Here is a 120,674-nt window from a genome sequence, read left to right as displayed (position 1 = left end):
CCTTAAGAGGACATCTTCCCCCATATTCGCTGAGGTTGTATCCCAAGTTACACCCTATTCCTTATATAGTGTACTATTTTTATGGCCAAAAGTACTGCACTATATAAAGAATAAGGTGCCACTTGAGACGCAGCCTCAGCTATCAATGATGATGCCTTCCAGACAAGGAAAGTACAGGCTGGTACAATATTAGGTATAGACATTGGCATACTGTCACACCCTGACCATAGAGAGCCCTTGTTTCTCTATGGTGTAGTAGGTCATGGTGTGACGAGGGGCTGTTCTAGTTAAAAATTTCTATGTTGGTGTTTTGGTTTGGTTCCCAATTAGAGGCAGCTGGTAATTGTTGCCTCTAATTGGGGATCATATTTAAGTAGCTATTTTTCCCACCTGTGTTTGTGGGATATTGTTTTGTGTTTGTGCACCACGTAGTCACGTTTCGTTGGTCGTTTATTGATTTTTTTTTGCTTAAAGTTTCACTTTGTAATAAATATGTGGAACTCAACATCCGCTGCGCCTTGGTCCCGTTCTTACGACAACCGTGACACATACTAACTTCTTTCTTTATTGTAATGTACTTAAAGGAAGTAACGCTATAAGCAGTTTATTGAAACCTGTCACACGTCTAGCCTTTTAAGTGAAAATACACAATGTATTAGTAATGTTTACTGTGGATGAAATACATGTATGTTTGAGATATGAAAGATTTAAGAGCGAGAGCAAAGAGCTCCATAGTTTGCCTGTCTGCTAAAGAATGTTTCTTTGTTCTGTTAGCTAGGTCTAATACAGTAGACTAGTTCATGGAAATAGTGCTGCAGTCCAACTTTATTCATCCCAGTCATTTTTAAACAAAGCGTGACATATTATCCATCATGTTGTTTGTGTGCAGGTAGGAGCGCCAAGCTCAGAGCCACTGATGGGGCGGGTACTGAACCAATCATTAATCCTCCATCAATCACAACCTTTGATGTTTAGATGTAAGAGTGTAGGCAAGGCTTGATGGATTTTTCCTTTTGTTTAAAACTATAAATCAAGTGCTGGAAATCAAAACTTTGTAAAATAAATGTTTGTTTCACTTGCTGTATGTTCTATCTGCCTTATGAAGAGCTCATAGCTCGCACACATTTCCACAGTGAAGTTACAGGTTGTAGAGGCCTTGTCTGGTTGGCTTTGCTTAACAGTGGTGGGCAGCCCTCCTAACAAATGTATTGGTAGCAGGAATTTCATCAAAAGATCACTGTGAAGTCAACAAGTCTACATCTTTGACCTTTAGGTGAGGCAAATGAAAGTGACCGAATCATCACAAATGACTGGTTGAGTTACAGTACAGCTAAGTCAGAGAGAGAACAGAACAGACCTGTGAAGAGAACAGAGAGGAAAAAAAAGAAATCCAGGAATAAGCAGAGACCAGAGACAGAAACCTTAGTTTGAACTCTACAGTCGTGCCTGCCCTGCCTGACAACAAAGACCAGTTAGTCTGTAGAGGGTGCTTATTCCTGGAGCAATTTTACTGTGCTTTACTGACTGTACACTACATACCTCTATTAGCCCCCGAGCAGGGTACAATAAGCAGGCCTGGACAATTTAAATATTTACGCAATACTCCCAGGCCAACTTTTGGAAGTGCTGCCCTTCGTACATAAAGCAGACCCACCAGCCACTGACGTCACCCTATGCTTTAGGCCTGCATGCCTCCCTCCACTGGCTCTGGCTCTTGGAAAGGTGAGCAGAACAGAACCCCCCCCACCACAAAATAAAACTCCTGAACCAACACTTGCAGTTGAGACATTTTTACATTCATCATCACTCCATCAAGGAAAATACCTTTTTTTTAATAAAGAATAGATATCTACATACTCTACAGAAGACCTACACATTCAAGGGTTTTTCTTTATTTTGACTATTTTCTACATTGTAGAATAATAGTGAAGACATCAAAACTATGAAATAACACATATGGAATCATGTAGTAACCCAAAATATATTTAACAAATCAAAATATATTTTATATTTGAGATTCTTCAAACAGCCACCCTTTGCCTTGATGACAGCTTTGCACACGCTTGGCATTCTCTCAACCAGCTTCACCTTGAATGCTTTTCCTACAGTCTTGAAGGAGTTCCCACATATACTGAGCACTTGTTGGCCGCTTTTCCTTCACTCTGCGGTCCGACCATCTCAATCCCAAACCATCTCAATTTGGTTGAGGTTGGGGGATTGTGGAAGCCAGGTCATCTGATGCAGCACACCATCACTCTCCTTGGTAAAATAGCCCTTACACAGCCTGGAGGTGTGTTGGGTCATTGTCCTGTTGAAAAACAAATGAGAGTCCCACTAAGTGCAAACCTGATGGAATGGCGTATCTCTGCAGAATGCTGTGGTAGACATGCTGGTTAAGTGTGCCTTGAATTCTAAATATATCACAGACAGTGTCAGCAGCAAAGCACCCCCACACCATCACACCTCCTCCTCCATGCTTTTCGGTGGAAAATACTCCTGAATACTCCTGTTCACCCACACCACATCTCACAAAGACACGGTGGTTGGAATTCCCTGTAGCTCAGTTGGTAGAGCATGGTGTTTGCAACACCAGGGTTGTGGGTTCGATTCCCACGGGGGGCCAGCACAGAAAAAAAAAAAATGTATGAAATGTATGCATTCACTACTGTAAGTCGCTCTGGATAAGAGTGTCTGCTAAAATGACTAAAAAAAAAAAATGTAAAAAAAAATTAAATCTCCAATTTGGACTCCAGACCAAAGGACACATTTCCACCGGTCGATTGTCCATCGCTCGTGTTTCTTGGACCAAACAAGTCTCTTCCTCTTATTGGTGTCCTTTAGTAGTGGTTTCTTTGCAGCAATTCAACCATGAAGGCCCAATTCACACAGTCTCCTCTGAACAGTTGATGTTGAGATGGGTCTGTTACTTGAACTCTCTGTGAAGCATTTGGGCTGCAATTTCTGAGGCTCTAATGAACTTATCCTTTGCAGCAGAGATAACTTTGTGTCTTCCATTCCTGTGGCGGTCCAGTTTCATCATAGCGCTTGACGGTTTTTGCGACTGCACTTGAAGAAACTTTAAAAGTTCTTGAAATGTTCCGTATTGACTGACCTTCATGTCTTAGAGTAATGATGGACTGTTGTTTCTCTTTGCTTATTTGAGCTGTTCTTGCCATAATATGGACTTGCTCTTTTACCAAATAGTGCTATCTTCTGTATGCCAACCCTACCTTGTCACAACACAACTGATTGGCTCAAACGCATTAAGGAGGAAAGAAATTCCACAAATGTACTTTTAACAAGGCACACCTGTTAATTGAAATGCATTCCAGGTGACTACCTTATGAGAGAATGCCAAGCATGTGCAAAGCTGTCATCCAGGTAAAGGGTGGCTATTTGAAGAATCTCAAATATATTTTGGTTAACACTTTTTTGGTTACTACATGATTCCATATGTGTTATTTCATAGTTGATGTCTTCACTATTATTCTATAATTTAAAAAAAAACACAAATAAAACAAAACAATTAAATGAGTAGGTGTTTGTTACGCACGCCTCTAGTAAGAGGGAACGCAACACCCTGCTACAACTCAACTCTCCGTGGTGTGAAAGAGGTATGGACTGTAGGTGTGAGTAAGGATGACAAAAAGGCAGAGAATACCATTTACATTAGTTTGGGGAAAAGGGGCTGGACGAAAGCAAAGCAAGTAAATATTAAAGCCCCCTCTTACCTTACCTGCCTACTTAACTAAGTAGCACCACCTGGTGCACTAACCAAAATACAGGGGATGGTCCGCCCAGGTCTTTCCTAGTGTGCATAGACAACAAACTACTACGGGTAATGTATGCCCGCGGGCCTCTTGCCTAAACACTCCCTAGGTGCCTTCCCCTTCCCCCCCTGGGAACAAATGAAACAGTTCAATAATCAAAACACTGCATCCTATTGACACACAGACAACCAATCAGCTCCCTCAGCAACAACTAACACAGTACATACCAAAATTCTTAGTAACAGCCAACATGCTATAACCCTCAGCCATTAGCCTCCTCTCTCAGCAAATATCTCCCTCTGAGCAACAGAACACTGGCTTATATTGCTGGAGAAGAACTTGTTAATTGGAGACAGCTGCGTCCTGACGAGGAGGCGGGGTCAGCTCTCCAATCAGTAATGGGGGCCGACCAATCAGCTGCTTGGGGAAATTCAGGAAGCCATCCTGAAACACATACAAATACACAAACCACAACACAGAAACTTGGGAACGAAACACGCCCACCACAAAAATGCAAACATACAGTTTGCATTAAAAAAAACAACGCATCCCCAGTTACTAACCCGAGATAGAGCGTCGGAAACCACATTTGCCGAGCCCTTCACATAGGCTATCTGTACATTATATCCTTGTACAATCAGAGCCCAACGCATAAGGCAGCGGTTATGATTGTACATTTGTTTCAAGAACACCAAAGGATTATGGTCCGTGAAGACCATTACAGGCAAGGCACTGGAGCCCACATGTACCTCAAAGAACTGTAAGGCTAGCCATATAGCCAGCGTCTCTTGTTCAATTGTGGAGTACCTTAACTGACACGAGTTGAACTTACAGGAGAAGAAACTGATGGGCCGATCCACTCCATCTTCATCTTCCTGCAAGAGAACCGCACCCACCCCCACTATACTAGCATCTACCTCCAACTTAAAAGGTTTGTCAAAGTTGGGGGCCGGCAAGCACTGGGGCACTACAAAGTTGCGCTTTAGCGGACTCAAAAGCATAGTTACAGTCCTTGGACCACTTAAATGGTACCTTGGGACTAAGCAGAGATGTAAGGGGAGCTACTACCGTCGAGAAATTCTTACAGAATGTACGATAGTACCCTACCATCCCCAGGAATCTACGCAACTGGCGGCGAGTCGTGGGAGCAGGGAAAGCAACAATTGCTTCCACTTTGCCAGTTACTGGGCGCACTTGACCTCGTCCCACTTGGTTCCCTAAGTAAGTCACTGTGGCCTTCCCAAACTCACATTTGGCCAAATTGAGGGTTAAAGAAGCATTCTCCAACCGCTGAAACACACTTTTCAAAGTGGAGAGATGATCAGACCAAGTAGACGAATGAATCACCACATTGTCAAGGTAAGCAGTACAATTCGGTACATCCGCTAACACAATGTTAACTAGCCGCTGAAAAGTAGCAGGTGCATTACACATTTCAAAGGGCATCACAGTGTATTGTATGAAGTTATCTGGCATAACGAAAGCCGAGATGTCAGAAGCTCGAGAGGTCAGAGGCACCTGCCAATAACCTTTTAGCAAATCTAACTTACTAACGTAAGCAGCAGAGCCAATTCTATCAATGCAGTCATCTAAGCGAGGTAGAGGAAAATAATCAAACTTTGTAACGTCATTTACTCGACGATAGTCCGTACATAAGCGAGACGTACCGTCAGGCTTAGGAACAAGAATACACGGGGAACTCCAGGAGCTGTTACTGGGTTTTGCCATGTCATTCTGTAATAAATAAGCAACCTCACTTTTCATTACCTCCCTTTTCTTTGCATTAACCCAGTACGGATGCTGACTTATAGGAACAGCGTTCCCCACATCCACGTCATGTGGACGTGCGACTTGGAATGTCCTGAAACACATTGAGAAAACTGTTTATCAATAGGATAAGATCCTTAGTTTGGTCGTTATCTAAATGTTCCATTTGAGAGGGTAACTTTTTCAGCATCTCTGAATTACATAAGAGTTCACACTGCTGTAACATATGGCGTAACTCCAATCCGTCCTCCTTATCCTCCTCTAGGTCCCAGCCAGGCTTCAGCACCACTGCAGCCACACTGGAGACGGCGGGCTGGACCGGCTTACTTGAGGAGCTGTTGGGAGAATCACTCACATAATATGCTTTCAGCATGTTAACATGACACACTCGGGAAGAACGCCTCCTCTTTATCACATAATTGGTGTCACTGAGTTTCTTTTCCACAAGATATGGTCCAGAAAAACATGCTGACAGAGATGAGCCAGGGATTGGCAACAAAACTAAAACTTGATCCCCTGGTGCAAAAGAACGGCCAACAACCTTTTTGTCATAATGCAACTTCATGCTTTTTTTTAGTAGAGGAGAGAGACTTTTGGGCTAACGTACATGCAGTGTGCAGTCTCTCCCGCATCTTACTTACATAATCCAACACATTTTTAGGGGCACTACTGGGTGTAGGAGATAAGATATGCTCCTTCAAAACTTTCAGCGGACCCCGTGGGGTGTGTCCAAACACAAGGTCAGCAGGGCTGAACCCTAGGACTCTTGTATCATTTCCCTAATAGCAAATAGGACAAAGGGTACCCCCTCATCCCAATCAGTGCTGGTATCCATGCAATACTTAAGTAGCATTGCCTTCAGCGTCTGATGCCAGCGTTCGAGAGCCCTTTGACTCTCCGGATGATACGGACTGGAGACCTGATGGGAAATACACAGCGTCTTTAACTTCTATGGGCTAGGTGGGACGTTTGCATCCCACCCTAGTCAACAGCCAGTGGAATCGCGCAGCGCGAAATACAAATACCTCAAAAATGCTATAACTTCAATTTCTCAAACATATGACTATTTTACACCATTTTAAAGACAAGACTCTCGTTAATCTAACCACATTGTCCGATTTCAAAAAGGCTTTACAGCGAAAGCAAAACATTAGATTATGTCAGGAGAGTACCCTGCCAAAAATAATCACACAGCCATTTTCAAAGCAAGCATATATGTCACAAAAACCAAAACCACAGCTAAATGCAGCACTAACCTTTGATGATCTTCATCAGATGACACTCCTAGGACATTATGTTATACAATACATGCATGTTTTGTTCAATCAAGTTCATATTTATATCAAAAACCAGCTTTTTACATTAGCATGTCATGTTCAGAACTAGCATACCCACCGAAAACTTCCGGTGAATTTACTAAATTACTCATGATTGTTGACAAAATACATAACAATTATTTTAAGAATTATAGATACAGAACTCCTTTATGCAAACGCTAGGTCAGATTTTAAAATAGCTTTTCGGCAAAAGCACATTTTGCAATATTCTGAGTACACAGCTCGGCCATCACAGGCTAGCTAATTTGACACCCACCAAGTTTGGGGCTCACTAAACTCAGAATTACTATTAGAAAAATTGGATTACCTTTGCTGTTCTTCATCAGAATGCACTCCCAGGACTTCTACTTCAACAACAAATGTTGTTTTGGTTCCAAATAATCCATAGTTATATCCAAATACCTCCGTTTTGTTCGTGCGTTCAGGTCACTATCCGAGGGGTAACGCGCGAGCGCATTTCGTGATAAAAATTCAAAATATTCCATTACCGTACTTAGAAGCATGTCAAACGCTGTTTAAAATCTATTTTTATGCTATTTTTCTCGGAAAATAGCGATAATATTCCAACCGGGCAACGTTGTATTCATTCAAAGGCTGAAAGAAAAAAAATGGAGAAGTCTCGTGAACGCGCATCTCAGTCTCACTGTCCCCAGGCTGACCACTCACAAACAGAGCTGCTGTACTTTGCCCAGAGACAGCAGACACCCCATTCCACTTTCTGGCGGCTTTAGAGAGCCAATGGAAGCCTTAGAAAGTGTCACATTACAGCACAGATGCTGTATTTTCGATAGAGATGCAACAGAAGGACAACAAATTGTCAGACAGGGCACTTCCTGTATGGAATCTTCTCAGGTTTTGGCCTGCCATATGAGTTCTGTTATACTCACAGACACCATTCAAACGGTTTTAGAAACTTTAGAGCGTTTTCTATGCAAATCGACTAATTATATGCATATTCTCGTTTCTGGGCAAGAATAGTAACCAGTTTAAATCGGGTACGTTTTTTATCCGGCCGTGAAAATACTGCCCCCTAGCCCCAACAGGTTATTAACACATTAGAGAACATTTTTGACATAAAGTTGGATCCCTGATCAGTTTGGATTACTTTAGGGAGTCCAAACGTAGAGAAGAACTTCACTAGTGCCTTCACTACAGTCTTAGCCATTATTGTACGGAGAGTAATAGCCTCTGGGTATCGAGTAGCACTGCATATTATTGTTAGTAAGAACTGGTTACCTGACCTGGTTTTCGGCAACGGACCTACACAATCAATTATCACTTTTTGAAACGGTTCCCCCACCACAGGAATCGGGCAGAGCGGCGCACGAGGAATTGTTTGATTCACTTTCCCAGTGAGTTGAAATACGTGGCATGTTTTACAAAATTGGACAACGTCAGACTTCAAACCTGGCCAAAAAAAGTGTCGAAGGACTCGGTTATAAGTCTTCGTGATCCCTAAGTGTCCGGACCACGCCTGGTCATGGGCGAGTGACATCACCTGCTGTCGGAACGGTGTAGGAACAACCACTTGACACATTTCACTCCAGTCACTAATGGTGTCATGAGCTGCTGTCACGTCCTGACCAGTATAAGGGTTATTTGTTATTGTAGTTTGGTCAGGACGTGGCAGAGGGTATTTTGTTTATGTGGTTCGGGGTGGTGTTTTATGTAGTAGGGTGTTTGATTTATTATTTCCGGGGTTATGTTCTAGTTTTTGTATTTCTATGTGGTCTCTAGTCTTTTGTATTTCTATGTCTAGTTTATTGGGGTTGGACTCTCAATTGGAGGCAGGTGTTTTCTAGTTGCCTCTGATTGAGAGTCCTATATATGGCTATGTGTTTGGTTAGGTGTTTGTGGGAGATTGTTTCTTGTTTTGCCTGTGTGAGCATGACAAAACTGTTAGTTGTTCGTGAGTTCTTCGTTTTTGTTATTTTGGTGTTCACTTTGATCTAAAATAAAATACAAGATGAGCATCCACATTCCTGCTGCGTTTTGGTCCTCCATTCCCGACGACAACCGTTACAGCTGCCCATTTACGCATCAAAACTCCTGCTTCCATAAAGTAGGCGGTCTCCTTAGTTTTAGCTTCCTCAGTGGAAATTACCAAAGCAAAACACTTGCGAAGACTGGTGTCTCCCTTTTAACATTCAATCACCTTCTTGGGGGTGACAGACAAAAGAATGTCATGTAATTCGGGCGCGATTTCGCTTTCCCCTGCCTTAGTTTTTAATGGGGGTAGAAACTGTCGGCATTGCAGAAGGAATACTCGGTGCATTGTCTTCTACCTCAACCTTCTCAAAAATGGAACTAGCCAAATCCACCACATCTCCTAGCTTGCGAGATTGTGCCCTCGTTAACACACAAGCTGGAAAAACATGTTGAAATGCTTGAACCAATTTCACATCTGTAGTTCTGATTTCTGGGTTGTCTACTACCTCTAACACAGGAGTGACGTTACCACCAGCGATATCATTCCCTAGTAACAATGTGACTCCTTTTACTGGCAGTGTAGACACTACACCAACACGGAAACGTCCTGATACCAAGTCTGACACTAAGTGGACCCAGTATAATGGTACAGGTACTGTTTTTGTCTCTATCCCCTGTAATATGACATGAGAGCCACAATACGTTTCAGAGGACCAGGGTAAAGCATCAGTAACGATTACTGACTGCGCCGTCCCGGTGTCTCGTAAGATTCGTATAGGCTTTTGATCAGCTTGTTCTCCAGTTAAGGAAACACAACCAGCAGAGATAAACGGAGCATAGACAGGATCCGGTTTCTCAAATGCTGAATCAATAACTCGGTCCAACAGACGAGCCATAGACTTGACTAAACCCACACTTTTCATTTTTGGGGACGGTGACAGGGACTGTTTCGGTTTATTTTTCAAAACCGGGCAGTCCGCAATCACATGACCCTTTTGGTGACAGTAAAAACAGTCACGGATTTCATGAAAAGGCTTAGGGTTGTCAGAGGAAAAGCGACCTGAACGATGCACTGATGCCGTAATCGTTCGGCCTTCAAAACGAGGCGCACCAAAGACAGTCTTGTGTGTCAAAGTGTACTCATCTGCCAACACTGCTGCCTGGGCCAATGTCACCACTTTCTGTTCATTTAAATCAACTACAATTCTATCAGGGAGGTTGCTTTTAAAATCCTCCAACAGCATCAACTCCCGAATATCAGCAAAGGTGTTAGCTTTGCTGGCTGAACACCAGCGATTAAACACAGACTTTTTGTCCCTAGCAAACTCAACAAAAGTACAGTGAGATGTTTTTTTGTGGTTCCTGAAGCGCTGTCTATAAGCTTCAGGCACCAACTCATAAGCCCGCAACACGGTAGTTTTAACTGTATCATAGTGTAAACTGTCTTCCAGGGAGAGAGCAGATACTACTTCCTGGGCTTTCCCAGACAATTTACATTGTAACAGGAGTGGCCAAACCTCGAGTGGCCAATGCAGCGCAGCGGCCACACGCTCAAACGCAGAGAAATAGGAATCAACTTCCGACTCTCGGAATGGAGGGACTAAAGCTATATTTTTACTTACATCAAAGTGGGCTTGATGATAAGCAGCTTGTGGAGTCGCACTGGAGCCAGCGTCTAGCTCCAGTTGTCGGATCCTCACCTCCTTGTCAACTTCCATTCTCCTAATTTCAAGATCAAAATGTGTCTGTCTCTATCTTTTTGCTGCATTTCTAAACGGGCCAGCCTCACCTTCAGCCTTGCGGTCCCGCCTGAACGACCTGAAGCAGAAGATAAAGGATCGAATCGGGGAAATGTAAAGGGGGTACGAGCAACCCCTTCCTCCGCCCTGTCCTCCGACTTGGCATCGGAAGGTCTACCCGTCTCCTCTCCTGAAGCCTCCCTCTCGTCATCTTTCAACGAGAGAATGTGTTCTCTCACTAAACCCTCCCTGACTAGCACCAAAAGCTCAGCCTTTAGGGCTTTCTCAGGGATAACAAATCCATAATGGTCAGCAACAGCTAAATGGTCTGCTTTCCGAAACCTCACCAAAGAATCAATAGAGGTGTAACGCCCTGGCCATAGAGAGGGGTTTTTTGTTCTTTATTTTGGTTAGGCCAGGGTGTTACATTGGGTGGGCGTTCTATGTTCCTTTTTCTATGTTTTGGTATTTCTTTGTTTTGGGCCATGTGTGTGGCTCCCAATCAGGCACAGCTGAAGCTCGTTGCTGCTGATTGGGAGTCACACATAAGGAGCATGTTTTTCCTTTGGGTTTTGTGGGTAATTGTTTCTGTTTAGAGTATTTTCCTAACAGGACTGTTTGCTGTCGTTTTTGTTCATTTTGTAGTGTTCTCTTGCTTTTTTTAAATTAAAATTCTAATGATGAACACATCCTCTGCTGCACCTTGGTTCCCTCTTACAGACAGCCGTTACAGAACCACCCACCACCAAAGGACCAAGCAGCGGAGAAGAGGACAGAGGCAAGTAAGGGAGGAATGTTGGAAGCAGCGCGCTCGGGAGGTGATGGATTCCTGGTCGCTGGAAGTATTGACGGAAAGGATTGACTGGACATGGGAGCAGTTGCGGGTCCACTGTGACAACCTGCCTGGGAGGCAGGTAGAACCCGAGAGGCAGCCCCACAATTTTTTTGGGGGGGGGCACACGGGGAGATTGGCGGAGTCAGGTGGTAGACCTAAGCCAACTCCCCGTGCTTACCGGAAGCAGCGTGGTACTGGTAAGACACCGTGTTATGCTGTGGAGCGCACGGTGTCCCCAGTGCATGTTCAAAGCCCGGTGCGCTACATACCAGCCCCCCGCAAGTGCCATGCGAGTGCAGGCATTGAGCCAGGGCGGATGGTGCCAGCTCAGCACGTCTGGTCTCCAGTGCGCCTCCTCGGTCCAGGTTATCCTGCGCCGGCGTTGCGCACTGTGTCTCCAGAGCGCTGGGAGGGTCCAGTTCGCCCAATGCCTGCTCTCCGCCCGTGCCGGGCCAAAGTGGGCATTCAGCCTGGAGTGTGGGTAAAGAGTGTCCGTACCAGAACTCCAGTGCTCCCCCACAGCCCGGTTTATCCTGTGCCTCCTCCTCGGACCAGGCCTCCAGTGGGTCTCCCCATCCTGGTCCATCCTGTGCCACCTCCCAGGACCAGGCCTTCAGTGGGTCTCCCCATCCTGGTCCATCCTGTGCCACCTCCCAGGACTAGGCCTCCAGTGGGTCTCCCCATCCTGGTCCGTCCTGTGCCACCTCCCAGGACTAGGCCTCCAGTGGGTCTCACCTGTCCAGAGCAGTCAGAGCTGCCCGCCAGTCAACAGTCGTCAGAGCTGCCCGCCAGTCAACAGTCGTCAGAGCTGCCCGCCAGTCAACAGTCGTCAGAGCTGCCCGCCAGTCAACAGTCGCCAGAGAGGTCAGACTGCGCTGAACTGCCGGAGTGGCCAGACTGCGCTGAACTGCCGGAGTGGCCAGACTGCCCTGAACTGCCGGAGTGGCCAGACTGCCCTGAACTGCCAGAGTGGCCAGACTGCCCTGAACTGCCAGAGTGGCCAGACTGCCCTGAACTGCCAGAGTGGCCAGACTGCCCTGAACTGCCAGAGTGGCCAGACTGCCCTGAACTGCCAGAGTGGCCAGGGACGCCCGCCAGCCCGGTGAGTCCTGTGCCTACGCCTAGGGCCAGGCCTCTGTCATGTCTCCCCAGCCTGGTGAGTCCTGTGCCTGTGCCCAGGGCCAGGCATCCATCATGTCTCCCCAGCCTGGTGAATCCTGGGTCAGTGCCGTCGGAGCCGCCAGGGTCGCCCGCCAGCCGGGCGCAACCAGGGTCGCCTGCCAGCCGGGCGCAACCATCGCCGGTCGCCAGCCGGGCGCAACCAGGGTCGCCTGCCAGCCGGGCGCAACCATCGCCGGTCGCCAGCCGGGCGCAACCAAGGTCGCCCACCAGCCGGGCGCAACCATCGCCGCCCGCCAGCCAGGCGCAACCAGGGTCGCCTGCCAGCCGGGCGCAACCATCACCGGTCGCCAGCCGGGCGCAACCAAGGTCGCCCACCAGCCGGGCGCAACCATCGCCGGCCGCCAGCCGGGCGCAACCAGGGTCGCCCGCCAGCCGGGCGCAGCCATCGCCGCCCGCCAGCCGGGCGCAGTCAGCGTCGCCCACCAGACCTTCGGCGCGGCCAGGTGCGCCACCTAAGAGGGCGACGCCAAGGGTGGAGCAGAGGCCACGTCCCGCACCTGAGCCGCCGCCGTAAGAAGGCCCACCCGGACCCTCCCCTTCAGAGTCAGGTTTTGCGGCCGGAGTCCGCACCTTTGGGGGGGGGGGGTACTGTAACGCCCTGGCCATAGAGAGGGGTTTTTTGTTCTTTATTTTGGTTAGGCCAGGGTGTTACATTGGGTGGGCGTTCTATGTTCCTTATTCTATCTTTTGGTATTTCTTTGTTTTGGGCCATGTGTGTGGCTCCCAATCAGGCACAGCTGAAGCTCGTTGCTGCTGATTGGGAGTCACACATAAGGAGCATGTTTTTCCTTTGGGTTTTGTGGGTAATTGTTTCTGTTTAGAGTATTTTCCTAACAGGACTGTTTGCTGTCGTTTTTGTTCATTTTGTAGTGTTCTCTTGCTTTTTTTTAATTAAAATTCTAATGATGAACACATCCTCTGCTGCACCTTGGTTCCCTCTTACAGACAGCCGTTACAAGAGGGCGCTTCAAAAAACTTGGAGATGGCTGAGGCAGCCATCTTGTACACAGAAGTCCACTGAACACACACAAACTAAACAAGTCATCCAAACTCACAACCTACCATCACACCTCAATCACAAATCACAGAGAGCTCAGTGGAGCAGGGTCCGGTGGGTTCAATGGAATCCCGGATGAGCCCCCATTATGTTATGTACGCCTCTAGTAAGAGGGAACGCAACACCCTGGTACAACTCAACTCTCCGTGGTGTGAAAGAGGTATGGACTGTAGGTGTGAGTAAGGATGACAAAAAGGCAGAGAATACCGTTTACAGGGAATTTACTCTGTCGCACGGAAAGTTTGGGGAAAAGGGTCTGGACGAAAGCAAAGCAAGTAAATATTAAAGCCCCCTCTTACCTTACCTGCCTACCCACTACTTAACTAACTAGCACCACCTGGTGCACTAACCAAAATACAGGGGATGGTCCGCCCAGAACTTTCCTAGTGTGCATAGACAATAAACTACTATGGGTAATGTATGCCCGCGGTCTCTTGCCTAAGCACTCCCTAAGTGCCTTCCCCTTCCCCCCCTGGGAACAAATGAAACAGAATAACACAAAAATAAGTTCAATAATCAAAACACCAATCAGCTCCCTCAGCAACAACGAACACAGTACATACCAAAATTCTTAGTAACAGCCAACATGCTATAACCCTCAGCCATTAGCCTCCTCTCTCAGCAAATATCTCCCTCTCTCTGAGCAACAGAACACTGGCTTATATTGCTGGAGAAGGACTTGTTAATTGGAGACAGCTGCGTCCTGATGAGGACACAGAAACTGGGGAACGTAACAGTGTTCTAAAATGTTTGACCAGTAGTGTATATTTGATGATGTATAGATGATGTCTATCCCTGGAAACAATCAGAATTCATGTAAACATTACAGTTTTGAAAATGTAGCTTGTCCAAAAAAGTGTCCTCTTGGCACAATTTACGGTGGTGTAATTTGAGGATTTATTCCAGATATCCGACCAGGCCCAAATCCCTGTCATTCGCATGAAGAGAAGACGCTGATACCGGGGACGCAGGTCCGGGTTCCTTGTGAGAATTTGTTGGCGAGTGGGTAACCTACTATCCATCCTATTGGCCATTGTGCAATCATTGGAGAATAAACTGGATGAACTTCGTTCAAGACTATCCTACCAACAGCACATTATAAACTGTAATATCTTATGTTTCACCGAGTCGTGGCTGAACGATGACATGGATAACATACAGCTGGATGGGTTTTCCGTGCATCAGCAAGATAGCACAGCTGCCTCCAGTAAGACAAGGAGTGGCGGTCTGTGTCTATTTGTCAATAACAGCTGGTGCGCAAAATCAAATATTAAGGAAGCCTCGAGGTTATGCTCGCATGAGGTAGATTATCTCATGATAAGCTGTAGACCACACTATTTACCAAGATAGTGTTCACCTATATTTTTTCGTAGCTGTCTATTTACCACCACAAACCGATGCTGGCAACGAGCTGTATAAAGCCATTAACAAACAAGAAAATGTTCATCCAGAGGCGGCGCTCCTAGTGGCCGGGGACTTTAATGCAGAGAAAACTTGAATCCGTTTTACCTCATTTCTACCAGCATGTTACATGTGTGACTAGCTTAATACGGAAGTGGTCAGATGACGCAGATGCTGAGATACAGGCATGTTTTGCTAGCACAGACTGGAACATGTTCCGGGACTCATCCGATGGCATTGAGGAGTTTACCACATCAGTAACCGGCTTCATCAATAAATGCATCGATGACGTTGTCCCCACAGTAACCGTACGTACATATCCCAAACAGAAGCCATAGATTACAGGCAACATCCGCACAGAGTTAAAGGGTAGAGCTGCCGGTTTCAAGGAGTGGGACTCTAACCCGGACGCTTATAAGAAATCCCGCTATGCCCTCAGACGAACCATCAAACAGGCAAAGTGTAAATACAGGATTGAATCCTACTACTTGGCATGGCTTCTAAACTATTACGGACTACAAAGGGAAGCCCAGCCGCGAGCTGCCCAGTGACACAAGCCTACCAGATGAGCTAAATTACTTATATGCTCGCTTCGAGGCAAGCAAAACTGAAGCATGCATGAGAGCATCAGCTGTTCCGGACGGCTGTGTGATCACGCTCGCCGTAGCCGATGTGATTAAGAACTTTAAACAGGTCAACATTCACAAGCCCGCAGGGCCAGACGGATTACCAGGACGTATACTGCAAGCATGCGCTGACCAACTGGCAAGTGTCTTCACTGACATTTTTAACCTGTCCCTGGACGAGTCTGTAATACTTACATGTTTCAAGCAGACCACCATAGTCCCCGTGCCCAAGAACACCAAGGTAACCTGACTACCGACCCGTAGTACTCACGTCTGTAGCCATGAAGTGCTTTGAAAGGCTGGTCATGGCTCACATCAACACCATCATCCCAGAAACCCTAGACCCACTCCAATTTGCATACCAACCCAACACATCCACAGATGACGCAATCTCTATTGCACTCAACACTGCCCTTTCCCACCTGGACAAAAGCAACACCTATGTGAGAATGCTGTTCATTGACAACATCATAGTGCCCTCAAAGCTCATCACTAAGCTAAGGACCCTGGGACTAAAGATCTCCCTCTGCAACCAGACCCTGGACTTCCTGAAGGGCCGCCCCCAGGTGGAAAGAGTAGGCAACAAGACATCTGCCACATTGATCTTCAACACGGGGGCCGCTCAGGGCTGTGTTCTTAGTCCCCACCTGTACTCCCTGTTCACCCATGACTGGGTGGCCAAGCATGACTCCAACCACATCATTAAGTTTGCCGATGACACAACGATGGTAGGCCTGATCAACAACGAGACAGCTTATAGGGAGGTCAGAGACCTGGAAGTGTGGTGCCATGACAACAACCTCTCCCTCAACGTGATCAAGACAAAGGAGATGATCGTGGACAACAGGAAAAGGAGGGCTGAGCACGCCCCCATTCTCATCGACGGGGCTGTAGTGGAGCAGGTTGAGAGCTTCAAGTTCCTTGGTGTACATATCACCAACAAACTATCATGGTCCAAACACACCAAGGCATTCGTGAAGAGGGCACGACAAAGCCTATTCCCTCTCAAGAGACTGAAAATATTTGGCATGGGTCCTCAGATTCTCAAAAGGTTCCACAGTTACACCATCGAGAGCATCCTGACTGGTTGCATGACCACCCGGTATGGCAACTGCTCAGCCTTCGACTGCAAGGCGCTACAGAGGGTAGTGCGTACGGCCCAGTACATGAGTGGGGCCAAGCTTCCTGCCATCCAGGACCTCTATACCAGGCAGTGTGAGAGGAAGGCCCTAAAAATTGCCAAAGACTCCAGCCACCCTAGTCATAGACTGTTCTCTCTGTACTGGAGTGTCAAGTCTAGGTCCAAAAGGCTTCTTAACAGCTTCTACCCCCAAGCCTTAAGATTGCTGAACAGCTTATCAAATGGCTACCCGGACTATTTTCATTGACCCCCCCCCCCCCCCCCCCCCCTTTTTTTTACGCTGCTGCCACTCACTGTTTATTATCTATTATCTATGCATAGTCACTATACCCCTACCTACGTGTACATATTACCTCAATTACCTTGATTAACCTGTACCCCCGCACATTGACTCGGTACAGTACCCCCTGTATATAGCCTCATTATTGTTATTTTATTGTTGCTCTTTTATTTTTAACTTTAGTTTATTTAGTAAATATTTTTCTTAACTCTAATTTTTCTTAAAACTGCATTGATGGTTAAGGGCTTGTAAGTAAGCATTTCACGGTAAGGTCTACACATGTTGTATTCGGGCGCATGTGACAAATAAAATGTAATCTGATTTGAACACAATAAATTAATTTGACTTGTTGAAATGACCAAATTTGCTTACCACTTTTTCCATGTGGTTTCATCATTCACAGCCTCCATGAAATACTGACCTCTTCCTAAATATTTGGTAAAATTATACATTTTGTGTACGGTTTCCTATACACAAGGGTGGCTCAATTTAGCCCACTCATCCTTACATAAAAGGAACGAAAAACCTTTTAGGTCTAAAATCAGTAGTAAATTGCTGTATTCCAAAATTGACCATAATCCTGCTCCGCATGCACAACCAGCTACTGTCATGACTGTAATTCCGCTATACAGCTCTCATTCCACCAGTATTCCTACAATACCCTGTAATTCTCTCTGAGTCCTGTTTTTGGCTAAATAAATCACGTTACCCCTCCCCAATAGCTCCCATCAGCGCTGCAAAACTTGAAACTCAACTTTGACATAGTTCCCCATGCATAAGAGGGAATCAAATACTTTTCACATCACTTTTTATTACCTCACGTTATTAACTGTAGCCACATCTAGCCTATCTAGATGTATTGTATTTTATTTTATAAACTGGGTGGTTCGAGCCCTGAATGCTGATTGGCTGACAGCCGTGGTATATCAGATATGACAAAACATTTATTTGTACTGCTCTAATTACGTTGGTAACCAGTTTATAATAGCATTAAGGCACCTTGGGGGTTTATGGTATATACGCATTGCATTGTGCGTAAGAACAGCCCTTAGTCGTGCCTTATTGCTTAAGTATACCACGGGTATGACACAACATTTATTTTTACTGCTCTAAGTATGTTGTTAACCAGTTTATAATAGCATTAAAGCACCTTTGGGGTTTATGATATATACACCTTTGGGGTTTATGTTATATACATCTTTGGGGTTTATGGTATATACGTGTTGCGTCGTACATAAGAACAGCCCTTAGCCATGGTATATTGGCCATATACCACACCTCCTCGGGCCTTATTGCTTAAATATATAATTATATTATATTCTAATCCAGATAGATGCCTGTCAGATGAAGATGTCATGTTGATTTGTCACATTGTCTTGTAATCTAGGCTCTCAATCAACTATTTACACATCTACTTTTTTTTCACCAAGCGATAGCGGCGCACCATTCCTCTGGAACTACATTTCCCATGAAAACATGAGCTTTGTAATCGTTGGTCCGTGAGTGCTGACATCAAAGACAGTACAGCAGAAACTGCTTCTCCATTAGAAATACCAGATCACGCTAGTAGGCGATGTCATGGTGACGTTGGCTGGCTGAACTCATGCGCAGTAACACGTCTTCGGTCGAACCGGTCGTCTTGCGCCGAACTGCGCATGTGCAAAGGCACTCATTCGATATAAAGTTGTTTTGACGAAAATGTAAACGTGTCAGTTTGTCTTTCTCATGAGGTTGGAGTAACAACATGTCCAACTACTTAAGACATTGGCTTGAATCTAGATTTTGCCTTTAAATTTCGAGAAAATTAACATCTAAAGAAGAATTGTTCACTTCTCTAATTGACTTCTCAATCCCAAAACCCCCACCTGATCTGCTTGGTCGGCTTCGCAAGCGTTCCCGGAAGCCTCGCGATCTTGAGCCTTTGGGTTTAGACTCTGTGCTTACACAATGGCCTGTGCTGACACGGGCCAAAAGGGATGATGTCACCTGCAACAGCCCAATGATTATTGTGTTAAAGGGGAATACACAAGCATAAAGCACCGATCGAACTGCTTCAATTATGGATTTGTTTACAAGGTAAGCTAAATCGATATTAGATAACTAGCACGATGTCGGTGGTGTATTTTTTTCCACATACAAATATATTCCAGATACATTTTTTTACATGATTTACGGCAACAGATCGACACAGATGAGACCCGATGACCGAGGATAAACTAGATGGGTGGGACGAAGGGATAAAACATGCAAATTTGATTGCAAATGAAAGCTCTATGTGAACCGCAGCCCTATTTTGGTTGCAAAACTGCACAGTTAAAGGCGATTTGATTACCTTGGTATGTGAAGAATGTCTTTACGCGGTTTCAAGTGTCGTGTGTCTTCTGTATCAGTTAGTGTATTTATGCGGGCTTGTGGCGAAGAAGCCGGTGTTATATCTCTGGAACTGGTGTTTGCATGCAATGCAACTATAGTAGGCCTATACAAGTGAATGCTTTGATCTGTTGTAATTTTATTAATGCAGTGTAGCCTAAACCTGTTTTTTGTTTTGTAATTACAGTGTAATTATGGTGTGAATGATCGATATTGGGAACAAGTTAGATATGTGTGTTGCATTCACAACATGTATTACTCTACTGTTCCAACTGTAATTTGCCTATGAATGTCAATTCCCTTGAACGTCAGTTAGAAGCTACACTACATTACCAAAAGCATGTGGACACATGTTCATAGAACATCTCATTACCAAGTCATGGGCATTAATATGGAGTTGGTCCCCACCTTTGCAGCTTTAACAGCCTCCACTCTTCTGGGAAGGCTTTCCATTAGATGTTGGAACATTGCTGGGGGGACTTGCTTCTGTTGAGCTACAAGAGCATGAGTGAGGTTGGGCAATTAGGCCTGGCTCACAGCCGACGTTCCAATTCATCCCAAAGGTGTTCGATGAGGTTGAGGTCAGGCTTCTATGCAAGCCAGTCAAGTTCTTCCACACCAATCTCGAAAAACCATTTCTGTATGGACCTCGCTTTGTGCACGGGGGTATTGTCATGCTGAAATGGGAAATGGCCTTCCCCAAACTGTTGCCACATAGTTGGAAGCACAGAATCGTCTAGAAGGTCATTGTATGATGTAGTGTTAAGATTTCCCTTCACTGAACTAAGGGGCCTAGCTCAAACCATGAAAAACATCCTTGGACCATTATTCCTCCTCCACCAAACTTTACAGTTGGCACTATACATTCAGGCAGGTAGCGGTCTCCTGGCATCCTCCAAACCCAGATTTGTCTGTCAGAGTGCAAGATGGGAACGCGTCCAATGGACTGCTCCAGAGTCCAATGGACGCAAGCTTTACACCACTCCAGCCGACGCTTGGCATTGCACATGGTGATGTTAAGCTTGTGTGCAGCTGCTCGGCCATGGAAACCCATTTCATGAAGCTCGCGACGAACAGTTATTGTGCTGTCGTTGTTTCCAAAGGCAGTTTGGAACTCGGTAGTGAGTGTTACAACCAAAGACAGATGATTTTTACACGCTTCAGCAATCGGCGGTCCTGTACTGTGAGCTTGTGTAGCCTTCACTTCGCGGCTGCTCATAGACATTTCCCCTTCACAATAACAGCACTTACAGTTGACCGGGGCAGATCTAACAGGGCAGAAATTTGATGAACTGACTTGGAAAGGTGGCATCCTATGATGGTGCCATGTTGAAAGCCACTGAGCTCTTCAGTAAGGCCATTCTACTGCCAATGTTTGTCTATGGAGATTGCTTGGTGGTGTCCTCGATTTTATACATCTGTCAGCAATGGGTGTGGCTGAAATAGCCGAATTTACTAATTTGAAGGGGTGTCTGCATACTTTTGTATATACTGTATAGTATATGTCATTCCTATCCCAATATTTGACTAAAGGAGCCTAACGTTACTCCGTGCAAGGATCTTACATGTTCTGTTTAAAGGGCGAATTGGCTCTGGAAGCCAAAACAGCCAAATACTCCATTTAAACTTGAATCGATTCTCAATTGCAGTGCGGTTCTAGAAACATAAATCCCTTTACTTTGATATCATAACAAAATGATTACACAAATGCAAAATACACATTTGCTCTACACTGTTTTAATATGGCGGTGACAATATTTTTCAGTGACGTTTGTGGCGTCTGTCTTCCGTTTACTCACAGGTGTTCAGAGACGCAGATAGCTAATTAGCACAGGTAGTCCACTCGGTCTTCTGTCTGTTTTCCATAAACAAGCGCTGTAACATGGAAATATGGCCGTGTGGGAACCCTAACCCTATAAAGGTGTGTATCAATTTAAACTTTTGTTTTTTTTAAATGTATTTCTCCCCAATTTGAAAGATAAGGTCCTTATGTTTCCAAAACCGTACGGCAAGTGACGCGTGGTAATGTTCAGACCGAGAGTCTCGGCTCTTAAGTTTTACCATAAACAAGCAAACAAGTTTCTCTTAATGATATATTGTTGTTAGTAAACTGTGTGTGGTTTGTATTAGAGGTCGACCGATTAATCGGAATGGCCGATTAATTAGGGCCGATTTCAAGTTTTCATAACAATCGGAAATCTGTATTTTTGGACGCCGATTTGGCCGATTAAAATATATATATATATATATATATATATATATATATATATATATATATATATATATATATATATATATATATATATACTGCTCAAAAAAATAAAGGGAACACTAAAATAACACATCCTAGATCTGAATGAATGAAATAATCTTATTAAATACTTTTTTCTTTACATAGTTGAATGTGCTGACAACAAAATCACACAAAAATAATCAATGGAAATCCAATTTATCAACCCATGGAGGTCTGGATTTGGAGTCACACTCAAAATTAAAGTGGAAAACCACACTACAGGCTGATCCAACTTTGATGTAATGTCCTTAAAACAAGTCAAAATGAGGCTCAGTAGTGTGTGTGGCCTCCACGTGCCTGTATGACCTCCCTACAATGCCTGGGCATGCTCCTGATGAGGTGGCGGATGGTCTCCTGAGGGATCTCCTCCCAGACCTGGACTAAAGCATCCCCCAACTCCTGGACAGTCTGTGGTGCAACATGGCGTTGGTGGATGGAGCGAGACATGATGTCCCAGATGTGCTCAATTGGATTCAGGTCTGGGAAACGGGCGGGCCAGTCCATAGCATCAATGCCTTCCTCTTGCAGGAACTGCTGACACACTCCAGCCACATGAGGTCTAGCATTGTCTTGCATTAGGAGGAACCCAGGGCCAACCACACCAGCATATGGTCTCACAAGGGGTCTGAGGATCTCATCTCGGTACCTAATGGCAGTCAGGCTACCTCTGGCGAGCACATGGAGGGCTGTGCGGCCCCCCAAAGAAATGCCACCCCACACCATGACTGACCCACCGCCAAACCGGTCATGCTGGAGGATGTTGCAGGCAGCAGAACGTTCTCCACGGCGTTTCCAGACTCTGTCACGTCTGTCACATGTGCTCAGTGTGAACCTGCCTTCATCTGTGAAGAGCACAGGGCGCCAGTGGCGAATTTGCCAATCTTGGTGTTCTCTGGCAAATGCCAAATGTCCCCCACCTGTGGACGTCGGGCCCTCATACCACCCTCATGGAGTCTGTTTCTGACCGTTTGAGCAGACACATGCACATTTGTGGCCTGCTGGAGGTCATTTTGCAGGGTTCTGGCAGTGCTCCTCCTGCTCCTCCTTGCACAAAGGCGGAGGTAGCGGTCCTGCTGCTGGGTTGTTGCCCTCCTACAGCCTCCTCCACGTCTCCTGATGTACTGGCCTGTCTCGTGGTAGCGCCTCCATGCTCTGGACACTACGCTGACAGACACAGCAAACCTTCTTGCCACAGCTCGCATTGATGTGCCATCCTGGATGAGCTGCACTACCTGAGCCACTTGTGTGGGTTGTAGACTCCGTCTCATGCTACCACTAGAGTGAAAGCACCGCCAGCATTCAAAAGTGACCAAAACAGCAGCCAGGAAGCATAGGAACTGAGAAGTGGTCTGTGGTCACCACCTGCAGAACCACTCCTTTATTGGGGGTGTCTTGCTAATTGCCTATAATTTCCACCTGTTGTCTATTCCATTTGCACAACAGCATGTGAAATTTATTGTCAATCAGTGTTGCTTCCTAAGTGGACAGTTTGATTTCACAGAAGTGTGATTGACTTGGAGTTACTTTGTGTTGTTTAAGTGTTCCCTTTATTCCCTTTATTTTTTTGAGCAGTGTATATATATATATATATATATATATGGATATATATATGATATACATATATAGTATATATATATATATATAAAAATAATAATTACTTTTTAAATTTTTTGTTAAATCATTTTAAATTTAATTCCATTTTTTTAGACCTTTATTTAATTAGGCAAGTCAGTTAAGAACACATTCTTATTTTCAATGACGGCCTAGGAACGGTGGGTTAACTGCCTTGTTCAGGGGCAGAACGACAGATTTTTACCTTGTCAGCTCGGGGATTCAATCTTGCAACCTTACGGTTAACTAGTCCAACGCTCTAACCACCTGCTTTACATTGCACTCCACGAGGAGCCTGCCTGTTACGCGAATGCAGTAAGAAGCGAAGGTACTAGCTAGCATTAAACTTATCTTATAAAAAACAATCAATCAATCATAATCACTAGTTAACTACACATGGTTGATGATATTACTAGTTTATCTAGCCTGTCCTGCGTTGCATATAATCGCTTAGGTACACGTTGCTCCAACCATAAACATCAATGCCTTTCTTAAAATCAATACACAAGTATATATTTTTAAACCTGCATATTTAGTTAATATTGCCTGCTAACATGAATTTCTTTTAACTAGGGAAAATGTGTCACTTCTCTTGCAACAGATTCAGGGTATATGCAGCGGTTTGGGCCGCCTGGCTCGTTGCGAACTGTGAAGACTATTTCTTCCTAACAAAGACAGCCGACTTCGCCAAACGGGGGATGATTTAACAAAAGTGCATTTGCGAAAAAATCACAATCGTTGCACGACTGTACCTAACCATAAACATCAATGCCTTTCTTAAAATCAATACATAGAAGTATATATTTTTAAACCTGCATATTTAGCTAAAAGAAATCCAGGTTAGCAGGCAATATTACCCAGGTGAAATTGTCATTTCTCTTGCGTTCATTGCACGCAGAGTCAGGGTATATGCAACAGTGTGGGCCGCCTGGCTCGTTCCGAACTAATTTGCCAGAATTTTACGTAATTATGACATAACATTGAAGGTTGTGCAATGTAACAGGAATATTTAGACTTAGGGATGCCACCCGTTAGATAAAGTACGGAACAGTTCCGTATTTCACTGAAAGGAAAAACCTTTTGTTTTCGAGATGGTATTTTCCGGATTCGACCATATTAATGACCAAAGGCTCGTATTTCTGTGTGTTATTATGTTATAATAAAGTCTATGATTTGATAGAGCAGTCTGACTGAGTGGTGGTAGGCAGCAGCAGGCTCGTAAGCATTCATTCAAACAGCACTTTCGTGCGTTTTGCCAGCAGCTCTTCGCTGTGCTTCAAGCATTGCGCTGTTTATGACTTCAAGCCTATCAACTCCCAAGATTAGGCTGGTGTAACCGATGTGAAATGGCTAGCTAGTTAGCGGGTGCGCGCTAATAGCGTTTCAAACGTCACTCGCTCTGAGACTTGGAGTAGTTGTTCCCCTTGCTCTGCATGGGTAACGCTGATTCGAGGGTGGCTGTTGTCGATGTGTTCCTGGTTCGAGCCCAGGTAGGAGCGAGGAGAGGGACGGAAGCAATACTGTTACACTGGCAATACTAAAGTGCCTATAAGAACATCCAATAGTCAAAGGTATATGAAATACAAATCGTATAGAGAGAAATAGTCCTATAATTCCTATAATAACTACAAACTAAAACTTCTTACCTGGGAATATTGAAGACTCATGTTAAAATGGACCACTAGCATTCATATGTTCTCATGTTCTGAGCAAGGAACTTAAACGTTAGTTTTCTTACATGGCACATATTGCACTTTTACTTTCTTCTCCAACACTTTGTTTTTGCATTACTTAAACCAAATTGAACATGTTTCATTACTTATTTGAGGCTAAATTGATTTTACTGATGTTAAAATAAGTGTTCATTCAGTATTGTTGTAATTGTCATTATTACAAATAAATAAACAAAATCGTCCGATTAATCTGTATCGGTTTTTTTGGGTCCTCCAATAATCGGTATCGGCGTTGAAAAATCATAATCGGTCGACCTCTAGTTTGTATTCTATATTCTTCCCTTGGGGTCAGAGTAGCAGTGAAGGACATACAGGCAATTCCACAGTAACAGAGTGATGCTGAGACTCTGATTTTTCACTTTAAAATACATGTTTGGTAGCAGAATGAGGGCACAAACCGTCATTCTGTTAACAAACTTTGGATCTGCACTGTTCAAGTAAATGTATTTTTTCAAAATTATCTGTGATTAGTTATGAAAAGTAGTTCTTGGTTTAACTTTGCAATCATTGGTTTTTGTTTGACATACATTTTTAAAGTGAGATTCTCAGCATCCCTCTTATCGTGGAAGTAAGCATTTCACTGTTAGTCCACACCTGTTGTTCACGAAGCATGTGACAAATAAAATTTGATTTTGATTAAAAAGGGGCCTAGAGGACGGTACAACTTGTTTACATGTATCAGTTTTGCCCCTCTAATCCTATCATCAGATGAGGCATTAAAAAAAATAAGACCAATGTTTGATGAACCGTCTTGTGTGCAATCCACCCCTAATTGCTGTGTGCAATGATGTAGAAGATAGGTAATGTCTTGGTTACCTCCATGCACTGACGTCCGTGATGTTAGACATGCATAGGCTTGAATGTTCTATCATACGCAAAATAGTCTACATGCTACCCGGAGGCCTCCGATCAAGCCCAAGTCATGCTAATGACAAGAACCCTAGTAGCTCAGTGATAACCTGTTCTCGTTCTGAAATATGACGGGCATTTTGTAGGGCTGACACAAATCACGTGCCTCAGTCAGCCTCACGATCACTGAGATTACTACAGTGCTGTTAATCACCCATTCCAGACCAGACCCCTCTGTGTGTGTGTGTGTGTGTTTTTGTGTCTGTGTGCGGCACTGGATTCTCAGCCTTTTTAATAAGTAACACCTCCCGATACTTAACACGCTGAGCACTGGGCAGAAGCCCAAGTCTCTTCCAGGCATCATCAGACCATTCCGTTTAGATGGGTTCTTGTCTGGCTGCCTATGCTGCGCCCCCAGGTTGACATTCCCCCTGGTTCACCAGCCCTGAATCGCAGGTTCCTACTACTGACCTCTCTGCATTCCCCTGTCTTGGGGACTGACTGGGGCTCTAATAGAGTATAGAACCCCACCCTCCCCCCTCTCTCTTGTGTGTGGGTGTGTGTGTATGCACATTTTGTGTGTGTGTCTATTTTGTTATCCAGCAGACAGCCACAAGGGGATTTGTTTAGCTCAATTAGTGAGAGATCTGGAATCGCTGACATGAAGTGTGGGAGTAGCAGAAGCCTTAAATTAAAACCAGTGAGGTCATACTGATAGCTCCTACAGTACAGTGTGTATGGTACTCTATCTCAACGTGAGGGAATGTCACAGCTATGCCAAGATGTGATACCAGAACTTCTTTCCACTCGAGTAACCGATACCGAGCGAGGAGGAGTTCTGTGAGAGATGTTTGTGTTCCTCTGTGATGTTCCCACCCCCCCTCGAATTCATCTAAAGCTCTGCTCACAGCAGAATCCCAGACTAAGTCATGCACAATGACACCATGACGTATGGGTAAAGAGTTATTAATACCATTAGTCATTAAAAACATATTAATATAACTTAATTGATGAATGAATGACTGACCTCAAGTCTACCTCTGTGGTGGCAGGTGCAGTCTGAGGAGAAGTACAGATGAGGTAGATGGGTGGTAGAGAAATGAGGTAGAGCATTCACCTCTAACTGGGCTAGGTCTAGTTGTTCATAACACTTGCCGGTCTTGATCTAACTCTATGGCAATTGGGAAAGCCTTTCAAAAGAGCAACATTGAAGCTCTTCCACTAAATGTGTGCAGGAGCTACCTCCAGAAATATATATAGCGTTTGGCACAGTTCTGGTTGACACTATTTTTCCTCCTAATTTAGTTATGATGTATTGTTTTTGGAATAGTTTTATTGCTATGTCAAAACATTGCTCAGGTGAGGTGAGGATAAATGAGGTAATTCACTCAGTGAAACCAAGCCAGTTGTTTTCCTTTCGGTGCTCGCTCAGCTTCCACCTTTGCCTGTGAACTGCTCTGGAGAATGATTTACCAGTGTACTCTATGTTCTGCTAGACTTTATTGTGTGTGTTTGTGTTTTGCCTTGTGTGTTCTAGACTTGCATATTTGCATGTGGTGGAGACAGACATAGCATAAGGCAGACATTGCATAAAGGTTGGTGGGTGGTAACACCCTTTGCACCACCCACATTAAAATTAGGCAGATAGAAGGAGCGTCAGCATGTGCGGTCGGTGCATCGGGCACCATTTAGTTTTCTGCGTAGGACTAGTATGAAGTGGATGGGACTATCCCAGAGGCCTCTGTAGCCCTGCCCTGCCTGTCTTGCCCCACCCATTGAGCCCAGCCCTCTGTCCGGTGAGGCTCAACAATGGTCCAGTGTAGCTGTTTGAACAACTTCCCATTCTCTGCTTGTGTGCTTCATTGGGGCTGGACAATGGTGTGTCCTGGTGTTATTCATTCTCAGGCAGAGGCGCAGCCAGCCAGTCTGTCTGTCATCCCACCCCACTTCCTCAGGGAGCCTCAGCACCCCCTAACTCTGGTCCTCTAGCCCAGCTCCCCCTAACTCTGGTCCTCTAGCCCAGCTCCCCCTAACTCTGGTCCTCTAGCCCAGCTCCCCCTAACTCTGGTCCTCTAGCCCAGCTCCCCCTAACTCTGGTCCTCTAGCCCAGCTCCCCCTAACTCTGGTCCTCTAGCCCAGCTCCCCCTAACTCTGGTCCTCTAGCCCAGCTCCCCCTAACTCTGGTCCTCTAGCCCAGCTCCCCCTAACTCTGGTCCTCTAGCCCAGCTCCCCCTAACTCTGGTCCTCTAGCCCAGCTCCCCCTAACTCTGGTCCTCTAGCCCAGCTCCCCCTAACTTAAACCCTCCAGAGGGCTGCCTCAGTGAACCCAGCTCCCCCCGCTGCTCCCCTTGGGGAGGTTGTCAGCACCCACACAGCATACACAAACGTACACCCCAAAGATGGAGAAGCTTTGCAGACTGTTTGATAGTACTTTACAGCCAACGGGCAGCTGGAAAGTGTGCCTAATGCATAAAAGGGGGTTTCGTCCATCTCTCTCTTTCTTAACTTATGTTAGTCTTTGAGTGGTTGTGACGAGCAAGCAGCTTTGAAATGTTTTCTGCTTTGAGGCTTGTGTGTATGCTTTGAATAATCTTCCGTATTTGGCGAGTGTGTTACAATACTATGCTTTGTTTGGCAATAGGGCAGAGAGAGTGTGAACAGGCATTCATCTTAGAGGTACACATTACATCACCATACTCAGAGACAATGAGACCCTCACGTACAAACTAAGCCAGCTCCTACTCTTACCCCTAACTATGAAGTAACTAGTAAGCAGTGAAAAAGCTTAGTTGGGAAAGGAGTGAAACTATGAGCCAGAATGGTTTTCCACAGGGGTAGGCCTAAATGGATTGATGTCTCATTTGCGACATGCTAACAAAGAGCCCAGGTGGCATTCCACTGTGAATAAGCTTGAAGAACGTTTCTTGTTTGTTATCAACATTCCACCTCACTGACATTGTTGTTCCAAATGGCTCCATGAGTTGAAGCAATGTGCCTTGTCATGTTGCAGTGATACGTGATCGGTATGAATGATTGCTACAGTGTTGTTTCAGTAATGTGACATGCAAAGACGACCAAAAAAATAGCATTGATGTTCAAAGCTACCTGAAGGCTACCGGTTTGAATGAACAAATTCCCTGCCTTACTGCTCCTCACTCCATGGTTGCTGTTTTCATAGACAACTACAGCATTTGCTCGCCTATCAATGTTATTGTGAGTGGAGTGAGTGAGCAGTTTCTGATATAGTGTGTGAGTGATTGTACTCTAAATATTGATGGGTTTTCCAGATAAAGCAAACCAATGTGATTGTTTTTGTAATGTTCACAATAAGAATTGATTTCCCATGGCACATCAAATGGAACAAAGTATTTTTTTAACCGTCTAACCTTAGGCCTGTATGGGCTGCAGGTTCTTTGTAGTGCTTAAAAGGGCTCTTAATATTTTGTAAGATCTCCCAAATTGAAGATAGACCTCTTATCATTCAATATGGACATGCTGTGCTTTCTATACCTGTCTCAGCCTCTCTGTTCCCTGAATAAGATGATTTATAGGAAAGGTTTTCTGTAAAATTGGTACTTCTTGTATGTCTCCTTTGGCTTGATTTTAAACAGAAGGGGGGGCTGACCTTCCACCATAAAGCACAGGTCCTCCTCAAAGAAGATCATATCCTGCTGACTGAGGTCTGAGACATCCAGGCCTGGGTATCTTTCCAACATAAAACTTACTGTAGTTATAAATGTTAATATCCTGGATCGGTGAGGAGGATGTCCGGTAGCTCTGATCCTTTCAACAGATGGAAGGAGAATTGATGGCTACTGTCTGGTCTCTGAGTCAATCAGAAGAACTGTCCATGTTGGTCAGGCATATTTAAATCTTCAAAAGAAACTTGGACTTCCTGAGAATTTAATTTTTAACTACCTCAGGGAGGAAAAGCTCTGTCTGATCTGTCTAAAGTGTACCGGGTACTAGCCAGCCTCCGCCCAGTACCCTACCCTGAACTTTAGTCACTGTTACTAGCCAGCTACTACCCGGTACTCAACTCTGCACCTTAAAGACTGCTGCCCTATGTACATAGTAATTGAACACTGGTCACTTTCAAAATGTTTACATATGATGTTGGTAAAACAGTATGTAATGTATACATGTAGGCTCATCCTATATAACTACTGCCGTACACATTTTCTATTCATATACTGTTTATAATGTCTATACACACTATCATATAAATACAGTGCGTTTGGAAAGTATTCAGACCCCTTGACTTTTTCTAGATTTTGTTACGTTACAGCCTTATTCTAAAATTGTTTTTTTTTCTCCCAATCTAATCAATTTACGCACAATACCCCATAATGACGAACCTGCTGCTGAAAAACATCCCCGCAGCATTACGCTGCCACCACCATGCTTCACCGTAGGGATGGTGCCAGGTTTCCTCCAGATGTGACGCTTGGCATTCAGGCCATGGTCTAAGAGTCTTTAGGTGCCTTTTGGCAAACTCCAAGCGGCCTGTCATGTGCCTTTTACTGAGGAGTGGCTTCCATCTAGCCACTCTACCATAAAGGCCTTCTGGAAGTTTCTCCCATCTCCACAGAGGACCTATGGAGCTCTGTCACATTGACCATCGGGTTCTTGGTCACCTCCCTGACCAAGGCCCTTTTCCCCCGATTGCTCAGTTTGGCAAGGCGGCCAGCTCTAGGATGAGTCTTGGTGGTGCCAAACTTCTTCCATTTAAGAATGATGGAGACCACTGTGTTCTTGGGAACCTTCAATGCTGCAGAAATGTTTTGGTACCCTTCCGCAGATATGTGCCTCAGACATGCACTGTCAGCTGTGGGACCTTATATTGACAGGTGTGTGTGTGCCTTTCCAAATCATGTCCAATCAATTGCGTTTACCACATGTGGACTCTAAGTTGTAGAAACATCTCAAGGATGATCAATGGAAACAGGATGAACCTGAGCTCAATTTCGAGTCTCGTAGCAACGGGTCTGAATACTTACTTAAATAAGGTATTTAAATGTGTTATTTTTAATACATTTGCAGAAAATTTTAAACCTGTTTTTGCTTTGTCATCATGGGGTGTGTAGATTGATGAGGACACAATATAATTTAATCAATTTTAGAATAAGGCTGTAACATAACAAAAAGTGGAAAAAGTCAAGGGATCTATACGATTTGGTTTTGACCAGGGTTCAGACTCTGTTGGTGCTACCATACATCATGTGTTTGCACTTTGTATCCTCAATGACACTGGTTTCACCCTCAGTCTGTAGCTTGATTTACTTACAGTAAATAGGCTATATAAGGGAGCTTCTGAACAATAACAACATGGAGAGGTACAGAGGGAATCGTCAAGTTTGTCTCTTGCTGACTATCGCCAATCAGCTGAGAAATTGTGTGATCAGATGATCTATACATTCCTTTGAATGTTTGTATCCTGCGCACAAACAGGGACTGTGTCCCGATTTTCTACCCTTATTGTGCACTTGACCACTTCCCATTAAAAGGAAATGACTGATGTGAAGAAATGTGGTGGAAACTCCCTATAGCCCATGCTTACACCAATCAAATGCTATTTACTATAAATATGTGCGGAGGAGTGCGTAAGTGTACACAGCCCAGAGAGTTGGATGCAGGAAGGGTAAATATGTTTCTCACTGGGAACAGTGTTGTTTGGTTATTTAAGATACTGTACAATGCCTTCAGAATTATTCATACCCCTTGACTTTTTCCACATTTAGTTTTTATAGCCTGAATATATAAAATTGATAACATTTTGATTTTGTGTCACTGGCCTACACACAATATCCCATTAATGTCGAAGTGGAATTATGTTTTTAGAAATGTTTACAAATTAATACAAAATGAAAAGCTTAAACAAATAAGTATTCAACCTCTTTTGTTATGGCAAGCATAAATTAGTTCTGGAGTAAAAATGTGTTTAACAAGTGTCATAATATGTTGCATGTACTCACCTTTGTTTGCAATAGTAGTGTTTAACATGATTTAACATCACTGTACCCCACACATAAACTCAGCATATAAAGAAACGTCTCCTCACTGTCAACTGTGTTTATTTTCAGCAAACTTAACATGTGTAAATATTTGTATGAACATAACAAGCTTCAACAACTGAGACATAAAGTGAACAGTTCCACAGACATGTGACTAACAGAAATGGAATAATGTGTCCCTGAACAAAGGGGGGGTCAAAATCAAAAGTAACAGTCAGTAGCGGGTGCATTAAGCTGCATTAAGTACTGCAGTGCATCTCCTCCTCATGGACTGCACCAGATTTGCCAGTTCTTGCTGTGAGATGTTACCCCACTCTTCCACCAAGGCACCTGCACGTTCCCGGACATTTCTTGGGGGAATGGCCCTAGCCCTCACCCTCCGATCCAACAAGTCCCAGACGTGCTCAATGGGATTGAGATCCGGGCTCTTCGCTGGCCATGGCAGAACACTGACATTCCTGCCTTGCAGGAAATCACACACAGAACGAGTGGCATTGTCATGCTGGAGGGTAATGTCAGGATGAGCCTGCAGGAAGGGTACCACATGAGGGAGGAGGATGTCTTCCCTGTAACTCACAGCTTTGAGATTGCCTGCAATGACGACAAGTTCAGTCCGATGATGCTGTGACACACCGACCCAGACCATGATGGACCCTCCACCTCCAAATCGATCCCGCTCCAGAGTACAGGCCTCGGTGTAACGCTCATTTCTTCGACGATAAATGCGAATCCGACCATCACCCCTGGTCAGACAAAAACGCGACTCATCAGTGAAGAACACTTTTTGCCAGTCCTGTCTGGTCCAGTGACGGTGTGTTTGTGCCCATAGGCGACGTTGTTGCTGGTGACGTCTGGTGAGGACCTGTCTTACAACAGGCCTACAAGCCCTCAGTCCAGCCTCTCTCAGCCTATTGCGGACAGTCTGAGCACTGATGGAGGGATTGTGCGTTCCTGGTGTAACTCGGGCAGTTGTTGTTGCCACCCTGTACCTGTCCCGCAGGTGTGATATTCAGATGTACCGATCCTGTGCAGGTGTTGTTACACGTGGTTTGCCATTGTGAGGACGATCAGCTGTCCGATCAGCTGCAAAGATACAGGCGTCCTCCATAACTGAGTTGCTGGAGAGGAAGGAAACCGCTCAGGGATTTCACCATGAGGCCAATGGTGACTTTAAAACAGTCACCGAGTTTAATGGCTGTGATAAGAGAACTGAGGATGGGTCAACAACATTATAGTTACTCCAAAATACTACCTAAATAACAGAGTGAAAAGAAGGAAGCCTGTACAAGATAAAAAAATAGTCCAAAACGTGCGTCCTGTTTGCAATAAGGCGCTAAAGTAAAACTGCAGAAAATGTGGCAAAGAAATGTACTTTTTGTCCTGAATACGAAGCATTATGTTTGGGACAAATACAACACATCACTGAGTACCACTCTTCATATTTTCAAGCATGGTGGTGGTTGCATCATGTTATGGGTATGCTTGTCATAGGCAAGGACTAGGGAGTAAAAATGGAATAGAGCACAGGCAAAATCCTAGCGGAAAACCTGGTTCAGTCTGCTTTCCAACAGACACTAGGAGACAAATTCACCTTTCATCAGGACAATAACCAAAAACACAGGGCCAAATATACAGGCAATTTTAGTTTTAAGACTCTATGGCAAGACTTGAAAATGGCTGTCTAGCAATGATTAACAACCAACTTGACAGAGCGTGAAGAATTGTACAATGTATATCTAGTATTGTACAATCCAGGTGTGCAAAGCTCATAGATTTACATAGAAAAACTCACAGCTGTAATCGCTGCCAAAGGTGATTCTAAAATGTATTGACTCGGGTGTGAATACTTATGTAAATGAGTCATATTTCATTTCAATAAATTTGCAACAATTTCTAACAACATGTTTTCACTTTTCCATTATGGGGTGTCGTGTAGATGGGTGAGACAAAAAGTAGATTTAATACATTTTGAATTCAGGCTGTAACACAACAAAATGTGGAATAAGTCAAGGGATATGAATACTTTCTGAAGGCACTGTGTCTGACCGCTCACTTTAGCATGCTAATGAGGCAGCAGCCAACTGACCAAAGTGCCCTGCTGAGGACAGAGAAAGGGCACAGCCTGTCCCACAGCACGGCTGGGACCCAAACAAAAGCAGTGCCATGTGTTTCAGCCAACTGTAATTCTCACAGTGGGAGGGTTTTCATGTTCTGATGTTTCATGAAACTGTTGATGATTAGTGGTGATGTTTTCCACCATTTTAATTGATGTAGTCCTGTAACTAACCAAGCTCTATCCACCACAGCAGACGTTTGTCATCATGTTTGATACAGCTGAAAGTGTCTATGAGTGATTGTGACATTTAAGTGTTATTGAATGTGTCAGATCATGACTCGTAGTGAGATTTGTCTCCAGGGTGTGAAGGTACTCCAGAGTGGTATACTGTGAAGCAAGCTAGATCTACTCAGGATTTTATAAAGCTAGCCAGCTTCAATTAGCTTCACATTCCAGGTCAGGCTTCATCCGTACTACGATGGTGGATATTGCTCGTCCGCCTGCTGATAACTCTAGCAGGCTTGTAGCTGTGCGTGTATGTTGCACATGGCTAGTCGAACACCAAACTCTTATTTGAGACAATGCTGAAACATGAATCCAGTGCCACATTTTAGTTTGTGCCAAAATTTGAACCAAAGAAAAGTTATCTTGCAAATTCAGCAGTCTAAGGTGTGAAATAGGCTTTTAGATGTGCCGTGTTTATTTGATTATTTATCGTTAAATGCCGTCTTTTTAATTTAAAAAAATGTATTTGACTAGGCAAGTCTGCTAAGAACAAATTCATATTTACAATGTTGGCCTACACCGGCCAAACCTGGACGATGCTGGGGCAATTGTGCGCCGCCGAGTGGGACTCCCTATCACGGCCGGTTGTGATACAGCCTGGATTCGAAACAGGGTGTCTGTAGTGACGCCTCAAGTACTGAGATGCAGTGCCTTAGACCGCTGCTCCACTCGGGAGTGCTTATCAATGCAAAAACACTTTTTCCTACTTCTATCCCTACTTCTTCTGTGGAACAGCTTGTTGCGTTGTGGCCATAGACCTAATCAATAGAGAGGTTTTGTAACCTCTAACCCTGGCAAGTTGACTGTTAAACTCATGGGTACACTAGCAATGGCTGCCAGTCTCAACTTGAATGGGAGCTGCCATCTATGGATTATACACTGAGTGTACAAAACATTAGGATCACCTTCCTAATATTAAGTTTTGCCCTCCGAACAACCTCAGTTCGTCAAGGTATGGACTCTGCAAGGTGTCAAGCTTTCCTCAGGGATGCTGGCCCATGTTGACTCCAATGCTTCCCACAGTCAAGTTGGCTGGATGTCCATTGGGTGTTGCACCATTCTTGACACACACGGGAAACTGTTGAGCGGTAAAAACCCAGCAGCATTGCAGTTCTTGACACACTCAAACCAGTGCGCCTGGCATCTACTCCCATACCAAGTTCAAAGGCATTTAAATCTTTTGTCTTGCCTATTCACCCTCTGAATGGCACACATACACAATCTATGTCTCAAGGCTTAAAAATCCTTCTTTAACCTGTCTCCTCCCCTTCATCTACACTGATTTGAAGTGGATAAGTGACATAAATAATAATAGCTTTCACCTGGTCACTGTCATGGAAAGAGTTCATAATGCTTTGTACACTCAGTTGGTTGGTTGCAGCTGTCAGTTTGCAAATTTCAAAATACAATCGCGTGATAAACTTAGTTTGGAAAGCAAATGCTGTGATTGATATTTTAACATAAAAGAAATTAAAAAACATTTTCACAGAACTTTGATATAATATTTAATCAGTCCTCAAATTTAAGGGGATTATGATGCAATCTTTGCGAGTGGGAGGGTATCCGATTTCATTGGTCCTCAACTTGTGGCTCAGACACATCATTCAGGATAAATGGAGTTAGCCCTGAGTTAGTCTGCCCCGGAGCAGGTCATTGCCATAAAATGTACCTAGCTAAACGGTGAGCAACTTTCGTGGTAACGGTTATCCCAAGTTGAAATCCGAGTTGACAAAAGTTGCCTTGCTAACTCCTCAAACTTGATTTGTAGTATAGGGCTCATGCAGGGTTACGGAGGTGAATGTGGCACACCTTCGATGGATTAGCCTATTCTGTCCAGGCACGCCGAGAGGGGAAAAACAAGACCCTCCCTTCATGGAATTGTTTGCAAAAACACAGCTTAGGTGGTTCCAAAACACTGTTGGAATGTCTGGGAGCATGCATAAAAACCACACTTGATATTATATTTGAGATTGTCCTATTTCCCAGGCTTTTCAATCACTGTCATAAAAAATGGCTTGAATATCCCATATCACATTGAAAGGCTGTATATCTGTAATCGGAGGAGTGTTTTTTGCAGACAGGTGATATGACTGTGCGCGTTTGTCCATCAATGGCATTCGTCTACAGTCTCCACAGACATACTGTACACTGACAGTGTGTCAGTTAGTCCCAGAGAGGGAATGTATCAAGCACGGTTTGTTTCGTAACATGGCCATCATCACTGTTGTAATTTACTAGGATCCTGGCAGGCAGCAGGCTGGGTGAATGAGACTGAGGGAGAGCTGTCCTTAGCTGTCTGGCCTCACAGGGGAATGTGAGTCTGTCTGACCACTGACCAGTTTGTATCAGCCAGCCACTGAGCCTCTGCAGAATGGGCAGGCAGCCTGAGATAGCCAGACCAGCCCAGGGTGGTGACTGCTGGCAAACACTGGTTCCCTCTCTGAGGCAGTCAAGCCCTGCTCTGTGTCTCTCTATGACATGGACATAGTCCTTTTTCTAGAGGAGAGGGGCTTTGCTGAATCTATAGAATAGCTCATGGTTCATAGATTGCTGACAAATGGCTCCAGTGCCTTTTGATATCATGGGCTACTTTTCAATGTAATTACCTTTTTGTATGTCCATATTCTAGTGTAGGCTAGACCACCAGTTATAAGAGAATGTTGCAAAAGTATACCTTGGTGTGTGGCATCAGAAAATCATACGCTTTTTTTTGGATGTTCATTATTAAACAGGAAGCCCCTCTTTTTGTGTGTGACCACCAATAAAGGCTTCATTGCACGGTATGCGCAAACGAGGTTGCCCTCTGGTGGCCTAGTTAGTTGTCAATTATACCATGTATGTGTTGTGATCCAATTATGCTGTATTTTTCAACAGCCTAATGAATGTGACTTTGTACATCTAGAGGGCTTTGCAGAGAGAGAAAGAGAAGCATCTAGAGCCTTATCCATTTGCTCATTAAAGAATATTCTGGTAGCAGGAGAAATCCTTTTTTATTCCTTTACTTGGCAACTATCTGAGAAAATAAACATGAGAGTGAATGCTGCTGTGTATTATCTGGGCAAAGGTCAGTTATCCACAGAAACACTAGCATGCTGTTTACAGACTGGAGTGGATGGAGACTACTGTACATGCCAAATAGCACCATATTCCCTATTTGGTGCGCTACTTTTGACCAGGGCCCATAGGGCTTTAGTCAAAAGTAGTGCACTATATAGGGTGCCATTTGGGACAAACACAAAGTTACTTACTAGGGCCGGGTTGATACCAGTGTCGCGATACTCGGTAGGAAACAAAACACGAAGCGAATTTAACTTATTTAGGCAAACAGTCCTAATGTTGGAAAGAAACATCATTATGTTGTCATCCAGAGTCACATTTATTTATTTTCCGAGTTATAGCACCCCCTATTTTATGTAAAGCAGGTTTTTAAAGGACCAATGATTTTGATCTGCTTCGTGTAAATTTTTTGGGGAGAAATAGCCCAATACTGGTGTCCCCCGACTCGCTGAGTAGCCCCACGACTTACTGTAGCGCACTGAGTAGCCCCCTACTTACTGAGTATCCCCCAACTTACTGAGTATCCCCCAACTTACTGAGTAGCCCCTTACTTACTGTAGCCCACTGAGTAGCCCCCTTACTTACGGAGTAGCCCCCTACTTACTGAGTAGCCCCCTACTTACTGAGTAGCCCCCTACTTACTGAGTAGCCCACTACTTACTGAGTAGCCCACTACTTACTGTAGCCCACTGAGTAGCCCCCTTACTTACGGAGTATCCCCCTTACTTATGGAGTAGCCCCCTTACTTATGGAGTAGCCCCCTTACTTATGGAGTAGCCCCCTTACTTACGGAGTAGCCCCCTTACTTATGGAGTAGCCCCCTTACTTATGGAGTAGCCCCCTACAGTACTTACTGAGTAGACCCACTGAGTAGCCCACTACAGTACTTACTGAGTCGACCCCTACAGCACTTACTGAGTAGACCCCTACTTACTGAGTAGCCCCCTACAGGACTTACTGAGTAGCCCCCTACAGGACTTACTGAGTAGCCCCCTACAGGACTTACTGAGTAGACCCCTACAGTACTTACTGAGTAGACCCCTACTTACTGAGTAGCCCCCTACAGGACTTACTGAGTAGCCCCCTACAGGACTTACTGAGTAGACCCCTATTTATTGAGTAGACCCCTACACTACTTACTGAGTAGACCCACTACTTACTGAGTAGACCCACTACTTACTGAGTAGGCCACTACTTACTGTAGCCCACTGAGGAGCCCCCCTACTTACTGAGGAGCCCCATTACTTACTGAGGAGCTCCATTACTTACTGAGGATCCCCCTACTTACTGAGGAGCCCCATTACTTACTGAGGAGCCCCATTACTTACTGAGGAGCTCCATTACTTACTGAGGATCCAACCTACTTACTGAGGAGCCCCATTACTTACTGAGGAGCTCCATTACTTACTGAGGAGCCCCATTACTTACTGAGGAGCTCCATTACTTACTGAGGAGCCCCATTACTTACTGAGGAGCTCCATTACTTACTGAGGAGCCCCCCTACTTACTGAGGAGCCCCCCTACTTACCGAGGAGCCCCATTACTCACTGAGGAGCCCCAATACTTACTGAGGAGCCCCATTACTTACTGAGGAGCCCCATTACTTACTGAGGAGCCCCATTACTTACTGAGGAGCTCCATTACTTACTGAGGAGACCCATTACTTACCTTGTAGTCAGTATAGTGGAGTGCTCTAAATGTACATTGATATGAGTCAAATGGGTGAGGTACACCCATCTAGAATGATCCCAAAGGTGCTAGGTCTCAAACAAAGCAACTGTCACTTTGCAAACATTTAAAATATTGTCATTTTTCTGATTTTATTTATTTTTATGTTGACATCCATCAGATGCAGTGTTTCTTGACAGAGAAGAAACATCAACAACCATTCAGAACTTCCCTCACCATACAACATTAATCTCTATATAATGTTGGTGTATAATTACAGGGTTAGATCAGATAATGTTAATACTGCCAATCGAGGAAAGAATTACAGCCATGGATGGAAAGAAACTCTGTCTGTGTACGAACTTTGAAATGATTCAATTGAATAAATGGTAATGGCTATGATTAGCCCAAAGTGATTAACCACTTGAATCACAATCTAAGTCAAAACATCACTGGTGGTGGTTGGTTGGAAATGTAGTCTTAAAGCCACCTAATAGAAAGGATTACCTCAGAAGCAGATGTGTGTGTGTGTGTGTGTGTGTGTGTGTGTGTGTGTGTGTGTGTGTGTGTGTGTGTGTGTGTGTGTGTGTGTGTGTGTGTGTGTGTGTGTGTGTGTGTGTGTGTGTGTGTGTGTGTGTGTGTGTCAGACAGACTGGACGGGATGGTAATGTGATCTGTTCTTGGAGAGGAAAGCCCTCATCACTGCCTTGATGGGTAAGTATTCTGGGAAAATTATAGGACATGAACTCTGCCTCTCTCTGTCTGGTGGATGGAAGGCAGGACGACAGCCATTGTAGCGCAATGTACAGTATGTTATGTACAGTAGGCCTAGTCTGTGAAATGATTAATTGTTGGTGATAGTATTGTAGCTCAATATACTTTAGTCTGTAAAATGATTAATTGTCCATGATAGATATACGTTATGGTGTGTGATTTCAACCTCTTACAAAATAGTTCCTGCTTACTGAAACCCAATCTGAACAGATGGCTGATCCATGTCACTAAGGGTATTGATCTTTCTCTCAGCAGAGTCAATAGAGCAGGAAATGGTTCAGACTCACAACACAACTGCCCTTGATTGTGGTTATAATACTGAATGCACTGCATGAACTATCATCAGCTGTCTATTTTGAACTGGCTGCTGTAAATATCCACATTCCTTCCCATTGTCTCATTTTAAAAGCCTAGTAGAAGTGTGTTATGTCAGTGAGGGCGTCCTTTTCTGTGATGGTCGTCAGTGGCACATGAATAAAAATAATCTTGAAACTATTGGGATAAAAGCTTTATATTATCAGTGCACATCTGCTACCTTAATGTTATCCTCTCCAGCTGTTGTCCTAAGCTTAGGTTTGTAAACTCTCTTCATGAAACTGGGCTGTGCATGATGAAAACAATGAATTGACGCAGAGGAACACACTCAGAAGCCTGTGGGAACATTGCATTTGGAGCTATCAGCTATCCTATATCACACAGACATGCAAACATGCTCACACACACACACAACCTCTCTAAGATATCTCTCCCGTGATCCAACATTCACACTCACTCGGAACTCCACTTGGAACAGAAAGAAAGCTGAGAGCAGTGGGAGGAGCCCAGCTCTGATTCTCTCCAATAGAAATACGGCTGGTCACTGGGGGGTGTGGCAGGCCCGGGGAGGAGGGCTGGCTGACAGAAGCGGCAGCAGGAGCCAACATCTGTGTGTTTGTGTGTCTCTGTCCGTAGCCTCAGACCAGTCTGGACTGGCTGCCTCTGTGCTCTGTGTAGCCAGTTCGACAGATTGTTTCACTGTGGAGACTTTACGGGATTGGAGTGAGACTTTTCTTGGATAGATTGATAGCTCCCAGTGAGACAGTTCTGCGTGATGGATAGTTTGTGACTGATCGGGAGATCTTTTGGGAGCACACAAGGGTCCTGTAGCCTACAGTACGAGGCTATCTATCAGCAGGGAGAGGAGTTGGCTCGACTCTACAGCTACGTGACCACGCTTCACTGACTCAACCCATGGATGGCAAAATGCTATGTCCAAGCTGAAGAGGTCTGTGTCTTTTCTGGTAGCTCTTCTGGATGAGGCTGGAGCTGGATGCGTTTCTCTCCTGTTCTGTGATGGTGTGGTCTCACTGCTGGAGATGTAGGAAGCCCTATATTCAGTGCCTTTCACACTTTCTGGTCTCTACTATCTCTGTCTGCCTGCCTGTATAGAGCAGAGCAGGCCTCGCTCTGTACTGTGGAGCTTGCTTAACTGCCTGGGCTGGACATTATAACATGGATGTTTAATCATATAAGTGGATCTATTGCTGTTGTGTAAAAAGGTAAGATTGTTAACATCTTTCGAATTGAAAGAGAAACAAAACTCTCCTGGTTGTATCTTATTCTAAGCCAAACAACAAGGTAACAACAACCACTAGTAGCATAGTAATGGATCATAGTAATGTTTCATTATGGACAGTTAGGGAAGTATGAGTAGTAGGCTACAGGCACAGTGGAATTTTACTCCCTCTGTATTTAGGCAGGTTTGTGCTCAGAATGTGTGTGTCGTGTGACTCAATGGAAACAACACTCCGTCTGTCTCCATGAGGTGTAAACTGTGAACCCTGAACAGAAAAACTATTATGAATGGAATGAGACTCGTATACATGATTTCCCAGGGTGTGCTAACAAATGCACACACACACACAGCTTGCATGTCAGGTTGTTTATCATAAGTTCACCACTGCACTGTTGATTATTACTGTTTTTAGGACGTCTGGGTGTCATTGTGGTTTTCTAGTCGTTTTTAGCAGTGTTATGTTTGTGACTGGAACTCTGGTCTGGCAATTGCCATGACTTTGTGTGTTTTAAATAGAAGGTGGAGTTTTTCATAACAGCAAAGTGAGTACTAGGGCTAGGCTTTGAGAAAGGTAAGACATGTCAAGTCAATGGGGCCAGGAACTTTGGCCTTGTTCTGGCCTGACTGTTCTGAGTTTAGTAGTTGGCATATCACTACTTTCCAATGAAGAGGGAGGGCAAGGGGCAGTTGGCTGTGTCATGATTGAATATATCCTCCTTAGTTGCTTAATAACACATCCGTTTCCATGTGGATAGATGGATGAATGGATGTCGTTAGACGCTTAGCCCCTGTATGATTACTCAGGAAGCAGCTCCGGTCGGTGCTGTCCCCCCCCCCCCCTCCCACATACACAGGCCAGAGACTCCCACCCATCTCTGATTGGCAGCTGGGGGCCCCATGCATCCGAAGCTTAGCCTGGAAAAACTCATTACTCACACTGGTCCCTGTTCAATCCCAGCGACTCATCCTGCTGGATTAGCACATGTAATACAGGGCACTGAATCGGAAACAGCCCTGGCAACAAGGGAAGAGGGTGGGGGTTATCCAAGGTCCTGTGGAAGAGGATGAGCTCAGAAAATCGAATGAAATCAAATATTATTCATCACATACTTCGTAAACAACAAATGTACACTAACAGTGAAATGCTTACTTACGGGCCCTTCCCAACAATGCAGAGAGAAAGAAAATAGAGAAATAATAGAAACGTAATAATAAATACACAATGAGTAACGACAGCTTAGCTATTTACAGTTGAAGTCGGAAGTTTACATACACCTTAGCCAAATACATTTAAACTCCGTTTTTCACAATTCCTGACATTTAATCTTAGTAAAATTCACTGTCTTAGGTCAGTTAGGATCACCACTTTTATTTTAAGAATGTGAAATGTCAGAATAATAGTAGATAGAATTATTTATTTCAGCTTTTATTTCTTTCATCATATTCCCAGTGGGTCAGAAGTTTACATACACTCAATTAGTATTTCATAGCATTGCCTTTAAATTGTTTAACTTGGGTCAAACGTTTCGCGTAGCCTTCCACAAGCTTCCCACAATAAGTTGGGTGAATTTTGGCCCATTCCTCCTGACAGAGCTGGTGTACCTGAGTCAGGTTTGTAGGCCTCCTTGCTCGCACACGCTTTTCCAGCTCTGCCCACACATTTTCTCTAGGATTGAGGTCAGGGCTTTGTGATGGCCACTCCAATACCTTGACTTTGTTGTCCTTAAGCCAGTTTGCCACAACTTTGGAAGTATGCTTGGGGTCATTGTCCATTTGGAAGACCCATTTGCGACCAAGCTTTAACTTCCTGACTGATGTCTTGAGATGTTGCTTCAATATAGCCACATAATATTCCTACCTCATGATGCAATCTATTTTGTGAAGTGCACCAGTCCCTCCTGGAGCAAAGCACCCCCACAACATGATGCTGCCACCCCCGTGCTTCATGTTTGGGATGGTGTTTTTCGGCTTGCAAGCCTCCCCCTTTTTCCTCCGAACATAACGATGGTCATTATGGCAAACAGTTCTATTTTTGTTTCATCAGACCAGAGGACATTTCTCCAAAAAGTATGATCTTTGTACCCATGTGCAGTTGCAAACTGTAGTCTGGCTTTTTTATGGCGGTTTTGGAGCAGTGGCTTCTTCCTTGCTGAGCGGCCTTTCAGGTTACGTCAATATAGGACTCGTTTTACTGTGGATATAGATACTTATGTACCTGTTTCCTCCAGCATCTTCACAAGGCACTTTGCTGTTGTTCTAGGATTGATTTGCACTTGTCGCACCAAAGTACCTTCATCTCTAGGAGACAGAACGCGTCTTCTTCCTGAGCGGTATTGCCACTGCGTGGTCCCATGGTGTTTATACTTGCGTACTATTGCTTGTACAGATGAGTGGTACCTTCAGGCGTTTGGAAATTGCTACCAAGGATGAACCAGACTTGTGGAGGTAAAAAAAAAATTCTGAGGTCTTGGCTAATTTCTTTGTATTTTCCCATGATGTCAAACAGAGGCACTGAGTTTGAAGTTAGGCCTTGAAATACATTGTCATAGTCTAGGTGATGTGGGTAAGGCGGAGTCAGGCGCAGGACACAGAGATCAGTACTAATAGTAACTTTACTCAAAATCAATCTTCCAACAAGGAGAAAGAATATCCAGAATCACATAAACGAGACAACTGACAACAATAAACACGCACAAAACCATGATGGCTCCAGAGGGTTAAATAGGGAAATAATTAAAACGTAATGGGAACCAGGTGTGAACAATACAGACAAAACAAATGGAAAAATAAATGTAGATCGGTGGAGGCTAGAAAGCCGGTGACGTCGACCGCACAAGGAGAGGCACCAACTTCGGCGGAAGTCGTGACATACATCCACAGGTACACCTCCAATTGACTCAAATGATGTCAATTAGCCTATCCGAAGCTTCTAAAGCCATGACATAATTTTCTGGAATTTTCCAAGCTGTTTAAAGGCACAGTCAACTTAGTGTATGTAAACTTCTGACCCACTGGAATTGTGATACAGTGAAATAATCTGTCTGTAAACAATTGTTGGAAAAATTACTTGTGTCATGCACAAAGTAGATGTTCTAACCGACTTGCCAAAACTATAGTTTGTTTACAAGAAATTTGTGGAGTGGTTGAAAAACGAGTTTTAATGACTCCAGCATAAGTGTATGTAAACTTCCGACTTCAACTGTATCTATTGCAGTGGCATTCTGTATAACATTGGGAGTTAGCTAGGATATTTCTGAACAAGAGGGAGGGATCAGGTAGGTGTGTGTGTGTGTGTGTGTGTGTGTGTGTGTGTGTGTGTGTGTGTGTGTGTGTGTGTGTGTAACTGTAGGGACCAGGAACTCTCTGCCTTATTGGTTATTTAATGAGGGATGGAGGAGGGTTGGAGGCATCCCCCTAGGGGCTTAAACTATGACCCCTTTAGCATTGCCCAGGGGAAATAAGGGGAGATTGGCCTGTCGGCACCCTGCTAATATTGATATCAGCAACTCTCTAGACCCGGAGTGCGCCACTCTGCAGTCTGAGTGATATGATCCCAATTGCATTCTGTCAGGAGAGCCCCAAAACACCCCGACCAAAATCAATTCCAAATGGCCCTGACTCCAACCAAAATGTAACACACATGTCACAAGTCATATAGCCTAGCTAGTATGTCCGCGTCCCAAATGGTACTCTTTTCGCTATGGGCCCTGATCAAAAGTAGTATACTGCATAGGGAATAGGGTAAAATTTGGGATGCAGCCCTGGTTTGTTTTCATATCCTGTGAATGGGAAATTGCCCCTTACCTCAGATACAGACACACACGCGTCTCTATTTCTGTCCTTGTTTCTTTTCCTCACCCAGTGGTTCCAATGCTGGTGTCCAGATCATCTCCATTATAATGGGATCTGACAATCAGATGAGCTAGTTTTCCGTCCATGCAGTGAGTGAATGTGTCACATGGTAAAATGTGCGTGTTTTATAAATCTAGTATCTACTGTTGCGCCGAACTACGAGTACTAGGTAGACACACTTTGCTTCCATTTGATTACATATTGATGCCGGTTAAATCGTTTAGTGGATTCGCTGGGTTCATTAAGTAAAAACCCATCCCATGGTGTGACTGACTAACCGCCATTGAACTGTACTGGACAGCCTGACTCTCTCTTATGTGAAGCCTAAAAGTTTGTCCTGGGTTTTGCAATGCTGCTGGATCATTGATTCCACTTAAACATTCTGGTTTCTAAGGGGAGGGCTGTGCTGCGCTTAATGTTCTTACAGTACCCAGCTTATCATTCGATTCATGTTGTTGATGTTGACATGGAATCAGAGGGGTCTGAGCTTCAGATCTCCTCTCTCAGATGACAAGAATAAGACAGACAGGAGTTTGGTTTTGGATAGGATTGATTAGATTTACTGGAAATGTAAATCATTTATATGTATGAATCACTATCAGTCAGAGCACCTCCATCTCAACATAGATGAAGTGTGTAGGTGATGATAGCTAAGCACATCTTACATTTCTCCACCGAGTCAGGGCCAAAAAGACTGATGAAATGAAGTAAAGCCCACACACATTGTGTTTTATTCTCATCCGTTGGTATGGGCTTCTAGCAGTGAAGTTCCTATGGTTGGATAGAGTTCAGTACATCATTGGGCAGGGAGTGGGAGCTTGGCTCTGGTTTGCCTGTCATTAGCAGACAGAGACAGGCATGTGACGGGGAAGCCCCAAGAGATAGGTTGCTCTCTGTATGGGTTAGCCCAGCCTAGTGAGCCTTTACTGTTAGCACGTTGCTTCACATATTTTGCATCCCAAATGGCACCCTTTTCCTTGTCTAGTGCACTACTTTTGAACAGGGCCCATAGGTCAAATCAAATGTTATTGGTAGCATACACATACTTAGCAGAAGTTATTGCGGGTGTAGCGAAATGCTTGTGTTCCTAGCTCTAACAGTGCAGTAGTATCTAACAATTCACAACAATAGACACAAATCTAAAGTGAAATAAGAAATTAATAAATATTAGGACGAAGGTAGGAAGTTAGTGCACTATGTAGAGAATATGGTGCCATTTGGGATGCAAACACTGGAACATGTTCACAGTAGTATAATGGGATTCCTGTCTGTGCTATGATCTCACCAGTTTAAGTGTATTTTTTTTTAAATGGTTGGTTGATTTTCCTCTTCCAGTTTTATATTTAGGTCATAAGTTAGATTGCATTCTAAATGGCACCCTATTCCCTATGTAGTGCACTACTTTTGACCAGGTCCTATAGGGTGCCATTTGGGACAGAACCATAGATCAGTATTTGACTTGGCGACGTCGAGGGAAATAATAAACACACTGGCTGAGATAGATTAGGGCTTGTTTCTACATTCCACATCATCATAATAAAGATACATCTACATGATTGCATTACATTGTCTGGCTGTCATAACTTCAGGTCTTTGGCATCTCAACTTGGACTTCCTGTGCAAGGCAGAGGGGAGAACACGGGAGGAACTCATGTCTTGCTATCTGTAGAACACGCTGAACAACTCAGCATTTTTCAGATGGTTGTGCACTTGTTGATGATTCCGAGAAAAGGAGTAGACCGTATGATGCATGTTTACTCCTTGTCATTATTCGTCAGCCAAAGAAGCTTGTTTTGCTCTTTGTATATTAATCATACTGAAAGGGTTGAGGTTGTAACCTCTTCTATGTGGCATTTAAGTTGTTGAAACTGATTGTTCTATAGAAGGGGTGTCAAACTCATTCCATGGAGGGCCTAGTGTCTGCAGGTTTTAGTTTTTTCTTTTCAATTAAACACTAGACAACCAGGTGTGGGAAGTTCCCCACTAATTAGGGCCCTTAATTCATCAATCAAGTATGAGGGAGGAGCGAAAACCCGCAGACACTCGGTCCTCCGTGGAATGAGTTTGACACCTGTGTTCTATAGCTTTGTTTACCTATAGGACATAAATGTTACTGAGGCAGAACATTGTTATTGTATTATTGTCCTGAGTCTGACAGCCCTGAAATATCATAAGATATGGCCATGAGTTTCGAAGACACCCTTAATGAACAGATATTCTTACTGGATACAGTGTGTGCCTGGCTGTACAGTATATGTTGGTTTGGTCCAGCGGGTCAATAAGCAGCAGCAGGATGTGTAACATCTGGTTTACAGTCAGTCTCTAATGACTAGATTAGAACTACATCATCTCTGACTGACTGCTGGGCTGCTGAGCAATACACTTCAAAGTTACTTTATTTCCTTTTACCCTTTCTCTTGTCTGCAGTCCTCCTATGCTGCTGCTCATAGTGCAGTGAGTTTGTATTAGAGTGGTTATCAAGGCCAGTTGCCCAATCCCAGATTAAGCCTATTCCTGGACTAAACTGCTTGGTCAATGGCGAATCAATCAACTCCCTTGAAAGTGCTTGTTAGAGCAGGAATAAACTTCATCTGGGTCCAGGAAACCAGGCCCAGCTATAAACATAACATAATCAGATATAGGAGCAGAGGAGTGTCTGTAAGTGTCTGCTTTTATCAGAAGCCCTAACTCAGAGCAATGGCAGAGAGAGCAAGTGAGTCATTTTATAGTGTTGTGTGTACAGCAATCAGAAGTTTGACGTGGCTGAGCACTGGAGAGAATATCAAACTCTCCTGCCTGTCAGGAGACTGATAAAGATCACGAACATCCTGCGATTGTTCAGGACTTTTAATTGCCAGATGTTCTCAGATGTGTGTGTCTTTGGAAAAACATTTTTTAATGTTTTTTGTAGAGGGATTACAGAGCAACTCATGGCCCTGTACCCAATATGACATCTGTACCCAATATGTGTAAACAGCTCTAGCTACGAAGAATCCAATAATTACTTCTTGAACACGTTGAGCGTATCTGGTTTTGCTTTAAGGGCAACAATCAGCCTGGTATGTTGTCTAAGTACACTTTGGGATCTCGAGATCACTTCATTTGATTCTGCACATTGTGAGTTGTATTTCTTCAAACATTGTTTTAGGGTTTGCCTCAATCCAATGCTACGCAGTTATAGCCTAGTAATACTCGTTGTTATTGGCATTGTTAGTTAGATGTCTGTCATAGGAATCAGCAATACCAGTCAAACTGCAAGACACAATTCCACTTCAACTCAGTCAATTTCCTTTAATTGTTTGAATTTCAATGGAATTGATCCCAACCCTAATTTGAATGACTCTGTCAGCTCAGTCGCTGTGTGTTTTTCAGCTGGTACAGCTTAATCAGAAGGTCTGTTACAGTAGGAACATGTGTGAATGAGCGAGTCTATGAGAATCAACCAGTGGCACTGCACACATCCTGTTTTCTCCTGCTGACTCACCTTGGTACAACAATCAGAACAGATGTGGCTTCCGAAGCTCAGTGTCTCGGAGGGAGGCACGTTGGTGTATCACCATATTTGTGTTGTGACGTGGGGATTATGATTTCCTGGATGTGTAATGTATGGGACTGTCTGTGTTGGTGTGGAGGATCATGAGTAAATTGAATTAATGTATAGCTCAGACATGCAAACATGCAGGCTATACCCCCCACTCATGATAATCTCCCAGAATGCTCTCTGATTGCCTCTTTTGGATGTACAGTATACTCCCTTTGTCATATATCATGGCTAAACAGGAAATAGGATAAGAATGAGACTGCTAATAAAAGTAACTGCATCAGTTAGTATTGCTATCAGCATCCTGACTATTACAAGCTGCTCTTTGAAATGGAAGATATTAAAAATCCCCATCCCTCAAAGTTTTCCAGTCGGACTCTTTGTGCTTAGTCTTTAATAAAAGCAAGGAAAAAAGAAAGAAATATGAAAGAGAAAGGAGAGGAAAAACTCAGTGTCTATTGATGGCTGTGCTTCAAAGAGTATCGCTTCCCTGAAGCTGTCCTGTGTGTGTGCGTGCGTGTGTGTGTCTTTCCTGACGCTGACCTGGGTAAGAGGTGGGAATGGTTTCTCCAAAGGGCTCTGATCCAGGTCTTACTACAGCTCTTATGCAGTACCTGCCCTCCTTTTGGTTCCCTCTTTAGTTCCCTGTAACAGAACATCTCCCTTTCTAAAGATGGATCATGTAAAGTTCACAAGGACATCATCTGCTGTTGTAGGAACCGACAGATTCACTGGAGTCCAGTACATGTGGAAAACACTCAGTTTGCGTCCCACATGTCATCCTACTCCCTATACACTAGGGGCCCTGGTAAAAAAAAGTAGTGCAGTAAAAAGGGTGCCATTTGGGACGCACACTCTGTGCTGATGATGGTAGTCCATTCAGGAAGGACAAGGTTGCACATAAATAAACAGACCGCTTCATGTGTTTTTAAAATGACTGCCGGGGAGGGAGACTTATTTTAATTTGATTTCCTGGAGAAACATCTTGGTTTTATGTTATGTTTAGGTTAGGCATCTCTAAATGATGTGTGTTTGTTTTATACTTTGTCGGCCATTGTCTTTATTGCCATATAATGTTCAAACCATCTATCTGCCTTTTGTACGCTGTTGATTCAGTGATGAAACAATTAAATTAGGAAATATTATACATATCATATCTTACAATATCCTACACTAGTAAATATACAACATACTGTATATAGGCCTCCCTGCTGCAAAGAGTGGTCATTCACCTTTCTAGTCTTGTTTGGTCTGTTCACATTTGTCCATACCTACTGTAAGAAAGTGGTAAAGTTGTTCTCTAATAGGCTACTCCAAGACTTCAATGGTGTGGATTGTATGGGTTATGTGTGTTCCACAACCACAGGATTTAGCCTAGCTACACAACCACAGGATTTAGCCTAGCTACACAACCACATGATTTAACCTAGCTACACAACCACAGGATTTAGCCTAGCTACACAACCCCAGGATTTAGCCTAGCTACTGTACAGAACCACAGGATTTGGCACACCCACACATTCTTAGTTCAAGAAAAGCCTATTTTATAGTAACTGAAGATGTTGAATGATGGTGTTTGCTTAGTGCTTAGTGTAAGGTCAGAGTAGTGCTTGCTTGGGAGTTTTGGAAGCTGATATTTCTCGCTCTGGCCTTGTGTATATCGACCTCTCAGAGGAGAAACATTGAGAGCATCTAACCTTCTGTAAATTATTCACTGAGATTTTTTGTGAATGAACCCAAAACAGAGTAGACTGCCCTCAGTCTGACCTTAACCTCACTGGGGACCACACTGTCTGCTATCACAGACTGCTGGGTTTCACTTTCCTCTCCTGCGGTTGTTAGATTGGCTTCTCAAGCCAGTCCTGGTTTCTGTTAGCTAACACCAGGACCTCATTTACAAGTTAATATTCATGTAACTTTTCAGTTTAACAAAATTCTGAGGTGATATTATTTTCTTTTGCTTTTCTCCTTTCATTTAGATTTGTAATCTTATTCTCTCAGCGGGAGTCTCTGGTTCCTGTTTAATCAAAGCTCATAGAAACGAGTTGCATGATTTACACTCATAACATCCAGATCTCTCCCTCTTCAAAGACTAACGTACTGCCATTTGTCTTACTGGCCCAGTCTGGATCTTTAGAAATCACTTTGCTTAAGCTCAGATTCAATCTGTGACTTTACTGTGAAATGCTTACTTACAAGCCCTTTCCCAACAATGCGAAGTTAAAAAGTAAGAAATGTAGCAAATAAAAATAGTAACACAAAAGACAACAACAATGAGGCTATATAAAAGTGGTACCAAGTCAATGTGCTGGGGTATGAGGTAGTGGAAGTAATATGTACATGTAGGTAGGGGTAAAAGTAACTAGGCAATCAGGATAGATAATAGACAGAGTAGCAGCAGCGTATGTGAAGAGTGTAAAAGTGTGTTTGTGTGTGTCTATTGCCTGCTGCTAGTACACGAACATGAAGACCAGTAACCACTTCACCACAGTGAGTTGAGCTGAGAAGCAGCGGGCCTTCCTAGTCAGTGCACTAATCCCCACAGTGCCTGTGTTTTGTTATAAATCCTGGTCCTGTTGTGTAGGGTCACTGAGAGGGATGCGGCAGGCTGAGGCCCCTCGGCATAATATTGCTTCCTCTGTCTCTGTCTCTCTCTCTCTCTCTCTCTGTCTCTCTGTGTGTGTGTGTGTGTGTGTGTGTGTGTGTGTGTGTGTGTGTGTGTGTGTGTGTGTGTGTGTGTGTGTGGTGTGTGTGTGTGTGTGTGTGTGTGTGTGTGTGTGTGTGTGTGTGTGTGTGTGTGTGTTTTATAATCACCAAAAGCCACTGTAGCTAGGCCCCTAAACCAATCTGAGGGTTGTGAGGGGTTGTTCTGGTCCGTGTGGTGAGGTAACTATCTACCCATATCTTTTAAAGCGGGTAAGTTTGCTTTTATCTAATTCACTGAATTAATCAGACACTGCCTTTTTAACTGTCACCACCGATAAATCCACTATAAATTGAGAATTTCAATAAGCATTTTTCTATGGCTGGCCATGCTTTCCACCTGGCTACCCCTACCCCGGTCAACAGCCCTGCACTCCCCACAGCAACTCACCCAAGTCTACCCCATTTCTCCTTCACCCAATTCCAGATAGCTGATGTTCTGAAAGAGCTGCAAAATCTGAACCCCTACAAATCAGCCGGGCTAGACAATCTGGACCCTCTCTTTCTAAAATGATCTGCCGAAATTGTTGCAACCCCTATCACTAGCTTGTTCAACCTCTCTTTCGTATCGTCTGATTCCCAAAGATTGGAAAGCTGCAGCGGTCATCCCCCTCTTCAAAGGGTTAGACACTCTAGACCCAAACTGCTACAGACCTATATCTATCCTACCCTGCCTTTCTAAGGTCTTCAAAAGCCAAGTTAACAAACAGATTACCGACCATTTTGAATCCCACCGTACCTTCTCCGCTATGCAATCTGGTTTCAGAGCTGGTCATGGGTGCACCTCAGCCACGCTCAAGGTCCTAAATGATATCATAACCACCATCGATAAGAGACATTACTGTGCAGCCGTATTCTTCGACCTGGCCAAGGCTTTCGACTCTGTCAATCACCACATTCTTATCGGCAGACTCAACAGCCTTGGTTTCTCAAATGACTGCCTCGTCTGGTTCACCAACTACTTCTCAGATGGAGTTCAGTGTGTCAAATCGGGGGCCTATTGTCCGGACCTCTGGCAGTCTCTATGGGGTGCCACAGGGTTCAATTCTCGGGCCGACTCTCTTCTCTGTATACATCAATGATGTCGTTCTTGCTGATGGTGATTTCCTGAACCACCTCTACGCAGACGACACCATTCTGTATACTTCTGGCCCTTCTTTGGACACGGTGTTAACTAACTTCCAGACAAGCTTCAATGCCATACAACTCTCCTTCTGTGGTTTCCAACTGCTCTTAAATGCAAGTAAAACTAAATGTATGTTCTTCAACTGATCACTGCCCGCACCTACCCGCCCGTCCAGCATCACTACTCTGGACAGCTCCGACTTAGACTATGTGGATAACTACAAATACCTAGGTGTCTGGTTTAGACTGTAAACTCTCCTTCCAGTCTCACATCAAGCATCTCCAATCCAAAATTTAATCTAGAATCGGCTTCTTATTTCGCAACAAAGCATCTTTCACTCATGCTGCCAAACATACCCTCGTAAAACTGACCATCCTACTGATCCTCGACTTCGGCGATGTCAGTTATAAAATAGCCTCCAACACTCTACTCAGCAAATTGGATGCAGTCTATCACAGTGCCATCCGTTTTGTCACCAAAGCCCCATATACTACCCACCACTGCGACCTGTATGCTCTTGTTGGCTGGCCCTCGCTTCATACTCGTCGCCAAACCCACTGGCTCTAGGTCATCTACAAGTCTCTGCTAAGTAAAGCCTCGCCTTATCTCAGCTCACTGGTGACCATAGCAGCACCCACTCGTAGCACGCGCTCCAGCAGGTATATCTCACTGGTCACCCCCAAAGCCAATTCCTCTTTTGGCCGCCTTTCCTTACAGTTCTCTGCTGCCAATGACTGGAACGAACTGCAAAAATCACTGAAGCTGGAGACTCATATCTCCCTCACTAGCTTTAAGCACCAGCTGTCAGAGCAGCTCACAGATCACTGCACCTGTACATAGCCCATTTGTAAACAGCACATCCAACTACCTCATCCCCATACTGTATTTATTTATTTATTTATTTATCTTGCTCTTTTGCACCCCAGTATCTCTACTTGCACATTCATCTTCTGCACATCTACCATTCCAGTGTTTAATTGCTATATTTAAATTACTTCGCCGCCATGGTCTATTTATTGCCTTAACTCCCTTATCTTACCTCATTTGCACTCACTGTATATAGACCTTTTGTTTTCTTTTTTTCTACTGTATTATTGACTATGTTTTGTTTATTCCACGTGTAACTCTGTGTTGTTGTATGTGTCGAACTGCCATGCGTTATCTTGGCCAGGTCGCAGTTGCAAATGAGAACTTGTTCTCAACCAGCCTACCTGGTTAAATAAAGGTGAAATAAAATAAATAAAAAACAATCTGTAGTGTTGCACTGCATTTTCTCTATAAAGAAGACAATAATCCAGTATTGGCTCTCTCCCATTGACATACAGGACTCTCTGTCTCTTTATTTGGAATCCTTGGATGTCTGGTTGTATAACAGTACATTTAGGCCTCAGTTGTGGTTAGTGTCGTTTAAGGTGAGGGAGAACAGTTTTTTTTTCATGAGCATGGCCTTATTTCTATTAGAGCATGTTGGATGACGCTCATTCATATTCCATTCACCCAGTTCAATGTAACAGCGATAGGTTTAGGTAACTACATTATACTAACATTTTCCCTATACCCAACATGAGGTTGCTACAACCTAGCCTACGAATGAACGTTTACAACGTAGGTGACCACAGGTCGAGAGACATTTGAGGTGACAGACATTGACGTTCAATACCGCTTTGCACACTCTTGCCTGCATCTAGCTGATATAGGGTGTAATCATCAGTCCAAAGTTGCAAACGAGTTTCTATTGGACAAATTCAGGTATGTTTATCCCCGTTTTGACCCGTTTGCTTCAGTTTTAAGAAATGTTTTTTAATAGAATCGGCGGAATGAATACACCCCTGATCACACGTAAACAGAGTTCACTTTCGTAACAGCCACGTTGTATTCCTTCTCTTCCCTGCACTTGTGGACTTCAATGCACAACACAGCTGTATGTGACCAGGAGAAAAAACCTTTCCAAGCCAAACTGCTACACACAGCCTACATCGTTATCACCATATTAACTAAAGTAATGTCAACGTTGCTAATAGAGCTAACGCATTAGTAAACTTGCTACAATCATGCAGTAACGTTATTCTACAGTCAGCGAGCAGTTACACCGGTGGGCCCTGGTGGCAATAAATTAGTAATACCAAAAGCTTATCTTCCAGTGTTGTGTTGGAAACTCAGCTAGCTAACATAGCATCCCTCTGTTTGAGCAGGGTATTTCAGTAGTCTAAACTAGCTGGCTGCATTTGCTAGCTAAGAAAGTGAAACTGAAAGTTAACTTTTTGGGGGGGAAGAAATGTATTTGTTAAACTGTTCAACTATTGTCTTTCTCTCTCACTTTGAGTCAACTACTCACCACATTTTATACACTGCAGTGCTAGGTAGCTGTAGCTGATGCTTTCAGTACTAGATTAATTATCTGGTCCTTTGATTGGTTGGACAACATGTCAGTTCATGCCTCGAGCTCTGATAGGCTGGAGGACGTCCTCTGAAAGATATAATAACAGTGTAAGTCTATGGAAGGGGGTGAGAACCACGAGACTCCTAGGTTTTGTATTGAGGTCAATGTACCCAGAGGAGTACAGAAACTAGCTGTCCACTGGCTACATCATGGTGCTACCCTACAGAGTGCTGTTGAGGCTACTGTAGACCTTCTTTGCAAAATAGTGTTTTCAATCAGTTATTTGGTGACATGATTATGTTTAGTATAGTTTTATCTAAAAAGGATAACTTTAAGTTTTAACATTCTTATTTTTATGAAATTCACTGAGGAGGATGGTCCTCCCTTTCCTCCTCTGAGGAGCCTCCACTGTTAGGCCTGTGTTTTAACTCAGCCACCACATTTACTTGAAGAACAGTGCAGATGAAAAATTTGGTTGCAGAATGACTGTTTGTGCCGTCATTCTGCCCTGTTCAAGTAAATGTGTTTTTGTTAAATTTCCTGTGGAAATTGTTAAAAGTCATTAAAAGCTGTATGGTTTGTTTAACTTTGCAATCATTGGTTTTTGTTTGACATACATTTTTAAAGTGAAACATCTGTTACGTCTCATTCTGTGACCGTGGAATTTCCCATGGCATAGATCATGTGACATACACCATGCCCTGGGAGTGACATAGACCACACCTTGGGGGGTGATATAGACCACACCCTCAGGGTTAGAATTTACATATATCACACCCTCAGAAGCCAAATGAATGACCTGGTTAAATGACTCCAACCATGTATTCCACTAACAATCTGTCTTGTCTCCTTCTACAGGGAGCCGTGGTGAAAGACGGTAACGTTCCCTAGAAAGGGCCCAAACCCTGGCCGCCACGCCATGGCCCCTCGCAAGCGTCCAGGGCGGGGCCTCTCCGATATTTTCTGCTGTTTTAAAGGGAGTGATCACCCGGAGATCACCTACCGCCTTCGCCATGACAGTAACTTCATCCTACAGACCATGGAGCCCTCCCTGCCCATGCCACCTGAAGAGGAGCTGGATGCCATGTTCTCTGAGCTGGTTGTACGTACTGTCCCTGGGCTGGGCTAGGCCCAATGCCATGCTGAACTGCTGTCTGTCGCTCACTCACTCGCTCATTCTATTGCTCTACTCTGCTTCTCTCACCCATTAAAGTGATACTTCGGAATTTTGGCAATGACGCCCTTTGTCTAGTTAGAGTTGGCTTGAGAAACTACTTCTAACTTCCTTAATACTAGACACAGAGACATACAAATGGTATCTACCATTTAATCCGACTCTGGGGAAGTAGACAAAATGCCTCATTGCCAAAATCCCAAAGTATCCTTTTAAGAGCTGCTGGTTGGTAGTTGGTGCAACTCTACAGTATAGATGACTAAAGGGATCTTGCCATGTATGGCTTTCATTTATTACATGATTACAGTCGAATCAAAATCTTTCAGGACTGTGAAGTATTTAACTAGATTAATCATATGTGGGGGATATGTGGATGGCTGCCATGTTTGAAGGCGAAGCGGCCAGGTCTGCACTTGCTTTTCTTCAACTCTGTTTTCAGGGCCTGGCTGTGTGATTTGGACTCGTCAATACTCACTAAAGGAGGAGCTCGCTTTTGATATATTTCCTCTGAAATACTTTGTTAGCCTGTTTCCAGCATAATCAATGCTTCTTGACAGCAATATAAAGGCATTTTATTAGTAGCTTGAGTACACTAAAAAAGGTTGAAGCCTGCTCCCTGCAAAGACATTTGCATTTTAGTCATATAACAGACACTCTTATCAAGAGCGACAATTAGTTTGGTGAGACAACCTCAATAAAGTAGTTATCAGCAAAGTCAGTGCTAGTAGGAGAAGACATAACTTTTTTGGGGCGCCGTGGGATTCATTTAAGATACTCTGTGAAGAGGTAGGGTTTCAGACATTCTCGGAAGATTGGCAGGAACTTTGCTGATTTAACATCAGGAGGTAGCCATCTTTGGGGTGCCCTGACAGAGCATTGACTGGGCTGAGCGGGAGCTGACCCGCATAGGGGTGCGAGGGCCCCAAGGTGCGGAGAGTCTCCGTAACAGAGGAGAGCAGTCTCAGTTGAGTGAGCCGTCTTGAAGCCTGACTGGTAAGGGTCAAGAAGATCGTTCTGAGAGAGATAGAGAGAGAGTTGGTCAGAGACAGCATGCTCAAGTGTTTTGGAAAGAAAAGAAAGAAGTGATAACGGTCTGTAGTTTTTGACGTGAGAAGGGTCGAGTGTTTGTTTCTTGAGGAAGGGAGCAACTCTGGCCTTCTTGAAGTCCGAGAGGACGCAACCAGTAGTCAGGGATGAGTTGATGAGGGGAAGTGAGTAATGGGAGGTCTCCAGATATGGTCTGGAGAAGGGAAGAGGGGATGGGGTTGAGCGGGCAGGTTGCCAGGTGGCTGGACATCACTAGTTGCAGGATTCCATCTGGAGAGAGCGGGGAGAAAGAGGTCAAGGCATAGGGGAGTTCTGTGAGAGTGGGACCAGTGTAGTCAGTAGGCTGAGTAAATTAGCAAAGGATATCGTCAACCTTCTATTCAAAGTGGTTGACAGTCATTCGCAGAGAGGTAGGTAGGAGGAGGTGGAGGATTAAGGAGGGAGGAGAAGGTGGAAAAAAGTTTCCTAGGGTTAGAGGCAGAAGCTTGAAATGTAGAGTGATCGAAAGTGGCTTAATAGCGGATACAGAGGAAGAGAAGGTAGAGAGAAGTGATAGGTCCTCCGGAACTTTAGTTTTCCTGCGTTTCAGCTCAGCTGCACGCAGCCCTATTCTGTAAGCTTGCAGTGAGTCACTTAGCCATGGAGCAGGAGGTGAGGGCCAAGAGGAAAGGGGACAGTGAGAGTCACAGGATGCGGAAAGGGAGGAGAGTAGGGTTGAAAAGGCAGAATCAGGAGACAGGAGAGAAGGATTTAGCAGAAGGTAGAGATGATAGGATAGAAGAGGAGAGAGTAGTCGGAGAGGGAGAGCAAAGATTGTGATGGTTGAGTGGGTAGGTTTGGAGGAGAGAGGGGGAGAGATTGTGATCAGAGACTTGGAGGGGGGTTGCAATAATACAGTATTTCAGATGAAGGAAACTTCAGAAAACTCAGAGGCCAATGCTTCCTCTTTGTATGGTCAACAAAGGCCCAGTGCTCATGCCTCTATAGGGATAGAGAATAGCTTCTTCCTAGTGCTCATCCTAATAATCCCAAGCTCTCTGTTATCCCCTTATTACTCTCACTATTGATCCATTAAAGGGTTAGCTGCCATGAGTGAGACACGCTCATCCTCATTTAGCTCTGCAGACTCCATTGAGAAGGGGGCCAGTGAGTGTGTGTGCAGGCATTGGCTACCAGTTCATGATGGTGCCTGTCCTTGTCCCTACCCAGCAGCAGCAGCCAGCGGTACAGTCTGGCCCCTCGACTTGCAGGGCTTCCACGCGCTCCGCCGAGTCAGTCGTCCCAGGCACTGGCCAAACAAGACTCCTGCAGAGAATCCATCTGCAGCCATTGTGTCCTGATTGGACCTCTCACAATGGGCCAAAACAGAGTTGTCAAACAGTATCAGCTTAAACTCCATTATGAGGGAAATATGGCTTGGGTCATATTGAGTAGGCACGAAACGGAAGAAAACTGTCAAACGGGGAGGTGCCTTAATAGATGAGGGGATGTTGCCAACCATCCACTTAGTTCATATTTGAAAGAAGAAGAGTAATACAGGATACATAGAGAGAGCTGTGTTTTATTATTTTCTTTTAAGTTATTTATTTTACTTCAAAGGTCAGCAGAAAAATGATTTAGGAAGCTCTCTCGTTATCTCTAAGTTATTTCAGTCCTCCGTTCCTTCCGTTCGTCCAGTGGCGTAGTGGTGCCTGGAAAAGTGGGTACTCTAATTTTGCCAAGAATTCCTCAAATGGCCCGACCAGCAAAGGAAAGACATCCTGTCTTATTTATTTAAGAAACAGTGATATACACTCTGAATGCCCTAAAATTATGAATCCCTTATTGGTCTTTCACAGTCAGGCCAACTCAAGCTGTACTGTGCAAGTATGCTAATAGTAGTTTTACTATTGAAACAGGTTTTCACTCTCAAAGTAACACTTTTTTAATAGAACATCCAATTGTGTTGTTTTTCTAAGTCCATAACAATGCTTAAACCACATCACGAGACTACTTTTATTTTTGAGAGTACTTACCCTTTTAATTCAAGTGCACATGCACCTTGCACTGTGGTTTTGTTAGCAGTGTTTCTGTAGCACATGAGTTTGCAAAACAAATGGTCACTGGATTGATACAAATCATGATATCATTCTGCCAGGTATGCATAAGCTACTTTGTAGCTACTTTTTGGGAAAGTCTTTCTATCTAGCAGAAGACGGTTAGGCCTATCATTAGCATCGCTTTGTCTTTCCTGTTCCTTAATTGTTTGAAACTTTGACTTTTTACTTCATATTAATGTCTTGCCTGGGTTCAAAGTAGCCTATAGCCAAAATCCCACTAAAGAAATGTTGAGACAATTATTTTATAAATATTTCCTCATTATTTTGTAAAGACTTCTGTTCTATTGGTTTTCTTTCAACTTTCTTTCATTGTCTAACAGCCAAATGCTAGTCATATTCGCAACCCATGATAGTTGTTGCATCTTTAGATCTCCCCTCTTTCTACATTTCTAACAGATATTTCCATCTCTGTCCATTAAACTGCTCGCATGTGTGGTGCGAATTTTAGAACTGTGTTCTCCCGCAAATTGCATTTTGGAACATTTGCGCAAAGGCCTACCACAGTTTGCACAATGCTGCACCTAAAATGTGAAGAAATAATAGTTTGTCAACATTTTAGGCTAAACATTCTGATCTGTTCCTGTTCCATCAACCTTATTAATTGATACGACATATACATCCTCGACATTACTTTTATACCCGTCATGGGGATTAAGAAGTGAGTATACGCAATGCCCACTGAAAATAAGTGGGTATATGGCGTATACCCTCCACTATACCACTGCGTCTGTCCGTTGATGCACCAGACAGTTATGTGTCTCTGACTTGGGGCTCCATATGTCTCGCCTGGATAAGATCAGGCCTGTAGCTTGGCAGACCTGGAGAAGAGCTGTGGCATCTGGCAGTGATGTTTTCTCTCTGGTATGCCTGTTGTTCACACTGAACTATCTGCTCTGCTTTAGCTACTCTGTTTTGATGGGTTTTATCTTTTATCCACATTTCATGCTGTCTGTTGGTCAAAACTGTTTTTTTCTGCCTTTTTTTCACTCCTTCTCCACATCCTCCACAGTCATCACTGTGCTGTTATGAGGAGAGATAGTTGACCTGTAATAACTTACACATCAAGTTGATATATTTGCGCCCAAACATCTGGTTTGAGAATGAACTGAGAGCTGTTGCAGTGGATAGCAGCCATTTTACGGGCTCCTGACCAATTCTGCTATTTTGTGTGACCGAAAACAGCATCTGGAGATCAGAACCGCGATCACTAACCGGTTTCTACTTCAACGAGTCAGCAGCTCTGGACGTTCTGCATACTCCAACACAAGGCCCTAATCCCCAGTGGATGAGCTGGCGCAAAAGATGCAGACGAGCCGGCATCCAGACCAAACTTTGTTGACAAGTAAATAAACCGCCTCTAGGTACAGTCACTAGAGAACAAACTGGACGAGCTCCGTTTGAGACTATCCTACCAACAGGACCTGAAGAATTGTAATGTTCTATGTTTCACAGAGTCGTGGCTGAACAAGAAGATGTATAATATACATCTTGTTGGCTTTTCCATACATCTTCAAGACCGGTTGGCAGCCTCGGGTAAGATGAGGGAGGGAGTGGTGTGTCTGTGTTAACTGCTGGGGCGCAATCTCGAATGTTAAGGAAGTCTCAAGTTTTTGCTCTCCTGAGTTTAGAATACCTTATGATAAGCTGCAGACCATACTATTTACCAACATATTTTTCATAGCACTCTATTTATCAATGCAAACCAATGCTGGCACTAAGACCACACTCAACGAGCTGTATAGGGCTATAAGCAAACAAGAAAGTGCACACCCAGAGGCAGCTCTTCTCATGGCCGGTGATATTAGGTGCAGGGAAACTGAAATGTTTTATTTCACTTTTATCAAGATGTCATAAGTGAGACTACAGGCAAAAAAATTCTACATCACCTTTTCTCCACACACACACAAACGTATACAAGGCTCTCCCCTGACCTCCCTTCGGCAAATCTTACCATAACTCTATCCTCTTGTTTCCTGCTTACAAGCAAAAACTAAAACAGGAAGTACTAGTGGTCCGAAGTGGTCTGATGAAGTGGATGCTAAGCTACAGGACATCCGCACTGAGCTAAAGGCTAGAGCTGCCGCCTTCAAGGAGTGGGACGCTAATCCGGGAACACTTATAAGAAATCCAGCTACGACCTCTGACAAGCTATCAAACAGGCAAAGCGTCAATACAAGACTAAGATCAAATCCTACTACGCCTGCGCTGACGCTCGTCAGATATGGCAAGGCTTGCAAACTAACACTGATTACAAAGGGAAACCGAGCAGCGGACTGCCCAGTGATGCGAGCCTAGCAGACGAGCTAAATGCCTTATATGCTAGCTTTGAGACAAGCAACAATGAACCATTCATGAGAGCACCAGCAGTTCTGGACCATTCTCCGTAGCCGATGTGTTTCAAGCAGACCACCATAGGTTACCTTGGCGTTCTTGGGCACAGGGACTGTTTAAATTATTTTTGCCTCATAGCCTTGAAGTGCTTTGAAAGGCTGGTAATCACTCACATCAACACCATCATACCAGATGTCCTGGACCCACTCCAATTCACGTACCGCCCCAACAGATCCACAGATTACGTAATCTTTATTGCACTCCACACTGCCCTCTCCCACGTGTACAAGAAGAACACTTATTTGAGAATGCTGTTTATTGACTACAGCTCAGCGTTAAACACCATAGTGCCCTCGAAGCTCATCACTAAGCCCAGGACCCTGGGACTGAACACTTCCCTCTGCATCTGGATCCTGGATTTTCTGACGGGCCACCCCCAGGTGGTGAGGGTAGGCAACAACATATCCAACACACTGAGCATCAACATGGAGGCGCCTCAAGGCTGCGTGCTTAATCCCTTCTTGTACTCCCAGTTCACCCACGACTTCGTGGCTGCGCACGACTCAAACGCCATCATGAAATTTGCTGACAAAACAGGACAGTGGTAGACCTGATCACCGACGATGATGAGACAGCTTATAGGGAGGAGGTCAGTGACCTGGCAGTGTGGTGCCAGGACAACAACCTCTTCCTCAACGTTAGCAAGAGTTGATTGTAGACTACAGGAAACGGAGGGCCGAGCACGCCCCCATTGAGAGAATCTTGACTGACTGCATCACCGCTTGTTATGGCAACTGCTTGGTATCCGACGCAAGGTGTTACAGAGGCTAGTGCATACGGCTCAGTACATCACTGGGGCTGAGCTCCCTGCCATCCAAACCTCTATACCAGCCGGTGTCAGAGGAAGGCCCAAAACATTTTCAGACTCCAGTCTGAAATCATAGACTGTTCTCTCTGCTACCGCACGGCAAGCGGTACCGAGACACCAAGTCTGGAATGAACAGGATCTAGAACAGCTTCTACCCCCAAGCCATAAGACTTTTAAACAGCTACCCGGGCTATTTATCTAACTATTTGCATTGACCCTTTTTTCACTAACTCTTTTGACTCATTACATACACTGCTGCTACTGTTTATTATCTCTTCTGTTGCCAAGTCATTTTAGCCCCACCTATATGTGCATTCTGTATCTACTGGTGCACTGTGTTTTAAAACCATGTATTTAACCTTTATTTAACTAACGGAGGGCCAAGCAAGTCATTTGAAGAAATTCTTATTTCCAATGACGGCCAGAAAAAAGGCCTCCTACGGGGGCTGGGAAAATACATCCAAGTTATCCTTACTCATTGTATATTTATCCCTCGTTATAATTATTTCTATATTTTTTTCTATTTTTCCCTGCATTGTTGAGAAGTTCCCATAAGCATTTTCCTGTTAGTCTGTCTGTTGTTTACGAAGCATGTGACAAATGAAATGCGATTTGATCCAGTCCAGACAGGAATTCTGATGCATTATAGGTGTTGTCATAGAAATGGGGTGTTGTCTGGTCACGCGTAATGTAATAATCCTTTGATATCCCACTTCGCAACCATCCTGTCATGTCTGGAATCTGTCCAATGGAATTCTATGGGATGTCAGTAATGATGTGATATTGTAGGGACAATGGATGTTTGGCTGTAAGTGGTCATGATTGTTGACAGACATATAGAGGGACCAGACAGTGGATCAATGGTGCTGCAGGCTGGTTTAGATGTTGGGAACAGCAGACACATATGGATGGGGCATACACATACACACACACACACACACACACACACACACACACACACACACACACACACACACACACACACACACACACACACACACACACACACACACACACACACACACACACACACACACACACACACACACACACACACACACACAGAGCATTCATAGCTGTCCTGTATGTCTCAGTTGATAGAGCATGGCGCTTGCAAAGCCAGGATCGCGGGTTAATTTCTTTAGGCCGACCACCCATACGTAAAATATATGCACACGTGACTAAATCACTTCGTATAAAATCATCTGCTAAATGGAGTGTGTGTGTGTGTGTGTGTGTAAACTCAGCAAAAAAATAAACGTCCTCACTGTCAACTGCGTTTATTTCAGCAAACTTCACGTGTAAATATTTGTATGAACATAACAAGATTCAACAACTGAGACATAAACTGAACAAGTTCCACACATGTGACTAACATAAATGGAATAATGTGTCCCTGAACAAATGGGGGGTCAAAATCAAAAGTAACAGTCAGTATCTGGTATGGCCACCAGCTGCATTAAGTACTGCAGTGCATCGCCTCCTCATGGACTGAACCAGATTTGCCAGTTCTTGCTGTGAGATGTTACCCCACTCTTCCACCAAGGCACCTGCAAGTTCCTGTACATTTCTTCGGGGAATGGCCCTAGCCCTCACCCTCCGATCCAACAGGTTCCAGACGTGCTCAATGGGATTGAGAACCGGGCTCTTTGCTGGCCATGGCAGAACACTAACATTTCTGACTTGCAGGAAATCACACACAGAACGAGTGGCATTGTCATGCCGGAGGGTCATGTCAGGATGAGCCTGCAGGAAGGGTACCACATGAGGGAGGAGGATGTCTTCCCTGTAATGCACAGCGTTGAGATTGCCTGCAAGGACAACAAGCTCAGTCCGATGATGCTGTGACACACCGCCCCAGACCATGATGGACCCTCCACCTCCAAATCGATCCCGCTCCAGAGTACAGGCCTCGGTGTAACTCTCATTCCTTTGACGATAAATGCAAATCCGACCATCACCCCTGGTCAGACAAATCCGCGACTCGTCAGTGATTAGCACTTTTTGCCAGTCCTGTCTGGTCCAGCGACGTTGGGTTTGTGCCCATAGGTGACATTGTTGCCGGTAATGTCTTGTGAGGATCTGCCTTACAACAGGCCTACAAGCCCTCAGTCCAGCCTCTCTCAGCCTATTGCGGACAGTCTGAGCACTGATGGAGGGATTGTGCGTTCCTGGTGTAACTCGGGCAGTTGTTGTTGCCATCCTGTACCTGTCCAGCAGGTGTGATATTCGGATGTACCGATCCTGTGTAGGTGTTGTTACACGTGGTCAGCTGTCTGTCCTGTCTCCCTGTAGCGCTGTCTTAGGTGTCTCACAGTACATACATGGCAATTTATTGTCCTTGACATCTGCAGTCCTCATACCTCCTTGCAGCATGCCTAAGGCATGTTCACGCAGATGAGCAGGGACCCTGGGCATATTTCTTTTGGTGTTTTTCAGGGTCAGTAGAAAGGCCTCTTTAGTGTCCTAAGTTTTCATAACTGTGACCTTAATTGCCTACCGTCTGTAAGCTGTTAGTGTCTTAACAACCGTTCCACAGGTGCATGTTCATTAATTGTTTATGGTTCATTGAACAAGCATGGGAAACAGTGTTTAAACCCTTTACAATGAAGATCTGTGAAGTTATTTGGATTTTTACAAATTATCTTTGAAAGACAGTCTCCTGAAAAAGGGACGTTTCTTTTTTTTGCTGTGTGTGTGTGTATACACACTACCGTTCAAAAGTTTGGGGTCACCTTGAAATGTCCTTGTTTTTGAAAGAAAAACACATTTTTTGTCCATTTTAAAATAATGTCAAATCGATCAGAAATATAGTGTAGACATTGTTAATGTTGTAAATGAGTATTGTAGCTGGAAACGACAGATTTGTAATGGAATATCTACAAAGGCGTACAGAGGCCCATTATCAGCAACTATCACTCCTGTGTTCCAATGTCACGTTGTGTTAGCTAATCCAAGTTGATCATTTTAAAAGACGAATTGATCATTAGAAAACTCTTTTGCAATTCTGTTAGCACAGCTGAAAACTGTTGTTCTGATTAAAGAATCAATAAAACTGGCTTTCTTTAGACTAGTTGAGTATCTGGAGCATCAGCATTTGTGGGTTCGATTACAGGTTCAAAATGGCCAGAAACCAAGAACTTTCTTCTGAAACTCGTCAGTCTATTCTTGTTCTGAGAAATGACGGCTATTCCAAACTAGACACTCTAATGTACTTGTCCTCTTGCTCAGTTGTACACCGGGGCCTCCCACTCCTCTCTCTATTCTGGTTATAGCCAGTTTGCTCTGTTCTGTGAAGGGAGTAGTATGGACAAAAAATATACCTTTCTTTCAAAAACAAGGACATTTCTAAGTGACCCCAAACTTTTGAACCTGTGTGTGTGTGTGTGTGCTCACACTGAGTATACTAAACATTAGGAACACCTTCCTAATATTGAGTTGTGCCCTAATCTATGAGCCTAATTAGGGTGTGGGTGGGCATTGGAGATCATAGGCTCACCCACTTGGGAGGCAGCCCCACCAACAGGGGAGCCAGGCCCAGCCATTCAGAATGAGTTTTTCCCCACAAAGGGGTTTTATTACAGACAGAAATAATCCTCAGTTTCATCAGCTGTCTGGGTGGCTGGTCTCAGACGACCCCATAAGTGAATAAGCCGGATGTGGAGGTCATGGGCTGGCGTGGTTACACATGTTCTGCTATTCATCATGTTCCGGAACTCCAATTTGAGCAGCAGCAGCTGAAAAATGAGCTCCTACAAATATTGAAATTTACATGGTTTTTAGAGTGAAGTACATCGGAAAAAAGCAAAAGAAAACTGCAAGACTGAATAGGAGAAAAAACAAGCAACAAACAAAGAAGATAGGCTTTTGAAAAATAACTATTTTTCATAAAATTGTAGTTATCTTAGCTAGCTGAATTGTTTACCAGTTGCTAAGCAGTTGCTAGGGACTCTTTTGGAAGAAGCTAGCTAGCTAACGAAGAACAACAAAGAATATCTAGTTAACAGAAGAAAAGAAAGAGAAAATCAGGACAGAAGAAAAAGGATATCAAAGTGAAAGAGTTCTCTAAAGACACAAGAGACAATAATACAAGAAACAACACTTCTGTAGCTTGTCAACTATGTGTCTGTCTATCCCTGTTCTCTCCCCTCTGCACAGGCCATACAAACGCTTCACACCGTGTGGCCGCTGCCACTCTAACCTGGTGGTCCCAGCGCGCACGACCCACGTGGAGTTCCAGGTCTCCGGCAGCCTCTGGAACTGCCGGTCTGCAGCCAACAAGGTTGAGTTCATCTCAGCCTATGCTACCCTCCAGTCCCTAGACTTCCTGGCGCTGACGGAAACATGGATTACCACAGATAACACTGCTACTCCTACTGCTCTCTCTTCGTCTGCCCACGTGTTCTCGCATACCCCTAGAGCATCGAGCCAGCGGGGTGGTGGCACTGGAATCCTCATCTCTCCCAAGTGGACATTCTCTCTTTCTCCCCTGACCCATCTGTCTATCTCCTCATTTGAATTCCATGCTGTCACAGTTACCAGCCCTTTCAAACTTAACATCCTTATCATTTATCGCCCTCCAGGTTCCCTTGGAGAGTTCATCAATGAGCTTGACGCCTTGATAAGTTCCTTTCCTGAGGATGGCTCACCTCTCACAGTTCTGGGTGACTTTAACCTCCCCACATCTACCTTTGACTCATTCCTCTCTGCCTCCTTCTTTCCACTCCTCTCCTCTTTTGACCTCACCCTCTCACCTTCCCCCCCTACTCACAAGGCAGGCAATACGCTTGACCTCATCTTTACTAGATGCTGTTCTTCCACTAATCTCATTGCAACTCCCCTCCAAATCTCCGACCACTACCTTGTATCCTTTTCCCTCTTGCTCTCATCCAACACTTCTCACTCTGCCCCTACTCGGATGGTATTGCGCCGTCCCAACCTTCGCTTTCTCTCTCCCGCTACTCTCTCCTCTTCCATCCTATCATCTCTTCCCTCTGCTCAAACCTTCTCCAACCTATCTCCTGATTCTGCCTCCTCAACCCTCCTCTCCTCCCTTTCTGCATCCTTTGATTTTCTCTGTCCCCTATCCTCCAGGCCGGCTCGGTCCTCCCCTCCTGCTCCGTGGCTCGACGACTCACTACGAGCTCACAGAACAGGGCTCCGGGCAGCCGAGCGGAAATGGAGGAAAACTCGCCTCCCTGCGGACCTGGCATCCTTTCACTCCCTCCTCTCTACATTCTCCTCTTCTGTCTCTGCTGCTAAAGCCACTTTCTACCACTCTAAATTCCAAGCATCTGCCTCTAACCCTAGGAAGCTCTTTGCTACCTTCTCCTCCCTCCTGAATCCTCCTTCCCCTCCCCCCCCCCTCTCTGCGGATGACTTCGTCAACCATTTTGAAAAGAAGGTTGACGATATCCGATCCTCGTTTGCTAAGTCAAACGACACCGCTGGTCCTGCTCACACTGCCCTACCCTGTGCTTTGACCTCTTTCTCCCCTCTCTCTCCAGATGAAATCTCGCGTCTTGTGACGGCCGGCCGCCCAACAACCTGCCCACTTGACCCTATCCCCTCCTCTCTTCTCTAGACCATTTCCGGAGACCTTCTCCCCTACCTCACCTCGCTCATCAACTCATCCTTGACCGCTGGCTACGTCCCTTCCGTCTTCAAGAGAGCGAGAGTTGCACCCCTTCTGAAAAAACCTACACTCGATCCCTCCGATGTCAACAACTACAGACCAGTATCCCTTCTTTCTTTTCTCTCCAAAACTCTTGAACGTGCCGTCCTTGGCCAGCTCTCCTGCTATCTCTCTCAGAATGACCTTCTTGATCCTAATCAGTCAGGTTTCAAGACTGGGCATTCAACTGAGACTGCTCTTCTCTGTGTCACGGAGGCTCTCCGCACTGCTAAAGCTAACTCTCTCTCCTCTGCTCTCATCCTTCTAGACCTATCTGCTGCCTTTGATACTGTGAACCATCAGATCCTCCTCTCCACCCTCTCTGAGTTGGGCATCTCCGGCGCGGCCCACGCTTGGATTGCGTCCTACCTGACAGGTCGCTCCTACCAGGTGGCGTGGCGAGAATCTGTCTCCGCACCATGCGCTCTCACCACTGGTGTCCCCCAGGGCTCTGTTCTAGGCCCTCTCCTATTCTCGCTATACACCAAGTCACTTGGCTCTGTCATATCCTCACATGGTCTCTCCTATCATTGCTATGCAGACGACACACAATTAATCTTCTCCTTTCCCCCTTCTGATAACCAGGCGGCGAATCGCATCTCTGCATGTCTGTCAGACATATCAGTGTGGATGACGGATCACCACCTCAAGCTGAACCTCGGCAAGACGGAGCTGCTCTTCCTCCCGGGGAAGGACTGCCCGTTCCATGATCTCGCCATCACGGTTGACAACTCCCTTGTGTCCTCCTCCCAGAGAGCTAAGAACCTTGGCGTGATCCTGGACAACACCCTGTCGTTCTCCACTAACATCAAGGCGGTGACCCGATCCTGTAGGTTCATGCTCTACAACATTCGCAGAGTACGACCCTGCCTCACACAGGAAGCGGCGCAGGTCCTAATCCAGTCACTTGTCATCTCCCGTCTAGATTACTGCAACTCGCTGTTGGCTGGGCTCCCTGCCTGTGCCATTAAACCCCTACAACTCATCCAGAACGCCGCAGCCCGTCTGGTGTTCAACCTTCCCAAGTTCTCTCACGTCACCCCGCTCCTCCGCTCTCTCCACTGGCTTCCAGTTGAAGCTCGCATCCGCTACAAGACCATGGTGATTGCCTACGGAGCTGTGAAGGGAACGGCACCTCCATACCTTCAGGCTCTGATCAGGCCCTACACCCAAACAAGGGCACTGCGTTCATCCACCTCTGGCCTGCTGGCCCCCCTACCCTCTGAGGAAGCACAGTTCCCGCTCAGCCCAGTCAAAACTGTTCGCTGCTCTGGCCCCCCAATGGTGGAACAAGCTCCCTCACGACGCCAGGACAGCGGAGTCAATCACCACCTTCCGGAGACACCTGAAACCCCACATCTTTAAGGAATACCTAGGATAGGATAAAGTAATCCTTCTAACCCCCCCCCCCCCCTTAAAAGATTTAGATGCACTATTGTAAAGTGGTTGTTCCACTGGATATCATAAGGTGAATGCACCAATTTGTAAGTCGCTCTGGATAAGAGCGTCTGCTAAATGACTTAAATGTAAATGTAAATGTATTGTGAGGCCGGTTTGACGTACTGACAAATTCTCTAAAATGACATTGTAGGCGGCTTACAGTAGAGAAATTAAAATGTAATTCTTGGGCAACAGCTCTGGTGGATATTCCTTCAGTCACTAATTGCAGACTCCCTCAACTTGAGATGTCTGTGGCATTGTGTGACAAAACTGTACATTTTTGAGTGGCCTTTTTATTGTCCCCAGCACAAGTTGCACATGTGTAATGATCATGCTGTTTAATCAGCTTCTTGATATGCCTCCCCTGTCAAGTGGATGGATTATCTTTGCAAAGGACAAATGCTCACTAACAGGGATGTAAAAAAAAAAAAAGTGCACAAAATTTGAGAGAAAAGCGCTTTCTTTTGGCATATGGAACATTTCTGTGGTCATTTAATTTCAGCTCTTGAAAAATGGGACCATATATACAGTGCATTCGGAAAGTATTCAGACCACTTTACTTTTTCCACATTTTGTTACGTTACAGCCTTATTCTAAAATATATACAATAATTTGTTCCCCTAATCAATCTACACACAATACCCAATAATGACAAAGCAAAAACAGTTGTTTTTTGTAAATGTATTAAATATAAAAAATGGAAATATCACATTTACACATGTTTTCAGACCCTTTACTCAGTACTTTGCACCTTTGGCCGGAATTACAGTCTCAAGTCTTCTTTGGTATGATGCTACAAGCTTGGCACACCTGTATTTGGGAAGTTTCTCCCATTCCTTTCTGCAGATCCTCTCAAGCTCTGTCAGGTTGGATGGGGAGAGTTGCTGCACAGCTATTTTCAGGTCTTTACAGAGATGTTCAATCGGGTTCAAGGCTCTGGCTAGGCCATTCACGGACATTCAGAGCCTTTATCCCAAAGCCACTCTGCGTTGTCTTGGCTGTGTGCTTAGGGTCATTGTCCAGTTGGAAGGTAAACCTTCGCCCCAGTCGGAGGTCCTGAGCGCTCTGGAGCAGGTTTTCATCAAGAACCTCTCTGTACTTTGCTCCGTTCCTCTTTGCCTCGATCCTGACTACTCTCCCAGTCCCTGCCGCTGAAGACAATACCCACAGCATGATTCTGCCACCACTATGCTTCACCGTAGGGATGGTGCCAGGTTTCCTCCAGACGTGATGCTTGGCATTCAGGCCAAAGAGTTCGATCTTGGTTTAATCAGACCAGAGAATCTTCTTTCTCATGGTCTGAGAGTCTTTAGGTGCCTTTTAGTAAACTCCAAGCGGGCTGTCATTTGCCTTTTACTGAGGAGTGACTTCCGTCTGGCTACTCTACCATAAAGGCCTGATTGGTGGAGTGCTGCAGAGATGGTTGTCCTTCTGCAAGGTTCTCCCATCTCCACAAAGGGACTCTAGAGCTCTGTCAGAGTGACCATTGGGTTCTTGGTCACCTCCCCAACCAAGGCCCTTCTCCCCCGATTGCTCAGTTTGGCCAGGCTGCCTGCTGTAGGAAGAGTCTTGGTGGTTCCAAACTTCTTCCATTTAAGAATGATGGAGGCCACTGTGTTCTTGGGGACCTTCAATGCTGCAGATTGTTTTTGGGTGACCTTCCCCAGATCTGTGCCTTGACACAATCCTGTCGCAGAGCTCTGCGGACAATTCCTTCAACCTCATGGCTTGGTTTTTGCTCTGACATGCACTGTCAACTGTGGGACCTTATATAGACAGGTGTGTGCCTTTCCAAATCATGTACAATCAATTGAATTTACCACAGGTGGACTCCAATCAAGTTGTAGAACTATCTCAAGGATGATCAATGCAAACAGGATACACCGGAGGTAAATTCGTATCAAAGGGTCTGAATACTTATGTGAATAAGGTATTTCTGTTTTTATTTTAAATATGTTAGCAAACATTCTAAAAAAACTGTTTTCGCTTTGTCATTATGGGTATTGTGTGTAGATTGTTGAGAAAAAAATACATATTTAGTCAATTTTAGTATAAGGGTTTAACGTAACAAAATGTGGAAAAAGTCAAGGGGTCTGAATACTTTCCCAATGGCACTGTGTGTGTGCCTTGATGACCGCTTTGCACACTCTTGGCATTCTCTCAACCAGCTTCATGAGGTAGTCACCTGGAATGCATTTAAATTAAAAGTTAATTTGTGGAATTTCTTTCCTTAATGCGTTTGAGCAAATCAGTTGTGTTTTGACAAGGTAGGGGTGGTATACAGAAGATGACCTACAGTATTTGGTAAAAGACCAAGTCCATATTATGGCAAGAACAGCTCAAATAAGCAAAGAGAAATGACTGTCCATCATTACTTTAAGACATGAAGGTCAGTCAATGTCAAGAACTTTGAAAGTTTCTTCAAGTGCATCTGCAAAAACCATCAAGTGCTATGATGAAACTGTCTCTCATGAGGACCGGCGCAGGAAAGGAAGACCCAGAGTTACCTCTGCTGCAGATGATAAGTTCATTAGAGTTACCAGCCTAGAAATTGCAGCCCAAATAAATGCTTCAGAGTTCAAGTAACAGACACATCTCAACATCAACTGTTCAGAGGAGACTGCGTGAATCAGGCTTCATGGTCGAATTGCTGCAAAGAAACCACTACGAAAGGACACCAATAAGAAGAAGAGACTTTATTGGGCCAAGAAACACGAGCAATGGACATTAGACTGGTGGAAATATGTCCTTTGGTCTGATGAGTCCATATTTGAGATTTTTGGTTCCAACCACCCTGTCTTTGTGAGATGCAGAGTAGGTGAGCTGATGATCTCCGCATTTGTATTTCCCACCGTGAAGCATGGAGTGGGGTGGGGGTGCTTTGCTGGTGACACTGTGATTTAGATTTAGAATTGTGATTTAGAATTCAAGGCACACTTAACCAGCATGGCTACCACAGCATTCTGCAGTGATACGCCATCCCATCGGGTTTGCGCTTATTGGGGCGATTTTTTTATTTTTCAACAGGACAATGACCCAACAGACCTCCAGGCTGTGTAAGGGCTATTTGACTAAGAAGGAGAGTGATGGAGTGCTGCATCAGATGTCCTGGCCTCCACAATCCCCCGACCTCAACCCATTTGAGATGGTTTGGGTTGAGTTGGACCGCAGAGTTAAGGAAAAGCAGCCAACAAGTGCTCAGCACATGTGGGAACCCCTTCAAGATGAAGCTGGTTGAGAGAATGCCAAGAGTGTGCAAAGCTGTCATCAAGGCTAAGGGTGGCTACTTTGAACAATCTAAAATAGATTTTGATTTGTTTAACACTTTTTTTGGTTACTACATGATTACATATGTGTTATTCCATAGTTTTGATGTCTTCACTATTATTGTACAATTTGATCAATCTACTTCCCATCTTACTCACAAAACCAGTTTCAAGTCAGAAAGTGGAAAAAATATATATTTTGAGAAGTCACAAAGCCAAGATCATTCAAAAACACTATCAGCTTAAAATGATCGTAATACAGGTTTCACATCGATCAAGAAGTATTTATTAGTCCCTTTTACCACAGGTTCGTGACAGTGTCAGACACAGAGATGCCTAATAACCCTCTAACACAGTACTATGTTCCTCTTTCACCTTGCAGGATGAGCTGGACCTGTCAGGGAAACACCGGGAAGTCATGTTTGCCCTGCCAGCTGAGAAGAAATGGCAGATGTACTGTAGCAAGAAGAAGGTAAGTTTAAGGCCACTTGACTAGTAGTTAGTGTTAATGTAACCTCATCGTGTTTGGTTTCTGTTTGTATTGTGTCTGCGTGTGATAGAGAGTGTGTGTGTGTGGATCGCTCTTGCTCTCTGTGTATGTTAGCTACAGTATCAAGAGGGAATGTCTGCTGAGTGCTGCTAATGTGTGGGAAATATTTTCAATTGAAACAAATGAGAGAGAGAGCGGGAGAGACTCAACACAAGCCCCCCTCCCTTCCCCCTCCAATCCCCATCTCCGTGCCCTTGCCCCAATTCCGTTGAGTCAACACATCAAAGCCCTCCCCTAGTGTTGCAGCACTCTAATAGGAAATTAACCCTAATGTTGGGGAGTTGTGCTGTTCCTCATTAATGGATTGGATACATTTCCTGGAAGGATGTTCTCATCTGTCCTGGCCGACTGTAGCTGATAAATATGTGAATACAGAATCCTGGCTGTCTTGCCAGATTAAAGTACACACTGAGGTCCAGCCTGAATTTAAAATGGTGAGAAAAAAATCTATTTAATCCAATCTATACCCAATAATAACAAAGAAAAAACATGTTTTTAGAAATTGCAAATGTGCTGAAAATGAAATACAGAAATATCTATTTTGTGTAAGTACTCACACTCCTGAGTCAATACATGTTAGAATCACCTTTAGCATCGATTTAAAGCGATGAGTCTTTCTGGGTAAGTCTCTAAGAGCTTTCAACACCTGGATTGTACAATATTTGCACATTATTCTTTAAAAAATTCTTCAAGTTCTTTCAAGTTGGTTGTTGATCATTGCTAGACAGCCGTTATCCAGTCTTGCCATAAATTTTCAAGCCAATTTAAGTCAAAACTAGGCCACCAAGATGTTGTCTGGGTAAGCAACTCCAGTGTATATTTGGCCTTGTGTTTTAGGTTATTGTCCTGATGAAAGGTGAATTAATCTCTCAGTGTCTGGTGGAAAGCAGACAGAACCAGATTTTCCTCTAGGATTTTTCCTGTTGTTTGCTCTATTTTGTTTATTTTTATCCCAAAAAACTCCCTCGTTTTTATACCCTTAACATGATGCAGCCACCACCATGCTTGAAAATATGAAGAGTGGTACTCAGTGACGTGTTGTGTTGGATTCAGGATATGAAGTTCATTTTTTTGCCACATGTTTTGCAGTTTTACTTTAGTGCCTTATTGAAAACAGGATGCATGTTTTGGAATATTTTTATTCTGTACAGGCCTCCTCCTTTTATCTCTGTCATTTAGGTTGATATTGTGGAGTAAGTACAGTGTTGTTGATCCATCCTCAGTTTTTTCTTATCACAGCCATTAAACTCTGTAACTGTTTTAAAGTCACCATTGGCCTCATGAATAAATCCCTGAGCAGTTTCCTTTTTCTCCAGAAACTGAGTTAGGAAGGAGGCCTGTATTTTGTAGTGACTGGGTGTATTGATACACCATCCAGTGTAATTAATAATGGTCAATGGGATATTCAGTGTCTGCTTCTTTTCTTTTTACCCATCTACCAATAGGTGCCCTTCTTTACGAGGCATTGGAAAACCTCCCTGGTCTTTGTGGTTGAATCTGTGTTTTGAAATTCACTGCTTGATTGAGGGACCTTACAGATAAAATTGTGTGTGTGGGGTACAGAGATGAGGTAGTCCATTCAACTTATTATGTGACTTGTTAAGCACATTTTTACTCCTGAACTCATTTAGGCTTGCCATAATGAACGTATTTAATACTGATTGACAGCTTTTCATTTATTTTTTATTTGTAAAATTTTCGCCAAACATAATTCCACTTTGACATCATGGGGTTTTGTGTAGGCCAGTGACACAATATCTCTATTTAATCCATTTTAAATTCAGGCTGTAACACAACTAAATTTGGAAGAAGTAAAGGTGTGAATACTTTATGAAGGCACTGTAAACTAGAGGGTTTTATCTAGAGAGGTGTTACATGGAATTGACTTAATAAAGGAGAGGGTTTGACTGAATGTGAGTTCCCCCTGGTCTGTAACAGCTCTGTAAGTGGTTGGTTTCTGTTGTCTGGCATGTCCTGCACTGTAAGACCTCATTAAGAGAGAGTGCTGCCAAAGAAACACCAATGCAGCTGCTGTCTGTTGATCAGTAGGCATCTTTCTTCTCAATGGTGGGCGCTGAGTGGCATGGCCAGTAGCCAATAGCAGGTGCAGGGCCCTCTGAGCCCAGGTAGCCCTTATACACGTCCTGTTTTTTACATTCCATTTCCTGTCCAGCTTACGCTCCCTCATTGTTCCATTACCGGGGTCAACGTCTTGTCTCATTAATTGCGTGGATTTCACCTTGTCTGGGATGCAAATTGAACACTGCTCTGTTTTTCACTATTGTTGATCAGACAAGTGACACAATAGTGAAATTAAGCAATATTCAGTTGGGATTCCAGGGTAGATCTCATCGTCAGTTGGCCGGAACCTTCCAGCCATGATAACATCCAAGGTGGTCAATGTGGGATAGCAAGTGTGCTGTGTTCGCTGTGATGTCTTACTGACCAACAAAGCGAGCTCCAAGCTTACCAGTCTTCCAGTAAGTACTGGGAGATATAGCAGCACAGTGCTACATTTCACAAGTGGTCACTACTACTGCCCTCATTCCTGCTGACCCACTCTTTAACTCGTCTGCATGCTTCCCAGCCGAAACATTTCAGAAGAATTTGTGCATATATTATGACACCATTTTGTGATGTTTTTGTTAGTTTTTGACTTCGGTGAGGGTTTTTTCGGCTGTTCGGGCACACATTTTTTCTGGAGGCAAGCCCAAATTCGGAGCCAAAGTCTACGTACCTTAATCTGTGATTAGACAACCGTAGGGATTCTTCAATAAAGTTTTCATGCACATTTGTTCTTTGAGAAATACTGCACCAAACATCTTAGATGTAAAATTGCACCATCTCATCGGCAAAAACATCAAAATGAATGACAGATTTCTTGAGTTATCTTGGATTAATACTGACTGTTTCGAGGAAGTGTATACTGGCTACGGCATCTCAAAATGGACAAACGGTACTATTTCCGCTTTTTTCTTGTTTTTCAAGCGAAGGTCTTTTAAGGGAGTATGCGAGCACACTCGTTCTATTTGGCTAGTTGAGTATGTCTAGGCACCAACCAAACTGAAGCATACTTCTTTTTTTATAAAGATCTACTAAACCCAACTATTTTAATACATTCTAGTGCCTGAAATATAGCCACCTCTGAATATAACCTGGTTTCATCCTTATAATCTCATTGCTCATGTGATGAGGATGGATGGGAATCTGGGTAACTAAAACCTCATCAGAGAGAGAGAGGGAGTGCTCCAGCTCCTTTGTTTTCACAGATTTATACACCCCTTTAATCGGATATTGTGTTGACCATTGCTAAGCCTGTGAGAAAAGCCACACACTCATTTCACTAGCCCAGTCTTTGGTGTGCTGGTGTTAGTGTTTAGTTTTCTAGTCTGGGAACCTTTGGGAAGTGTGGGTGGGCAGCTCACCCAGTAGCCCATTAAATCTGCTTACCTAACCACTCCTGTGGGGACTCAATAAAGGCTTCAATTATGAGGTGCCAGGGGACTGGACAGTATACAGAACTAGGACACTGAACAGGAAGAAAGAATGAAGAATAGAATAATTTATCTTTTGAAATGATTGTGTAAGAATGTTTGAAAGAACTTGTGCATTGAAGGCTGGGCTTGATCCTGGTCAGTGTTGGCCAAACGTACGCTGTGATTTAAAGAGGAGCAGTAGCAGATTATAGGCTAAACATAGAAAATTACCCAATTGCAGTAAATGTACGATGGCATTATTTCAGATCATTAACTTTATACAATACAAATACTACCATCTGTTGAGAACCCATAACTAAGGAAGGAAAAGGCATGTACTGGACATTACTCTAGACTGTTCATGCTCAGCCAAAACCTAAGACAAAATGGACGACTTGAGCCTGCGATACACAGGGGATTTATAAGAAACCATGAGATTAGGCTGCACAGCAACCTTATACATTCTTTGAGACTGAGAGCCAGGTGAGAACCAGAGAGTACATATCTGGTGTGGTTGTTATGATCCCAAAGGGAGACTAGGCTGGAAATTAATGAGGGCAGTCCAGCTCACACACTCCACTGTCACTGGAAGGAGTTGAGCAGCAATTACATGCTAGTGGGTCAGGTTATATAGGGGTCATAAGGCCTTGGAGGTATTCTCTGTTCTCAGGCTATGCACTGTACTTTTCAGTACAGGGTTTGGGTTTTGTCTGGTTAATGATATGATGACATGATGGTCAAGGGAAATATATTAAAAGTTTATGTGGTGTGGAAGGAATGTGTGTGTGTGTGTGTGTGTGTGTGTGTGTGTGTGTGTGTGTGTGTGTGTGTGTGTGTGTGTGTGTGTGTGTGTGTGTGTGTGTGTGTGTGTGTGTGTGTGTGTGTGTGTGTGTGTGTGTGTGTGTGTGTGTGTGTGTGTGTGTGTGTGTGTGTGTGTGTGTGTGTGTGTGTGTGTGTGTGTGCGCGCGTGTGTGTGTGTTTTATGTAACCCTTTGTCTGTCTGTTTTACGTTTCAGGAGGGAGAAGAGAGCAAGGGTGCGACTAGCTGGCCAGAGTTCTATATCGACCAGTTGAATTCCATGGCTGCTGTAAGTATCCTTCTCCCCTCATCAAATACCCAACCTGTACTTGGCAAATATAGCTAACATTGCAGATGCAAAACAATAACGCACAGCAACCAACCATGCAGACATGCTGTAGTGTAGACAGAGCCATGTGATTTTGGTGTTGCACTAGCCACTATATAGAGTAGACCCTCTATTTTATGGGTATCTCTCCTTGTAAAAGCGTATGGTCTGATGCTAAATCTGTGGAAAATTTGAGTAAATTAGGGGGTAATATCAATTTGTTTTATAGTTTTGCATGGAGGGTGGGGGGGGGGGGGGGGGAGTCTGTGTGTGTCTCTTTTTATAATGCTACATATTTTTCACATATGTAAATAACTGTGAAACCCTCACAGTTTATATTAGGCAAATATGCAATATAACAATTTCCTTCTATTTAGCCTGGTAAATTATTGAGAACATTTCTTTTTAAAATTATGAGCTGAAAAGGCTTGTCCACCTGAACATGCACTATTTGACAAGCTGATGACGTTAATCTATGGTCCCTTAATGGGATCTCACACCCTGGAGTTGTGTGTTAAATCTCCACATACTTCCTCTGGTTCTGATGTGGTAGGCCCGGTGAGGGATCCCGATAGGCTCATTTAGGATGTTTTCACAGGGCGGTGGAGTTATAGTAGCACTAGGGCTGGCAGGTGTGAGATTCTGGTTGGATCGCTAACTCCTTACTGTTACCACAGGGTGTAGCCTGCTTCAGACCGAGTAAAGGAAATTACCTCCAGTCATGTATCAGTAAAGGAGCTGCTGGTGGGCTGCTGGGATAATGGGATAAGAGCTGCCTGCTGGTGGTCTACAGCCAGGGATAGTAGCTTACTGAGCAGGTTCCTTCCCACCACTATGAATCATAGGTCTGGTGGTCAAAGTTCTTATGGCCTGGGAAAAAAACAGAGAACCATAACGGTCCTAGAACAGAGCCTTGAAGGACACCATTTTGAGTTTTAGTGAGCACATTGTCATTTGAGTCATCTTGTCATCACCAGAGGAAGACCCTTATTGCTTTGGAAATGGAGGATGAAGAAGAGAGGAACAAGACCATAGAGAGCTTAAAGACAGCTCTAAGGACACAACCCATGAGGTAAACCAGTGACACTCACACACTCATGCTCCTTTTAATGCTTACTTGTTCTCGTATGCATGCATTCAATTATGATGTGTGCTATGTATGCGTTTGTGAAACCGAAGGCCGAAACTGAAGAAAGAGATACCCTTAGATCACATGATATTGAGTTTCCTTTTCTTTTATGAGATATTAGTTATGATAGACTCATATTCTATTTCGAGCATAAGTCATAACAGATTTTGGCCGAGAGTGATTTAGTCTGCTATTTTCACAAAGTAGGTTAGGTTAATTCATGGTGTTCAGTCTCCAAGTCCATTCATCATCATTAGAGTGACCTAATATGATTAATCACTAGACTAGACTTTGTGTTGAGAGCCATTCAGACCCAGTTCCAGTCCAAACACCACTGCATTAATATGATATTACAGCACTATAGACCACACCGCGTAGACTAGTCTGACACACACACGCACACACACGCGGGCACACATGCAAGCACACACACGTGAGGTAAAATGTCTTCCCCTTAAGGTCCTCCAGAGGTTAGGTCTCCTTCTCACCTTTCACCTCTAACCCCTCCCAGGGGTCATGGTAGTTTATCACCAATGAGCTCTCTCTGTTTTCCTCCATGCCTGTTTTATTGTGCTAAATGGCGCTTGGCTGCTGGCTAAAGATGTTTATTTGTCCTCTGTTCTTGTTTTCATGGAATGAAAACTGCAATTCCACTTGCTTACATTGAACACATATGCACACCGAAAGCACATGCAAAACACACGTGTGCAAACTCTTAGTTTTGTTAAACAAAGTGAAGTTACTGTAGAGGGCAACAAAGTGATCAAACTCTCTATAAATATAATTTTGTCAATTTTCATAGAACACATGGTCACCACACTATTTTACATTTTATTTATATATTTTTTTAATTGAACCTTTATTTAACTAGGCAAGTCAGTTAAGAACAAATTCTTATTTACAATGACAGCCTACCCCGGCCATACCTGGACAACGCTGGACCAATTGTGAGCCTCCCTATGGGACTCCCAACCACAGCCGGATGTGATGCATTCTGGATACGAACCAGAGACTGCAGTGACACCTCTTGCACTGAGATGTAGTGCCTTATACCGCTGTGCCACTCGGGAGTCTCAAAGGGTTCTGGTCAAAAATAGTGCACTACATGGGGAATAGGGTGCCATTTCAGATGCAGCCTGTGTCTCCTTTACCCTCAATCCTCTTCCTTTAAAGGTTTGTGACGCGGTTCATCGACCTGGACGGTCTGACCTGCATCCTGAACTTCCTGAAGAGCATGGACTATGAGACCACTGAGTCCCAGATCCACACGTCCCTGATTGGCTGCATCAAGGCCCTGATGAATAACTCCCAGGGCCGCTCCCACGTGCTCTCCCACACAGAGAGCATCAACATCGTTGCCCAGAGCCTGGCAACTGAGAACGTCAAGACCAAAGTGGCGGTGCTGGAGATCATGGGTGCTGTGTGTCTGGTGCCAGGAGGGCACAGGAAGATCCTGGAAGCCATGCTGCACTATCAGAAGTTTTCCTGCGAGAGGACTCGCTTCCAGGTGGGAAGACAGACACCTTAGCCTCATAGACACCACTGTAGCCCAGTGTTCAATTGAGCTTTTCACACTGTAATGTGTTAGCCCAAGGTTTTCCTTAACCTTGTGTTAAGACTGTGCGAGAGATATTGCATGGTCTTATTCATTTAACATTTATAACTTTCAGGTGTTTCTCTAATTAGTGTTTACGACCACAGCAATGTTTTTCTTATGATCATATTACTGATGCTTACTCCTTATTTCTCCTCGTTTCTCCTGTTTTAGACTCTGCTGAATGACCTGGACAGGAGTACGGGGCGCTACAGGGACGAGGTCAACCTGAAAACAGCCATCATGTCCTTCATCAATGCAGTGCTTAGTCAGGGAGCAGGGGAGGTGAGTACTCCTCTTCCTCTAAGTCTTTGTCTTCTCATGGTCCTGTTGGTTGTCTTCAGAGAGTCTAACTGCTATGTGTACTGTACTCCACAGTCGAGCTTTGAGTTCAGAATTCACCTGCGATACGAGTTCCTTATGTTGGGCATCCAGCCGGTCATCGATAAACTGAGGTCCCACGACAACTCAACGTTAGACAGGTGAGTTAAGTCATAAACTGCGTGATTGTTATAGTACATTTCAGACCTAGACCACACTGTCATACCCAGCTGCAGTAGATTGTGTCTGACCACGAGATGTTGTCTTCCAGGCATTTGGACTTCTTTGAGATGCTGAGAAACGAGGATGAACTATCTTTGGCAAAACGATTTGACACTGTGAGTAACATTGGTATTTACCTATACAGTACATGGCGTTTGCAATAGTCGTTTCTCTGTCTACTAGTTCTAATATCAACTTTTGTTTTTTGTTGTTGCAGGTGCACATTGACACAAAAAGTGCCACGCAAGTGTTTGAGCTCATAAAGAAGAAAATGAGCCACACAGATGCACACCCGCACTTTATATCTGTCTTACAGCACTGTCTCCTTATGCCTTGTAAGTGCCGCCTACCTCCCGTCCGCCATTTCTTTAAAGTTGTTTGAGTTCGCCAAGACTCTTCAGGCCTCAACTTTTACATCTTTGAGAACTAGACTGTTTGGTTTCTCAGAGGGATCCAAAGTGGTTAAATAGCAGTGTTTTTAGTGTATTTTAGAACGGCAGTAAAAATGATGTCCTCTCTAGGTAGTTTTAAATACCTGGAAATTGTTGTTGGAATTCTGCTTATGTGAGGGGTTTCTCTCTAGAGCGGGTTCTGCCATTTGATAAGAACTTTGTACACTATAGCGGAAATGTTTTTCCTCCACATTGCTTTAGCTTTGTGTATGTTGTCCTGAGGGAGCTGACTTCAACCTAATCTCTCCCCTTAGACTCTGTCCTTATTATGTTGCTATGTGTATGATAGGATTTCATGGGCATAGATTTTGCCTAGTCCTAGACTAAGAACCATTCTCAATGGACAATCTCAATTAAACATGCTTTTTACTCCAGGACTAGACTTAGTTTGTGTCCAGAAAACCGGCCCTAGATGTTTGTTGTTGCATATGCGTTGGCTGGCACAATCAAATGTTCCCTTCGGGTATTAATAAAGCGCTCTCTTCTCTCAGACAAGCGTAGTGGGAACACAGTGCATTACTGGCTCCTCCTGGACCGCATCGTCCAGCAGATCGTCCTGCAGAACGACAAAGGTCATGACCCTGATGTCACCCCCCTGGAGAACTTCAACGTGAAGAACGTGGTGCGAATGTGAGTGAGAGGAGAGGAACGAGAGAGGGGGGAAATGTTTTGACATGCCTGAGTTATGTCTGCGTTGGTTTGACGTTCTTCGCACGGCAGAGGACTGACTGTCTTCATCATAAATCTCCATGTGTTATTTAACATGCCACATTCCAGAAATGGCTTTAAACCTGAATATGGTGATCATGAATATAATCAATGCTGTATATTTATTCATGCGTTCATCTTATCCTGGGCTTAATACAGTGGCCATGATCAAAATCACTCTTGGTCCAGGTACTGTACATCACAGATATTACATGTAAAATATGTATGTCCTATTATCACTTTCGTTTTACAATCCTTTCAATACTATTTGCTGATTTAGCATGAATACCCTGATCCCTTAATACTTGCCAAAAATCAGCAAGCAGGTTTTACCAGGATTTTAATAATTCCTTTTTGAAAATATAATCCAGAATTAAAGCGCTTTGATCTGTTTTTTTGGATGAGGAAATCTGTGAAATGTAGAATTCCAAACACACATACACAAACATCAGTCAACCCCTTCAGCTGCCTCTTGCAAATCTCAATCTGACTCTGGGTAGCTTTAGAAGAAGTTTACAGGTTCCCTGTTGTCAACTCTGATCACCAATGACACCAATGATTTTGCTGCGATGTTTAATACATTAGATTAGCCTCCTCTGTTCTTCTGCTCAGGCTGGTCAACGAGAATGAAGTCAAACAATGGAAAGAACAGGCCGAGAAAATGAGAAAAGGTACACACATTTCTGCTTTCTGGTTTCTATTAGTGATGGAACTGTCGGGAGGCAGACCTTTCTGTACTGTGTATCATCATACTGACGACTGCTCTGGTCTCGCCTGTTCTGGTCTGGTTTCTCAGAGCACCATGAGCTGCAGCAGAAGTTTGATAAGAAGGAACGCGAGTGTGAGGCCAAGTCCCAGGAGAAGGAGGACATGATGCAGACACTGAATAAGATGAAGGAGAAGCTGGAGAAGGAGTCCAGCGAACACAAGCAGGTCAAGCAGCAAGTGGCCGAGCTCTCCGCCCGGCTGCATGACCTCAGCACTGTACGTTTGTTTGTTTAGATCTCTGTTTTAGCTCACAATGGGGATATCTTCCAAAAGTCCAAGGAAAAACATAGAAAATAGCATTACAAAATGCATTGCAATTTTATGTTACACAATCACATCTTTGCACCTTACTCCTCCTTTTAGCTTTTACAATCAGGAATAAAGGCAGGATGTTTTGTTTATAGTACAGTGGTATATGAACAACAACATAGCCTGCTGTCTTGCGAATTCCTATGATCATTGTCATGCTAAACAACAACCATAGGAGTTGGCTATACAGCACAAACAGATCTGGGACCAGGCTAATGTCCTCTTTTCAAATGAAATCAAACTTTATTTGTCACATGCGCTGAATTCAACAAGTGTAGACCTTACCGTGAAATGCTTACTTACAAGCCCTTAACCAACAGTGTAGTTCAGGAAGAGTTAAGAAAATATTGACCAAATAAACTAAAGTAAAAAATAATAAAAAGTAACACAATAAAATAGCAATAACGAGGCTATATACAGGGGGTACCGAGTCAGTGTGCGGGGGTACAGGTTAGTTGAGGTCATTTGTACATAGGTAGGGGTGATAGGTAGGGGTGAAGTGACTATGCATAGTTAATAAACAGTGAGTAGCAGCAGTGTACAAAACAAATGGGGGGGTCAATGTAAATAGTCCGGTGGCCATTTGATTAATTGTTCAGCAGTCTGATGGCTTGTGGGTAGAAGCTGTTAAGGAGCCATTTGGTCCTAGAATTGGCGCCCCGATACCGCTTGCTGTCCATGACTTGGGTGACTGGAGTCTCTGACAATTTTATGGGCTTTCCTCTGACTCTGCCTATTATATAGGTCCTGGATGGCGGGAAGCTTGGCCCCAGTGATGTACTGGGCCGTACGCACTACCCTCTGTAGCGCCTTACGGTCAGATGCCGAGCAGTTGCCATACCAGGCGGTGATGCAACCGGTCAGGATGCGCTCGATGGTGCAGCTGTAGAATTTTTTGAGGATCTGGGGACCCATGCCAAATCTTTTCAGTCTCCTGAGGGGGAAAGGTTTGGATGTGCCCTCTTCACGACTGTCTTGGTGTGTTTGGACCATGATAGTTCGTTGGTGATGTGGACACCAAGGACATTGAAACTCTCGACCAGCTGTTAATGGGGGCCTGTTCGGCCCGCCTTTTTCTGTAGTCCACGATCAGCTCCTTTGTCTTGCTCACATTGAGGGAGAGGTTGTTGTTCTGGCACCACACTGCCAGTTCTCTGACCTCCCTATAGGCTGTCTCATCGTTGTCGGTAATCAGGTCTACCATCGTTGTGTCGTCAGCAAACTTAATAATGGTGTTGGAGTCGTGTTTGGCCACGCAGTCGTGGGTGAACAGGGAGTACAGGAGGGGACTAAGTACACACACCTGAGGGGCCAGAGTGTTGAGGATCAGCGTGGCAGACGAGTTGTTGCCTACCCTTACCACCTGGGGGCGGCCCGTCAGGAAGTCCAGGATCCAGTTGCAGAGGGAGGTGTTTAGTCCCAGGGTCCTTAGCTTAGTGATGAGCTTCGTGGACACTATGGTGTTGAATGCTGAGCTGTAGTCACTGAACAGCTTTCTCACATAGGTGTTCCTTTTGTCCAGGTGTGAAAGGGCAGTGTGGAGTGCGATTGAGATTCCCCTTAGCCGTTCAGTGTAGGAGTGGATACACAGGATGTTTGATTACAGCACAGTTAGACATGAACAACAACATTGCCTTGTGATGTTCTTCCAAATCAATATATGTTGATTAGAACTGCTCTAGCTAGTACAGAGTGCTTCTATGATTTCCATTATGTAACAGAAAGTATTGTAATACATCCAGTACTAATCGAATGTACATCCCAATGTGTCCCATTTTTTTCAGAGGCCAAATCCAAGTGTTCCTGGTGGCCCTCCACTCATACCTGGGGCCCCTGGAGGTCCCATACCACCCCCTCCCATGCAGGCTGCCATGCCCCCACCCCCTCCACCACCCCCTGGGGGCATGCCTCCACCGCCACCCCCCTCCACCTGGTGGACCTCCTCCTCCTCCAGGCATGGCTCCACTTGGTCCCCCTCCTCCACCTGGAGCTCCCATGGGACCAGGGCTGAAAAAGAAGAACATCCCCCAGCCCTCCAACCCACTCAAGTCATTCAACTGGGCCAAGCTGGCTGAGGTCAGTGAGTTATGCTTAGTCAGACCGTAAAGGACTGCGTCCAAAATGGCACCCTATTCCCCATGAAGTGCACTAATTTTGACCAGAGCTCTATGGACCATGGTCAAAAGTAATGCACTTAATAGGGAATAGGCTGTCATTTTGGACAAAGCCAGTAATTACATTTTATGTGCATGTCTGTCTAGTACAGAGGGAGTGAGTGTTGTGCTGACGAGGCAGACAGAACAGAGGTTTTTGTAGCTACATCTCAGACTGTCCAGGGGGAATGAAGGATGAGGATTGCCTTTTTACCCAATGCTTTATCTCTTGCATTGTTTGCACAATGGCATGAAATCAATATCGCAAACCAGCCCTAGACGTGTTTATATGTTGTTGTTGTAACCTCTAGAGTTCCAGGGGCGTGTGTATTGCTTTTACAGTCTTAGTTATGGATAGGAGCTGTTTTGTTGCAGAATAAGCTGGAGGGCACTGTGTGGACGGACATCGATGACATCAAGGTTTTCAAAATCCTGGACCTTGAGGACATCGAGAAGACGTTCTCTGCATACCAGAGACAGCAGGTACAGTTTAACACCTAAATACCAATGTATTACTGTAGGGAAAAGGCATTTCAGTATATAGCAATTCATCCTTAAGGACAGGACACAAGACCTCGAATCACTTCTTAACAATTTGCATGTAACTACTTTGAGTGTTTCCATGGCCACCGACCATGCTGTTCCAACAAACACTTCTAGCTAGTGATAAACACATGCATGCCATTGCACTCTGTAACTGAATCCTTTCAGCAGCACTTCTCAACACATTGTCTGGAACTGGCTTAAAGGGCAATCAGGCCATTACAGAGCATTTTACTATAGCCTGATATGAGATCGGTTTGTGCTGTCTTGCCAACTCCTATGGTGACAATGACCATAAGGCTTGGCAAGATAGCACAAACAGATCTGGGACCAGGCTAGCTTTTTTTTTTTTTTTTAGGTCCATTCAATTGAATCATCTACCTTGTGAGTGTTCCCAGACGGAAGGAATGTTTGGAACAGGAAGTAGCCATGCTGATAACATGGTCCTTGGATAGTTTACTGATGCTGCATGAGAAGCGTGGCATATTTCATTAAGCCTCTATATATGTCCACAATGTCTACTGTAGTTCAGTTGAAATCCTCCAGATATCACTTTTCCCATACCTTTTCCTTTAACCAACCTAATAAGACTGTGATTGGAAAGGTTAGACTAGGGCCCAATTCCCATGACTAACTGCCCCTTAAAAGTATAAATTATGTTGCATCAAATTGAATTCCTTTTGTCGTATAAGGACTTTATGAATTTTAAGCCATGCTGTTTATGATGTGTCTGAACAAAGTTAATTTGCATCTCTGACTCATGATTCCGCTTTTCCTCACAAACAAATGCATCACTGGCCGCTGAGCTGCCCCTGTATTTCACCATACATAGCCTACTGCACGCTTGTTGTAATTAATAATAAATGCCGAATCTTCCTTGCTTCCTGCCCACCCACCTGATTAGGACTTCTTAACAATGAACAATAACAAGGTGAGTAACCTCTGACCCCTCTGTTTACCCTGCTCTGCTTCTGTGACGCTTCTGTCTTGATGCTCGCTACCGTCCTTCATCGTATGCTGCTCTCTCTTTCTCGCTCTCTCTCTCCTTGTCTCTGTCCTGTTTATGTCTATGGGGATCGTGTGTCCGTAGGTGAAATACTTGTGAAAGCCATGTCTTCCTGCAGCCTCGATCTCTGTGTTTCTGTGGATTTATTCTTTCAATCAAGACTTTTGGAATATACTGTACTTCTAAACACACCAACATGATGTTTGAATGAACTGTTTTATTGGTTATCATTTCAAGATGTTTCTGAACATAATTAGCCAAATTGGTTTTGTGGCACGCAGTCAATTCTGCAAGCAGCTGGAGTCTTGCAACTATAAAAAAGTGCCAGATCTCCGTTTTCCAAAAACAAATCTCTCCTGTATTCTTGGGGTGAAGCAATTGATCGCCAAACACACTATTTCACACAGCCTGTTTCACAGCTGTCCTCCATTTGGCAGTTTCAAATACTGACCCAGTCAAAGGAACAATTTGCTGTTTTATGTTCATACTGTGTGTCTCCTGTGCATCCTGGGCTTTTGTTAGGGTTTATGGTGCGTGCATATGGGTATCGTGTCTAGTCTTTGTGTGTGTATGTGCGTGTGCATGTGTGCGCGCGTGTGTGTGTGTGTCTGTTTTGTGGTCTGGTTACTATGTACCATAGTTTTTAATATGTGACAGCAGGTGGTGAAATGGAAGAGGCCTTAAAAACACTTGTTCCTATTGCCGTTGATTAGCAGCTAAACTCTATGCAGGTGTGAGTCAGCCACAGCCCTCCACCTAGCATAGCATGGGGCACTGTTATTCCTGGATCTTATTCATTACGCACAAATTTGAATACTGACTGAGACAGGCAATGACTGCTTGGGTTTGTACAATAGGAAATAGGAAACACACATTAGGAAACACACATTTTTGTTTTACGTTGCAAAATATTTTTCTACATGTGCCCTAATGAATATAACCCTGGTGTATTAGGTGTGGCTCTTCCTCCCAGAGAGAGTATCATTAAGGTCATGTAGTCACAAGCATTTTGCTGCGTTCAGCAAATACTACATCCAAAAGTGCTTAAGTATGATGAATGATTTACAATTGGGTGTTTATTAAACAGTAAAGCTGTCTAAATCTAGCTTGATGTTAGAGAGTATAATTTAAGGTCATGTACAGTAGTACAACAAGAATTTGCTGTTTTCTGCTTACTAGCCTCCGTCCCAAAGTGCCTTAGTGTGATAAATTATACAATATTGTGTTTACATGAACGGAATGTGAAGTTCAGCTAATTACGGTTCATGTTCAAACTCTTCCTTCCCTCCCAAATGTTCTCCTTCCAGAAAGAGTCCGAAGACGATACGGTGACCTCCAAGAAGGTCAAGGAGCTGTCAGTCATCGACGGTCGCAGAGCCCAGAACTGTAACATCCTCCTCTCTCGGTTAGTATTTGACCTTTCTACCCCATGACATCATTGCAGAAGTATGTCCTACTTATATTAGTGGAGATCACTTATTGTGATTGTATCCATCTGATGGGTGCTTGAAATGTCTTTTTCCACACACATACATGTACGTGTACAAACACACACACACTTAATTTGTTAACGTACACAGCCAAGTTACATTCAATTCGTATTTAATCTACCATTTGAGCAATTCTGTATTTACATCAACTTTGACTCAAGTTGAGAGAGAATTTTTCACATTTGACAATGTGTTTAAACATCAAGTGCAGCCAAGAATAATATATGTACTTTGTAACGGGATGATGTTGGCCAGGAACTATTTTCTGTTTCGTTACTGTCATCCCTGGTCTCCATGGCAGCAACCACAAACAGAGGCCTGTGTCCTTTCTACTAAGTTAATTTCATGTAACTAGCCTTCTCAATTTAAACACTGTAAATGAAACCTGAAAGTTTAAGGGATTCAGCTATTTTGATTGCTTCCTGTATTTAAAGTCTCATTCAGTATTTGTGGTTTATGAACAGCGGTTCATTCCTTTTTTCGAACTTGCAGACCTGAAAATATTTTATTTCTGCAAAGTGGTATCAATTATGCATTAACAAGCCTTTTCAGACTTAGCCAACACTTTGAATAAGGCTAATATGTACATTTATTTAATAAAATTGACATGACTGAATCTTAATTGCTCTGTCATTAGTGTGTGCCTAAATCAGGTATTCGGACTGTGAGAAGTCCTGTCAGAAAGCACCGTGGTCTGCTGTGGTAGGCTAGGGCTTCAGGCTCAGATGATGAGTGTGCTTGTTTGCCAATGGAGCTTTTCAAAGAGCAGAACCACCGGGCTTTCTGCCACCTGCTCTCTCTGGCTGGCTGGCTCTTTCTAATAGCTGTGACTTAAAATATTGACTCTGTTTCTGCAACTGCTGAATGTGCGGCACACGATATTAAGTTCTGGACTTTACTTTCTTTTTAACTGACACTTAGTGCTTTTCAAAATGGATACTAACTGATAATTGTTTGAGGTGACACATGTAGAACAGTACATTACATAATAGGAATGCATTTTACATTACTTTTGAAATGAAAAGTAAACACACCAATAACAAGGCATTAACTGGTACAACTGGTCAAACTGGTGTCCTCTCTTGTTGACCATTTAGAACCGGTGAATAGTAGTCCTCTGTGGTAATGCTGATGCTGTTGTGTTGCAGGCTGAAGCTGACCAATGAGGAGATCAAGAGGGCCATCCTGACTATGGACGAACAGGAGGATCTGCCCAAAGACATGCTGGAGCAGGTGGGCCCTCCTCTCTCACTCATGCAGCATGTAGCCCTCTTCTCTACTGTAGCGGCTTAATGGCTTTATACCATATAGCAGGTCCCAATTCCCATCCGATCCATCAAATCAAATTTATTTATAAAGCCCTTCTTACATCAGCTGATATCTCAAAGTGCTGTACAGAAACCCATCCTAAAACCCCAGACAGCAAGCAATGCAGGTGTAGAAGCACGGTGGCTAGGAAAAACTCCCTAGAAAGGCCAGAACCTAGGAAGAAACCTAGAGAGGAACCAGGCTATGAGGGGTGGCCAGTCCTCTTCTGGCTGTGCCGGGTGGAGATTATAACAGAACATGGCCAAGATGTTCAAATGTTCATAGATGACCAGCAGGGTCAAATAATAATAATCACAGTGGTTGTCGAGGGTGCAACAAGTCAGCACCTTAGGAGTAAATGTCAGTTGGCTTTTCATAGCCAATCATTCAGAGTACCTCTACCGCTCCTGCTGTCTCTAGAGAGTTGAAAACAGCAGGTCTGGGACAGGTAGCACGTCCGGTGAACAGGTCAGGGTTCCATAGCCGCAGGCAGAACAGTTGAAACTGGAGCATCAGCACAGTCAGGTGGACTGGGGACAGCAAGGAGTCATCAGGCCAGGTAGTCCTGAGGCATGGTCCTAGGGCTCAGGTCCTCCGAGAGAGAGAAAGAAAGAATTAGAAAGAGCATACTTAAATTTACACAGGACACCCGGATAAGACAGGAGAAATAATCCAGATATAACAGACTGACCCTAGCCCCCCGACACATAAACTACTGCAGCATAAATACTGGAGGCTGAGACAGGAGGGGTCGGGAGACACTGTGGTCCCGTCCGACGATACCCCCGGACAGGGCCGAACAGGCAGGATAACCCCACCCACTTTGCCAAAGCACAGCCCCAACGCCACTAGAGGGATATCTTCAACCACCAACTTACCATCCTGAGACAAGGCCGAGTATAACCCACAAAGATCTCCGCCACGGCACAACCCAAGGCGGGGTGCCAACCCAGACAGGAAGATCACAATCCATCCCCCTAACCCTTCGATGTTTGCAGATCTGAAGGGTCTGGATAGGTATAAGCAGCTTCCACCATTTTGCTTCCACCTTACAGGTGATGCTTTGATGACGACTAATTGATGACATGTAACCATAAAACTCTGCATTTTTGTTACAGTTTGTCTCGTTTTCTTCCTTCCTCATCCCCAGTTAAACTTTTCTCAAAACCACTGAGCCTTCATGTTCTTTGTCGCCCCATAATTATGACGGTGACTAGGTGAAATACTATAGTCATTTCAAATAGATGTGAGAGTACTTGAAGGATAATCCAGTTTTATAAGACTTTTCGTTGCTGTTGCTTTAGGGACCTAAATAAATAAAAGCTGAAGTGTTCACGGGGACTGGGTTAGTGACGGATTGGAGTATTTGTAGTGGTGGGGCATGGTGTAGGTTATTTAGCAAGGGTTTATAGGATCTGAATGCTGTCTTTACTTAGTAAGGTGGAAACTTGCCTTACCTTACATTTTGCGCCAGAAAGCTCACCACACATTAGCTATCACAGTGAATCTATATGAGGATTAGCATGTGGATGTACAAGATCTCTCTTCGTAACGGTCTTCTACCCCTGTTGTGTTCCTGTCCAGCTGCTAAAGTTTGTCCCAGAGAAGAGTGACGTGGATCTCCTGGAGGAGCACAAGCATGAGCTGGACCGCATGGCCAAAGCTGACCGCTTCCTCTACGAGATGAGCAGGTATGGACTTCGTTTCGGTATCATAATACAAAATTGGTACTGTTACAATGTGTATCACTACATTCCCCATATTAGTCACTAGCCACAGGATGTTATTTTGTTGTTGATATACTGGAAAATACTCAGGTGCTCTTGGATGACAAGGGAAGTTGACTTAAAAACTACTTCTTCATTGTTAACATGTAGTCTTCATCAGGGACTTTCGCCATTGTCGGTTTCCTGTAACAACATGTTCTGTGTTTATAGTATAGTATCACCCTGAAGAAGGCACAGTGGGGCCGAAACGTTGGTGTTTTACCCAATAAATTACTGGGAGTTAATACATATGGAGTGTGTGACTCTTTGTTTTATAGCTTACAGTTTATTCGCCGTTAGTCAGCACCTCTACACTAAATCATTTTTTCTGGGTTCGCGCCAGTTCATGCTTTTTATAGTATTGTAATAAAATGTCAGGAATTGAGACCGATCATTGGGCGGATTCGATAATGCTCGTCTATGGCCCATGACTTGAATGGTGAGGGAGGAGCGCCCTTCTCAAATGAACAGTAATCTGCGCCTCTCGGTTTTGTTGTCAACAAGGCAGAATCGTGTATCGTCCTGAAACATACAACATCTCTTTTCCATACAATGTTAGAATTTTGTTAGGCTTTGAATGGGGCACCTAGCTCATGCCTGGAGGCAGCCCGGTTCCAAAACGAATGCAATCAACTTTCACCCAGTGCAAAACACACCTACCCGGGCGCCCGGGCCAGATTAATCGAATCCCCTCATTGTTTTATGACACCAAGAGCATATGTAATCAGCATGACACAGTGACACATGCTAGCTGGATGTCAACGTCTTTTTAACACAAATCTCTTTGGCATATCTAACTGCTGAGGGTCATCACTCCCAGACTTTAAAAATGTGCCAGTGAAGGTCATTGGTCCTGTGAGGGTTTGGGGAGTGTAGAAGGATTGGGATCGTTCTTTAGTAAATCAAATTAACAGCACTGCATTTGGCCCTGTTTAGGTCAAATAGATGCTCTCCATTTAATTCACTATGGACTATATTTACGAGATTCAGCCCCCAAACTGCTTAGTTTTTTTTGTGGTGGCAGGTAGCCTAGTGGTTAGAGCATTGGGACAGTAACCAAAAGGTCACTAGTTCAAATCCCTGAGCCAACAAGATGAAAAATCTTTCAGTACCCTTGAGCAAGGCACTTAATTGCTCAATGTCCACGCTCTGAGGAAGTCTCAGGGGGAGTTGGCATATGCAAAAAAAACATTTCCATTTCAAACCATGTGTAACAAGACAAACAAGCACCCACCAAATTATGATGACTAGTAATATTATGTTTTAAGTATAATATGTGAGTGAGTAAATTGTTTATTTCTTTGGGTTATTCTTTACCATGAGTCACTGTCTACAAGCTAAGGGGGAGGCTGTGGTCGAGGGGGAGGCTGGTGTGTAGGTGGCGGCAGGCAGCTGAACTTTCCATGTACCTCATATTGTTCATGAATTAATATGAAGCTCCCCTGGGGAGACATTCTCGGCTCGCGCAGCAGCAAAGAACGAAACCCCAGGGATAGGGCTCACTGTTTTAATAGTTCTCCTTTTAATGAGCATTCTGTGTTACAAATGAAGATTGAATTAGTAGATTACAGGAAGGGAAAAATGTGCAGGTTCTAATGTACAAGTGTAGCACCAGCACCATTTTTTCCATGATGTATCAAGCCGTTTACTATGGGAATAGAGACTTCCTTCCAGGATCTGGCGACGTTTGTGTTTTGGCTTCCTGAAAACATTGTAGCCATGGAAACAGCGTTTGGGCAGGGAGAAGGAAAGGAGCTTCTTTATTAAATGTGCTCTGAGTTTTCCATGTTGGGTATTTAATCCAGTAAGATCATTTGTAAAAGATGTTGCAAAGATGTTGTTTTTTGTCTGGTCACAAAACCTCAGAATGAGGTCAAGGTCATTAAACGCCTGTGTTGATCAAATGTATGAACAAAACCCCCAAAAAACTGTCTTTCTATTCAAAAGTTCATGCCCTTCATTTAGGACGTCATATCATATTACACAACCGTTTCAGTGAAGTGGAGTGTTGTATCTATGTAAACTCTAATGAACCTTTTCACTTCGAACTACAATACAGGATCAACCATTACCAGCAGAGGTTGCAGTCCCTCTACTTCAAAAAGAAGTTTGCTGAAAGAATCGTCGAAGTCAAACCTAAAGTTGAAGGTAGTATTTTCTTTACAATGTTCCATGCTCAAATGATCTACCTTTAAACCATTTTAATAACTGGTTGGACTGTGGAGTCAAATGTAATCATACTGTAATGAGAAATGCTGGCAATACTCAAAGCCTGCAGATATAATGCTTTCTAAGGTGTTAAAGGTACACTATATATACAAAAGTATGTGGACACCCCTTCACATTAGTGGATTTGGCTATTTCAGCCACACCTGTTGCTGGCAGGTGTATTAAATCGAGCACACAGCCATGTGATCTCCATTGACAAACATTGGCAGTAGAATGGCCTTACTGAGGAGCTCAGTGACTTCCAATGTGGCACTGTCGTAGGATGCCACCTTTCCAACAAGTCAGTTCATCAAATTTCTGTCCTGTTAAAGCTGCCCTGCTCAACTGTAAGTGCTGTTATTGTGAAGTGGAAACGTCTAGGAGCAACAACGGCACAGCCGCGAAGTGGTAGGCACACAAGCTCATAGAATGGGGCCACCGAGTGCTGAAGCGTGTAAAAATAGTCTGTCCTCAGATGCAACACTCACTACCGAGTTCCAAACTGCCTCTGGAAGCAAAATTATCACAAGCACTGTTTGTTGGGAGCTTCATGAAATGGGTTTCCATAGCCGAGCAGCCGCACAGAAGCCTAAGATCACCATGCGCAATGCCAAGCGTCGGCTGGAGTGGTGTAAAGCTCGCCGCCATTGGACTCTGGAGCACTGGAAATATGTTCTCTGGATTGATGAATCACGCTTCACCATCTGGCAGTCCGACGGACGAATATGGGTTTGGCGGATGCCAGGAGAACTCTACCTGCCCAAATGCATAGTGCCAACTGTAAAGTTTGGTGGAGGAGGAATGGTCTGGGGCTGTTTTTCATGGATCGGGCTAAGCCCCTAAGTTCCAGTGAAGGGAAATCTTAACGCTACAGCATACAATAACATTGTAGGAGCATGACAATGCCCCCGTGCACAAAGCAAGGTCCATACAGAAATGGTTTGTCGAGATCAGTGTGGAAGAACTTGACTGGCCTGCACAGAGCCATGACCTCAACCCCATCAAACACCTTTAGGGATGATTTGTAACGCTGACTGCGAGCCAGGCTTTATCGCCCAACATCAGTGTCCGACCTCACTAATGCTCTTGTGGCTGAATGGAAGCAAATCCCCGCAACATTGTTCGAACATCTAGTGGAAGCCTTCCCAGAAGAGTGGAGGCTGTTATAGCAGCAAAGGGGGGACCAACTCCATATTAATGCCCATGATTTTGGAATGAGATGTTCGAAGAGCAGGTGTCCACATACTTTTGGTCATGTAGTGTATAGGGAATAGGATGCCATTTGGGATTCAACCAATGTCTTTTGGGGTGGCAGGTAGCTTAGTGGTTAGAGCGTTGGGCCAGTAACCGAAAGGTTGCTAGATCAAATCTCCGAGCTGACCAGGTCAAAATCTGTCGTTCTGCCCCTTAACAAGGCAGTTTAACCCACTGTTCCTAGGCCATCATTGTAAATAAGAATTTGTTCTTAACTGACTTGCCTAGTTAAATAAAGGTTAAATAAAAATGTATCCTCGTAACTTCTTCCTCTCCCCAGCTCTAACCAGGGCCTCTAAAGAGATGCTGCAGAGCCGCAACCTCAAGCAGCTTCTGGAAGTGGTCCTGGCCTTTGGTAACTACATGAACAAGGGCCAGAGGGGAAACGCCTATGGCTTCAAAGTGTCCTCACTCAACAAGATCGCTGACACCAAGTCCAGCATTGACAAGTAAGAAATGGTTTGGTTTGAGACTTTTTTTATTTATCATATCTATATCTATATCTCGATATCCCATTGATATGAAAAATGTCTTGTACATAGGAGACCTGTCCAAATGACACAACTCTAAGTTTAAAAGAGAGTGATGTTGTGTGTGATGTATATGCTGTTTGTGTTTGTAGGAACATTACTCTGCTGCATTACCTGATCACCATCCTGGAGCAGAAGTATCCCAAAGTGGCTGTGTTCCAGGAGGAGCTTCAGAGTGTTCCAGAGGCAGCTAAAGTCAAGTAAGAACTTCTGCTAAGGATGACTGAATCAGAACCCCCCTCCACCCCCATCACACACACACGCACTACCGATACTGTTTCATAAACCTAAGTTGCTTTCATGTCTGTGTAGTAATTGTGTGTAATTAACCTTGTAACAACAGTGTAAAAGTTGAGTCTTCCTCTAAGCCAAATTGATGGTGCCTAACTATAAGTGGAAAAGGTGAAAGGTTAAGACCGTATTGCTGTGTGTGTTGCCTTACAAACCGTGTTTACAGAGAGGGTCAAAGGTCATATTTATATTGTCTAGATATGTCAGAGGCACAGGTTGTCCTTATTGCCCCTAATTCAAAAGTGTAAACTGTGAACCCTAGAACCTTTGGTAGGTCAAGGTGTTTCCTGTCTTACCAGAAGAAAGTAATAGTATAGCAGACAGCATAATCCATAGATTTAGGGAAACCTAAAACAGTAAGAAAACATGTTGCAAATAAAGATAATCTAAGTTAGTTTCTGTTAAAACCTAGTGAACCCTGAATCTAATTCTTTCCTGAGTGAGAAGGGAGGAAGTTGGGTTTTATTGTCTCACATTTTATGTCTCTAAGTTGTAGCTTGATTGGAGCACAGGTGGTTTGTAATTGCTTCATGTGAATAAACTCTAGTCCCTCTCTTTCCCTTTCCTCTCCTCTCATCCATAGTATGACAGAGCTGGAGAAAGACATCAACAATCTGCGCTCTGGTCTGAAGAGTGTGGAGATGGTGAGTGGCCATTTTCTATTGGTTTCCCTTAATGAAGCTACACATGATATCACAGGCAGTGTAATTAGGCTTACACTCCTCTACCAAGGGCATGGTACTGTGCTCTTGTGTTGTGGGTTATATGATGGCAATCATGTAATTCTCCTGTAATGCTGTTCCCTGTAGGAGCTGGATTTCCAGAGAGGTCTTCCTCAGGTTTCGGGGGATAAGTTTGTGTCTGTGGTGAGCCATTTCATCACTGTGGCCAGCTTCAGCTTTTCAGAGGTGGATGATTCTCTGACTGAGGCCAAGGAGCTGGTGAGAACGGGGGGCAGAGGGCTGGGGGCCATGCTGTCTGTCTGTCTGTCTGTCTGTCTGTCTGTCTGTCTGTGAGGACAAAGCCCTTCAGACTACGGCAACTTGACAGGAACACTCATGGGTACACTCAATATGGGTGTTGGTTCACACACCACAGAACACTGACTTAAATGGGAATGTATATTCTAGTAGTTGTATTTCTATGGGGTTGGGGTTGTGTTGTCCATCCTTCCCCTCCTCTCCACAACTAGGAGCTATAAAAATAATAGATGGGCATCGCAAATCCTGTAACATGATCCTTGGCCACATAACCAAGTAGGTAGCACACAGTCTTCTTACTGCAGCTTTGAAGTCACCTTTTAAAGATCGAAACAACCCATATATTTGGAAATGCTATGTCTCGTGTTTCACTGTATTTCAAGGACATAATAACTCGAGTACAGTATGTTAAAGGGTTACAGTCTACCTGTGTGGACATTGGAACCTCTGAATATAGGCAGTTAGTGTTTAACTAAGATGAATATAGGCAGTTAGTGTTTAACTAAGATAGGTCAAGGCTATCAGTTTCAAAGGCGTGGTTTCCCCCGATTCCCCCCCCCCCCGTGCCATGTGGAATATATTTTATACATGTGCAGGGGATAGAGGGTTATTTATGTGTCAAATTACACTTTACAATGGCAGGGAGGAGGACACTGTCTCTGTTGGGATTAGACCCTGGGTCAAATACTTTTTTTAAATCTTTCAAATACTGAGTGTTTGCCCTTCCCTGTCTGGAGTGCCAGGTGAACATTTGCAACCGTTCTGTTGGTTCCAATGTGCCAGACAAGCTCAATCAAGCCAAGATAAAGTATTAGTTATGATTTCAAATAGTATTTAAACCCAGGTGTGATGGGGGTAGGTTCTGTTTTAAAGCTAGATTAATCAACCAGGCAACAAGGTCTCACACATTCATCCCTAGTGTATCACTGAAAGAATTTTCACCTACATTCACACTGAATCACCTGTGACACACAGACTGCATTTCATTACATCTTGATGAAGGATCACAGATACTCCTTTTTCTTTCCAGGAAAGGCAGTTTGACCATCTTGAAGTACTTGGTGTCTAACTTTGTTTTCTCTCCAGTTTCTGAAGGCAGTGCAGCATTTCGGGGAGGATGCAACCCGTATGCAGCCAGACGAGTTCTTTGGAATCTTCGACCAATTCCTGCAGGCGTTCGCTGACGCTAAGCAGGAGAATGAGAACATGCGCAGACGCAAGGAGGAAGAGGAACGACGGGCCCGCATGGAAGCACAGGTTAGATTGTGAAGATTGTCTATCTCCAACCACAACACTAGAGAGAGTCACCTATGGTCACCATTTCACCACCCATTCATTATGTAACAATTATTACAAATGGGTATCAAACTAGTGTTTGTGAGATTACACAATACGCAAGCTACTCTTGACCTAGTCACACTCAAATGTGTGTAGGTCAGAGTAGTGCTCATTTACTCAGTATTGTAAATGAGCACTACTCTTGTACTGCTCATTTACTCAATACACCAAATACAATGCTACTGTAAGTGTGAGTCACTAAGTTCCTCCTGTTTTGTCCCCTCAGCTGAAGGAGCAGAGGGAGAAGGAGCGCAAGGCCAAGAAGGCAAAGGAGAACTGTGAGGAGGACGGTGAATTCGACGACCTCGTTTCAGCCCTGCGCTCCGGGGAGGTGTTTGATAAGGACTTGTCCAAGATGAAACGCAACCGCAAACGCGCCAACTCATCAGCTGAGACCAGCAGGGAGCGACCCGTCACCAAACTGAACCTCTGAAACAACTGGCAACTGATCCTGTCTTACTGGAGCTAAGCTATGCTGCCCTCTGGTGTCCTGGCATGAGCCTAGTGCCCCCAGTTTTGGGAGTGGACAGAACTCACTTCTAAAACGGAACTGAGCAGGAAAGGTGGTGGACAGACCTCTACTTACTCTTCTGCTACTCAAGCAACAATAACCCAGAGCTTGTGTCCGTCTGGAAACAGACATATAAGATATTACCTCCTCTGAAAACCATGAACTATGGATAAGGAGTGACTCTCTAAGCTATTTGTGTTAATTGCCAAAACCTACACTTTTAAAATGCTGTGCTCTGAATGACAGTTTTTCTCATGTTGTGGATGGGACACTTTTTTTAATAGCATAGGGCTCTTGCCCTGGAGTACGACAGTCCTCTTGACCCTTCCTACCTGCAAAAATGAGCAGGAAGTGGAATGGAAAGCCAGGGGTCACACACACACACCGGCTGAGATACATTTCCTCTTTTAAATGGGAGAAAGTGGAACATCTTTCCTGCTATTGTGTTCAGTCAGTCAGACACCTCTAGAGAGTATAGTAGAGGATGCCAACCCCATGCACAGTGTCTCTTGAAGCACAATCCATCATGTATGAATTACATTTTTGAGATAACAAGAAACACATTTTGATACTGTTTTTATCACAATTTTGCAAGACCTAATTTAGATATTTAAAACCAAATCAAAGATGCAATATTACCATTTTATTAGAGCCTATAACTTTCATCTATAAAATACTCCATTAGAACTGAAATATACAGTATTGTAGAAGAGTAGGACCTAATTTTAGGCCTGCTGACTTGAAAAGACCGTTTCTATATTATTCGAAGAGTTACCAAAAATAATTGCTCTTCCACTGGTCATCCTAACACACTGAGGATATCAGTCTGGAAACTATTCAGCCCAACATGTTTCAGTTTTGTTTTTGTGTTTTGTGTTCATTACTGCCATGTACCGTACCAGTCAAAAAATAGTAAAAATGAAGAAGAACCCTGGAAAGAGTAGCTGTGTCCAAACTTTTGACTGGTACTGTATGTGTATATTATGTACATACTGTATGCCCATTCCAGTGTCACCTTACTTGACTCTCAAAAAATCTAGGCGGCAGTCTGCCTTCTCCCTACAGTTTTCAGCCATTAGCTTCCCCCACGACTGGCTCATTTGAACTACAAACGTCAATAATCATTGCTTGCGATGCGGCTTTCGAAACATATGGACCTTATCTTTCATCAGAAAGAATCCTTCAAATAAAAAATATACACTTACTGTAGCAGTTTTGCACAGATCCAGCTATAGGTGCCGCCATCTGACCAAACTACACTTCCACTACACTTCCCGAACTACGCTTACACAGATGTTACGAGCATGCAATATAGCTAATTAGCACAGGTGGTTGCCTCTTCCGTCTGTTTTCCATAAACAAGCGCTGTAACATAGAGATATGGCCATGTGGGAACCCTGACCCTATCAAGGTCTGTATAAATTGAACTTTTTTTGCTGATATAAGGTCCTTATGCTTCCAAAACCGTACCGCAAGTGATACGTATTATTGTTCATATTGAGCGTCGGGGCTCTTAACAAAACTCCCTGTACAGAAGACGCCTTCATCCAATATGTGGAATGGAATGGAATGGAACTGAGAGTCATGGGCTATTCCTCACTATAACATGTACAGCAGAAAGCTTTCAGTTATTTAGTAAAACCTTTTGTCAAACCTTTGGTCACATTTCTACCAACACCCTCCTTACTTAACTGTGTGATAGCATGTCTGATGTATGTGGATTCTTTCTATACAGCTTTATTATTATTTAAACAACTTTCAATTTCGAAACTAAAGTAATAAACCTGGATGTTAATTATCTGTTGAATCTGTTTTTTATGTTTACAAGCCAAAACTACAACCAGTAATTCATCTCGGATTGTATTAAACTGTATTTCTGTTTTCCAGAAATAAAGACTGGTATTCATCTCAGAGTTATAGTAAGGAGCATCCTCTGGTGGCCAATGTGCAAAAGTATCTATTTTTTAGGTTCCATTTCCATGTTTTCAAGACATTCTTTGAGGATACAAATTTGCTTGTTAATTGTATTACTTTGGGGACTATTCAATTCAGAAAGCATTGTGAGTAGGGACTTGATTTCTAATAAAACTTCTGGCAACATAGACAGCAATAGTAATGACGTATTTTTGTAGGCACTAACTCCGCCATGGCTCCTTGGCCAAAACCTATGGGGAAATGAATGGGGGTTTTGTTGGGATTTTGGATAAACGCCAAATATAAGGTCTGTGGTAAACACATGAGATAATCTTCATCAGTTAACGTCACTTAGTACATTTTTAAGGATTTATGTAATCAAAATCACATAAAGCACAAAAAGGCTTCATAATGGTCATGTTAACTGACTGATATTATCTAATAGAACAAAATGTATAAGTTGTCTTATACCTGTGTTAACCTCAGACCTTATTTTCTGTTGAGTGAGAAAAACCCAGCAGCAATGCACCTACTACCATACCTGGTTCAAAGGCACTTAAATCTTTTGTCATGCCCATTCTCCCTGTGAATGGCACCCATACATAATCCATGTCTCAAGGTAAAAAATATATTATTTAACCTGTTCCCCCTTCATCTACACTGACTGAAGTGGATTTAACAAGTGACATCAATAAGGGATCATAGCTTTCAACTGAATTCACCTGGTCAGACTATGTCATGGAAAGAGCAGGTGCTCTAAATGTTTTAAAAGTCAAAATATTATTTAACAAACAACTGATCAACAATAAAACAAAATTCAACTGACAGCTTCTTTTGTACACTCTTAGAAAAAAAGATGCTAGAAACATATAGGATTCTTCATTTTGTTCCGATAGGGTAACCCTTTTTGGTGCTACTGTAGGTAGAACCCTTTGCATAGAACACTATGTAGGGTACTTCATAGAAACCCCTGTAAATGGTTATCTCTATGAAGGGTTTTGCAGATAATTATTTTCTCTTTGAAGGGTTCTTTCTAGAACCCTCTATGAATGGTTCAAGCACCCTTATTAGCCTTTAGAAAATATATTTGTATGACAATTTTGCATATATCATAGTCTTTCTTTGAGGGCCTGGTGTTAGGAAACTCCAGGTTTACAGGCCACATCAGGCCTGCAAGTCACATTATGCTGGTTTGCAAAGTGATATGTAATTCCTATTGGAATCCAGCCAGAGTGAGGATGTTCAACAATTGGTACTTTTAATCACCCGCTACCTGCATTCAGAATGTCTGCCAGAGTATGGAAGATTGAATAATGGGACTACCTAAAGCTACTAAACTGGAACAACCATCTCGGTAACAGTAATGGGTACAAAATAAAGTCCAACTACTTACAGATTGGATTAGTTCAGAAAAATGTATGTTTGATCTTTGTGTAGCATAAGATTATACAACCAATCAATGTACAGTTGAAGTCAGAGGTTTACATACCCTTAGGTAGGAGTCATTAGAACTCGTTTTTCAACCACTCCACAAATTTCTTGTTAACAAACTATAGTTTTGGCAAGTTGGTTAGGACATCTACTTTGTGCATGACACAAGTACATTTTCCAACAATTGTTTACAGACAGATTATTTCACTTTTAATTCACTGTATCACAATTCCAATGGGTCAGAAGTTTACATACACTAAGTTGACTGTGCCTTAAAACAGCTTGGATAATTCCAGAAAATTGTTATGGCTTTAGAAGCTTCTGATAGGCTAATTGACATCATCTGAGTCAATTGGAGGTGTACATGTGGATGTATTTCAAGGCCTACCTTCAAACTCAGTGCCTCTTTGCTTGACATCATGGGAAAATCAAAGGAAATCAGCCAAGACCTCAGAACAAAAACTGTAGACCTCCACAAGTCTGGTTCATCCTTGGGAGCAATTTCCAAACGCCTGAAGGTACCACGTTCATCTGTACAAGCAATAGTACGCAAGTATAAACATCATGGGACCACGCAGCCGTCATACCGCTCAGGAAGGAGACGCATTCTGTCTCCTAGAGATGAACGTACTTTGGTGCAAAAAGTGCAAATCAATCCCAGAACAACAGCAAAGGACCTTGTGAAGATGCTGGAGGAAACAGGTACAAAAGTATCTATATCCACAGTAAAACGAGTCCTATATTGACATAACCTGAAAGGCCGCTCAGCAAGGAAGAAGCCACTGCTCCAAAACCGCCATAGAAAAGCCAGACTACGGTGTGCAACTGCATATGGGGACAAAGATCGTACTTTTTGGAGAAGTGTCCTCTGGTCTGGTGAACCAAAAATAGAACTGTTTGGCCATAATGACCATCGTTAGGTTTGGAGGAAAAAGGGGGACGCTTGCAAGCCGAAGAACACCATCCCAACCGTGAAGCATGGGGGTGTTGTGGGGGTGCTTTGCTGCAGGAGGGACTGGTGCAATTCACAAAATAGATGGCTACATGAGGAAAGAAAATGATGTGGATATATTGAAGCAACATCTCAAGACATCAGTCAGGAAGTTAAAGCTTGGTCGCAAATGGGTCTTCCAAATCGACAATGACCCCAGGCATACTTCCAAAGTTGTGGCAAAATGGCTTAAGGACAACAAAGTCAAGGTATTGGAGTGGCCATCACAAAGCCCTGACCTCAATCCTATAGAAAATTTGTGGGCAGAACTGAAAAAGCGTGTGCGAGCAAGGAGGCCTACAACCCTGACTCAGTTACACCAGCTCTGTCAGGAGGAATGGGCCAAAATTCACCCAACTTATTGTGGGAAGCTTGTGGAAGGCTACCCGAAACGTTTGACCGAAGTTGAACAATTTAAAGGCAATGCAACCAAATACTGATTGAGTGTGTGTAAACTTCTGACCCACTGGGAATGTGATGAAAGAAATAAAAGCTGAAATAAATCATTGTCTACTATTATTCTGACATGTCACATTCTTAAAATAAAAGTGGTGATCGTAACTGACCTAAGACAGAGAATTTTTACTAGGATTAAATGTCAGGAATTGTGAAAAACTGTTTTAATGTATTTGGCTATGGTGTATGTAAACTTCCAACTTCAACTGTACATGTAAAAACAAACAATTCTGAAAATCAACCTGCAACAGAGGATGGTTGTGGTTCTGAGTTTTTTACTTTACACAAAGTAAAAATGACACAATCACACTCAACTCTAGTTATTAACACCAACACTGGGGTTATTTTACACCACTGAGTGTTAAGTTAATGTAACTCCTGATTCAACACTAGAAATGTTACACTGAAAACCAAGCTAGATTAAACTGTCCAATTTGCTGTGTACCATACAATACACTGCTGGTTCGCTCATACTCCTTTCTATTCTCATACACTTTGCTCAATAAAATCACAGAAAATTTAAATTCGAAAGAATTTGGCAAAGATATCAACTAAGTCAATACTATATATGTAAAATGATTAAGGGAATACCAAATATATGCAAACATATTCCCATATACAGTAGGTACAGTTTAAACCTGTCACACAATTTTAAACATCAGATTACTCAAACTCCTGATGTTAAAGTTTAAATACTGAGGTAAACATTAATGCTCAGGCACTATTTTAAAGAAAGAAAAAAAATTATAATCAAAAAGCTGATTCAGAAGAGTTCTATGTAGAACCTTTGCCTTTCCGAACAATCATCAATGAACCCTTTCTTCCATAAATGGTTCTTATGATGAAAAGTTTTTAAGGAAGAACTCTTTGCCTTACAAAGAACCCCTGTCTTCCAAAATGGGTTCTTCAGATGAAAACGGTTCTTGGTAGAATCCTATCCCTCCACAAAGAACCCTTTTTTTCTAAGAGTGCATAGCAAGCAATAAAAAGTATTACATTTAAATGGACAAACTAAGTTAATGAGTATGGTGTTGAAAACATACTTTTTTTAATACAGGAAAATACTAAGTATTGTGCTTCAATGGCATTGTTTCAATTTGATATTTTTTTGTTCGACTGAAGTTCTAGCAATAGGTTATAGCCATACATTCAATTTTGAACATTAATAAATCAAAGCACACATTTGATTTAAATGACGAAGCCTTAAAACCTCTCTGGGATTTGTGGGATGCTAGCGTCCCACCTCGACAACAGCCAGTGAAATTGCAGGGCGCCAAATTCAAACAACAGAAATCTCATAATTAAAATTCCTCAAACATACAAGTATTATACACCATTTTAATGATAAACTTCTTGTTAATCCAACCACAGTGTCCGATTTCAAAAAGGCTTTACGGCGAAAGCACACCATGCGATTATCTGAGGACAGCACCCCATCAAACAAACACAGACAATCATATTTCATCCCGCCAGACACGACACAAAACTCAGAAATAACGATATAATTCATGCCTTACCTTTGAAGATCTTCTTTTGTTGGCACTCCAATATGTCCCATAAACATCACAAATGGTCCTTTTGTTCGATTAATTCCGTCGTTATATCTCCAAAATGTCAATTTATTTGGCGCGTTTGATCCAGAAAAACACCGGTTCCAACTCGCGCAACATGACTACAAAATATCTCATAAGTTACCTGTAATCTTTGTCCAAACATTTCAAACAACTTTCCTAATACAACTTTAGGTATTTTTTTACGTAAATAAACGATCAAATTTAAGACAGGATAAACTGCATTCAATACCGGACGAAAACAAAGTGGAGCGTGCTTTCAGGTCATGCACCTCTAACAAACAGTACAGTTCACTCGACCCTCGTTCTGAACAGCAATACTTCTTCCTTACACAAAGGAAAAACATCAACCAATTTCTAAAGACTATTGACGTCCAGTGGAAGCGATAGGAACTGCAAGCAAGTGCCTTAGAAATCTAGATCTCCATAGAAACCCCATTGAAAAGAGAGTGACCTCAATTTTTGTTTTTCCTGGTTGGTTTGTCCTCGGGGTTTTGCCTGCCAAATAAGTTCTGTTATACTCACAGACACCATTCAAACAGTTTTAGAAACGTTAGAGTGTTTTCTATCCAAATCGACTAATTATATGCATATTCTAGTTTCTGGGCAGGAGTAGTAACCAGATTAAATCGGGAACGTTTTTTATCCGGCCGTGCAAATACTGCCCCCTAGCCCCAACAGGTTAACTCATGCTATGGAATGTGGTCTCTTTAGGTTTATCACCCAAAGACATCGTAAATCTTCTGTCAGTATTAAATCTCCCAGAGGCCCATCCTCAGTAGAACACACACAGATGAGTGTTCTAAGAACCCCCTATTCTGTTGCATAAAACAACCATTTGATGCAATTACAGTATTATAACATAATCTTGTTATTTCTGTTCTGACACTCTGCTGACACATCCAACCTAGATCGATATTTGGTTTTAATGCAGGTGAAGGGTACCATGCGTTTTAATGCTCAGAAGGAGCATTAAAAGGTATTCCCTTTGAGTCAGGAACCAAAACTCCTCCGTAGTAACCCGTGAATGCGTTGTCTGCAGCATTTGGTCACATGACAGCTCGATCAACTGTTTGATTTCACTTACCGGCATGTCAACTGAGCCAGAATCGCAGTCAAACGGATTGGGAAGTACTGTAGATCCCAAAGTTGTCTTGCAAGCGTTGGAGGTGAGCAGTCAACACTTATGTGGGACACTTACTGATGCTGTTTTCTGCTAGAAACATGCACAGCCGAATGAAGGGGGCAAGGTTCGCTTTTGAAAGACTCTTTACAATAAAAATGTAATAAGAATTCTTTCTTCTGAATCCACTGATTTAGTCACTCATCTGTATAATGTTTTTGTATTTCCACTGCATGCTTGCGTTCAGTTCGTTACATTTCCCAAATATGTCTGTTACATATGAAGGAGACACATTTTCTTTCCAATACACAGAAAGTGTGACGTTCGTCGTTAGGAGGAGACCAAGGCGCAGCGTGAGTTGGGTTCATCATATTTATTTATTTAAATGTGAACCAGCAAAAACAATACAACGAACGAAAAGCTAGGCGTGCAGACACATGCAACACAAAGACAAGATCCCACAACTGACAGTGGGAAAAAGGGCTGCCTAAGTATGATTCCCAATCAGAGACAACGAATGACAGCTGCCTCTGATTGGAAACCATACTCGGCCAATCAAAGAAAAAACAACATAGACATACAACACATAGAATGCCCACCCCATGTCACACCCTGACCTAACCAAACAGAGAAAAACGGCTCTCTCAGGTCAGGGCGTGACAGAAAGTCAACCAAGCCTGTTTTTTTTTTTTTACATCCATTGTGAATGACAACAGCTCCTCCCTCAATGTGAAAAATCTTTCCAACACTACACATTTTATAACCACCAAGCCTCGGTGTGAAATAAAACATTGTCATGCTCTGATCGCATAAATCCACTATCGAAGTTACTTGCTGCAGTATATCTCCGAGTTCTATGCTCAGCTCTTTTTTTGCCGCCAGTTGCTCTCGGTGCATCATACAATGTGTCCATGTGCCAGAGGGAGACATTCATAACTAGAGTGCAGAGGCCTGCCTGCCGTCCCGCAATAGATGGAGCCCCATCTGTGCAAAAGCCCAACATTTGATCCCATGGAATCTGTTATTGTCAATATAGCCATGCAGCACCCTGTAGTGTTTCATGCTCAGGAATCGTGAGACAGAACAAACAGCGGGCCTAGCCATTCACCGTGGGATTGATTGAAGTGCAATGATCAAGTATAGCCTTTTACCATGATTTTTAAGGTTAATTATAATATATATATATAGCATTTCTTAATACAATCAATTTCCTTTTGCTTTGATTCCTCATGATTGTGTATTACTCTGTTCAAGTAGACTATGATTTTGTTGTGATCTAATAGGGGTGTCAGTGGGCTTACTGTGAGTGCCCTGAGAGACTTTGTTTGGGTTGAGGTCAGTGATAAAGTAATCTACAGTACTACTGCCAAGGGATGAGCTGTAGGTGTACCTACCATAGGAGTCCCCTCAAAGCCTACCATTGACTATGTACAGACCCAGCGTGCAACAGAGCTGCAGGAGTTGTGACCCATTTTTGTTGGTTGTTTTGTCGTAGTTGTTCCTAGGGGGGCATATTGGGGAGGGAATGCGGTCACCTTCAGGAAGGTGTTTGTCCCTCTGTGTACTGAGAGTGTCAGATTCTTGTCCTGTTCTGGCATTTAGGTCGCCACAGACTAGTACATATCCCTTGGACTAGAAATGGTTGATCTTCCCCTCTAGGATGGAGAAACTGTCATTGTTAATGTATGGGGACTCTATTGGGGGCAATATAGGTAGCACACAAGGAAATGTTTCTCTGTTGAGATCATTTCCTGATTAATTTCTAGCCAGATGTAAAATGTCCCTGTTTTGACTAGTTTAATAGAGTGGTTTAGGTCTGCTCTATACTAAATGAACTCTTCCCAGTTTCATACCTGGTAGTTTGGTGGGTGGGACTACCAATTCTCTGTAACCTAGAGGGAAACCAGTGTGTCCAACTCCTCTATAACATATTTCTTGTAGGATGATAATGTCTGTATTTCCGATTTCTTTGATGAAGTCTGGGTTCCTAATCTTTAGGCCAAAGGCAGATGACCTTGTATATTCCAGGATGAGATAGTAAACGTTTTGTGTTCCATAGCGTCTAGTGTTGTTTTCGTGTGGTTTAGGTTCGGACCATTACAGTAGGTGTGAGCAGAGCATGTTGAGCATCTGATACATACCTCTTAGGTCGCAGGATGGGGATTTGGTAGGTGTATTAGTGGCGGTTGGGCCTGTTGCTTTGCTCATTGCCTGGGCATATGTGCTGCTGTCATGTTGAGGTCCTTGTGGCAGGGGCGAGGGGCATGGGGAGGGGGGGAAGAAGGGGCAGAAGCCTGATGGGGGGGCAAGGTTGTGGCCAGGGTTTGTTTGGGGGGGGGGGGGGGGTCTCGGCTGGTTGGGGTGGGGGTGTGACTGGTGATGCTGTGGTCTGGGTGTAGGTCTTTTTGGCCTGGGTTCTCTCGGTGGATGTCCTTCAGGGGGTGGGGGGTCTTGCAGGTCTGGGAGGGTGTCTCGCTGGTCTGGGCAGGGAGTCCGTTGCTCTGTTGCTCCTGTGTGAGTTGCTGAGGCTGCGGTTGAGGGTGATATCCTCAACTGCTGTCTTGTAGAGATGGACCTGGTCGTAAAAGCTGTTCAATTCTCGAGTGGAGTGGTGGCCAGTTAGAAGTTAGGTTTTGAGGCACAGTCCCAGGACATGCTTGCATTGACCCGTTGTATGGTGGCAGGGTGAAAGTATTTTTGTGGTAGAAGGGTGGAGATGATCACTCGTGTGTTAGGGAAAGTGGAAGAAGCTTTTTTAATCACTCCCTTGAGTACTGTGTTCACCCTTTCCTGCTGGCCCCTTACGTCGTTTGTGCACGTATGAATCATGATGCGGCTGGGGGACCCTAGTCTGTCCTCTGAAAACAGCTCCAGGGTAGCTTAGTAGGCTTATTAACTTAGCTTTATATACCAAAATGACCTACAGATTATTGTCTTTTTACTTTTTGGCTTCAGAGGTAGCTTCAGACTGAACATTACTCACTCAGTTTTTGGTTGGATGGTATTTCCAGGTTTCTGCTGTGTTTACATTTACATTTACATTTAAGTCATTTAGCAGACGCTCTTATCCAGAGCGACTTACAAATTGGTGCATTCACCTTATGATATCCAGTGGAACAACCACTTTACAATAGTGCATCTAAATCTTTTAAGGGGTGGGGGGGGGGGGGGGGGGTTAGAAGGATTACTTTATCCTATCCTAGGTATTCCTTAAAGAGGTGGGGTTTCAGGTGTCTCCGGAAGGTGGTGACTGACTCCGCTGTCCTGGCGTCGTGAGGGAGCTTGTTCCACCATTGGGGTGCCAGAGCAGCGAACAGTTTTGACTGGGCTGAGCGGGAACTGTGCTTCCTCAGAGGTAGGGGGGCCAGCAGGCCAGAGGTGGATGAACGCAGTGCCCTTGTTTGGGTGTAGGGCCTGATCAGAGCCTGAAGGTATGGAGGTGCCGTTCCCTTCACAGCTCCGTAGGCAATCACCATGGTCTTGACGCTGCGTCTTGTTTCTCCTGCAGGTTTTGGTTTGCAGAAGTGTTTTCTTGATAGTCCTTAGTAGTAAGAATCATTCCGGGTAATTTTGTCCAAAATCAAGGTTTTTGGTTTAGAATTGTGATTTGGAGTGAAGGTTTTGTAGTAGAGGGTAGTATCCTGTATAAGTCCTTGTGAAAAAAATCCAAGTTTATCTATGTTTACCCAACTCTGATTCAGATTTTTTGCAGAAGAATTCAGGAGCTCATGACCTCTCTCTCTCTTTCTCTCTCTCTACCCTACTATCCATGAGTCATGGCACATAGGCTATTTGGAACATGTTTATCTTACCTTTTATATTATATGAACATATTGTGTGTCTGTAAAATAATTAAAATAAATACATTTTAATCATCATGTATTTTAAAATTGTATCAGTATTTGTCCACTTTGCTCGATTTGGGATCTCTAGCAGAAGCCTTCGGTACTGGGTGTAGTAGTGAGATTCAGCTGGGTCTACTTGGGAGTGGGCGGGAATGAAATAGTAGACCAGGTAGCCAAAAAGGCTTTAAAACAAGATATAATTCATATTAGAGGTGATGTGATATTAGAGGGCAAATGTAACATTAGAGCCATTATGATAGAACAGGTGGGACAGAGCCCAAAGGGCCTGCATTTATATGCCTTCCAAAGAAAGGTTGGTGGACCAAGATTCAAGGGTCAGATTAGGAAGGAAGAGGGGATGTCTGCTCAACTACATTTAGGACATTGTACATTAAACTCTTCATTATATCTGGTTGGCAAGTATGCAAATGGTTTGTGTACGGAGTGTATGGTTGATGAAACAGTGAAGCATGTGTTGTATTGTTGTAAGTACCGGTAGACCTATGTGGAAGAGGATTGATGTGCAGGTTTATTGAGGTTGGACGGGGATGAGGGGGTTGTAAGGGATTTTGGGGATGGGGGAGGGTTTGTTAGTAGGGCTCTTTTTTATTTTCTTAGTAGGTCAGGATTAAGATAGGAGGGTTTAGTTTCTTTATTAATTCAGTCTGTAAACTGTGATGGACTACACACTCCAGTACAGTAGGTGGCGGCATGCACTTCTAACGTTTGTTTGCGGACTACCATAATATGATAATAGATGAAGAAGCAGCTTCCGGCTGATCGTTTGATTTAGCAGAAATTAAATCGTTGGATACGTCATAAACATATTCTACTAAGTAATGTATTAAAGCTTAATCGTATGGAGGTTGACGAATAACATGGGTATGTGGCTACATTGTCTGCTCAATGATGGCTTAAACGTCCTGTCGCCTAAGCCAGACAAGCCACTATAGCTAGCTAACGTTAGGTAGTTAGCTGTTCTAGCTAGCTAACTATTAGCTAGCGTTACTTGCTAGTTGTTAGCTGATGTGTTAGCTAGCTATTATGCTAAAGTACATATAGACGTCTGCAATATTGTGAATAACTTTACTTGCTGTTTTACTTACTCCTGGCTTCATTACAGCAGTAGCTATGAGTTCAACTTGTCCGGGACTGTATTGCGGAAAGACGTTAATAAATGGCTCCTTTGATGGAGAATGTGGGGTGAGTAGCTCCAGCTGAATGTTAACAAACGTCATCGATTTAGCTAGGCTGTTGAAATGGCATTCTACTGTAGCTACTGTAACACTAGCTATGTTCCGTAACCTAGTAGTAGGCTATGCCCACACACTAAAATGTAGTTGAATGATCAGGTATGTCCCAGAGGAGAGAGGACTAGCATGCAGAAGATCTGTGAGAAGTGTACAGAATCCCCTGAACTTTATGACTGGCTGTACCTGGGCTTCATGGCAATGCTGCCACTGGTTCTACACTGGTTCTTCATTGAGTGGTACTCTGGAAAGAAAAGGTAATGCCTCACATTCAGGCCAAATTACTGCAGATGAAACCAATTATGTATTTGGTCATCGTAACCCATGGCCAATAGGCTGCATATTGTGACATTTACTGCGACTCACGTTAATGCTTCTGATATTGTGTATATTTTTCTGTAGCTCCAGTGCCCTCTTCCAACACATAACTGCCCTGTTTGAGTGCAGCGCTGCGGCTGTGCTGACTCTACTGGTCAATGACCCAGTGGGTCTGCTGTCTATCAGGTCCTGCAGAGTCCAGATGCTGTCAGACTGGTACACCATGCTGTACAACCCCAGCCCAGACTATGTCACAACTCTACACTGCACACAGGAAGCAGTCTTTCCCCTGTGAGTAGCCTATGCCAATGTTGTCCACGTCATGAATTGGACCTATATGCTTTGCACTTGTAGGGCTGCTTTCACAGCTAGTCCTGGACCAAAAGCATGTTGAAATAGCTTTAGTCCAGTATTAAGTTCAATCTCTGTCTCAACTGTCTCCTAATGAACTGATATGAATTGGTAATGAGTTGAACATGTAAGAGATAATCAGCGAGGGGCTATGCCTTCTATTGAAAATAATGAACGACGTGGAAGGTGTATTCCACAACGCGCTAGCAGAATGGAACAAACCTTCAACAGAGTTGCATTATTTTCCAGAGAACACATAGAGCCCTAAGTTGATTGTCCCTTTTTATACCATGGCTATAATTTAACACATTTTCTGCTAGAAATGTGTTCATTTGCAGGTAGAAATGTGTTCAACATCCACTGAAGTAGCTAGCAAGTTTACTAGATAGCTACAGTAGTTGCCTTAGTTTAGCTAACCAAACCATCAGTCCTAGCTTGCTATTATGAAAGTCGATTTCAACACGGCAATAATGTTTTCAATATGACTTTTTCTTTCAAAAGCTATAGCCATTAAATTCTACCGTGATGATATACAGTGCGTTATAGGGAAATAATGCATGCTCTAGAATGCTCTTCAAGCCATTCAGAAAGTATTCAACAATGCCATGGTATAAATGAAATTGGTTGGTATGTTCAGAGCATTGTGCACACCATCAAGCACAGTGTGATGTGAGCTGTTTTGTTAATTGAATAACATGGCTTATCATATTCTGTGTTCGCAGGTACACTATGGTGTTGATCTACTACGCCTTCTGTCTGGTTTTCATGATGCTCCTGCGTCCACTCCTGGTCAAAAAGATTGCCTGTGGTCTGGGGAAATCTGACCGCTTCAAGAGCATCTACGCTGCTCTCTACTTCTTCCCTATCCTGACAGTCCTGCAAGCTGTGGGAGGCGGCCTCCTCTGTGAGTATGCTTTCAGATGAGGGTCCAGTCAGGTTCGGTCTAGTCAGGTTAAGTCCAGTTTGCATTTATAAAGTATTGCTGGTTACATAATCGATTTATGTGAAATGCATTCTTTTAAAGAGCGACTGCCTTTAAAAAGCAACGAATCCCTTTTAAAATGTCTTCTGTCAGTCAGAAATGGTGTAAATAGTATAATTTTGGTCATAAAATCAGTCTCGTCTATAACAGAGTTTGGAACATCCGTGCGTCACAACTGGTAAATTAAGGTTGGGTTTTGATTTGATGTCATTTTCCCACTGACATGGGGTGAACAACTGCGGTGATTGCACTCTATCCAATAGCATAGACAGTGAGAAGGTCCTGCCCAGCAGCTCTGAATTTGTTTACATAAGACAACACGTTGCACATTTTTTTACTTGAAAATACTGCACCAAGCACTTCAATCAAAATTAATAATATTTCTTAAATCATCTTACATTCATTCTGGGGATTTTGAGGAAGTGAAATAGGCATAAAGGAGTGGGGCAGACAAATGGAATCTGTCAGGAAAACACACCTCCAAGACTGAAATCTTAAATGTCTAATTGGCAACAGAAAAACACGCTTGCCAATTGGAATGTTCAGTTGCTCTTGAATGCCAGAGGTCTTGTGGCCTTGGAAGCCCAGGATTCTCATGTTCTGTTCGAATGCCCGAGGAAGTTCTCTTCAGGAAGACTATAAATATTTGTGGAGTATGGTGGAGTATGCATGGAAACTAGTGACACGTTAGAGTAGCTGACCCAGGCATACATGTAGCTGAACCAGGCATACATGGATGCCAGAGTCGACCTGGGTTCAAATCCAGCCAATTGGCGGATTTGAACCCAGGGGTTTTGGGGCGGCAGGTAGCCTAGTGGGGCAGCAGGTAGCCTAGTGGTTAGAGCGTTGGGCCAGTAACCGAAACCTCGAGCTGACAAGGTAAAAATATGTCGTTCTGCCCCTAAACAAGGCAGTTAACCCACTGTTCCCTGGTAGGCTGTCATCTTAAATAAGAATTTGTTCTTAACTGACTTGCCTAGTTAAATAAAGGTTAAATATTTTTCTTTAAATGATTGCCCTTTGACTCACCATCCTATCTTCCCAGTCTTTCTAATACTTTACTAGCTCTTCAAAAAGTTAAAGAAATGCAAAACTAGTAGGCCTGCCCCATTCCTTTTATAATTAAACAAAAATAAATCCAATATTTTGCATGGGTGGAGCACCAAAGAGGTTGTTTCTGAATTTTTCTGCCTTGCAACAAGCTAGCGGTAGGAAAAGACACGGCCAAAACGAATACGGGAATGCCTCCAGAGGGGAAACATAATTTTTGCTCAGAGCAAATCAAATGTGAGTGTTAACAGCCAGCGCTCCCATTCAAAAGCAAAATCTGAAACTGAAGTTCTCCAGACTTCCAATGACTTTGGTATGAGCTTGATATTTTCTGTTTATTTCAGATTATGCTTTTCCATACATTATTTTGGTGCTGTCCCTGGTTACCCTGGCAGTGTACATGTCAGCCTCAGAAATACAGGTAAGAACTCCTTATTTTATATTTACTTAACGTTTGTGATCAACTCAGTCAACATCATTGTATTAGAACATATCCAATTTCCAATGTGTTTACTCCTATCCCTAGTCTTTCAAGAATCTCATTGCCAAGAAGAAGAGGTTGGTGGTGCTCTTCAGTCATTGGCTCCTTCATGCGTATGGCATCATCTCCATCTCCCGATTGGATAAGCTGGAGCAGGACCTGCCTCTGTTGGCCCTGGTACCTGGACCTGCCCTCTTCTACCTTCTCACTGCCAGGTTCACTGAACCTAGCCGGATTCTGTCAGAAGGCGGCAACGGCCACTAGAAGTATTATAGAGGGATGTGAGGATTAATATCCACCTATCAATTCAGAAGGTGTTGTGCAATAGAGATATGGACAATAGTCTTTACTGCCTCCTCTGAGTATGGTAGTATGATGACTGCTGCATGCAGGGTTGATGGTGTGAGTTCATCTCACAGGGAGAAGGAAGATTTTATTATATTTATGCAGCTAAGGTGGGAAAACAATCACCCTATGCACATACAGTATGTCTATAATCTATAAAGCTCCATATATGTGTTGTAAATTATTGACTGTTATTGTGTTGATGCTTGTGTACACTTGAATGTTGTCTAAGGCCTAAGATGTACTGTTCCTCATTGAGGCTGTTATACATGTTGTGTATAAACATATTCACTCTTTAATATTTTATGCTCGACATCCTTGATTTCTTTAATCTCCGATATCCTTGGCTCTGGATTGTCCAATAGTTTAAGTTAAGTTTTCTTGAACTAAATCTAATGTGCCAAAAACTCTGAACACATGCATACACCCAGAGGCACATACAATGGTTCACTATAACCTAATATTAATTGTTACAAGTGGATGAAGTTCAATTATTTTGCTTGTAAGTTTTTTAAATGACAATTATTGCCTTTTCCCCATAAATTCTGTTGTGGAAATACACTGTTGAATAGTAAGCAAGTGAAATCGTGGATTTATTTCATGCATGCGCATAGAATGCCTGTAAATGTATAACAATGGAAGTGTTGATTAGACATCATTTTATTGCACTGTAATTTTAAAACATACAGAACAAGGACTTGACTAGCTAGAATTTTGACGATTGTCAGACATGTTGTTCAAATGAGATTTTCTGAAATAAAAATTACAAGTGTGTACCATCTCATATGACTTTCATTTGTGTTTAGTTTTCTCCTAGAGATGAACATACTTTGGTGCGAAAAGTGCAAATCAATCCCAGAACAATAGCAAAGGACCTTGTGAAGATGCACATGGGGACAAAGATTATACTTTTTGGAGAAATGTCCTCTGGTCTGATGAAACAAAAATAGAACTGTTTGGCCATAATGATAATCGTTATGTTTGGAGGAAAAAGGGGGAGGCTTGCAAGCCAAAGAATACCATCCCAACTGTGAAGCACGGGGGTGGCAGCATCATGTTGTGGGAGTGCTTTTCTGCAGGAGGGACTGGTGCACTTCACAAAATAGATGGCATCATGAGATAAGAAAATGATGTGGGTATATTGAAGCAACTTCCTGACTGATGTCTTGATGTTAAAGCTTGGTCGCAAATGGGTCTTCCAAATGGACAATGACCCCAAGCATACTTCCAATTGTGTGGCAAAATTGCTTAAGGACAACAAAGTCAAGGTATTGGAGTGGCCATCACAAAGCCCTGACCTCAGTCCTATAGATAATTTGTGGGCAGAACTGAGAAAGTGTGTGCAAGCAAGGAGGCCTACAAACCTGACTCAGTTACACCAGCTCTGTCAGGAGGAATGGGCCAAAATTCACCCAACATATTGTGGGAAGGTTGTGGAAGGCTACCTGAAACATTTGACCCCATTTAAACAATTTAAAGGCAATGCTACCAAATATTAATTACGTGTATGTAAACTTCTGACTCACTGGGAATGTGATGAAAGAAATAAAAGCTGAAATAGATAATTCTCTCTACTATTATTTTGACGTTTCACATTCTTAAAATAAAGTGGTGATCCTAACTGACCTAAAACAGGGAATTTTTACTAGGATTAAATGTCAGGAATTGTGAAAAACTGAGTTTAAATGTATTTTGCTAAGGTGTATGTAAACTTCCAACTACAACTGTATACACCTGTTCCGAAAGGCCCAGAGTCTGGAACACCACTAAGCAAGGTGTACCACCAAGCAAGCGGCACCATGAAGACCAAGGAGCTCTCCGAACAGGTCAGGGACGAAGTTGTGGAGAAATACAGATCATGGTTGGGTTATAAAAAAGGATCTGTAACTTTGAACATCCCACGGAGCACCATTAAATCCATTATTAAAAAATGGAAAGAATATGGCACCACAACAAACCTGCCAAAAGAGGGCCGCCCACCAAAACTCACGGACCAGGCATGGAGGGCATTAATCAGAGAGGCAACAAAGAGACCAAAGATAACTCTGAAGGAGCTGCAAAGCTCCACAGTGGAGATTGGAGTCTCTGTCCATAGGACCACTTTAAGCCGTACACTCCACAGAGCTGGGCTTTACAGAAGAGTGGCCATGTTTTTCATCGGCAGGGACTATGAAACTGGTCAGAATTGAAGGAATGATGGATGGTGCTAAATACAGGGAAATTCTTGAGGGAAACCTGTTTCAGTCTTCCAGAGATTTGAGACTGGGACGCAGGTTCACCTTCCAGCAGGACAATGACCCTAAGCATACTGCTAAAGCAACACTTGAGTGGTTTACGGGGAAACATTTAAATGTCTTGGAATGGCCTAGTCAAAGCCCAGACCTCAATCCAATTGAGAATCTGTGGTATGACTTAAAGATTGCTGTACACCAGCGGAACCCATCCAACTTGAAGGAGCTGATGCAGCTTTACCTTGAAGAATGGGCAAAAATCCCAGTGGCTAGATTTGCCAAACTTATAGAGACATACCCCAAGAGACTTGCAGCTGTAATTGCTGCAAAAGGTGGCTCTACAAAGTATTGACTTTGGGGGGGTGAATAGTTATGCACGCTCAAGTTTTCCGTTTTTTAGTCTTATTTCCTGTTTGTTTCACAATAACAATTATTTTGCATCTTCAAAGTAGTAGGCATGTTGTTTCAATCAAATGATACAACCCCCCCCAAAAAATCTATTTTATATCCAGGTTGTAAGGCAACAAAATAGGAAAAATGCCAAGGGGGTGAATAATTTCGCAAGCCACTGTAATGCTTATCTTTATACAAAATGTTCAGATTGAAAATTAACAAATGACTCAAATGTAGAAAATGTAAAATGTAATGTAACAAATGACACTCCTTCTGCACATCTATATCTGTATAGCAGACGCAGTAGCCATCTGACATAAAGCAATGCGTTGCTGTAATAGCATGCTACTGGCATATCTCCATCTCTCTGGGGTTAGGCTTCTCTTCCTTTATACAGGCTATATATACAAAGGTATGTGGACACGCCTTCAACATTAGTGGATTTGGGTATTTCAGCCCCACCCGTTGCTGAGAGGTGTATAAAATCGAGCACACTGCCATGCAATCTCCATAGACAAACACTGGCAGTAGAATGGCCTGTACTGAAGAGCTCAGTGACTTTCAACGCTGCACCGTTATAGGATGCCACCTTTCTGACAAGTCAGTTCATCAAATTTCTGCTTTGTTAGAGCTGCCACAGTCAACTTTAAGTGCTGTTATTGTGAAGTGGAAACCTCTAGGAGGCTCAGCGGCAAGTGGTAGGCAACACAAGCTCACAGAACGGGACAGCCAAGTGCTGAAGCGCGTAAAAATCATCTGTCCTTGGTCAAAACACTCACTACCGGGTTCCAAACTGCCTCTGGAAGCAACATCAGCACAATAACTGTTCGAGGGGAGCAGACTCAAACATCTAAAGAATAAGTTACAAGCCAAACAAGCTTGTAACAATTGTACTTTAACTCCATCATACTCATCTGAAAGTTGAGCATTTTCTTTGTCTCTATCTCTGTAATGTGTCTGGATCTATGTAATTGTATGTGTAGTAAAGTAAAACATAGGGACCACAATGGAAATAAGTCTCTGACTTTATTGTGCAATCCCTGTCACTTAAAAAAATATTGTATATATATAAACTCAGCAAAAAAAGAAACGTCCCTTTTTCAGGACCCTGTCTTTCAAAGATAATTCATAAAAATTCAAATAACTTCACAGATCTTCATTGTAAAGGGTTTAAACACTGTTTCCCTTGCTTGTTCAATGAACCATAAACAATTAATGAACATGCACCTGTGGAACGGTCGTTAAGACACCAACAGCTTACAGACGGTAGGCAATTAAGGTCACAGTTATGAAAACTTAGGACACTAAAGAGGCCTTTCTACTGACTGAAAAACACCAAAAGAAAGATGCCCAGGGTCCCTGCTCATCTGCATTAACGTGCCTTAGGCATGCTGCAAGGAGGCATGAGGACTGCAGATGTGGCCAGGGCAATAAATTGCAATGTCCGTACTGTGAGACGCCTAAGACAGTGCTACAGGGAGACAGGACGGACAACTTATTGTCCTCGCAGTGGCAGACCACGTGTAACAACACCTGCACAGGATCGGTACATCCGAACATCACACCTGCGGGACAGGTACAGGATGGCAACAACAACTGCCTGAGTTACACCAGGAAGGCACAATCCCTCCATTAGTGCTCAGACTGTCCGCAATAGTCTGTATGTTCTCGTTGGCTGGCCCTCGCTTCATATCCGTCGCCAAACCCACTGGCTCCAGGTCATCGATAAGTCGTTGCAAGGTAAAGCCCCCCCTTATCTCAGCTCACTGGTCACCATAGCAGCACCCCCTCTGCAGCATGCGCTCCAGCAGGTATATTTCACTGGTCACCCCCAAAGCCAATTCCTCCTTCGGACGCCTTTCCTTCCAGTTCTCTGCTGCCAATGACTGGAACAAACTGCAAAAATTACTGAAGCTGTAGACTCATATCTCCCTCACTAGCTTTAAGCACCAGCTGACAGAGCAGCTCACAGATCACTGCACCTGTACATAGACAATCTGTAAATAGCCCATCCAATCTACCTCATCACCACATTGTTATTTATTTTATTTATTTTGCTCCTTTGCACCCCAGTACCGCTACTTGCACACTCATCTTCTGCACATCTATCACCCCAGTGTTTAATTTGCCATACTGTAATAATTTTGCCACTATGGCCTATTTATTGCCTCACCCCCTTATCCTACCTCATTTGCACACACTGTTTATAGACTTTCTCTATTGTATTATTGACTGTATATTTGTTTATTCCATGTGTAACTGTGTGTTGTTGTTTGTGTCGCACTGCTTTGCTTTATCTTGGGCAGGTCGCAGTTGTAAATGAGAACTTGTTCTCAACTTGCCTACCTGGTTAAATAAAGGTGAAATAAATAAAATAAAATATACAGTGCAATCAGAAAGTCTTCAGACTCCTTGACTTTTTCCAAATGTTGTTATTTTACAGCCTTATTCTAAAATTGATTCAATCTTTTTTTTCCCTCAGCAATCTACACACAATACTCCATAACGACAAATCAAAAACCGGTTTTAGAAATGTTTGCTAATTTATTAAAAATGAAACTTGAAATATCGGGTCTGAAGTATTCAGACCATCACTCAGTACTTCGTTGAATTACCTTTGGCAGTGATTACAACCTCAAGTCTTCTTGGGTATGACGCTACAAGCTTCGCAGACCTGTATTTGGAGAGCTTCTCCCATTCTTCTCTGCAGATCCTCTCAAGCTCTGAGGTTGGATGGGGAGCGTTGCTACATAGCTATTTTCAGGTTTCTCCATAGATGTTCGACCGGGTTCAAGTCCAGGCTCTGGCTGGGCCACTCAAGGACATTCAGAGATTTGTCCCGAAGCCACTCCTGCGTTGCCTTGGCTGTGTGCTTAGGGTCGTTGTCCTGTTGGAAGGTGAACCTTCGCCCCAGTCTGAGGTCCTGAGCGCTCTGGAGCAGGTTTCCATCAAGGATCTCTCTGTTTTTTAAGGATCTCTCTGTACTTTGCTACGTTCATCAGTGCCTCAATCCTGACTAGTCTCCCAGTCCCTGCCACCACCGTGCTTCACTGTAGGGATAGTGCCAGGTTTCCTCCA

The 120,674-nt window shown here is 43.6% G+C and overlaps 2 protein-coding genes across 3 annotated transcripts; both read left to right on the top strand.

Annotated features, from left to right (window-relative positions):
* Window positions 1-18,983: 18,983 nt before the first annotated feature.
* Window positions 18,984-100,966, top strand: LOC106601075 (disheveled-associated activator of morphogenesis 1). Its single transcript, XM_014192988.3, is given in 27 exon segments — window positions 18,984-19,140; window positions 55,790-56,033; window positions 73,213-73,302; window positions 77,873-77,944; window positions 78,961-79,055; window positions 80,286-80,619; window positions 80,881-80,991; window positions 81,085-81,188; window positions 81,299-81,365; window positions 81,467-81,584; window positions 82,193-82,331; window positions 83,022-83,080; window positions 83,206-83,393; window positions 85,271-85,410; window positions 85,412-85,562; window positions 86,015-86,122; window positions 87,087-87,113; window positions 88,496-88,593; window positions 89,827-89,911; window positions 91,571-91,677; window positions 93,812-93,900; window positions 95,495-95,663; window positions 95,837-95,944; window positions 96,619-96,679; window positions 96,845-96,976; window positions 98,102-98,272; window positions 98,580-100,966. Coding segments are annotated over 26 exon segments (3,213 nt in total). The 5' UTR covers window positions 18,984-19,140; window positions 55,790-55,850; the 3' UTR covers window positions 98,787-100,966.
* A 9,977-nt stretch (window positions 100,967-110,943) lies between these two features.
* Window positions 110,944-115,271, top strand: LOC106601096 (JNK1/MAPK8-associated membrane protein). Of its 2 annotated transcripts, none has more exons than XM_014193019.3 (7): window positions 110,944-111,077; window positions 111,319-111,398; window positions 111,548-111,702; window positions 111,848-112,054; window positions 112,837-113,018; window positions 114,491-114,567; window positions 114,673-115,271. In XM_014193019.3, exons 1-7 carry the CDS (start codon window positions 111,074-111,076, stop codon window positions 114,889-114,891), a joined length of 924 nt encoding a protein of 307 aa, XP_014048494.1. In that variant the 5' UTR covers window positions 110,944-111,073; the 3' UTR covers window positions 114,892-115,271. The 2 variants fall into 2 exon arrangements, with proteins under 2 accessions (XP_014048494.1, XP_014048503.1); XM_014193028.3 differs by having other exon boundaries at window positions 110,953-111,077; window positions 111,322-111,398.
* The last annotated feature ends 5,403 nt before the right edge of the window (window positions 115,272-120,674 follow it).

The sequence above is a fragment of the Salmo salar genome, chromosome 01 (assembly GCF_965601325.2).
Source record: "Salmo salar chromosome 01, fSalSal1, whole genome shotgun sequence".
Taxonomy (NCBI): domain Eukaryota; kingdom Metazoa; phylum Chordata; class Actinopteri; order Salmoniformes; family Salmonidae; genus Salmo; species Salmo salar.
Note: the sequence above shows the minus strand (reverse complement) of the source record. Positions and strands in the feature narration are given on the sequence as shown.

Bases quoted from the DNA above. Each gene is read 5' to 3' on its own strand.
- LOC106601096 (XM_014193019.3), top strand. The intron at 113,019-114,490 runs GTGAGTATGCTT...TGTTTATTTCAG, and splicing joins TGTGGGAGGCGGCCTCCTCT to ATTATGCTTTTCCATACATT. The intron at 114,568-114,672 runs GTAAGAACTCCT...TCCTATCCCTAG, and splicing joins TGTCAGCCTCAGAAATACAG to TCTTTCAAGAATCTCATTGC.